This window comes from Coregonus lavaretus (assembly GCF_964263955.1).
Source record: "Coregonus lavaretus genome assembly, contig: HAP1_SCAFFOLD_689, whole genome shotgun sequence".
Taxonomy (NCBI): domain Eukaryota; kingdom Metazoa; phylum Chordata; class Actinopteri; order Salmoniformes; family Salmonidae; genus Coregonus; species Coregonus lavaretus.
In genome coordinates this window covers 100,068-232,500 of record NW_028165939.1, presented here as the reverse complement: position 1 = coordinate 232,500, position 132,433 = coordinate 100,068, and the positions used below count along the sequence as shown (strand labels likewise).

The 132,433-nt window shown below is 46.2% G+C and overlaps 1 protein-coding gene across 3 annotated transcripts; it reads right to left on the bottom strand.

Moving 5' to 3' along the window:
- Positions 1–12,600: 12,600 nt before the first annotated feature.
- On the bottom strand, positions 12,601–129,959 carry LOC311115274 (TBC1 domain family member 23). 3 transcript variants are annotated; one of them, XR_014611210.1, is made up of 20 exons: positions 129,898–129,959; positions 104,332–104,503; positions 101,460–101,565; positions 98,532–98,739; positions 93,820–93,943; positions 93,188–93,312; positions 90,624–90,670; positions 90,441–90,544; positions 88,572–88,694; positions 88,307–88,399; positions 87,932–88,102; positions 87,714–87,756; positions 87,510–87,595; positions 81,034–81,173; positions 76,668–76,712; positions 58,756–58,844; positions 54,285–54,420; positions 51,291–51,485; positions 17,326–17,503; positions 12,601–12,892 (listed from the first exon to the last, which is right to left on the bottom strand). XR_014611210.1 is itself a non-coding variant. In XM_084190470.1 (19 exons), the coding sequence occupies exons 1-19, from the start codon at positions 129,933–129,935 to the stop codon at positions 17,419–17,421; spliced, it is 2,130 nt and encodes a 709-aa protein (XP_084046596.1). In that variant the 5' UTR covers positions 129,936–129,959; the 3' UTR covers positions 14,969–17,418. The 3 variants fall into 3 exon arrangements, 2 of the variants coding, with proteins under 2 accessions (XP_084046596.1, XP_084046597.1); XM_084190470.1 differs by lacking the exon at positions 12,601–12,892 and having other exon boundaries at positions 14,969–17,503; XM_084190471.1 differs by lacking the exons at positions 12,601–12,892; positions 76,668–76,712 and having other exon boundaries at positions 14,969–17,503.
- Positions 129,960–132,433: the final 2,474 nt, after the last annotated feature.

The following is a 132,433-nucleotide window of genomic DNA, read 5'->3' as shown; positions in this document are numbered from 1 at the left end:
CTTGTTAGATATTACTGTACTGTCGGAGCTGGAAGCACAAGCATTTCGCTACACCCGCAATAACATCTTCTAAACACGTGTATGTGACCAATAAAATTTGATTTGATTTGACTCCCTGTTCACTCACGACAGCGAGGCCAAGCACGACTCCAACACCATCATTAAGTTTGCTGATGACACAACAGTGGTAGGCCTGATCACCGACAACAATGAGACAGCCTATAGGGAGGTCAGAGACCTGGCCGTGTGGTGCCAGGATAACAACCTCTCCCTAAACGTGAGCAAGACAAAGGAGATGATCGTGGACTACAGGAAAAGGAGGGCCGAACACGCCCCCATTCACATCGACAGGGCTGTAGTGGAGCGGGTTGAGAGTTTCAAGTTCCTTGGTGTCCACATCACCAACAAACTATCATGGTCCAAACACACCAAGAAAGTTGTGAAGAGGGCACGACAAAACCTATTCCCTCTTAGGAGACTGAAAAGATTTAGCATGGGTCCCCAGATCCTCAAAAAGTTCTACCGCTGCACCATCGAGAGCATCCTGACCGGTTGCATCACCGCCTGGTATGGCAACTGCTCGGCCTCCGACCGCAAGGCGCTACAGAGGGTAGTGCGTACAGCCCAGTACATCACTGGGGCCAAGCTTCCTGCCATCCAGGACCTCTATACCAGGCAGTGTCAGAGGAACCCCCCCCCCCCCCCTTTGTTTTTACACTGCTGCTACTCGCTGTTTATTATCTATGCATAGTCACTTTACCCCTACCTACATGTACAAATTACCTCGACTAACCTGTACCCACGCACATTGAGTCGGTACTCCAAAATGTTTTGGGACACTGTAAAGTCCATGGAAAATAAGAGCACCTCCTCCCAGCTGCCCACTGCACTGAGGCTAGGAAACATTGTCACCACCGATAAATCTACAATAATCGAGAATTTCAACAAGCATTTTACTACGGCTGGCCATGCTTTCCACCTGGCTACCACTACCCCGGCTACCAACTCTGCACCCTCCGCTGCAACTTGCCCATGCCCCCCCCGCTTCTCAAATTCAGACAGCTGATGTTCTGAAAGAGCTGCAAAATATGGACCCCTACAAATCAGCTGGGCTAGACAATCTGGACCCTTTCTTTCTAAAACTAGCCGCCGAAATTGTCGCAACCCCTATTACTAGCCTGTTCAACCTCTCTTTCGTAATGTCTGAGATCCCCAGAGATTGGAAAACTGCCACGGTCATCCCCCTCTTCAAAGGGGGTGACACTCTAGATCCAAACTGATACAGACCTATATCCATCCTGCCCTGCCCTTCGAAGGTATTTGAAAGCCAAGTTAACAAACAGATCACCGACCATTTCGAATACCACCGTACCTTCTCCGCTATGCAATCCGGTTTCCGAGCTGGTCATGGGTGCACTTCAGCCACGCTCAAGGTCCTAAACGATATTATAACCGCGATCGATAAAAGACAGTACTGCGCAGCAGTCTTCATCGACCTGGCCAAGGCTTTCGACTCTGTCAACCACCGCATTCTTATTGGCAGACTAAATAGCCTTGGTTTCTCAAATGACTGCCTGGCCTGGTTCACCAACTACTTCTCAGATAGAGTTCAGTGTGTCAAATCGGAGGGCCTGTTGTCTGGACCTCTGGCCGTCTCTATGGGGGTGCCACAGGGTTCAATGTGGACAACTACAAATACCTACGTGTCTGGTTAGACTGTAAACTCTCCTTCCAGACTCACATTAAGCATCTCCAATCAAAAGTTAGATCTAGAATCGGCTTCCTATTTCGCAACAAAGCCTCCTTCACTCATGCTGCCAAACATGCCCTCGTAAAACTGACTATCCTACGGATCCTTGACTTCGGCGATGTCATTTACAAAATAGCCTCCAACACTCTACTCAGCAAATTGGATGTAGTCTATCACAGTGCCATCCGTTTTGTCTCCAAAGCCCCATACACTACCCACCACTGTGACCTGTACGCTCTCGTTGGCTGGCCCTCACTACATATTCGTCGCCAAACCCACTGGCTCCAGGTCATCTATAAATCACTGCTAGGCAAATCCCTGTCTTATCTTAGCTCACTGGTCACCTTAGCAACACCCACCCGTAGTCTGCGCTCCAGCAGGTATATCTCACTGGTCATCCCCAAAGCCAACACCTCCTTTGGCCGCCATTCCTTCCAGTTCTCTGCTGCCAATGACTGGAACGAACTGCAAAAATCTCTGAAGCTGGAGACACTTATCTCCCTCACTAACTTTAAGCATCAGTTGTCAGAGCACCTTACCGATCACTGCACCTGTACACAGCCCATCTGTAATTAGCCCACCCAACTACCTCATCCCCATATTGTTATTTATTTTGCTCATTTGCACCCCAGTATCTCTATTTGCACATCATCTTTTGCACATCTATCATTCCAGTGTTAATACTAATTGTAATTATTTTGCACTATGGCCTATTTATTGCCTTACCTCCATAACTTGCTACATTTGCACACACTGTATATAGATTTTCTGTTGTATTTTTGACTTTATGTTTTGTTTACCCCATATGTAACTCTGTGTTGTTGTTTTTATCGCACTGCTTTGCTTTACCTTGGCCAGGTCGCAGTTGTAAATGAGAACTTGTTCTCAACTGGCTTCTTACCTGGTTAAATAAAGGTGAAATATTTATTTATTTTTTTAAACAAGAGAAAAACTGCTGATGCACAAACCACATTTCTTACCTTGATGTGTTCTACAGTATATTCTACTATTCTTGATGTGTTCTACAGTATATTCTACTATTCTTGATGTGTTCTACAGTATATTCTACTATTCTTGATGTGTTCTACAGTATATTCTACTATTCTTGATGTGTTCTACAGTATATTCTACTATTCTTGATGTGTTCTACAGTATATTCTACTATTCTTGATGTGTTCTACAGTATATTCTACTATTCTTGATGTGTTCTACACTATATTCTACTATTCTTGATGTGTTCTACAGTATATTCTACTATTCTTGATGTGTTCTACAGTATATTCTACTATTCTTGATGTGTTCTACACTATATTCTACTATTCTTGATGTGTTCTACACTATATTCTACTATTCTTGATGTGTTCTACAGTATATTCTACTATTCTTGATGTGTTCTACACTATATTCTACTATTCTTGATGTGTTCTACACTATATTCTACTATTCTTGATGTGTTCTACACTATATTCTACTATTCTTGATGTGTTCTACAGTATATTCTACTATTCTTGATGTGTTCTACAGTATATTCTAATATTCTTGATGTGTTCTACAGTATATTCTACTATTCTTGATGTGTTCTACAGTATATTCTACTATCCTTGATGTGTTCTACAGTATATTCTACTATTCTTGATGTGTTCTACACTATATTCTACTATTCGTGATGTGTTCTACAGTATATTCTACTATTCTTGATGTGTTCTACACTATATTCTACTATTCTTGATGTGTTCTACAGTATATTCTACTATTCTTGATGTGTTCTACAGTATATTCTACTATTCTTGATGTGTTCTACAGTATATTCTACTATTCTTGATGTGTTCTACAGTATATTCTACTATTCTTGATGTGTTCTACAGTATATTCTACTATTCTTGATGTGTTCTACACTATATTCTACTATTCTTGATGTGTTCTACAGTATATTCTACTATTCTTGATGTGTTCTACAGTATATTCTACTATTTTTGATGTGTTCTACAGTATATTCTACTATTCTTGATGTGTTCTACAGTATATTCTACTATTCTTGATGTGTTCTACAGTATATTCTACTATTCTTGATGTGTTCTACAGTATATTCTACTATTCTTGATGTGTTCTACAGTATATTCTACTATTCTTGATGTGTTCTACACTATATTCTACTATTCTTGATGTGTTCTACAGTATATTCTACTATTCTTGATGTGTTCTACAGTATATTCTACTATTCTTGATGTGTTCTACACTATATTCTACTATTCTTGATGTGTTCTACAGTATATTCTACTATTCTTGATGTGTTCTACACTATATTCTACTATTCTTGATGTGTTCTACAGTATATTCTACTATTCTTGATGTGTTCTACAGTATATTCTACTATTCTTGATGTGTTCTACAGTATATTCTACTATTCTTGATGTGTTCTACACTATATTCTACTATTCTTGATGTGTTCTACAGTATATTCTACTATTCTTGATGTGTTCTACAGTATATTCTACTATTCTTGATGTGTTCTACAGTATATTCTACTATTCTTGATGTGTTCTACACTATATTCTACTATTCTTGATGTGTTCTACAGTATATTCTACTATTCTTGATGTGTTCTACAGTATATTCTACTATTCTTGATGTGTTCTACACTATATTCTACTATTCTTGATGTGTTCTACAGTATATTCTACTATTCTTGATGTGTTCTACAGTATATTCTACTATCCTTGATGTGTTCTACACTATATTCTACTATTCTTGATGTGTTCTACAGTATATTCTACTATTCTTGATGTGTTCTACAGTATATTCTACTATCCTTGATGTGTTCTACAGTATATTCTACTATTCTTGATGTGTTCTACAGTATATTCTACTATTCTTGATGTGTTCTACACTATATTATACTATTCTTGATGTGTTCTACAGTATATTCTACTATTCTTGATGTGTTCTACAGTATATTCTACTATTCTTGATGTGTTCTACAGTATATTCTACTATTCTTGATGTGTTCTACACTATATTCTACTATTCTTGATGTGTTCTACACTATATTCTACTATTCTTGATGTGTTCTACAGTATATTCTACTATTCTTGATGTGTTCTACAGTATATTCTACTATTCTTGATGTGTTCTACACTATATTCTACTATTCTTGATGTGTTCTACAGTATATTCTACTATTCTTGATGTGTTCTACAGTATATTCTACTATCCTTGATGTGTTCTACACTATATTCTACTATTCTTGATGTGTTCTACAGTATATTCTACTATTCTTGATGTGTTCTACAGTATATTCTACTATCCTTGATGTGTTCTACAGTATATTCTACTATTCTTGATGTGTTCTACAGTATATTCTACTATTCTTGATGTGTTCTACACTATATTCTACTATTCTTGATGTGTTCTACAGTATATTCTACTATTCTTGATGTGTTCTACAGTATATTCTACTATTCTTGATGTGTTCTACAGTATATTCTACTATTCTTGATGTGTTCTACACTATATTCTACTATTCTTGATGTGTTCTACAGTATATTCTACTATTCTTGATGTGTTCTACAGTATATTCTACTATTCTTGATGTGTTCTACAGTATATTCTACTATTCTTGATGTGTTCTACAGTATATTATTACCCTCAACAGGAAGTTGAGACCCCAACTGAGTTCCAAAATAATAATATACATGCACATGGGCATTGATGTCTGTGTACACGTCTGTGGTGTGTGTCTGTGGTGTGTCTGTATGTGCGTGTGTCTGTGGTGTGTGTGTGTGTGTGTGTGTGTCTGTGGTGTGTGTGTGTGTGTGTCTGTGGTGTGTCTGTATGTGTGTGTGTCTGTGGTGTGTGTGTGTGTGTGTGTGTGTGTGTGTGTCTGTGGTGTGTGTGTGTCTGTGGTGTGTACAGTCATGGTCAAACGTTTTGAGAATGACAAGTATTGGTCTTCACAAAGTTTGCTGCTTCAGTGTTTTTAGATATTTTTGTCAGATGTTACTATGGTAGACTGAAGTATAATTACAAGCATTCCATAAGTGTCAAAGGCTTTTATTGACAATTACATTACGTTTATGCAAAGAGTCAATATTTGCAGTGTTGACCCTTCTTTTTCAAGACCTCTGCAATCCGCCCTGGCATGCTGTCAATTAACTTCTGGGCCACATCCTGACTGATGGCAGCCCATTCTGGCATAATCAATGCTTGGAGTTTGTCAGAATTTGTGGGGTTTTGTTTGTCCACCCACCTCTTGAGGATTGACCGCAAGTTCTCAATGGGATTAAGGTCTGGGGAGTTTCCTGGCCATGGACCCAAAATGTCAATGTTTTGTTCCCCGAGCCACTTAGTTATCACTTTTGCCTTATGGCAAGGTGCTCCATCATGCTGGAAAAGGCATTGTTCATCACCAAACTGTTCTTGGATGGTTGGGAGAAGTTGCTCTCGGAGGATGTGTTGGTACCATTCTTTATTCATGGCTGTGTTCTTAGGCAAAATTGTGAGTGAGCCCACACCCTTGGCTGAGAAGCAACCCCACACATGGATGGTCTCAGGATGCTTTACTGTTGGCATGACACAGGACTGATGGTAGCGCTCACCTTGTCTTCTCCGGACAAGGTGTTTTCCGGTTGCCCCAAACAATCAGAAAGGGGATTCATCAGAGAAAATGACTTTACCCCAGTCCTCAGCAGTCCAATCCCTGTACCTTTTGCAGAATATCAGTCTGTCCCTGATGTTTTTCCTGGAGAGAAGTGGCTTCCTCGCTGCCCTTCTTGACACCAGGCCATCCTCCAAAAGTCATCACCTCACTGTGAGTGCAGATGCACTCACACCTGCCTGCTGCCATTCCTGAGCAAGCTCTGCACTGGTGGTGCCCCGATCCCGCAGCTGAATCAACTTTAGGAGACGGTCCTGGCGTTTGCTGGACTTTCTTGTGGACATTGCCTGACTAAACAGATTGGATGCATGCTATGGCTATTTTTCTGTGGGTGACGCAGGCACAAATAATCCATGAATAGCAGTAGCATTAATCTCAGTGGTGATTTTAGCATGTACATCTTGGTGGGGCAAACTGCCCCCCAAAATGTGGGACACATGCCAGCAAAGCCACAACACAACACTAAACAATACATTAATTGTACTATAACGGTGACAAACGGTGCCCTGTTAGGACCTCCATTAAGCCGTCCCAACAGCAGAGCTTTCTTTTCAGCACCATGGAGTGAATCCTTACCACTGCTCAAATCAAATCAAATGATATTGGTCACATACACATATTTAGCAGATGTTATTGCGGGTGTAGCGAAATGCTGGTGTTCCTAGCTCCAGCAGTGCAGTAGTATCTAACAATTCACTACAATACACACATCTAAAAGTAAAAGAATGGAATTAAGAAATATATCAATATTAGGATGAGCAATGTCAGAGTGGCATTGACTAAAATACAGTAGAATAGAAAACAGTATATACATATGAGATGAGTAAAGCAAAAATATGTAAACATTATTAAAGTGACTGGTGTTCCATTATTAAAGTGGCCAGTGATTCCATGTCTATGTATATGGGGCAGCAGCCTCTAAGGTGCAGGGTTGAGTAACCGGGTGGTTGCCGGCTAGTGATGGCTATTTAACAGTCTGATGGCCTGTTTTTCATTCTCTCGGTCCCAGCTTTGATGCACCTGTACTGACCACGCCTTCTGGATGATAGCGGGGTGAACAAGCAGTGGCTCGGGTGGTTGATGTCCTTGATGATCTTTTTGGCCTTCCTGTGACATCGGGTGCTGTATGTGTCCTGGAGGGCAGGTAGTTTGCCTCCGGTAATGCGTTCGGCAGACCGCACCACCCTCTGGAGAGCCCTGCGGTTGTGGGCGGTGCAGTTGCCGTACCAGGCGTTTATACAGCCTGACAGGATGCTCTCAATTGTGCATCTGTAAAAGTTTCTGAGGGTCTTAGGGGCCAAGCCGAATTTCTTCAGCCTCCTGAGGTTGAAGAGGCGCTGTCTGTGTGGGTGGATCATTTCAGATTGTCAGTGATGTGTACGCTGAGGAACTTGAAGCTTGCCACCTTCTCCACTGTGGTCCCGTCGATGTGGATAGGGGGGGGTGCTCCCTCTGCTGTTTCCTGAAGTCCACGATCAGCTCCTTCGTTTTGTTGATGTTGAGTGAGAGGTTATTTTCCTGGCACCACACTCCCAGAGCCCTCACCTCCTCCCTGTAGGCTGTCTCGTCATTGTTGGTAATCAGGCCTACTACTGTTGTGTCGTCTGCAAACTTGATGATTGAGTTGGAGCCGTGCTTGGCCACGTAGTCATGGGTGAACAGGGAGTACAGGAGTGGGCTGAGCACACACCCTTGTGGGGCCCCAGTGTTGAGGATCAGCATAGTGGAGGTGTTCACCACCTGGGGGCGGCCCGTCAGGAAGTCCAGGACCCAGTTGCACAGGGCGGGGTTCAGACCCAGGGCCTCGAGCTTAATGATGAGCTTGGAGGGTGCTATGGTGTTGAATGCTGAGCTATAGTCAATGAACAGCATTCTGACATAGGTATTCCTTTTGTCCAGATGGGATAGGGCAGTGTGCAGTGTGATGGCAATTGCATCGTCTGTGGATCTATTGGGGCGGTCAGAAAATTGAAGTGGGTCTAGGGTGACAGGTAAGGTAGAGGTGATATGATCCTTGACTAGCCTCTCAAAGCACTTCATGATGACAGAGGTGAGTGCTACGGGGTGATAGTCATTTAGTTCAGTTACCTTTGCTTTCTTAGGTACAGGAACAATGGTGGACATCTTGAAGCAAGTGGGGACAGCAGACTGGGACAGGGAGAGATTGAATATGTCCATAAACACTCCAGCCAGCTGGTCTGCGCATGCTCTGAGGACGCGGCTGGGGATGCTGTCCGGGCCGGCAACCGCGTGAGGGTTAACACACTTAAATATCTTACTCTCGTCGGCCATGGAGAACGAGTCCTTGGGAGCGGGCCGCGTCGGTGGCACTGTGTTATCCTCAAAGCGGGCAAATGTGTTTAGCTTGTCTGGGAACAAGACGTGGCTGGTTTTCCCTTTGTAATCCGTGATTGTCTGTAGACCCTACCACATATGTCTCATGTCTGAGCCGTTGAATTGTGACTCCACTTTGTCCCTATACTGATGTTCTGCCTGTTTGATTGCCTTACGGAGGGAATAACTACACTGTTTGTATTCTGCCATATTCCCAGTCACCTTGCCATGGTTAAATGGGGTGGTTCGCGCTTTCAGGTTTGCGCGAACGTTGCCATCTATCCACGGTTTCTGGTTTGGGTAGACCATGTTACACCTGGCTATCAGCAGAGCCTTGTCTGGCAGCGAAACAGTTCATTCAGCCTCATTTACTGCCTTTAAAAAACACATAGCTGATATGGCTGACTTGCTTAAACAAATGTGGTTTCTACTGACAATTGAGCTGTACAAACTACGGCATAAGGGGACGACGAGCGGAGAAGAGGCAATCCATAATTTAGATTAAGACATTAATGAGCGAGCTAGGATGGACATAGTCAATATAACTATTTGTTCAGCACTTTTGAAATGTACAGCGACAGAATTCAGAACATGGGTCATTCTTACAGTATTCTCCCTGTACACCAAGTCAGAACAGTAGGATAAATAAAGGGGGCATATATAGTGCATTTGGAAAATATTCAGACCCCTTGACTTTTTCCACATTTTGTTAGGTTACAGCCTTATTCTAAAAAAAAATGTTTTATGTCCTCATAAATCTACATACGATACCCCATAATGACAAAGCGAAAACAGTTTTTTTGAAATGTATGCAAATGTATAAAAAATGTAAAACAGAAACACCTTATTTACATAAGTATTCAGACCCTTTGCTATGAGACTCGAAATTCAGCTCAGGTGCATCCTGGTTACATTGATCATCTTTGAGATGTTTCTACAACTTGATTACAATCCACATGTGGTAAATTCAATTGATTGGACATGATTTGGAAAGGCACACACCTGTCTATATAAGATCCCACAGTTGACAGTGCATGTCAGAGCAAAAACCAAGCCAAGTCGAAGGAATTGTCCGTAGAGCGCCGAGACAGGATTGTGTCGAGGCACAGATCTGGGGAAGGGTCTGCAGCATTGAAGGTCCCCAAGAACACAGTGCCCTCCATCATTGTTAAATGGATGAAGTTCGGAACCACCAAGACTCTTCCTAGTTGGCCGCCCGGCCAAACTGAGCAATCGGGGGAGAAGGGCCTTGGTCAGGGAGGTGACCAAGAACCCGATGGTCACTCTGACAGAGCTCCAGAGTTCCTCTGTGGAGATGGGAGAACCTTCCAGAAGGACAACCACCTCTGAAGCACTCCACCAATCAGGCATTTATGGTAGAGTGGCCAGACGGAAGCCACTCCTCAGTAAAAGACACATGACAGCCTGCTTGGAGTTTGCCAAAAGGCACCTAAAGACTCTCAGACCATGAGAAACAAGATTATCTGGTCTGATTAAACCAAGATTGAACTCTTTGGCCTGAATGCCAAGCATTACATCTGGAGGAAACCTGGCACCATCCCTACGATGAAGCATGGTGGTGGCAGCATCATGCTTTGGGGATGTTTTTCAGCGGCAGGGACTGGGAGACTATTCAGGATCGAGGGAAAGATGAACGGAGCAAAGTACAGAGAGATCTTTGATGAAAACCTGCTCCAGACTGCTCAGGACCTCAGACTGGAGCGAAGGTTCACCTTCCAACAGGACAACGACCCTAAGCACACAGCCAAGACAACGCAGGAGTGGCTTCGGGACAAGTCTCTGAATGTCCTTGAGTTGCCCAACCAGAGTCCGGACTTGAACCCGATCGAACATCTCTGGAGGGACCTGAAAATAGCTGTGCAGCGATGCTCCCCATCCAACCTGACAGAGCTTGAGAGGATCTGCAGAGAAGAATGGGAGATACTCCCCAAATACATGTGTGCCAAGCTTGTTGCGTCATACCCAATAACACTCGAGGCTGTAATCGCTGCCAAAATTGCATCAACAAAGTACTGATTAAAGGGTCTGAATACTTATGTAAAACATTTTTTTTATTTTGAATACATTTGCTACAATTTCAAAAAATTATGTTTTTGCTTTGTCATTATGGGGTATTGTGTGTAGATTGCTGAGGGAAAAAAACAATTTCATCCATTTTAGAATAAGGTTGTAACGTAAGAAAATGTGGAAAAAGTCAAGGGGTCTGAATACTTTTTTGATGTCTTCACTATTATTCTACAATGTAGAAAATAATAAAAAATAAATCTCTTTAAAATATATTTTCCCCTAACCCTGCCACCCCTCCCCTAATTGAAGTAAACTAATGGACAACAACACTTAGGCTTCTACTTCCAGCTTAAACATACTATTTACATTTTACGGACACAGTATATCTTACATTAGTTATCTTGTTGTTATTAGTCCCATCCTTCAGCTCCACTCAACCCTTCCCATCTATCTCTTAACACCATCCCATATTGGATTTCTATATGCCAAATCAAATGATCTAATGATTCTATCTCTTCGCAGCAAAATCTGCAGAGCTGGGATGGTTGTATCCCCCAAATATATAACATTCTATTGGTTGCAAGATAACAAAATAACTTTTTTGGGTTCGCTTACAATGATGTTTTGATTCTTGCGTGAACAGTTGCTAAGATTATATTTGGTTGTGATCTTTGCAAAATAACTATTTTGGATGCAGTAGTTGTTAGCTAGAATGCTAATGCTCATTGACATAGGCTGTAGCAAAAGCTAGCCAAAGAGCCCTTTTATTGGTTGAAGTTGAAGTAATTTTAAGTATAATGCAGTTGATTTGCGATGATGACAGAAACATTATATTAAGCAGGACATTCATATGAGCCTTAAAACCCAATTATAATCCAAAAGTAGGGTGCAATGCACTTATAAGCGACATGTAAATAGAGGCTTTTTTTTGCAGGTGTTCTACAAGAACTCCCCCTTGTTCTGCCACCAATTTGCGCGCATCGCCCTCGTGTGGCAAAGGGAAGTAATCGACGTCCTTGCAGCTTGAATGGAGGATGTCGCCGGGGAACACGAGTGTATAGCCGGCTGCATACATTCCAGTTGGACGCGATAACAAACGATGTAAAAGGAAATAACGTCATCTGTCATCTGTCGGACGGTTGTGCTAGTAGCTGCCACCCTGACATGTATAACATTTTGTTGCATTTTCATTTACAAGTAATTATATTATTTTACTAATAACTAACTGTAAAGGGTTTCTGGGAAAATCAGTCATGCTTTTAATTTGAAATCCACCATGGGGTGTGTTCTCAGGGTCACTGGGGGATCTTGGGAGTTGTAGTTCCCTTGGACCCAGGCTTAAACAGTTTTTATTTAGATTTACGTGTTTTTATTTCTCCCCTCAACATTTGTGAGAACAGTAACTGATTGTATAATGTAGATTATAATATTTGTCAATGAAAATCAAGGTTGAAGTTCACTTCATTTTACAAATGTATTAAAACAAGTGGTTACAAAAAACAACCGTATACCTGTAGTAAGGTGCAATTAATTAACAGAAGAAAATGTACAAGGACTTTTAAAAAGCAAGACTATTTTGGTCAAGGCCAATTGAAAATCTTTGCTCCATCTTCCTGTAGCATCAACCTGAACCTATCTGCGTCACCCATAATGTATGATATATGATAACGTATCAAAACAATGCCGGTGATGGGCCCTGTTCAAAAGCAGTACACTATAATGGGAATAGGGTGTCATTTGGGACGCATGTTTTATTATAAACACCACTACATTTAGCAGAAGCTAAAAAGATACATGGAGTACAGCTAAATGAAGAATGACCAGTTATCCAGTGTTCAGTTTCAAGTTTTAATGTTACTGATGTTAACGATCCTGAAGATTCAATCATGACAATATCCCATCTCAGAATACCTGCCAGAGTTACGGACCAAACCAGGGGTGTATTCATTCGTGCACACACCGTAGCAAAATAGTTTTGCAACAAAAACAACTTTCTTATTTGACAGTTCAGGTCCCTCCCAGTTCAGGTCCCTCCCAGTTTTGTGGCGTTCGCTTCTGTTTGGTTCCTGGTGAATCCACCCTCAGTACTGCATATTATACAGCTTCCCTCTTCATAAGAGATGAGTCTAGTGTTGGACAGGATGAACATAAAAGCAGAGACGGTGTCTTTCAGAAACACTTTATAAATGTTTTACAGTTTAGTAAAGAAACAGGAGACCATTAGTGGAGGCTTCTATGAAACAGATTAATTAGTCTTTCAACAGGTTAAACATCACCCTGTCCTAACCTTCTGAATATAACATGGGCAGGTTTCCCCAGACACAGATTAAGCGTAGTCCAGGACTACAAATCATTCTCAATGGAGAATCTAAATTGAAATAGGCTTTTATTCTAGGATTAGGTTTAATCTGTGACCGGGAACCCATTGATATGGAGCAGTGCGTTTATATACTGAACACAAATATAAACGCAACATGTAAAGTGTTGGTCCGATGTTTCATGAGCTGAAATAAAAGATCCCGGAAATTTTTCATACGCACAAAAAGCTCATTTCTCTCAAATTTTGTGCACAAATTTGTTTACATCCCTGTTAGTGAGCATTTCTCTTTTGCCAAGATTTCCTTATATGAACTGTAACTCAGTAAAATCGTTGAAATTGTTGTATTTTGCATTAATATTTTTGTTCAGTATACATTAAATATTGATAAACATCCTCATTACTATTTAAGGCTGTGTGCTGGAAAAATACTACTTTCTCAATGACAAAGTATCTAAAAACAGTTGTCACATGACATCAAAGAAGATCATTCAATAAAAAAAGAGCTACCAGATACAGTAGATATTCACTACATGACAACAGGATGTGGACACCTGCTCGACGAACATCTCATTCCAAAACCATGGGCATTAATATGGAGTTGGTCCCCCCTTTGCTGCTATAACAGCCTCCACTCTTCTGGGAAGGCTTTCCACTAGATGTTGGAACATTGCTGAGGGGACTTGCTTCCATTCAGCCACAAGAGCATTAGTGAGGTCGGGCACTGATGTTGGGCGATTAGGCCTGGCTCGCAGTCGGCGTTCCAATTCATCCCAAAGGTGTTCGATGGGGTTGAGGTCAGGGCTCTGTGCAGGCCAGTCAAGTTCTTCCACACCGATCTCGACAAAACATTTCTGTATGGACCTCGCTTTGTCATGCTGAAACAGGAAAGGGCTTTCCCCAAACTGTTGCCATAAAGTTGGAAGCACAGAATCATCTAGAATGTCATTGTATGCTGTAGCATTAAGATTTCCCTTCACTGGAACTAAGGGGCCTAGCCCGAACCATGAAAAACAGCCCCAGACCCATTATTCCTCCTCCACCAAACTTTACAGTTGGCACTATGTATTGGGACAGGTAGTGTTCTCCTGGCATCCACCAAACCCAGATTCGTCCGTCGGACTGCCAGATGGTGAAGCGTGATTCATCACTCCAGAGAACGCGTTTCCACTGCTCCAGAGTCCAATGGTGGTGAGCTTTACACCACTCCAGCCGACGCTTGGCATTGCACATGGTGATCTTAGGCTTGTGTGCGGCTGCTCGGCCATGGAAACCCATTTCATGAAGCTCCAGATGAACAGTTATTGCGCTGACGTTGCTTCCAGTGGCAGTTTGGAACTCCTAGTGAGTGTTGCAACCGAGGACAGACGATTCTTACGGGCTACACGCTTCAGCACTCGGCGGTCCCGTTCTGTGAGCTTGTGGGGCCTACCACTTCATGGTTGAGCCGTTGTTGCTCCTAGACGTTTCAACTTCACAATAACAGCACTTACAGTTGACCGGGGCAGCTCTAGCAGGGCAGAAATGTGACTGACTTGTTGGAAAGGTGGCATCCAATGACAGGTGCCACGTTGAAAGTCACTGAGCTCTTCAGTAAGGCCATTCTACTGCCAATGTTTGTCTATGGAGATTGCATGGCTGTGTGCTCGATTTTATACACCTGTCAGCAATGGGTGTGGCTGAAATAGCCGAATCCACTAATTTGAAGGAGTGTCCACATACTGCTGTATATCTATCTAGTGTAACTAGTGGACAGGTATGTATAGTGTAGGTGATGGTACATGTATGTTTGCCTGTATGTCTAATGTCCAATCTGTCATTGTGATTGCAGTACATGTCTTTCGGAACCTCAAAAATGACTTTGTAAACAAAAAGGTTGAATGACCATTGCTTAAATTAAGGTTTAATGAATGTCCTCATTTAACTAAATGCCACTGGTCCATAACCAAAAATACTGTATGTTCAGCTGTAAAAGATCAAAAACAAAACCTAAGAACGGGAAGCATAGAAATAGCTCACATAGAACAGATCTTCAGTTTCTTAGACTTGCTTTCAATGAGTGACAGATCTATAACTCACATTTCTATGTGAATTTGGTCGGGTCACCCAAAAAGTTAGAGGGAGAATTACTAGAGCAAATCATGTATCTTTTCAAAACAAATAAAAACGATTCCAACCAAAAGTATTCAGACCCCCTTGACTTTTTCCACATTTTGTTACGTTACATCCTTATTCTAAAATTGATTAAATAAATAAAAATCCTCATCAATCTACACACAATACCCTATAATGACAAAGCGAAAACAGGTTTGTAGAAATGTTTGCAAATATAAAATACCTTATTTACATAAGTATTCAGACCCTTTGCTATGAGACCCAAAATTGAGCTCAGGTGCATCCTGTTTCCATTGATCATCCTTGAGATGTTTCTACAACTTGATTGGAGTCCACCTGTGGTAAATTCAATTGATTGGACATGATTTGGAAAGGCACACACCTGTCTATATAAAGTCCCACAGTTGACAGTGCATGACAGAGCAAAAACCAAGCCATGAGGTCGAAGGAATTGTCTGTAGAGCTCCGAGACAGGACTGTGTCGAGGCACAGATCTGGGGAAGGGTACCAAAAAATGTCTGCAGCATTGAAGGTCCCCCCAAGAACACAGTGGCCTTCACCATTGTTAAACGGAAGAAGTTTGGAACCACCAAGACTCTTCCTAGAGCTGGCCGCCCGGCCAAACTGAGCAATCGGAGGAGAAGGGCCTTGGTCAGGGAGTTGACCTAGAACCCGATGGTCACTCTGACAGAGCTCTAGAGTTCCTCTGTGGAGATGGGAGAACCTTCCAAAAGGACAACCATCTCTGCAGCACTCCACCAATCAGGCCTTTATGGTAGAGTGGCCAGACGGAAGCCACTCCTCAGTAGAAGCACATGACAGCCCGCTTGGAGTTTGCCAAAAGTCACCTAAAGGACTCAGACCATGATAAACAAGATTCTCTGGTCTGATGAAACCAAGATTGACCTCTTTGTTCTGAATGCCAAGCGTCACATCTGGAGAAAACCTGGCACCATCCCTACGGTGAAGCATGGTGGTGGCAGCATCATGCTGTGGGGATGTTTTTCAGCGGCAGGGACTGGGAGACTTGTCAGGATCGAGGGAAAGATGTACAGAGAGATCCTTGATGAAAACCTGCTCCAGAGCGCTCAGGACCTCAGACTGGGGCGAAGGTTCACTTTCCAACAGGATAACGACCCTAAGCACACAGCCAAGACAATGCAGGAGTGGCTTCGGGACAAGTCTCTGAAAGTCCTTTAGTTGCCCATCCAGAGCCTGGACTTGAACCCGATCGAACATCTCTGGAGAAACCTGAAAATAGCTGTGCAGCGACGCTCCCCATCCAACCTGACAGAGCTTGAGAGGATCTGCAGAGAAGAATGGGAGAAACTCCCCAAATACAGGTGTCCCAATCTTGTGCATCATACCCAAGAAGACTCGAGGCTGTAATCGCTGCCAAAGGTGCTTCAACAAAGTACTGAGTAAAGGGTCAGCATACTTATGTAAATGTGACATGTCAATTGAATTATTTTTATTAATTTGCAAAAATGTCTAACTACCTGTTTTTGCTTTGTCATTATGGTGTATTGTGTATAGATTGATGACGGGAAAAAACAATTTAATCCATTTTAGAATAATTCTGTAACGTAAGAAAATGTGGAAAGAGTCAAGGGGTCTGAATACTTTCCGAAGGCACTGTATGTCAGTCAGGATGAGGAGACCAGGATGGTGAATAAGGAGCATCTCAGTCTCTCTCCACACAGTCAGGATGCATCCCAAATGGCACCCTATTCCCTATATAGTGCACTACTTTAGACCAGAGAATGGCACCCTATTCCCTATATAGTGCACTACTTTAGACCAGAGAATGGCACCCTATTCCCTATATAGTGCACTACTTTAGACCAGAGAATGGCACCCTATTCCCTATATAGTGCACTACTCTTGACCAGGCCCGAAAGGACTATATAGGGAATAGGGTGCTGTTTGGGACTCAGTCACAGTCAGTCAGTCAGTCCCTCAGGTCCTCAGCAACCAGGGAGGGAGAGAGACGACACCCTCAGCCCCACAGACAGGGAGGGGTTAACAGTCAGTCAACACTGGATCTGTCCTGGTCCTCGCCTGGCTGGAAAGAGGAGGAGGACAGAGAGAAAGGGAGAGATATATATAAATAGAAAGAGAGAGCACCCTGCCCTCAGCTGACAGACACACAGACGTCTTCCCTCCCTGCAGTTCCCCTTCCGGCCAGCTGGGGGGGCTCTCATGTATCTCTGTCTGTCTCTAGGAACTCTCCAGGGCATCCAGAACCTTCATGATCTGCTGTTTGATGGCCTTGGTTGCGTCGCCCGCGTTGGGGATTAGATACCTGCAGAAAGAGAGAGGAGGAGAGGAACAGCACAGAGACTGTTAGACTGATAGCACAGAGACTGTTAGACTGATAACACAGAGATTTAACACTGACAGCACAGAGATTGTTAAGACTGACAGCACAGAGACTGTTAACACTGACAGCACAGAGACTATTAAACTGACAGCACAGAGACTGTTAAGACTGACAGCACAGAGACTGTTAAGACTGACAGCACAGAGACTGTTAAAAATGACAGCACAGAGACTGTTAGCCTGACAGCACAGAGACTGTTAGCCTGACAGCACAGAGACTGTTAGACTGATAGCACAAAGATGGTTAGACTGACAGCACAGAGGCCCCATAGACTGTTAGACTGATAGCACAGAGACTGTTAGACTGATAACACAGAGATTTAACACTGACAGCACAGAGATTGTTAAGACAGACAGACAGCACAGAGACTGTTAAGACTGACAGCACAGAGACTGTTAACACTGACAGCACAGAGACTATTAAACTGACAGCACAGAGACTGTTAAGACTGACAGCACAGAGACTGTTAAGACTGACAGCACAGAGACTGTTAAGACTGACAGCACAGAGACTTCTAGACTGACAGCACAGAGACTTCTAGACTGACAGCACAGAGACTTCTAACTGACAGCACAGAGACTTCTAGACTGACAGCACAGAGACTTCTAGACTGACAGCACAGAGACTTCTAACTGACAGCACAGAGACTTCTAGACTGACAGCACAGAGACTTCTAACTGACAGCACAGAGACTTCTAGACTGACAGCACAGAGACTTCTAGACTGACAGCACAGAGACTTCTAGACTGACAGCACAGAGACTGATAGACTGACAGCACAGAGACTGATAGACTGACAGCACAGAGACTGATAGACTGACAGCACAGAGACTGATAGACTGACAGCACAGAGACTGATAGACTGACAGCACAGAGACTGTTAGACTGATAGCACAGAGGGACTAGAGACTGTTAGACTGATAGCACAGAGACTGTTAGACTGATAGCCCAGAGACTGTTAGACTGATAGCCCAGAGACTGTTAGACTGATAGCACAGAGACTGTTAGACTGATAGCACAGAGACTGTTAGACTGATAGCACAGAGACTGTTAGACTGATAGCACAGAGGGACCAGAGACTGATAGACTGACAGCACAGAGACTGTTAGACTGATAGCACAGAGACTGTTAGACTTATAGCCCAGAGACTGTTAGACTGATAGCCCAGAGACTGTTAGACTGATAGCACAGAGACTGTTAGACTGATAGCACAGAGACTGTTAGACTGATAGCACAGAGACTGTTAGACTGATAGCCCAGAGACTGTTAGACTGATAGCACAGAGGGACCAGAGACTGTTAGACTGATAGCACAGAGACTGTTAGACTGATAGCCCAGAGACTGTTAGACTGATAGCACAGAGGGACTAGAGACTGTTAGACTGATAGCACAGAGGGACCAGAGACTGTTAGACTGATAGCACAGAGACTGTTAGACTGATAGCCCAGAGACTGTTAGACTGATAGCACAGAGGGACTAGAGACTGTTAGACTGATAGCACAGAGACTGTTAGACTGATAGCCCAGAGACTGTTAGACTGATAGCCCAGAGACTGTTAGACTGATAGCACAGAGACTGTTAGACTGATAGCACATAGACTGTTAGACTGATAGCACAGAGACTGTTAGACTGATAGCCCAGAGACTGTTAGACTGATAGCACAGAGACTGCTAGACTGATAGCCCAGAGACTGTGAGACTGTTAGACTGATAGCACAGATGGACCAGAGACTGTTAGACTGATAACACAGAGACTGTTAGACTGACAGCACAGAGACTGTTAGACTGACAGCACAGAGACTGTTAGACTGACAGCACAGAGACGGTTAGACTGACAGCACAGAGACTGTTAGACTGATAGCCCAGAGACTGTTAGACTGATAGCACAGAGACAGTCAGACGGACAGCACAGACTGTTAGACTGACAGCACAGAGACTGCTGGACAGACAGCACAGAGACTGATAGACTGACAGCACAGAGACTGATAGACTGACAGCACAGAGACTGATAGACTGACAGCACAGAGACTGATAGACTGACAGCACAGAGATTGATAGACTGATAAAGACTGTCAGACTGACAGCACAGAGACTGTTAGAGACTGACAGCACAGAGACTGTTAGCCTGACAGCACAGAGACTGTTAAAAATGACAGCACAGAGACTGTTAGCCTGACAGCACAGAGACTGTTAGACTGATAGCACAAAGATGGTTAGACTGACAGCACAGAGGCCCCATAGACTGTTAGACTGATAGCACAGAGACTGTTAGACTGATAACACAGAGATTTAACACTGACAGCACAGAGATTGTTAAGACAGACAGACAGCACAGAGACTGTTAAGACTGACAGCACAGAGACTGTTAACACTGACAGCACAGAGACTATTAAACTGACAGCACAGAGACTGTTAAGACTGACAGCACAGAGACTGTTAAGACTGACAGCACAGAGACTGTTAAGACTGACAGCACAGAGACTTCTAGACTGACAGCACAGAGACTTCTAGACTGACAGCACAGAGACTTCTAACTGACAGCACAGAGACTTCTAGACTGACAGCACAGAGACTTCTAGACTGACAGCACAGAGACTTCTAACTGACAGCACAGAGACTTCTAGACTGACAGCACAGAGACTTCTAACTGACAGCACAGAGACTTCTAGACTGACAGCACAGAGACTTCTAGACTGACAGCACAGAGACTTCTAGACTGACAGCACAGAGACTGATAGACTGACAGCACAGAGACTGATAGACTGACAGCACAGAGACTGATAGACTGACAGCACAGAGACTGATAGACTGACAGCACAGAGACTGATAGACTGACAGCACAGAGACTGTTAGACTGATAGCACAGAGGGACTAGAGACTGTTAGACTGATAGCACAGAGACTGTTAGACTGATAGCCCAGAGACTGTTAGACTGATAGCCCAGAGACTGTTAGACTGATAGCACAGAGACTGTTAGACTGATAGCACAGAGACTGTTAGACTGATAGCACAGAGACTGTTAGACTGATAGCACAGAGGGACCAGAGACTGATAGACTGACAGCACAGAGACTGTTAGACTGATAGCACAGAGACTGTTAGACTGATAGCCCAGAGACTGTTAGACTGATAGCACAGAGACTGTTAGACTGATAGCACAGAGACTGTTAGACTGATAGCACAGAGACTGTTAGACTGATAGCCCAGAGACTGTTAGACTGATAGCACAGAGGGACCAGAGACTGTTAGACTGATAGCACAGAGACTGTTAGACTGATAGCCCAGAGACTGTTAGACTGATAGCACAGAGGGACTAGAGACTGTTAGACTGATAGCACAGAGGGACCAGAGACTGTTAGACTGATAGCCCAGAGACTGTTAGACTGATAGCACAGAGGGACTAGAGACTGTTAGACTGATAGCACAGAGACTGTTAGACTGATAGCCCAGAGACTGTTAGACTGATAGCACAGAGACTGTTAGACTGATAGCCCAGAGACTGTTAGACTGATAGCACAGAGACTGCTAGACTGATAGCCCAGAGACTGTGAGACTGTTAGACTGATAGCACAGATGGACCAGAGACTGTTAGACTGATAACACAGAGACTGTTAGACTGACAGCACAGAGACTGTTAGACTGACAGCACAGAGACTGTTAGACTGACAGCACAGAGACTGTTAGACTGATAGCCCAGAGACTGTTAGACTGATAGCACAGAGACAGTCAGACGGACAGCACAGACTGTTAGACTGACAGCACAGAGACTGCTGGACTGACAGCACAGAGACTGATAGACTGACAGCACAGAGACTGATAGACTGACAGCACAGAGACTGATAGACTGACAGCACAGAGACTGATAGACTGATAAAGACTGTCAGACTGACAGCACAGAGACTGTTAGAGACTGACAGCACAGAGACTGTTAGCCTGACAGCACAGAGACTGTTAAAAATGACAGCACAGAGACTGTTAGCCTGACAGCACAGAGACTGTTAGACTGATAGCACAAAGATGGTTAGACTGACAGCACAGAGGCCCCATAGACTGTTAGACTGATAGCACAGAGACTGTTAGACTGATAGCGCAGAGACTGTTAGACTGATAGCCCAGAGACTGTTAGACTGATAGCCCAGAGACTGTTAGACTGATAGCACAGAGGGACCAGAGACTGTTAGTCTGAGAGCACAGAGACTGTTAGTCTGACAGCACAGAGACTGTTAAAGACTGATAGCACAAAAACTGTTAGACTGATAGCCCAGAGATGGTTAGACTGATAGCCCAGAGACTGTTAGACTGATAGCCGAGAGACTGTTAGTCTGACAGCACAGAGACTGTTAGTCTGACAGCACAGAGACTGTTAGACTGATAGCCCAGAGATGGTTAGATTGACAGCACAGAGGCCCCATAGACTGTTAGCACAGAGACTGTTAGACTGATAGCCCAGAGATGGTTAGACTGATAGCCCAGAGACGGTTAGACTGACAGCACAGAGGCCCCATAGACTGTTAGACTGATAGTCCAGAGGGACCAGAGTGTTAGACTGATAGCACAGAGACTGTTAGACTGATAGCACAGAGACTGTTAGACTGATAGCACAGAGGGACCAGAGACTGTTAGACTGATAGCACAGAGACTGTTAGACTGACAGCACAGAGACTGTTAGACTGATAGCACAGAGACTGTTAGACTGATAGCCCAGAGACTGTTAGACTGATAGCCCAGAGACTGTTAGACTGATAGCAGAGACTGTTAGACTGATAGCACAGAGACTGTTAGACTGATAGCACAGAGGGACTAGAGACTGTTAGACTGATAGCACAGAGACTGTTAGACTGATAGCCCAGAGACTGTTAGACTGATAGCCCAGAGACTGTTAGACTGATAGCCCAGAGACTGTTAGACTGATAGCACAGAGGGACCAGAGACTGATAGACTGACAGCACAGAGACTGTTAGACTGATAGCACAGAGACTGTTAGACTTATAGCCCAGAGACTGTTAGACTGATAGCCCAGAGACTGTTAGACTGATAGCACAGATACTGTTAGACTGATAGCACAGAGACTGTTAGACTGATAGCACAGATACTGTTAGACTGATAGCACAGAGACTGTTAGACTGATAGCACAGAGGGACTAGAGACTGTTAGACTGATAGCACAGAGACTGTTAGACTGATAGCCCAGAGACTGTTAGACTGATAGCACAGAGGGACTAGAGACTGTTAGACTGATAGCCCAGAGACTGTTAGACTGATAGCCCAGAGACTGTTAGACTGATAGCACAGAGACTGTTAGACTGATAGCACATAGACTGTTAGACTGATAGCACAGAGACTGTTAGACTGATAGCACAGAGACTGTTAGACTGATAGCCCAGAGACTGTTAGACTGATAGCACAGAGACTGCTAGACTGATAGCCCAGAGACTGTGAGACTGTTAGACTGATAGCACAGATGGACCAGAGACTGTTAGACTGATAGCACAGAGACTGTTAGACTGACAGCACAGAGACTGTTAGACTGACAGCACAGAGACTGTTAGACTGACAGCACAGAGACTGTTAGACTGACAGCACAGAGACTGTTAGACTGATAGCCCAGAGACTGTTAGACTGATAGCCCAGAGACTGTTAGACTGATAGCCCAGAGACTGTTAGACTGATAGCACAGAGGGCCCAGAGACTGTTAGACTGATAGCACAGAGACTGTTAGACTGACAGCACAGAGACTGTTAGACTGATAGCGCAGAGGGACCAGAGACTGTTAGACTGATAGCGCAGAGTGACCAGAGATTGTTAGACTGATAGCACAGAGGGACCAGAGACTGATAGACTGATAGCACAGAGACTGGTAGACTGATAGCACAGAGACTGTTAGACTGATAGCACAGAGGGACCATATACTGTTAGACTGATAGCACAGAGACTGTTAGACTGACAGCACAGAGGGACTAGAGACTGTTAGACTGATAGCACAGAGACTGTTAGACTGATAGCACAGAGACTGTTAGACTGATAGCACAGAGACTGTTAGACTGATAGCACAGAGACTGTTAGACTGATAGCACAGAGGGACCAGAGAATGTTAGACTGATAGCACAGAGACTGTTAGACTGATAGCCCAGAGACTGTTAGACTGATAGCACAGAGACTGTTAGACTGATAGCAGAGAGACTGTTAGACTGATAGCACAGAGACTGTTAGACTGATAGCACAGAGGGACTAGAGACTGTTAGACTGATAGCACAGAGACTGTTAGACTGATAGCCCAGAGACTGTTAGACTGATAGCACAGAGACTGTTAGACTGATAGCCCAGAGACTGTTAGACTGATAGCACAGAGACTGTTAGACTGATAGCCCAGAGACTGTTAGACTGATAGCACAGAGACTGTTAGACTGATAGCCCAGAGACTGTGAGACTGTTAGACAGATAGCACAGATGGACCAGAGACTGTTAGACTGATAGCACAGAGACTGTTATACTGATAGCACAGAGACTGTTAGACTGATAGCCCAGAGACTGTTAGACTGATAGCCCAGAGACTGTTAGACTGATAGCACAGAGACTGTTAGACTGATAGCCCAGAGACTGTTAGACTGATAGCCCAGAGACTGTTAGACTGATAGCACAGAGGGACCAGAGACTGATAGACTGATAGCACAGAGACTGTTAGACTGATAGCACATAGGGACTAGAGACTGTTAGACTGATAGCACAGAGACTGTTAGACTGATAGCCCAGAGACTGTTAGACTGATAGCACAGAGGGACCAGAGACTGTTAGACTGATAGCACAGAGACTGTTAGACTGATAGCACAGAGACTGTTAGACTGATAGCACAGAGACTGTTAGACTGATAGCCCAGAGACTGTTGGACTGATAGCACAGAGGGACCAGAGACTGTTAGACTGATAGCACAGAGACTGTTAGACTGATAGCACAGAGACTGTTAGACTGATAGCACAGAGACTGTGAGACTGTTAGACTGATAGCACAGAGGGACCAGAGACTGATAGACTGATAGCACAGAGACTGTTAGACTGATAGCACAGAGACTGTTAGACTGATAGCACAGAGGGACCAGAGACTGTTAGACTGATAAAACAGAGACTGTTAGACTGACAGCACAGAGACTGTTCGACTGATAGCCATGAGACGGTTAGACTGATAGCCCAGAGACTGTTAGACTGATAGCACAGAGGGACCAGAGACTGATAGACTGATAGCACAGAGACTGTTAGACTGATAGCACAGAGACTGTTAGACTGATAGCACAGAGACTGTTAGACTGATAGCCCAGAGACTGTTAGACTGATAGCCCAGAGACTGTTAGACTGATAGCACAGAGGGACCAGAGACTGTTAGACTGATAGCACAGATACTGTTAGACTGATAGCCCAGAGACTGTTAGACTGATAGCACAGAGGGACCAGAGACTGATAGACTGATAGCACAGAGACTGTTAGACTGATAGCACAGAGACTGTTAGACTGATAGCACAGAGACTGTTAGACTGATAGCACAGAGACTGTTAGACTGACAGCACAGAAACTGTTCGACTGATAGCCCAGAGACTGTTCGACTGATAGCCCAGAGACTGTTAGACTGATAGCACAGAGGGACCAGATACTGTTAGACTGATAGCACAGAGACTGTTAGACTGACAGCACAGAGGGACTAGAGACTGTTAGACTGATAGCACAGAGACTGTTAGACTGATAGCACAGAGACTGTTAGACTGATAGCACAGAGACTGTTAGACTGATAGCACAGAGACTGTTAGACTGATAGCCCAGAGACTGTTAGACTGATAGCACAGAGACTGTTAGACTGATAGCACAGAGACTGTTAGACTGATAGCACAGAGACTGTTAGACTGATAGCAGAGAGACTGTTAGACTGATAGCACAGAGACTGTTAGACTGATAGCACAGAGACTGTTAGACTGATAGCAGAGAGACTGTTAGACTGATAGCCCAGAGACTGTTAGACTGATAGCACAGAGACTGTTAGACTGATAGCCCAGAGACTGTGAGACTGTTAGACAGATAGCACAGATGGACCAGAGACTGTTAGACTGATAGCACAGAGACTGTTAGACTGACAGCACAGAGACTGTTATACTGACAGCACAGAGACTGTTAGACTGACAGCACAGAGACTGTTATACTGATAGCACAGAGACTGTTAGACTGATAGCCCAGAGACTGTTAGACTGATAGCCCAGAGACTGTTAGACTGATAGCACAGAGGGACCAGAGACTGATAGACTGATAGCACAGAGACTGTTAGACTGATAGCACATAGGGACTAGAGACTGTTAGACTGATAGCACAGAGACTGTTAGACTGATCGCCCAGAGACTGTTAGACTGATAGCACAGAGGGACCAGAGACTGTTAGACTGATAGCACAGAGACTGTTAGACTGATAGCACAGAGACTGTTAGACTGATAGCCCAGAGACTGTTAGACTGATAGCCCAGAGACTGTTAGACTGATAGCACAGAGGGACCAGAGACTGTTAGACTGATAGCACATAGACTGTTAGACTGATAGCACAGAGACTGTTAGACTGATAGCACAGAGACTGTGAGACTGTTAGACTGATAGCACAGAGGGACCAGAGACTGATAGACTGATAGCACAGAGACTGTTAGACTGATAGCACAGAGACGGTTAGACTGATAGCACAGAGGGACCAGAGACTGTTAGACTGACAGCACAGAGACTGTTCGACTGATAGCCCAGAGACGGTTAGACTGATAGCCCAGAGACTGTTAGACTGATAGCACAGAGGGACCAGAGACTGATAGACTGATAGCACAGAGACTGTTAGACTGATAGCACAGATACTGTTAGACTGATAGCACAGAGGGACCAGAGACTGTTAGACTGATAGCACAGAGACTGTTAGACTGATAGCACAGAGACTGTTAGACTGATAGCCCAGAGACTGTTAGACTGATAGCACAGAGGGACCAGAGACTGTTAGACTGATAGCACAGATACTGTTAGACTGATAGCCCAGAGACTGTTAGACTGATAGCACAGAGGGACCAGAGACTGATAGACTGATAGCACAGAGACTGTTAGACTGATAGCACAGAGGGACCAGAGACTGATAGCAGAGACTGTTAGACTGATAGCACAGAGACTGTTAGACTGATAGCACAGAGGGACCAGAGACTGATAGCACAGAGACTGTTAGACTGACAGCACAGAGACTGTTATACCGATAGCACAGAGACTGTTAGACTGACAGCACAGAGACTGTTAGACTGATAGCACAGAGACTGTTAGACTGATAGCCCAGAGACTGTTAGACTGATAGCACAGAGGGACCAGAGACTGATAGCACAGAGACTGTTAGACTGATAGCACAGAGACTGTTAGACTGATAGCACAGAGACTGTTAGACTGATAGCACAGAGACTGTTAGACTGACAGCACAGAAACTGTTCGACTGATAGCCCAGAGACTGTTCGACTGATAGCCCAGAGACTGTTAGACTGATAGCACAGAGGGACCAGATACTGTTAGACTGATAGCACAGAGACTGTTAGACTGACAGCACAGAGGGACTAGAGACTGTTAGACTGATAGCACAGAGACTGTTAGACTGATAGCACAGAGACTGTTAGACTGATAGCACAGAGACTGTTAGACTGATAGCACAGAGACTGTTAGACTGATAGCACAGAGACTGTTAGACTGATAGCCCAGAGACTGTTAGACTGATAGCACAGAGACTGTTAGACTGATAGCACAGAGACTGTTAGACTGATAGCACAGAGACTGTTAGACTGATAGCAGAGAGACTGTTAGACTGATAGCACAGAGACTGTTAGACTGATAGCACAGAGGGACTAGAGACTGTTAGACTGATAGCACAGAGACTGTTAGACTGATAGCCCAGAGACTGTTAGACTGATAGCACAGAGGGACTAGAGACTGTTAGACTGATAGCACAGAGACTGTTAGACTGATAGCCCAGAGACTGTTAGACTGATAGCACAGAGACTGTTAGACTGATAGCACAGAGACTGTTAGACTGATAGCACAGAGACTGTTAGACTGATAGCCCAGAGACTGTTAGACTGATAGCACAGAGACTGTTAGACTGATAGCCCAGAGACTGTGAGACTGTTAGACAGATAGCACAGATGGACCAGAGACTGTTAGACTGATAGCACAGAGACTGTTAGACTGACAGCACAGAGACTGTTATACTGACAGCACAGAGACTGTTAGACTGACAGCACAGAGACTGTTATACTGATAGCACAGAGACTGTTAGACTGATAGCCCAGAGACTGTTAGACTGATAGCCCAGAGACTGTTAGACTGATAGCACAGAGGGACCAGAGACTGATAGACTGATAGCACAGAGACTGTTAGACTGATAGCACATAGGGACTAGAGACTGTTAGACTGATAGCCCAGAGACTGTTAGACTGATAGCACAGAGGGACCAGAGACTGTTAGACTGATAGCACAGAGACTGTTAGACTGATAGCACAGAGACTGTTAGACTGATAGCCCAGAGACTGTTAGACTGATAGCCCAGAGACTGTTAGACTGATAGCACAGAGGGACCAGAGACTGTTAGACTGAAAGCACATAGACTGTTAGACTGATAGCACAGAGACTGTTAGACTGATAGCACAGAGACTGTGAGACTGTTAGACTGATAGCACAGAGGGACCAGAGACTGATAGCACAGAGACTGTTAGACTGATAGCACAGAGACGGTTAGACTGATAGCACAGAGGGACCAGAGACTGTTAGACTGATAGCACAGAGACTGTTAGACTGACAGCACAGAGACTGTTCGACTGATAGCCCAGAGACGGTTAGACTGATAGCCCAGAGACTGTTAGACTGATAGCACAGAGGGACCAGAGACTGATAGACTGATAGCACAGAGACTGTTAGACTGATAGCACAGATACTGTTAGACTGATAGCACAGAGGGACCAGAGACTGTTAGACTGATAGCACAGAGACTGTTAGACTGATAGCCCAGAGACTGTTAGACTGATAGCACAGAGACTGTTAGACTGATAGCCCAGAGACTGTTAGACTGATAGCACAGAGACTGTTAGACTGATAGCCCAGAGACTGTTAGACTGATAGCACAGAGACTGTTAGACTGATAGCCCAGAGACTGTGAGACTGTTAGACAGATAGCACAGATGGACCAGAGACTGTTACACTGATAGCACAGAGACTGTTATACTGATAGCACATAGACTGTTAGACTGATAGCCCAGAGACTGTTAGACTGATAGCCCAGAGACTGTTAGACTGATAGCACAGAGACTGTTAGACTGATAGCCCAGAGACTGTTAGACTGATAGCCCAGAGACTGTTAGACTGATAGCACAGAGGGACCAGAGACTGATAGACTGATAGCACAGAGACTGTTAGACTGATAGCACATAGGGACTAGAGACTGTTAGACTGATAGCACAGAGACTGTTAGACTGATAGCCCAGAGACTGTTAGACTGATAGCACAGAGGGACCAGAGACTGTTAGACTGATAGCACAGAGACTGTTAGACTGATAGCACAGAGACTGTTAGACTGATAGCACAGAGACTGTTAGACTGATAGCCCAGAGACTGTTGGACTGATAGCACAGAGGGACCAGAGACTGTTAGACTGATAGCACAGAGACTGTTAGACTGATAGCACAGAGACTGTTAGACTGATAGCACAGAGACTGTGAGACTGTTAGACTGATAGCACAGAGGGACCAGAGACTGATAGACTGATAGCACAGAGACTGTTAGACTGATAGCACAGAGACTGTTAGACTGATAGCACAGAGGGACCAGAGACTGTTAGACTGATAAAACAGAGACTGTTAGACTGACAGCACAGAGACTGTTCGACTGATAGCCCAGAGACGGTTAGACTGATAGCCCAGAGACTGTTAGACTGATAGCACAGAGGGACCAGAGACTGATAGACTGATAGCACAGAGACTGTTAGACTGATAGCACAGATACTGTTAGACTGATAGCACAGAGGGACCAGAGACTGTTAGACTGATAGCACAGAGACTGTTAGACTGATAGCACAGAGACTGTTAGACTGATAGCCCAGAGACTGTTAGACTGATAGCCCAGAGACTGTTAGACTGATAGCACAGAGGGACCAGAGACTGTTAGACTGATAGCACAGATACTGTTAGACTGATAGCCCAGAGACTGTTAGACTGATAGCACAGAGGGACCAGAGACTGATAGACTGATAGCACAGAGACTGTTAGACTGATAGCACAGAGACTGTTAGACTGATAGCACAGAGACTGTTAGACTGATAGCACAGAGACTGTTAGACTGACAGCACAGAAACTGTTCGACTGATAGCCCAGAGACTGTTCGACTGATAGCCCAGAGACTGTTAGACTGATAGCACAGAGGGACCAGATACTGTTAGACTGATAGCACAGAGACTGTTAGACTGACAGCACAGAGGGACTAGAGACTGTTAGACTGATAGCACAGAGACTGTTAGACTGATAGCCCAGAGACGGTTAGACTGATAGCCCAGAGACTGTTAGACTGATAGCACAGAGGGACCAGAGACTGATAGACTGATAGCACAGAGACTGTTAGACTGATAGCACAGATACTGTTAGACTGATAGCACAGAGGGACCAGAGACTGTTAGACTGATAGCACAGAGACTGTTAGACTGATAGCACAGAGACTGTTAGACTGATAGCCCAGAGACTGTTAGACTGATAGCCCAGAGACTGTTAGACTGATAGCACAGAGGGACCAGAGACTGTTAGACTGATAGCACAGATACTGTTAGACTGATAGCCCAGAGACTGTTAGACTGATAGCACAGAGGGACCAGAGACTGATAGACTGATAGCACAGAGACTGTTAGACTGATAGCACAGAGGGACCAGAGACTGATAGCAGAGACTGTTAGACTGATAGCACAGAGACTGTTAGACTGATAGCACAGAGGGACCAGAGACTGATAGCACAGAGACTGTTAGACTGATAGCACAGAGACTGTTAGACTGATAGCACAGAGACTGTTAGACTGATAGCACAGAGACTGTTAGACTGACAGCACAGAAACTGTTCGACTGATAGCCCAGAGACTGTTCGACTGATAGCCCAGAGACTGTTAGACTGATAGCACAGAGGGACCAGATACTGTTAGACTGATAGCACAGAGACTGTTAGACTGACAGCACAGAGGGACTAGAGACTGTTAGACTGATAGCACAGAGACTGTTAGACTGATAGCACAGAGACTGTTAGACTGATAGCACAGAGACTGTTAGACTGATAGCACAGAGACTGTTAGACTGATAGCACAGAGACTGTTAGACTGATAGCCCAGAGACTGTTAGACTGATAGCACAGAGACTGTTAGACTGATAGCACAGAGACTGTTAGACTGATAGCAGAGAGACTGTTAGACTGATAGCACAGAGACTGTTAGACTGATAGCACAGAGGGACTAGAGACTGTTAGACTGATAGCACAGAGACTGTTAGACTGATAGCCCAGAGACTGTTAGACTGATAGCACAGAGGGACTAGAGACTGTTAGACTGATAGCACAGAGACTGTTAGACTGATAGCCCAAAGACTGTTAGACTGATAGCACAGAGACTGTTAGACTGATAGCACAGAGACTGTTAGACTGATAGCACAGAGACTGTTAGACTGATAGCCCAGAGACTGTTAGACTGATAGCACAGAGACTGTTAGACTGATAGCCCAGAGACTGTGAGACTGTTAGACAGATAGCACAGATGGACCAGAGACTGTTAGACTGATAGCACAGAGACTGTTAGACTGACAGCACAGAGACTGTTATACTGACAGCACAGAGACTGTTAGACTGACAGCACAGAGACTGTTATACTGATAGCACAGAGACTGTTAGACTGATAGCCCAGAGACTGTTAGACTGATAGCCCAGATACTGTTAGACTGATAGCACAGAGGGACCAGAGACTGATAGACTGATAGCACAGAGACTGTTAGACTGATAGCACATAGGGACTAGAGACTGTTAGACTGATAGCCCAGAGACTGTTAGACTGATAGCCCAGAGACTGTTAGACTGATAGCACAGAGGGACCAGAGACTGTTAGACTGATAGCACAGAGACTGTTAGACTGATAGCACAGAGACTGTTAGACTGATAGCCCAGAGACTGTTAGACTGATAGCCCAGAGACTGTTAGACTGATAGCACAGAGGGACCAGAGACTGTTAGACTGATAGCACATAGACTGTTAGACTGATAGCACAGAGACTGTTAGACTGATAGCACAGAGACTGTGAGACTGTTAGACTGATAGCACAGAGGGACCAGAGACTGATAGCACAGAGACTGTTAGACTGATAGCACAGAGACGGTTAGACTGATAGCACAGAGGGACCAGAGACTGTTAGACTGATAGCACAGAGACTGTTAGACTGACAGCACAGAGACTGTTCGACTGATAGCCCAGAGACGGTTAGACTGATAGCCCAGAGACTGTTAGACTGATAGCACAGAGGGACCAGAGACTGATAGACTGATAGCACAGAGACTGTTAGACTGATAGCACAGATACTGTTAGACTGATAGCACAGAGGGACCAGAGACTGTTAGACTGATAGCACAGAGACTGTTAGACTGATAGCACAGAGACGGTTAGACTGATAGCACAGAGGGACCAGAGACTGTTAGACTGATAGCACAGAGACTGTTAGACTGACAGCACAGAGACTGTTCGACTGATAGCCCAGAGACGGTTAGACTGATAGCCCAGAGACTGTTAGACTGATAGCACAGAGGGACCAGAGACTGATAGACTGATAGCACAGAGACTGTTAGACTGATAGCACAGATACTGTTAGACTGATAGCACAGAGACTGTTAGACTGATAGCCCAGAGACTGTTAGACTGATAGCACAGAGACTGTTAGACTGATAGCCCAGAGACTGTTAGACTGATAGCACAGAGACTGTTAGACTGATAGCCCAGAGACTGTGAGACTGTTAGACAGATAGCACAGATGGACCAGAGACTGTTACACTGATAGCACAGAGACTGTTATACTGATAGCACAGAGACTGTTAGACTGATAGCCCAGAGACTGTTAGACTGATAGCCCAGAGACTGTTAGACTGATAGCACAGAGACTGTTAGACTGATAGCCCAGAGACTGTTAGACTGATAGCCCAGAGACTGTTAGACTGATAGCACAGAGGGACCAGAGACTGATAGACTGATAGCACAGAGACTGTTAGACTGATAGCACATAGGGACTAGAGACTGTTAGACTGATAGCACAGAGACTGTTAGACTGATAGCCCAGAGACTGTTAGACTGATAGCACAGAGGGACCAGAGACTGTTAGACTGATAGCACAGAGACTGTTAGACTGATAGCACAGAGACTGTTAGACTGATAGCACAGAGACTGTTAGACTGATAGCCCAGAGACTGTTGGACTGATAGCACAGAGGGACCAGAGACTGTTAGACTGATAGCACAGAGACTGTTAGACTGATAGCACAGAGACTGTTAGACTGATAGCACAGAGACTGTGAGACTGTTAGACTGATAGCACAGAGGGACCAGAGACTGATAGACTGATAGCACAGAGACTGTTAGACTGATAGCACAGAGACTGTTAGACTGATAGCACAGAGGGACCAGAGACTGTTAGACTGATAAAACAGAGACTGTTAGACTGACAGCACAGAGACTGTTCGACTGATAGCCCAGAGACGGTTAGACTGATAGCCCAGAGACTGTTAGACTGATAGCACAGAGGGACCAGAGACTGATAGACTGATAGCACAGAGACTGTTAGACTGATAGCACAGATACTGTTAGACTGATAGCACAGAGGGACCAGAGACTGTTAGACTGATAGCACAGAGACTGTTAGACTGATAGCACAGAGACTGTTAGACTGATAGCCCAGAGACTGTTAGACTGATAGCCCAGAGACTGTTAGACTGATAGCACAGAGGGACCAGAGACTGTTAGACTGATAGCACAGATACTGTTAGACTGATAGCCCAGAGACTGTTAGACTGATAGCACAGAGGGACCAGAGACTGATAGACTGATAGCACAGAGACTGTTAGACTGATAGCACAGAGACTGTTAGACTGATAGCACAGAGACTGTTAGACTGATAGCACAGAGACTGTTAGACTGACAGCACAGAAACTGTTCGACTGATAGCCCAGAGACTGTTCGACTGATAGCCCAGAGACTGTTAGACTGATAGCACAGAGGGACCAGATACTGTTAGACTGATAGCACAGAGACTGTTAGACTGACAGCACAGAGGGACTAGAGACTGTTAGACTGATAGCACAGAGACTGTTAGACTGATAGCCCAGAGACGGTTAGACTGATAGCCCAGAGACTGTTAGACTGATAGCACAGAGGGACCAGAGACTGATAGACTGATAGCACAGAGACTGTTAGACTGATAGCACAGATACTGTTAGACTGATAGCACAGAGGGACCAGAGACTGTTAGACTGATAGCACAGAGACTGTTAGACTGATAGCACAGAGACTGTTAGACTGATAGCTCAGAGACTGTTAGACTGATAGCCCAGAGACTGTTAGACTGATAGCACAGAGGGACCAGAGACTGTTAGACTGATAGCCCAGATACTGTTAGACTGATAGCCCAGAGACTGTTAGACTGATAGCACAGAGGGACCAGAGACTGATAGACTGATAGCACAGAGACTGTTAGACTGATAGCACAGAGACTGTTAGACTGATAGCACAGAGACTGTTAGACTGATAGCACAGAGACTGTTAGACTGACAGCACAGAAACTGTTCGACTGATAGCCCAGAGAATGTTCGACTGATAGCCCAGAGACTGTTAGACTGATAGCACAGAGGGACCAGATACTGTTAGACTGATAGCACAGAGACTGTTAGACTGACAGCACAGAGGGACTAGAGACTGTTAGACTGATAGCACAGAGACTGTTAGACTGATAGCACAGAGACTGTTAGACTGGTAGCACAGAGACTGTTAGACTGATAGCACAGAGACTGTTAGACTGATAGCACAGAGACTGTTAGACTGATAGCCCAGAGACTGTTAGACTGATAGCACAGAGACTGTTAGACTGATAGCACAGAGACTGTTAGACTGATAGCACAGAGACTGTTAGACTGATAGCAGAGAGACTGTTAGACTGATAGCACAGAGACTGTTAGACTGATAGCCCAGAGACTGTTAGACTGATAGCACAGAGACTGTTAGACTGATAGCCCAGAGACTGTGAGACTGTTGGACAGATAGCACAGATGGACCAGAGACTGTTAGACTGATAGCACAGAGACTGTTAGACTGACAGCACAGAGACTGTTATACTGACAGCACAGAGACTGTTAGACTGACAGCACAGAGACTGTTATACTGATAGCACAGAGACTGTTAGACTGATAGCCCAGAGACTGTTAGACTGATAGCCCAGAGACTGTTAGACTGATAGCACAGAGGGACCAGAGACTGATAGACTGATAGCACAGAGACTGTTAGACTGATAGCACATAGGGACTAGAGACTGTTAGACTGATAGCACAGAGACTGTTAGACTGATCGCCCAGAGACTGTTAGACTGATAGCACAGAGGGACCAGAGACTGTTAGACTGATAGCACAGAGACTGTTAGACTGATAGCACAGAGACTGTTAGACTGATAGCCCAGAGACTGTTAGACTGATAGCCCAGAGACTGTTAGACTGATAGCACAGAGGGACCAGAGACTGTTAGACTGATAGCACATAGACTGTTAGACTGATAGCACAGAGACTGTTAGACTGATAGCACAGAGACTGTGAGACTGTTAGACTGATAGCACAGAGGGACCAGAGACTGATAGACTGATAGCACAGAGACTGTTAGACTGATAGCACAGAGACGGTTAGACTGATAGCACAGAGGGACCAGAGACTGTTAGACTGACAGCACAGAGACTGTTCGACTGATAGCCCAGAGACGGTTAGACTGATAGCCCAGAGACTGTTAGACTGATAGCACAGAGGGACCAGAGACTGATAGACTGATAGCACAGAGACTGTTAGACTGATAGCACAGATACTGTTAGACTGATAGCACAGAGGGACCAGAGACTGTTAGACTGATAGCACAGAGACTGTTAGACTGATAGCACAGAGACTGTTAGACTGATAGCCCAGAGACTGTTAGACTGATAGCACAGAGGGACCAGAGACTGTTAGACTGATAGCACAGATACTGTTAGACTGATAGCCCAGAGACTGTTAGACTGATAGCACAGAGGGACCAGAGACTGATAGACTGATAGCACAGAGACTGTTAGACTGATAGCACAGAGGGACCAGAGACTGATAGCAGAGACTGTTAGACTGATAGCACAGAGACTGTTAGACTGATAGCACAGAGGGACCAGAGACTGATAGCACAGAGACTGTTAGACTGATAGCACAGAGACTGTTAGACTGACAGCACAGAGACTGTTATACCGATAGCACAGAGACTGTTAGACTGACAGCACAGAGACTGTTAGACTGATAGCACAGAGACTGTTAGACTGATAGCCCAGAGACTGTTAGACTGATAGCACAGAGGGACCAGAGACTGATAGCACAGATACTGTTAGACTGATAGCACAGAGACTGTTAGACTGATAGCACAGAGACTGTTAGACTGATAGCACAGAGACTGTTAGACTGACAGCACAGAAACTGTTCGACTGATAGCCCAGAGACTGTTAGACTGATAGCCCAGAGACTGTTAGACTGATAGCACAGAGGGACCAGAGACTGATAGCACAGAGACTGTTAGACTGATAGCACAGAGACTGTTAGACTGATAGCACAGAGACTGTTAGACTGATAGCACAGAGACTGTTAGACTGACAGCACAGAAACTGTTCGACTGATAGCCCAGAGACTGTTCGACTGATAGCCCAGAGACTGTTAGACTGATAGCACAGAGGGACCAGATACTGTTAGACTGATAGCACAGAGACTGTTAGACTGACAGCACAGAGGGACTAGAGACTGTTAGACTGATAGCACAGAGACTGTTAGACTGATAGCACAGAGACTGTTAGACTGATAGCACAGAGACTGTTAGACTGATAGCACAGAGACTGTTAGACTGATAGCACAGAGACTGTTAGACTGATAGCCCAGAGACTGTTAGACTGATAGCACAGAGACTGTTAGACTGATAGCACAGAGACTGTTAGACTGATAGCAGAGAGACTGTTAGACTGATAGCACAGAGACTGTTAGACTGATAGCACAGAGGGACTAGAGACTGTTAGACTGATAGCACAGAGACTGTTAGACTGATAGCCCAGAGACTGTTAGACTGATAGCACAGAGGGACTAGAGACTGTTAGACTGATAGCACAGAGACTGTTAGACTGATAGCCCAGAGACTGTTAGACTGATAGCACAGAGACTGTTAGACTGATAGCACAGAGACTGTTAGACTGATAGCACAGAGACTGTTAGACTGATAGCCCAGAGACTGTTAGACTGATAGCACAGAGACTGTTAGACTGATAGCCCAGAGACTGTGAGACTGTTAGACAGATAGCACAGATGGACCAGAGACTGTTAGACTGATAGCACAGAGACTGTTAGACTGACAGCACAGAGACTGTTATACTGACAGCACAGAGACTGTTAGACTGACAGCACAGAGACTGTCATACTGATAGCACAGAGACTGTTAGACTGATAGCCCAGAGACTGTTAGACTGATAGCCCAGAGACTGTTAGACTGATAGCACAGAGGGACCAGAGACTGATAGACTGATAGCACAGAGACTGTTAGACTGATAGCACATAGGGACTAGAGACTGTTAGACTGATAGCCCAGAGACTGTTAGACTGATAGCCCAGAGACTGTTAGACTGATAGCACAGAGGGACCAGAGACTGTTAGACTGATAGCACAGAGACTGTTAGACTGATAGCACAGAGACTGTTAGACTGATAGCCCAGAGACTGTTAGACTGATAGCCCAGAGACTGTTAGACTGATAGCACAGAGGGACCAGAGACTGTTAGACTGATAGCACATAGACTGTTAGACTGATAGCACAGAGACTGTTAGACTGATAGCACAGAGACTGTGAGACTGTTAGACTGATAGCACAGAGGGACCAGAGACTGATAGCACAGAGACTGTTAGACTGATAGCACAGAGACGGTTAGACTGATAGCACAGAGGGACCAGAGACTGTTAGACTGATAGCACAGAGACTGTTAGACTGACAGCACAGAGACTGTTCGACTGATAGCCCAGAGACGGTTAGACTGATAGCCCAGAGACTGTTAGACTGATAGCACAGAGGGACCAGAGACTGATAGACTGATAGCACAGAGACTGTTAGACTGATAGCACAGATACTGTTAGACTGATAGCACAGAGGGACCAGAGACTGTTAGACTGATAGCACAGAGACTGTTAGACTGATAGCCCAGAGACTGTTAGACTGATAGCACAGAGACTGTTAGACTGATAGCCCAGAGACTGTTAGACTGATAGCACAGAGACTGTTAGACTGATAGCCCAGAGACTGTTAGACTGATAGCACAGAGACTGTTAGACTGATAGCCCAGAGACTGTGAGACTGTTAGACAGATAGCACAGATGGACCAGAGACTGTTACACTGATAGCACAGAGACTGTTATACTGATAGCACAGAGACTGTTAGACTGATAGCCCAGAGACTGTTAGACTGATAGCCCAGAGACTGTTAGACTGATAGCACAGAGACTGTTAGACTGATAGCCCAGAGACTGTTAGACTGATAGCCCAGAGACTGTTAGACTGATAGCACAGAGACTGTTAGACTGATAGACTGATAGCACAGAGACTGTTAGACTGATAGCACATAGGGACTAGAGACTGTTAGACTGATAGCACAGAGACTGTTAGACTGATAGCCCAGAGACTGTTAGACTGATAGCACAGAGGGACCAGAGACTGTTAGACTGATAGCACAGAGACTGTTAGACTGATAGCACAGAGACTGTTAGACTGATAGCACAGAGACTGTTAGACTGATAGCCCAGAGACTGTTGGACTGATAGCACAGAGGGACCAGAGACTGTTAGACTGATAGCACAGAGACTGTTAGACTGATAGCACAGAGACTGTTAGACTGATAGCACAGAGACTGTGAGACTGTTAGACTGATAGCACAGAGGGACCAGAGACTGATAGACTGATAGCACAGAGACTGTTAGACTGATAGCACAGAGACTGTTAGACTGATAGCACAGAGGGACCAGAGACTGTTAGACTGATAAAACAGAGACTGTTAGACTGACAGCACAGAGACTGTTCGACTGATAGCCCAGAGACGGTTAGACTGATAGCCCAGAGACTGTTAGACTAATAGCACAGAGGGACCAGAGACTGATAGACTGATAGCACAGAGACTGTTAGACTGATAGCACAGATACTGTTAGACTGATAGCACAGAGGGACCAGAGACTGTTAGACTGATAGCACAGAGACTGTTAGACTGATAGCACATAGACTGTTAGACTGATAGCACAGAGACTGTTAGACTGATAGCACAGAGACTGTGAGACTGTTAGACTGATAGCACAGAGGGACCAGAGACTGATAGACTGATAGCACAGAGACTGTTAGACTGATAGCACAGAGACGGTTAGACTGATAGCACAGAGGGACCAGAGACTGTTAGACTGACAGCACAGAGACTGTTCGACTGATAGCCCAGAGACGGTTAGACTGATAGCCCAGAGACTGTTAGACTGATAGCACAGAGGGACCAGAGACTGATAGACTGATAGCACAGAGACTGTTAGACTGATAGCACAGATACTGTTAGACTGATAGCACAGAGGGACCAGAGACTGTTAGACTGATAGCACAGAGACTGTTAGACTGATAGCACAGAGACTGTTAGACTGATAGCCCAGAGACTGTTAGACTGATAGCACAGAGGGACCAGAGACTGTTAGACTGATAGCACAGATACTGTTAGACTGATAGCCCAGAGACTGTTAGACTGATAGCACAGAGGGACCAGAGACTGATAGACTGATAGCACAGAGACTGTTAGACTGATAGCACAGAGGGACCAGAGACTGATAGCAGAGACTGTTAGACTGATAGCACAGAGACTGTTAGACTGATAGCACAGAGGGACCAGAGACTGATAGCACAGAGACTGTTAGACTGATAGCACAGAGACTGTTAGACTGACAGCACAGAGACTGTTATACCGATAGCACAGAGACTGTTAGACTGACAGCACAGAGACTGTTAGACTGATAGCACAGAGACTGTTAGACTGATAGCCCAGAGACTGTTAGACTGATAGCACAGAGGGACCAGAGACTGATAGCACAGATACTGTTAGACTGATAGCACAGAGACTGTTAGACTGATAGCACAGAGACTGTTAGACTGATAGCACAGAGACTGTTAGACTGACAGCACAGAAACTGTTCGACTGATAGCCCAGAGACTGTTCGACTGATAGCCCAGAGACTGTTAGACTGATAGCACAGAGGGACCAGAGACTGATAGCACAGAGACTGTTAGACTGATAGCACAGAGACTGTTAGACTGATAGCACAGAGACTGTTAGACTGATAGCACAGAGACTGTTAGACTGACAGCACAGAAACTGTTCGACTGATAGCCCAGAGACTGTTCGACTGATAGCCCAGAGACTGTTAGACTGATAGCACAGAGGGACCAGATACTGTTAGACTGATAGCACAGAGACTGTTAGACTGACAGCACAGAGGGACTAGAGACTGTTAGACTGATAGCACAGAGACTGTTAGACTGATAGCACAGAGACTGTTAGACTGATAGCACAGAGACTGTTAGACTGATAGCACAGAGACTGTTAGACTGATAGCACAGAGACTGTTAGACTGATAGCCCAGAGACTGTTAGACTGATAGCACAGAGACTGTTAGACTGATAGCACAGAGACTGTTAGACTGATAGCACAGAGACTGTTAGACTGATAGCAGAGAGACTGTTAGACTGATAGCACAGAGACTGTTAGACTGATAGCACAGAGGGACTAGAGACTGTTAGACTGATAGCACAGAGACTGTTAGACTGATAGCCCAGAGACTGTTAGACTGATAGCACAGAGGGACTAGAGACTGTTAGACTGATAGCACAGAGACTGTTAGACTGATAGCCCAGAGACTGTTAGACTGATAGCACAGAGACTGTTAGACTGATAGCACAGAGACTGTTACTGATAGCACAGAGACTGTTAGACTGATAGCCCAGAGACTGTTAGACTGATAGCACAGAGACTGTTAGACTGATAGCCCAGAGACTGTGAGACTGTTAGACAGATAGCACAGATGGACCAGAGACTGTTAGACTGATAGCACAGAGACTGTTAGACTGACAGCACAGAGACTGTTATACTGACAGCACAGAGACTGTTAGACTGACAGCACAGAGACTGTTATACTGATAGCACAGAGACTGTTAGACTGATAGCCCAGAGACTGTTAGACTGATAGCCCAGAGACTGTTAGACTGATAGCACAGAGGGACCAGAGACTGATAGACTGATAGCACAGAGACTGTTAGACTGATAGCACATAGGGACTAGAGACTGTTAGACTGATAGCCCAGAGACTGTTAGACTGATAGCCCAGAGACTGTTAGACTGATAGCACAGAGGGACCAGAGACTGTTAGACTGATAGCACAGAGACTGTTAGACTGATAGCACAGAGACTGTTAGACTGATAGCCCAGAGACTGTTAGACTGATAGCCCAGAGACTGTTAGACTGATAGCACAGAGGGACCAGAGACTGTTAGACTGATAGCACATAGACTGTTAGACTGATAGCACAGAGACTGTTAGACTGATAGCACAGAGACTGTGAGACTGTTAGACTGATAGCACAGAGGGACCAGAGACTGATAGCACAGAGACTGTTAGACTGATAGCACAGAGACGGTTAGACTGATAGCACAGAGGGACCAGAGACTGTTAGACTGATAGCACAGAGACTGTTAGACTGACAGCACAGAGACTGTTCGACTGATAGCCCAGAGACGGTTAGACTGATAGCCCAGAGACTGTTAGACTGATAGCACAGAGGGACCAGAGACTGATAGACTGATAGCACAGAGACTGTTAGACTGATAGCACAGATACTGTTAGACTGATAGCACAGAGGGACCAGAGACTGTTAGACTGATAGCACAGAGACTGTTAGACTGATAGCCCAGAGACTGTTAGACTGATAGCACAGAGACTGTTAGACTGATAGCCCAGAGACTGTTAGACTGATAGCACAGAGACTGTTAGACTGATAGCCCAGAGACTGTTAGACTGATAGCACAGAGACTGTTAGACTGATAGCCCAGAGACTGTGAGACTGTTAGACAGATAGCACAGATGGACCAGAGACTGTTACACTGATAGCACAGAGACTGTTATACTGATAGCACAGAGACTGTTAGACTGATAGCCCAGAGACTGTTAGACTGATAGCCCAGAGACTGTTAGACTGATAGCACAGAGACTGTTAGACTGATAGCCCAGAGACTGTTAGACTGATAGCCCAGAGACTGTTAGACTGATAGCACAGAGGGACCAGAGACTGATAGACTGATAGCACAGAGACTGTTAGACTGATAGCACATAGGGACTAGAGACTGTTAGACTGATAGCACAGAGACTGTTAGACTGATAGCCCAGAGACTGTTAGACTGATAGCACAGAGGGACCAGAGACTGTTAGACTGATAGCACAGAGACTGTTAGACTGATAGCACAGAGACTGTTAGACTGATAGCACAGAGACTGTTAGACTGATAGCCCAGAGACTGTTGGACTGATAGCACAGAGGGACCAGAGACTGTTAGACTGATAGCACAGAGACTGTTAGACTGATAGCACAGAGACTGTTAGACTGATAGCACAGAGACTGTGAGACTGTTAGACTGATAGCACAGAGGGACCAGAGACTGATAGACTGATAGCACAGAGACTGTTAGACTGATAGCACAGATACTGTTAGACTGATAGCACAGAGGGACCAGAGACTGTTAGACTGATAGCACAGAGACTGTTAGACTGATAGCACAGAGACTGTTAGACTGATAGCCCAGAGACTGTTAGACTGATAGCCCAGAGACTGTTAGACTGATAGCACAGAGGGACCAGAGACTGATAGACTGATAGCACAGAGACTGTTAGACTGATAGCACAGAGACTGTTAGACTGATAGCACAGAGACTGTTAGACTGATAGCACAGAGACTGTTAGACTGACAGCACAGAAACTGTTCGACTGATAGCCCAGAGACTGTTCGACTGATAGCCCAGAGACTGTTAGACTGATAGCACAGAGGGACCAGATACTGTTAGACTGATAGCACAGAGACTGTTAGACTGACAGCACAGAGGGACTAGAGACTGTTAGACTGATAGCACAGAGACTGTTAGACTGATAGCACAGAGACTGTTAGACTGATAGCACAGAGACTGTTAGACTGATAGCACAGAGACTGTTAGACTGATAGCACAGAGACTGTTAGACTGATAGCACAGAGACTGTTAGACTGATAGCCCAGAGACTGTTAGACTGATAGCACAGAGACTGTTAGACTGATAGCACAGAGACTGTTAGACTGATAGCACAGAGGGACCAGAGACTGTTAGACTGATAAAACAGAGACTGTTAGACTGACAGCACAGAGACTGTTCGACTGATAGCCCAGAGACGGTTAGACTGATAGCCCAGAGACTGTTAGACTGATAGCACAGAGGGACCAGAGACTGATAGACTGATAGCACAGAGACTGTTAGACTGATAGCACAGATACTGTTAGACTGATAGCACAGAGGGACCAGAGACTGTTAGACTGATAGCACAGAGACTGTTAGACTGATAGCACAGAGACTGTTAGACTGATAGCCCAGAGACTGTTAGACTGATAGCCCAGAGACTGTTAGACTGATAGCACAGAGGGACCAGAGACTGTTAGACTGATAGCACAGATACTGTTAGACTGATAGCCCAGAGACTGTTAGACTGATAGCACAGAGGGACCAGAGACTGATAGACTGATAGCACAGAGACTGTTAGACTGATAGCACAGAGACTGTTAGACTGATAGCACAGAGACTGTTAGACTGATAGCACAGAGACTGTTAGACTGACAGCACAGAAACTGTTCGACTGATAGCCCAGAGACTGTTCGACTGATAGCCCAGAGACTGTTAGACTGATAGCACAGAGGGACCAGATACTGTTAGACTGATAGCACAGAGACTGTTAGACTGACAGCACAGAGGGACTAGAGACTGTTAGACTGATAGCACAGAGACTGTTAGACTGATAGCACAGAGACTGTTAGACTGATAGCACAGAGACTGTTAGACTGATAGCACAGAGACTGTTAGACTGATAGCACAGAGACTGTTAGACTGATAGCACAGAGACTGATAGCCCAGAGACTGTTAGACTGATAGCACAGAGACTGTTAGACTGATAGCACAGAGACTGTTAGACTGATAGCACAGAGACTGTTAGACTGATAGCACAGAGGGACTAGAGACTGTTAGACTGATAGCACAGAGACTGTTAGACTGATAGCCCAGAGACTGTTAGACTGATAGCACAGAGGGACTAGAGACTGTTAGACTGATAGCACAGAGACTGTTAGACTGATAGCCCAGAGACTGTTAGACTGATAGCACAGAGACTGTTAGACTGATAGCACAGAGACTGTTAGACTGATAGCACAGAGACTGTTAGACTGATAGCACAGAGACTGTTAGACTGATAGCACAGAGACTGTTAGACTGATAGCACAGAGACTGTTAGACTGATAGCCCAGAGACTGTGAGACTGTTAGACAGATAGCACAGATGGACCAGAGACTGTTAGACTGATAGCACAGAGACTGTTAGACTGACAGCACAGAGACTGTTATACTGACAGCACAGAGACTGTTAGACTGACAGCACAGAGACTGTTATACTGATAGCACAGAGACTGTTATACTGATAGCACAGAGACTGTTAGACTGATAGCCCAGAGACTGTTAGACTGATAGCCCAGAGACTGATAGACTGATAGCACAGAGACTGTTAGACTGATAGCACATAGGGACTAGAGACTGTTAGACTGATAGCACAGAGACTGTTAGACTGATAGCCCAGAGACTGTTAGACTGATAGCACAGAGGGACCAGAGACTGTTAGACTGATAGCACAGAGACTGTTAGACTGATAGCACAGAGACTGTTAGACTGATAGCCCAGAGACTGTTAGACTGATAGCCCAGAGACTGTTAGACTGATAGCACAGAGGGACCAGAGACTGTTAGACTGATAGCACAGAGACTGTTAGACTGATAGCACAGAGACTGTTAGACTGACAGCACAGAAACTGTTCGACTGATAGCCCAGAGACTGTTCGACTGATAGCCCAGAGACTGTTAGACTGATAGCACAGAGGGACCAGATACTGTTAGACTGATAGCACAGAGACTGTTAGACTGACAGCACAGAGGGACTAGAGACTGTTAGACTGATAGCACAGAGACTGTTAGACTGATAGCACAGAGACTGTTAGACTGATAGCACAGAGACTGTTAGACTGATAGCACAGAGACTGTTAGACTGATAGCACAGAGACTGTTAGACTGATAGCCCAGAGACTGTTAGACTGATAGCACAGAGACTGTTAGACTGATAGCACAGAGACTGTTAGACTGATAGCACAGAGACTGTTAGACTGATAGCAGAGAGACTGTTAGACTGATAGCACAGAGACTGTTAGACTGATAGCACAGAGGGACTAGAGACTGTTAGACTGATAGCACAGAGACTGTTAGACTGATAGCCCAGAGACTGTTAGACTGATAGCACAGAGGGACTAGAGACTGTTAGACTGATAGCACAGAGACTGTTAGACTGATAGCCCAGAGACTGTTAGACTGATAGCACAGAGACTGTTAGACTGATAGCACAGAGACTGTTAGACTGATAGCCCAGAGACTGTTAGACTGATAGCACAGAGACTGTTAGACTGATAGCCCAGAGACTGTGAGACTGTTAGACAGATAGCACAGATGGACCAGAGACTGTTAGACTGATAGCACAGAGACTGTTAGACTGACAGCACAGAGACTGTTATACTGACAGCACAGAGACTGTTAGACTGACAGCACATAGACTGTTATACTGATAGCACAGAGACTGTTAGACTGATAGCCCAGAGACTGTTAGACTGATAGCCCAGAGACTGTTAGACTGATAGCACAGAGGGACCAGAGACTGATAGACTGATAGCACAGAGACTGTTAGACTGATAGCACATAGGGACTAGAGACTGTTAGACTGATAGCCCAGAGACTGTTAGACTGATAGCCCAGAGACTGTTAGACTGATAGCACAGAGGGACCAGAGACTGTTAGACTGATAGCACAGAGACTGTTAGACTGATAGCACAGAGACTGTTAGACTGATAGCCCAGAGACTGTTAGACTGATAGCCCAGAGACTGTTAGACTGATAGCACAGAGGGACCAGAGACTGTTAGACTGATAGCACATAGACTGTTAGACTGATAGCACAGAGACTGTTAGACTGATAGCACAGAGACTGTGAGACTGTTAGACTGATAGCACAGAGGGACCAGAGACTGATAGCACAGAGACTGTTAGATTGATAGCACAGAGACGGTTAGACTGATAGCACAAAGGGACCAGAGACTGTTAGACTGATAGCACAGAGACTGTTAGACTGACAGCACAGAGACTGTTCGACTGATAGCCCAGAGACGGTTAGACTGATAGCCCAGAGACTGTTAGACTGATAGCACAGAGGGACCAGAGACTGATAGACTGATAGCACAGAGACTGTTAGACTGATAGCACAGATACTGTTAGACTGATAGCACAGAGGGACCAGAGACTGTTAGACTGATAGCACAGAGACTGTTAGACTGATAGCCCAGAGACTGTTAGACTGATAGCACAGAGACTGTTAGACTGATAGCCCAGAGACTGTTAGACTGATAGCACAGAGACTGTTAGACTGATAGCCCAGAGACTGTTAGACTGATAGCACAGAGACTGTTAGACTGATAGCCCAGAGACTGTGAGACTGTTAGACAGATAGCACAGATGGACCAGAGACTGTTACACTGATAGCACAGAGACTGTTATACTGATAGCCCAGAGACTGTTAGACTGATAGCCCAGAGACTGTTAGACTGATAGCCCAGAGACTGTTAGACTGATAGCACAGAGACTGTTAGACTGATAGCCCAGAGACTGTTAGACTGATAGCCCAGAGACTGTTAGACTGATAGCACAGAGGGACCAGAGACTGATAGACTGATAGCACAGAGACTGTTAGACTGATAGCACATAGGGACTAGAGACTGTTAGACTGATAGCACAGAGACTGTTAGACTGATAGCCCAGAGACTGTTAGACTGATAGCACAGAGGGACCAGAGACTGTTAGACTGATAGCACAGAGACTGTTAGACTGATAGCACAGAGACTGTTAGACTGATAGCACAGAGACTGTTAGACTGATAGCCCAGAGACTGTTGGACTGATAGCACAGAGGGACCAGAGACTGTTAGACTGATAGCACAGAGACTGTTAGACTGATAGCACAGAGACTGTTAGACTGATAGCACAGAGACTGTGAGACTGTTAGACTGATAGCACAGAGGGACCAGAGACTGATAGACTGATAGCACAGAGACTGTTAGACTGATAGCACAGAGACTGTTAGACTGATAGCACAGAGGGACCAGAGACTGTTAGACTGATAAAACAGAGACTGTTAGACTGACAGCACAGAGACTGTTCGACTGATAGCCCAGAGACGGTTAGACTGATAGCCCAGAGACTGTTAGACTGATAGCACAGAGGGACCAGAGACTGATAGACTGATAGCACAGAGACTGTTAGACTGATAGCACAGATACTGTTAGACTGATAGCACAGAGGGACCAGAGACTGTTAGACTGATAGCACAGAGACTGTTAGACTGATAGCACAGAGACTGTTAGACTGATAGCCCAGAGACTGTTAGACTGATAGCCCAGAGACTGTTAGACTGATAGCACAGAGGGACCAGAGACTGTTAGACTGATAGCACAGATACTGTTAGACTGATAGCCCAGAGACTGTTAGACTGATAGCACAGAGGGACCAGAGACTGATAGACTGATAGCACAGATACTGTTAGACTGATAGCCCAGAGACTGTTAGACTGATAGCACAGAGGGACCAGAGACTGATAGACTGATAGCACAGAGACTGTTAGACTGATAGCACAGAGACTGTTAGACTGATAGCACAGAGACTGTTAGACTGATAGCACAGAGACTGTTAGACTGACAGCACAGAAACTGTTAGACTGATAGCACAGAGACTGTTAGACTGACAGCACAGAAACTGTTCGACTGATAGCCCAGAGACTGTTCGACTGATAGCCCAGAGACTGTTAGACTGATAGCACAGAGGGACCAGATACTGTTAGACTGATAGCACAGAGACTGTTAGACTGACAGCACAGAGGGACTAGAGACTGTTAGACTGATAGCACAGAGACTGTTAGACTGATAGCACAGAGACTGTTAGACTGATAGCACAGAGACTGTTAGACTGATAGCACAGAGACTGTTAGACTGATAGCACAGAGACTGTTAGACTGATAGCACAGAGACTGTTAGACTGATAGCCCAGAGACTGTTAGACTGATAGCACAGAGGGACCAGATACCGTTAGACTGATAGCACAGAGACTGTTAGACTGACAGCACAGAGGGACTAGATACTGTTAGACTGATAGCACAGAGACTGTTAGACTGATAGCACAGAGACTGTTAGACTGATAGCACAGAGACTGTTAGACTGATAGCACAGACTGTTAGACTGATAGCACAGAGACTGTTAGACTGATAGCACAGAGACTGTTAGACTGATAGCCCAGAGACTGTTAGACTGATAGCACAGAGACTGTTAGACTGATAGCACAGAGACTGTTAGACTGATAGCACAGAGACTGTTAGACTGATAGCACAGAGACTGTTAGACTGATAGCAGAGAGACTGTTAGACTGATAGCACAGAGGGACTAGAGACTGTTAGACTGATAGCACAGAGACTGTTAGACTGATAGCCCAGAGACTGTTAGACTGATAGCACAGAGGGACTAGAGACTGTTAGACTGATAGCACAGAGACTGTTAGACTGATAGCCCAGAGACTGTTAGACTGATAGCACAGAGACTGTTAGACTGATAGCACAGAGACTGTTAGACTGATAGCACAGAGACTGTTAGACTGATAGCACAGAGACTGTTAGACTGATAGCCCAGAGACTGTTAGACTGATAGCACAGAGACTGTTAGACTGATAGCCCAGAGACTGTGAGACTGTTAGACAGATAGCACAGATGGACCAGAGACTGTTAGACTGATAGCACAGAGACTGTTAGACTGACAGCACAGAGACTGTTATACTGACAGCACAGAGACTGTTAGACTGACAGCACAGAGACTGTTATACTGATAGCACAGAGACTGTTATACTGATAGCACAGAGACTGTTAGACTGATAGCCCAGAGACTGTTAGACTGATAGCCCAGAGACTGTTAGACTGATAGCACAGAGGGACCAGAGACTGATAGACTGATAGCACAGAGACTGTTAGACTGATAGCACATAGGGACTAGAGACTGTTAGACTGATAGCACAGAGACTGTTAGACTGATAGCCCAGAGACTGTTAGACTGATAGCACAGAGGGACCAGAGACTGTTAGACTGATAGCACAGAGACTGTTAGACTGATAGCACAGAGACTGTTAGACTGATAGCCCAGAGACTGTTAGACTGATAGCCCAGAGACTGTTAGACTGATAGCACAGAGGGACCAGAGACTGTTAGACTGATAGCACATAGACTGTTAGACTGATAGCACAGAGACTGTTAGACTGATAGCACAGAGACTGTGAGACTGTTAGACTGATAGCACAGAGGGACCAGAGACTGATAGACTGATAGCACAGAGACTGTTAGACTGATAGCACAGAGACGGTTAGACTGATAGCACAGAGGGACCAGAGACTGTTAGACTGACAGCACAGAGACTGTTCGACTGATAGCCCAGAGACGGTTAGACTGATAGCCCAGAGACTGTTAGACTGATAGCACAGAGGGACCAGAGACTGATAGACTGATAGCACAGAGACTGTTAGACTGATAGCACAGATACTGTTAGACTGATAGCACAGAGGGACCAGAGACTGTTAGACTGATAGCACAGAGACTGTTAGACTGATAGCACAGAGACTGTTAGACTGATAGCCCAGAGACTGTTAGACTGATAGCACAGAGGGACCAGAGACTGTTAGACTGATAGCACAGGTACTGTTAGACTGATAGCCCAGAGACTGTTAGACTGATAGCACAGAGGGACCAGAGACTGATAGACTGATAGCACAGAGACTGTTAGACTGATAGCACAGAGGGACCAGAGACTGATAGCAGAGACTGTTAGACTGATAGCACAGAGACTGTTAGACTGATAGCACAGAGGGACCAGAGACTGATAGCACAGAGACTGTTAGACTGATAGCACAGAGACTGTTAGACTGACAGCACAGAGACTGTTATACCGATAGCACAGAGACTGTTAGACTGACAGCACAGAGACTGTTAGACTGATAGCACAGAGACTGTTAGACTGACAGCACAGAGACTGTTAGACTGATAGCACAGAGACTGTTAGACTGATAGCACAGAGGGACCAGAGTGTTAGACTGATAGCCCAGAGACTGTTAGACTGATAGCACAGAGACTGTTAGACTGATAGCACAGAGGGACCAGAGACTGTTAGACTGATAGCACAGAGACTGTTAGACCGACAGCACAGAGACTGTTAGACTGATAGCCCAGAGACTGTTAGACTGATAGCCCAGAGACTGTTAGACTGATAGCCCAGAGACTGTTAGACTGATAGCCCAGAGACTGTTAGACTGATAGCACAGAGACTGTTAGACTGATAGCACAGAGGGACCAGAGTGTTAGACTGATAGCCCAGAGACTGTTAGACTGATAGCACAGAGACTGTTAGACTGATAGCACAGAGGGACCAGAGACTGTTAGACTGATAGCACAGAGACTGTTAGACTGATAGCACAGAGACTGTTAGACTGATAGCCCAGAGACTGTTAGACTGATAGCCCAGAGACTGTTAGACTGATAGCCCAGAGACTGTTAGACTGATAGCCCAGAGACTGTTAGACTGATAGCACAGAGGGACCAGAGACTGTTAGACTGATAGCACAGAGACTGTTAGACCGACAGCACAGAGACTGTTAGACTGATAGCCCAGAGACTGTTAGACTGATAGCCCAGAGACTGTTAGACTGATAGCCCAGAGACTGTTAGACTGATAGCCCAGAGACTGTTAGACTGATAGCCCAGAGACTGTTAGACTGATAGCACAGAGACTGTTAGACTGATAGCACAGAGACTGTTAGACTGATAGCACAGAGACTGTTAGACTGGTAGCACAGAGACTGTTAGACTGATAGCACAGAGGTACCAGAGACTGTTAGACGAGTCCGAGAGAGAGACAGTACCCATACGATCAGTTAGTCAGTACCTCTCCACAGCAGAAATCTCTATTCCAGCAGTGTTGCTGTTGCCGAACTTGAAGGTGATGAGTTCTGGGTGTTTCTTCTTGGAGGTGATCTTGACCACGCTGTTGAGGGCCTGTCTGGACTGGATATAGGCAAAACCCTTCCTGGACGCGATCTCCCTCAGACAGTACATGTGGGTCGCTGTGATCAGCAGGTGACTGGTGAAACAGGAACCATATTACATTAGAAACAGGAACAATGTTGCATGTTAGTTCATCTAATTAATGAAGGTAACCATTAGCGGATCAGGGATAATCTTTCTGGGTTCATGTACTAAAACATACAATAGACAAGACAATATAAATAAGAAACTGGTAATGGCGTCATCAAACTGCTATGGATGAGTTCTCTCTCTCTCTCTACGTAGAGGGCTGTCTCCTGACCATATCTCACTGACTATGCAGCACTGTTGATGGCCTTACAATCAAATCTAATCTAATGATTTTTTTTACTAAGCCCTTTTTACATCAGCAGTTGTCACAAAGCGCTTTACAGTTAACTGGCCTCACCTGGGGAGCATGTCTCTATTGTAACAGGTAACTCACCTGGGGGACATGTCTCTATTGTAACAGGTAACTCACCTGGGGAACATGTCTCTATTGTAACAGGTAACTCACCTGGGGAACATGTCTCTATTGTAACAGGTAACTCACCTGGGGAGCATGTCTCTATTGTAACAGGTAACTCACCTGGGGGACATGTCTCTATTGTAACAGGTAACTCACCTGGGGAACATGTCTCTATTGTAACAGGTAACTCACCTGGGGAACATGTCTCTATTGTAACAGGTAACTCACCTGGGGAGCATGTCTCTATTGTAACAGGTAACTCACCTGGGGGACATGTCTCTATTGTAACAGGTAACTCACCTGGGGAACATGTCTCTATTGTAACAGGTAACTCACCTGGGGAACATGTCTCTATTGTAACAGGTAACTCACCTGGGGAACATGTCTCTATTGTAACAGGTAACTCACCTGGGGAACATGTCTCTATTGTAACAGGTAACTCACCTGGGGAACATGTGTTTATTGTAACAGGTAACTCACCTGGGGAACATGTCTCTATTGTAACAGGTAACTCACCTGGGGAACATGTCTCTATTGTAACAGGTAACTCACCTGGGGAACATGTCTCTATTGTAACAGGTAACTCACCTGGGGAACATGTCTCTATTGTAACAGGTAACTCACCTGGGGAACATGTCTCTATTGTAACAGGTAACTCACCTGGGGAACATGTCTCTATTGTAACAGGTTACTCACCTGGGGAACATGTCTCTATTGTAACAGGTAACTCACCTGGGGAACATGTCTCTATTGTAACAGGTAACTCACCTGGGGAACATGTCTCTATTGTAACAGGTAACTCACCTGGGGAACATGTCTCTATTGTAACAGGTAACTCACCTGGGGAACATGTCTCTATTGTAACAGGTAACTCACCTGGGGAACATGTCTCTATTGTAACAGGTAACTCACCTGGGGAACATGTCTCTATTGTAACAGGTAACTCACCTGGGGAACATGTCTCTATTGTAACAGGTAACTCACCTGGGGAACATGTGTTTATTGTAACAGGTAACTCACCTGGGGAACATGTCTCTATTGTAACAGGTAACTCACCTGGGGAACATGTCTCTATTGTAACAGGTAACTCACCTGGGGAACATGTCTCTATTGTAACAGGTAACTCACCTGGGGAACATGTCTCTATTGTAACAGGTAACTCACCTGGGGAACATGTCTCTATTGTAACAGGTAACTCACCTGGGGAACATGTCTCTATTGTAACAGGTAACTCACCTGGGGAACATGTCTCTATTGTAACAGGTAACTCACCTGGGGAACATGTCTCTATTGTAACAGGTAACTCACCTGGGGAACATGTCTCTATTGTAACAGGTAACTCACCTGGGGAACATGTCTCTATTGTAACAGGTAACTCACCTGGGGAACATGTCTCTATTGTAACAGGTAACTCACCTGGGGAACATGTCTCTATTGTAACAGGTAACTCACCTGGGGAACATGTCTCTATTGTAACAGGTAACTCACCTGGGGAACATGTCTCTATTGTAACAGGTTACTCACCTGGGGAACATGTCTCTATTGTAACAGGTAACTCACCTGGGGAACATGTCTCTATTGTAACAGGTAACTCACCTGGGGAACATGTCTCTATTGTAACAGGTAACTCACCTGGGGAACATGTCTCTATTGTAACAGGTAACTCACCTGGGGAACATGTCTCTATTGTAACAGGTAACTCACCTGGGGAACATGTCTCTATTGTAACAGGTAACTCACCTGGGGAACATGTCTCTATTGTAACAGGTAACTCACCTGGGGAACATGTCTCTATTGTAACAGGTAACTCACCTGGGGAACATGTGTTTATTGTAACAGGTAACTCACCTGGGGAACATGTCTCTATTGTAACAGGTAACTCACCTGGGGAACATGTCTCTATTGTAACAGGTAACTCACCTGGGGAACATGTCTCTATTGTAACAGGTAACTCACCTGGGGAACATGTCTCTATTGTAACAGGTAACTCACCTGGGGAACATGTCTCTATTGTAACAGGTAACTCACCTGGGGAACATGTCTCTATTGTAACAGGTAACTCACCTGGGGAACATGTCTCTATTGTAACAGGTAACTCACCTGGGGAACATGTCTCTATTGTAACAGGTAACTCACCTGGGGAACATGTCTCTATTGTAACAGGTAACTCACCTGGGGAACATGTCTCTATTGTAACAGGTAACTCACCTGGGGAACATGTCTCTATTGTAACAGGTAACTCACCTGGGGAATATGTGTTTATTGTAACAGGTAACTCACCTGGGGAACATGTCTCTATTGTAACAGGTAACTCACCTGGGGAACATGTCTCTATTGTAACAGGTAACTCACCTGGGGAACATGTCTCTATTGTAACAGGTAACTCACCTGGGGAACATGTGTCCGGTCTCCTTGACCTCATTACAGGGAACATGGTGCTTCACGTCTGGCTTGTTGATCCACGTCTGGATGTTTACGATCTCCTTCCTGTCATCATCCGACATGGACGAGCTGTCAATCTCATCTGAACAGACAGACAGAGAGAGAGTTACAGCCATAGAGTTAAAACTAGATCAATAGTTAGGTCAACTAGTGCAGGGGTTCCCAATAGTTGTTGCTTTCTGATCCACCAATTGAGTTGTCTGTTGAGTCACGACCCCACATCAGGGTGAGAGGTGACCCCTGCCGTGACCCACAGGTGGGCACCGACCCACAGTTTGGGAACCACTGAACTAGTGGTGAGTAGGGCTGTGGCGGTCATGACATTTCGTCAGCCGGTGACTGTCAAGCAAATAACTGCCGGTCTCACGGTAAATGACCTTTAATTAACATAAAACACATTTAGCATCTCCTGTCTTCCACACATAGCCTACAAGCCACTGATGCAAACCTTTGGAACATCTGCATTTTAAAAAGTCTAATAAATCCATGTAATATAGCCTACACCATCACAATATATCCATTATCGTCATGATATGAAACTAATTTATATTTCAGAAGAACAGAATAGCATACTCTGAGTTGTCCTTATGTTACGTCCTGATCTGGCTATGCCAAATGGCTGTGGGCTACACTAGTTCATTTAGCAGACAAGAATTCCGTGGCATTATTTTATAGTATGAAGAATACAATCGAACAAAGCTGAATAAAATAAAAATGATATATTCTCCAAACGATTTGAGGGAGTGTGCACATGCTGCTGTGATGGAAAATGTTATGTTTGTGCTTTTCTAATAACCAATTTCTGTGTTCATGCAAGTGACTGATTGAACGAATCCTCACTATCAGTATCTGCAATTTGGCAGTACGCCAAGAACCTTGTTTTGAGACTGAAATAATATCTCTGTTTCAAGGTCTCAACTTAGAGAGAAGAAGCCTTGAAGTATTGGTCGGTCACATGCATGCACCAAACGTTATATGATTAATTAATTATGAATGCTGAATAAGCTAAATCATGCCTACAGTTGAAGTTTACATAAACCTTAGCCAAATATATTTACAACTCAGTTTTTCACAATTCCTGACATTTAACACTAGTAAAAATTCCCTGTCTTAGGTCAGTTAGGATCACCACTTTATTTTAAGAATGTGAAATGTCAGAATAATAGTAGAGAGAATGATTTCTTTCAGCTTTTAATTCTTTCATCACATTCCCAGTGTGTCAGAAGTTTACATACACTCAATTAGTATTTGGTAGCATTGCCTTTAAATTGTTTACTTGGGTCAAACGTTTCGGGTAGCCTTCCACAAGCTTCCCACAATAAGTTGGGTGAATTTTGGCCCATTCGTCCTGACTGAGCTGGTGTAACTGAGTCAGGTTTGTAGGCCTCCTTGCTTGCACACGCTTTTTCAGTTCTGCCCACAAATGTTCTATAGGATTGAGGTCAGGGCTTTGTGATGGCCACTCCAATACCTTGACTTTGTTGTCCTTAAGCCATTTTGCCATAACTTTGGAAGTATGCTTGGGGTCATTGTCCATTTGGAAGACCCATTTGCGAACAAACTTTAACTTCTTGACTGATGTCTTGAGATGTTGCTTCAATATATCCACATAATTTTCCTTCCTCATGATGCCATCTATTTTGTGAAGTGCACCAGTCCCTCCTGCAGCAAAGCACCCCCACAGCATGATGCTGCCATCCCCGTGCTTCACGGTTGGGATGGTGTTCTAGCCTATAGAAAGCTGATGGGATCCTCATCTTTTTAATAGAGGCCATCACTCTGTTTTGTCATGCGATTGCATAGCCTATAGACGTAGCAACATGAGCACGTGGGCTCTCATGAAGTGTTGGATGATATTTTCGAATACATTTGCATTGATGTCAGAGTGATTAGAGGGACAATAGAGTGCTGAGTACCAGGCAGGTAGCAAGTTTGGTAGGCTACTAACAGTGGTGTAAAGTACTTAAGTAAAAAATACTTTAAAGTACTACTTAAGTCGTTTTTTGGGGTACCTGTACTTTACTATTTATATGTTTGACTATTTTCACTTTTACTCCACTACATTCCTAAAGAAAATAATTTACTTTTTACTCCATACATTTTCCCTGAAACCCAAAAAGAACTTGTTACATTTCGAATGCTTAGCAAGACAGGAAAATGGTCCAATTCACGCACTTATCAAGAGAACATCCCTGGTCATCCCTACTGCCTCTGATCTGGCGGAATCCCTAAACACAAATGCTTAGTTTGTAAATTATGTCTGAGTGTTGGAGTGTGCCCCTGGCTATCCGTAAATTTAAAAAACAAGAAAATCGTGCCGTCTGGTTTGCTTAATATAAGGAATTTTAAATGATTTATCATTTTACTTTTGATACTTAAGTATATTTTCGCAATTACATTTACTTTTGATACTTAAGTATATCTAAAACCAAATACTTTTAAACTTTTACTCAAGTAGTATTTTGCTGGGTGACTTTCACTATTACTTGAGTCATTTTCTATTAAGGTATCTTTACTTTTACTCAAGTATGACGATTGGGTACTTTTTCCACCACTGGCTACTAATGACCATCATCAGCATCAGAGCTTGGAGAAGCCTAGTTACCGTGACTAAACGGTCACGTGGAATTTGACTGCCTTCATGACTCGTGACCGCCGGTGTGGCGGTAATACGGTCACCGCAACAGCCCTAGTTGTGAGTCAGGTCTACAGATGGAGAGGAGAACCGGTCTGAAGGAAGGACTGATTGGGGTTCCAGGGTTGTACTAGTATTGTACTAGTTTTGTACTAGTATTGTATTATTGATTGTAGTACTGTAGTATTGTAGTGGTACTTAAGTATTATAGTAGTACTTATTGTAGTAGTAGTGTAGTTTGTATTAATATTGATTGTAGCACTGTAGTACTAATGTAGTAGTATTGATTGTTGTATTACTGTAGTAGTATTGATTGTAGTAGTACTGTAGTAGTATTGATTGTAGTAGTACTGTAGTAGTACTGATTGTAGTAGTGTAGTAGTATTGATTGTAGTAGTACTGTAGTAGTATTGATTGTAGTAGTAGAAGTAGTATTGATTGTAGTAGTGTAGTAGTAGTGATTGTTGTAGTACTGTAGTAGTATTGATTGTGGTAGTGTAGTAGTATTGATTGTTGTAGTAGTGTAGTAGTCTTGATTGCTGTAGTAGTGTAGTAGTATTGATTGTAGTAGTGTAGTAGTATTGATTGTAGTAGTGTAGTAGTATTGATTGTTGTAGTACTGTAGTAGTATTGATTGTAGTAGTAGAAGTAGTATTGCTTGTAGTAGTGTAGTAGTATTGATTGTAGTAGTGTAGTAGTATTGATTGTAGTAGTGTAGTAGTATTGATTGTTGTAGTACTGTAGTAGTATTGATTGTTGTAGTACTGTAGTAGTATTGATTGTTGTAGTACTGTAATATTATTTATTGTTGTAGTACTGTAATAGTATTGATTGTTGTAGTACTGTAGTAGTATTGATTGTTGTAGTACTGTAGTAGTATTGATTGTAGTAGTACTGTAGTAGTATTGATTGTAGTAGTATTGTAGTAGTATTGATTGTAGTAGTACTGTAGTAGTATTGATTGTAGTAGTGTAGTAATATTGATTGTAGCACTGTAGTACTAATGTAGTAGTATTGATTGTTGTAGTACTGTAGTAGTATTGATTGTAGTATTACTGTAGTAGTATTGATTGTAGTAGTAGAAGTAGTATTGATTGTTGTAGTACTGTAGTAGTATTGATTGTTGTAGTACTGTAGTAGTATTGATTGTAGTAGTACTGTAGTAGTATTGATTATAGTAGTACTGTAGTAGTATTGATTGTAGTAGTGTAGTAATATTGATTGTAGCACTGTAGTACTAATGTAGTAGTAGTGATTGTAGTAGTGTAGTAGTATTGATTGTTGTAGTACTGTAGTAGTATTGATTGTAGTAGTAGAAGTAGTATTGATTGTAGTAGTACTGTAGTAGTATTGATTGTAGTAGTGTTGTAGTATTGATTGTAGTAGTGTAGTAGTATTGATTGTTGTAGTACTGTAGTAGTATTGATTGTAGTAGTAGAAGTAGTATTGATTGTAGTAGTATTGATTGTTGTAGTGTAGTAGTATTGATTGTTGTAGTACTGTAGTAGTATTGATTGTAGTAGTGTAGTAGTATTGATTGTAGTAGTGTAGTAGTATTGATTGTAGTACTGTAATAGTATTGATTGTAGTAGTACTGTAGATGTATTTAATTAATTATTAATATGCCATTTAGCAGACGCTTTTATCCAAAGCGACTTACAGTCATGCTTGCATAAATTTTTGTGTATGGGTGGTCCCGGGGATCGAACCCACTACCTTGGCGTTACAAGCGCCGTGCTCTACCAGCTGAGCTACAGAGGACCACAATTTCACAGTAGTTACCTGTATCATACTCTTCCTCATCACCGATGCTGAACACTGGCTTCACTCCTCTGTAAGGTTTTCCAACCCGGTCACTACTGCTCACATGTCTGTTATATAGAAGAGACAAACAAGTCAGACAGGGTTGTTCTTCATTCCTGCCACCCAACATGACACACGCACAGCCACACGCACAGCCACACGCACAGCCACACCCACAGCCACACCCACAGCCACACCCACAGCCACACCCACACCCACAGCCACACGCACAGCCACACCCACAGCCCATCTGGGATTAGTCAGGCAGCTATGCAATGTTACTGTTAGAGGAAGAAGAAATCAGTTAAAGCAGTGGTTCTACAATTACAGCATATTATTAGTGGTGATATCTATATAGATATATATCCAGGGAAACAGTGAACCATAGACCTGGTTATCACCTTGGAGAACAGTGAACCATAGACCTGGTTATCACCTTGGAGAACAGTGAAATAGTATAACATACTAAAAGTGAATGTCCACGCAAACAGTGGCGAGGCAAAGATCCAAGATCCACTATAGACTACTCATATAGTTAGACTAGAAAGAGCGACAGTGACCTACAGACAGTGACTACAGATAGTGACCTAAAGACAGTGACCTACAGACAGTGACCTAAAGACAGTGACCTACAGATAGTAACTACATATCAGAGCGAGTAGCTCCAGTGTTGACACATGGATAAGAGCTGTAGGTAATACGTGGAAGCATAGAGATACAGTGATCAGAGAGCAGTACTTCATCACGGAGCCAGCGTGTGGACTGGAGACATGGTGTGGGGATAGGAGCAGTGTGATAGGGGACATGGTGTGAGGATAGGAGCAGTGTGATAGGGGACATGGTGTGGGTAAGGATAGGAGCAGTGTGATAGGGGACATGGTGTGAGGATAGGAGCAGTGTGATAGGGGACATGGTGTGAGGATAGGAGCAGTGTGATAGGGGACATGGTGTGAGGATAGGAGCAGTGTGATAGGGGACATGGTGTGAGGATAGGAGCAGTGTGATAGGGGACATGGTGTGAGGATAGGAGCAGTGTGATAGGGGACATGGTGTGGGTAAGGATAGGAGCAGTGTGATAGGGGACATGGTGTGAGGATAGGAGCAGTGTGATAGGGGACATGGTGTGAGGATAGGAGCAGTGTGATAGGGGACATGGTGTGAGGATAGGAGCAGTGTGATAGGGGACATGGTGTGAGGATAGAAGCAGTGTGATAGGGGACATGGTGTGGGAAAGGATAGGAGCAGTGTGATAGGGGACATGGTGTGAGGATAGGAGCAGTGTGATAGGTGACATGGTGTGAGGATAGGAGCAGTGTGATAGGGGACATGGTGTGAGGATAGGAGCAGTGTGATAGGGGACATGGTGTGAGGATAGGAGCAGTGTGATAGGGGACATGGTGTGAGGATAGGAGCAGTGTGATAGGGGACATGGTGTGAGGATAGGAGCAGTGTGATAGGGGACATGGTGTGGGAAAGGATAGGAGCAGTGTGATAGGGGACATGGTGTGAGGATAGGAGCAGTGTGATAGGGGACATGGTGTGAGGATAGGAGCAGTGTGATAGGGGACATGGTGTGAGGATAGGAGCAGTGTGATAGGGGACATGGTGTGGGTAAGGATAGGAGCAGTGTGATAGGGGACATGGTGTGGGTAAGGGAATGGAGCAGTGTGATAGGGGACATGGTGTGAGGATAGGAGCAGTGTGATAGGGGACATGGTGTGAGGATAGGAGCAGTGTGATAGGGGACATGGTGTGAGGATAGGAGCAGTGTGATAGGGGACATGGTGTGAGGATAGGAGCAGTGTGATAGGGGACATGGTGTGGGAAAGGATAGGAGCAGTGTGATAGGGGACATGGTGTGAGGATAGGAGCAGTGTGATAGGGGACATGGTGTGAGGATAGGAGCAGTGTGATAGGGGATATGGTGTGGGTAAGGATAGGAGCAGTGTGATAGGGGACATGGTGTGAGGATAGGAGCAGTGTGATAGGGGACATGGTGTGAGGATAGGAGCAGTGTGATAGGGGACATGGTGTGAGGATAGGAGCAGTGTGATAGGGGACATGGTGTGGGAAAGGATAGGAGCAGTGTGATAGGGGACATGGTGTGAGGATAGGAGCAGTGTGATAGGGGACATGGTGTGAGGATAGGAGCAGTGTGATAGGGGACATGGTGTGAGGATAGGAGCAGTGTGATAGGGGACATGGTGTGAGGATAGGAGCAGTGTGATAGGGGACATGGTGTGAGGATAGGAGCAGTGTGATAGGGGACATGGTGTGGGTAAGGATAGGAGCCGTGTGATAGGGGACATGGTGTGGGTAAGGATAGGAGCAGTGTGATAGGGGACATGGTGTGAGGATAGGAGCAGTGTGATAGGGGACATGGTGTGGGTAAGGATAGGAGCAGTGTGATAGGGGACATGGTGTGGGTAAGGATAGGAGCAGTGTGATAGGGGACATGGTGTGAGGATAGGAGCAGTGTGATAGGGGACATGGTGTGAGGATAGGAGCAGTGTGATAGGGGACATGGTGTGGGTAAGGATAGGAGCAGTGTGATAGGGGACATGGTGTGGGTAAGGGAATGGAGCAGTGTGATAGGGGACATGGTGTGGGTAAGGGAATGGAGCAGTGTGATAGGGGACATCGTGTGAGGATAGGAGCAGTGTGATAGGGGACATGTTGTGGGTGAGGATAGGAGCAGTGTGATAGGGGACATGGTGTGGGTAAGGATAGGAGCAGTGCGATAGGGGACATGGTGTGGGTAAGGATAGGAGCAGAGTGATAGGGGACATGGTGTGAGGATAGGAGCAGTGTGATAGGGGACATGGTGTGGGTAAGGATAGGAGCAGTGTGATAGGGGACATGGTGTGAGGATAGGAGCAGTGTGATAGGGGAAATGGTGTGGGTAAGGATAAGAGCAGTGTGATAGGGGACATGGTGTGGGTAAGGATAGGAGCAGAGTGATAGGGGACATGGTGTGAGGATAGGAGCAGTGTGATAGGGGACATGGTGTGAGGATAGGAGCAGTGTGATAGGGGACATGGTGTGAGGATAGGAGCAGTGTGATAGGGGACATGGTGTGGGTAAGGGATAGGAACAGTGTGATGGGGACATGGTGTGAGGATAGGAGCAGTGTGATAGGGGACATGGTGTGGGTAAGGATAGGAGCAGTGTGATAGGGGACATGGTGTGAGGATAGGAGCAGTGTGATGGGGACATGGTGTGGGTAAGGATAGGAGCAGTGTGATAGGGGACATGGTGTGGGTAAGGATAGGAGCAGTGCGATAGGGGACATGGTGTGGGTAAGGATAGGAGCAGTGTGATAGGGGACATGGTGTGAGGATAGGAGCAGTGTGATAGGGGATATGATGTGGGTATGGATAGGAGCAGTGTGATAGGGGACAAGGTGTGAGGATAGGAGCAGTGTGATAGGGGACATGGTGTGAGGATAGGAGCAGTGTGATAGGGGACATGGTGTGAGGATAGGAGCAGTGTGATAGGGGACATGGTGTGGGTAAGGATAGGAGCAGTGTGATAGGGGACATGGTGTGGGTAAGGATAGGAGCAGTGTGATAGGGGACATGGTGTGAGGATAGGAGCAGTGTGATAGGGGAAATGGTGTGGGTAAGGATAGGAGCAGTGTGATAGGGGACATGGTGTGGGTAAGGATAGGAGCAGAGTGATAGGGGACATGGTGTGAGGATAGGAGCAGTGTGATAGGGGACATGGTGTGAGGATAGGAGCAGTGTGATAGGGGACATGGTGTGAGGATAGGAGCAGTGTGATAGGGGACATGGTGTGAGGATAGGAGCAGTGTGATAGGGGACATGGTGTGAGGATAGGAGCAGTGTGATAGGGGACATGGTGTGGGTAAGGATAGGAGCAGAGTGATAGGGGACATGGTGTGAGGATAGGGGCAGTGTGATAGGGGACATGGTGTGAGGATAGGAGCAGTGTGATAGGGGACAAGGTGTGAGGATAGGAGCAGTGTGATAGGGGACATGGTGTGGGTAAGGATAGGAGCAGAGTGATAGGGGACATGGTGTGAGGATAGGAGCAGAGTGATAGGGGACATGGTGTGAGGATAGGGGCAGTGTGATAGGGGACATGGTGTGGGTAAGGATAGGAGCAGTGTGATAGGGGACATGGTGTGGGTAAGGATAGGAGCAGTGTGATAGGGGACATGGTGTGAGGATAGGAGCAGTGTGATAGGGAAAATGGTGTGGGTAAGGATAGGAGCAGTGTGATAGGGGACATGGTGTGGGTAAGGATAGGAGCAGAGTGATAGGGGACATGGTGTGAGGATAGGAGCAGTGTGATAGGGGACATGGTGTGAGGATAGGAGCAGTGTGATAGGGGACATGGTGTGAGGATAGGAGCAGTTTGATAGGGGACATGGTGTGGGTAAGGGATAGGAACAGTGTGATAGGGGACATGGTGTGGGTAAGGGATAGGAACAGTGTGATAGGGGACATGGTGTGAGGATAGGAGCAGTGTGATAGGGGACATGGTGTGGGTAAGGATAGGAGCAGTGTGATAGGGGAAATGGTGTGAGGATAGGAGCAGTGTGATGGGGACATGGTGTGGGTAAGGATAGGAGCAGTGTGATAGGGGACATGGTGTGGGTAAGGATAGGAGCAGAGTGATAGGGGACATGGTGTGAGGATAGGAGCAGTGTGATAGGGGACATGGTGTGAGGATAGGAGCAGTGTGATAGGGGACATGGTGTGAGGATAGGAGCAGTGTGATGGGAGACATGGTGTGGGTAAGGATAGGAGCAGTGTGATAGGGGACATGGTGTGAGGATAGGAGCAGTGTGATAGGGGACATTGTGTGAGGATAGGAGCAGTGTGATAGGGGACATGGTGTGGGTAAGGATAGGAGCAGTGTGATAGGGGACATGGTGTGAGGATAGGAGCAGTGTGATAGGGGACATTGTGTGAGGATAGGAGCAGTGTGATAGGGGACATGGTGTGAGCATAGGAGCAGTGTGATAGGGGACATGGTGTGAGGATAGGAGCAGTGTGATAGGGGACATGGTGTGGGTAAGGATAGGAGCAGTGTGATAGGGGACATGGTGTGAGGATAGGAGCAGTGTGATAGGGGACATGGTGTGAGTAAGGATAGGAGCAGTGTGATAGGGGACATGGTGTGAGGATAGGAGCAGTGTGATAGGGGACATGGTGTGAGGATAGGAGCAGTGTGATAGGGGACATGGTGTGAGGATAGGAGCAGTGTGATAGGGGACATGGTGTGGGTAAGGGATAGGAACAGTGTGATAGGGGACATGGTGTGAGGATAGGAGCAGTGTGATAGGGGACATGGTGTGGGTAAGGATAGGAGCAATGTGATAGGGGACATGGTGTGAGGATAGGAGCAGTGTGATGGGGACATGGTGTGGGTAAGGATAGGAGCAGTGTGATAGGGGACATGGTGTGGGTAAGGATAGGAGCAGTGTGATAGGGGACATGGTGTGAGGATAGGAGCAGTGTGATAGGGGACATGGTGTTGGTAAGGATAGGAGCAGTGTGATAGGAGACATGGTGTGGGTAAGGATAGGAGCAGTGTGATGGGGACATGGTGTGAGGATAGGAGCAGTGTGATAGGGGACATGGTGTGGGTAAGGATAGGAGCAGTGTGATAGGGGACATGGTGTGAGGATAGGAGCAGTGTGATAGGGGACATGGTGTGGGTAAGGATAGGAGCAGTGTGATAGGGGACATGGTGTGAGGATAGGAGCAGTGTGATAGGGGACATGGTGTGGGGATAGGAGCAGTGTGATAGGGGACATGGTGTGAGGATAGGAGCAGTGTGATAGGGGACATGGTGTGAGGATAGGAGCAGTGTGATAGGGGACATGGTGTGAGGCTAGGGGCAGTGTGATAGGGGACATGGTGTGGGTAAGGATAGGAGCAGTGTGATAGGGGACATGGTGTGGGTAAGGATAGGAGCAGAGTGATAGGGGACATGGTGTGAGGATAGGAGCAGTGTGATAGGGGACATGGTGTGAGGATATGAGCAGTGTGATAGGAGACATGGTGTGGGGATAGGAGCAGTGTGATAGGGGACAAGGTGTGAGGATAGGAGCAGTGTGATAGGGGACATGGTGTGGGTAAGGATAGGAGCAGAGTGATAGGGGACATGGTGTGAGGATAGGAGCAGTGTGATAGGGGACATGGTGTGGGTAAGGATAGGAGCAGTGTGATAGGGGACATGGTGTTAGGATAGGAGCAGTGTGATAGGGGACATGGTGTGGGTAAGGATAGGAGCAGTGTTATAGGGGACATGGTGTGAGGATAGGAGCAGTGTGATAGGAGACATGGTGTGAGGATAGGAGCAGTGTGATAGGGGACATGGTGTGAGGATAGGAACAGTGTGATAGGGGACATGGTGTGAGGATAGGAGCAGTGTGATAGGGGACATGGTGTGGGTAAGGATAGGAGCAGTGTGATAGGGGACATGGTGTGAGGATAGGAGCAGTGTGATAGGGGACATGGTGTGGGTAAAGATAGGAGCAGTGTGATAGGGGACATGGTGTGAGGATAGGAGCAGTGTGATAGGAGACATGGTGTGAGGATAGGAGCAGTGTGATAGGGGACATGGTGTGAGGATAGGAGCAGTGTGATAGGGGACATGGTGTGAGGATAGGAGCAGTGTGATAGGGGACATGGTGTGGGTAAGGATAGGAGCAGTGTGATAGGGGACATGGTGTGAGGATAGGAGCAGTGTGATAGGGGACATGGTGTGGGTAAGGATAGGAGCAGTGTGATAGGGGACATGGTGTGAGGATAGGAGCAGTGTGATAGGAGACATGGTGTGAGGATAGGAGCAGTGTGATAGGGGACATGGTGTGAGGATAGGAGCAGTGTGATAGGATACATGGTGTGAGGATAGGAGCAGTGTGATGGGGACATGGTGTGAGGATAGGAGCAGTGTGATAGGGGACATGGTGTGAGGATAGGAGCAGTGTGATAGGGGACATGGTGTGGGTAAGGATAGGAGCAGTGTGATAGGGGACATGGTGTGGGTAAGGATAGGAGCAGTGTGATAGGGGACATGGTGTGAGGATAGGAGCAGTGTGGTAGGGGACATGGTGTGAGGATAGGAGCAGTGTGATAGGGGACATGGTGTGGGTAAGGATAGGAGCAGTGTGATAGGAGACATGGTGTGGGTAAGGATAGGAGCAGTGTGATAGTGGACATGGTGTGGGTAAGGATAGGAGCAGTGTGATAGGGGACATGGTGTGAGGATAGGAGCAGTGTGATAGGGGACATGGTGTGGGTAAGGATAGGAGCAGTGTGATAGGGGACATGGTGTGGGTAAGGATAGGAGCAGTGTGATAGGGGACATGGTGTGGGTAAGGATAGGAGCAGTGTGATAGGGGACATGGTGTGAGGATAGGAGCAGTGTGATAGGAGACATGGTGTGAGGATAGGAGCAGTGTGATAGGGGACATGGTGTGAGGATAGGAGCAGTGTGATAGGGGACATGGTGTGAGGATAGGAGCAGTGTGATAGGAGACATGTGTGAGGATAGGAGCAGTGTGATGGGAACACGGTGTGAGGATAGGAGCAGTGTGATAGGGGACATGGTGTGAGGATAGGAGCAGTGTGATAGGGGACATGGTGTGGGTAAGGATAGGAGCAGTGTGATAGGGGACATGGTGTGGGTAAGGATAGGAGCAGTGTGATAGGGGACATGGTGTGGGTAAGGATAGGAGCAGTGTGATAGGGGACATGGTGTGAGGATAGGAGCAGTGTGATAGGGGACATGGTGTGAGGATAGGAGCAGAGTGATAGGGGACATGGTGTGGGTAAGGATAGGAGCAGTGTGATAGGGGACATGGTGTGGGTAAGGATAGGAGCAGTGTGATAGGAGACATGGTGTGGGTAAGGATAGGAGCAGTGTGATAGGGGACATGGTGTGAGGATAGGAGCAGTGTGATAGGGGACATGGTGTGAGGATAGGAGCAGTGTGATAGGGGACATGGTGTGGGTAAGGATAGGAGCAGTGTGATAGGGGACATGGTGTGAGGATAGGAGCAGTGTGATAGGGGACATGGTGTGAGGATAGGAGCAGTGTGATAGGGGACATGGTGTGAGGATAGGAGCAGTGTGATAGGGGACATGGTGTGAGGATAGGAGCAGTGTGATAGGGGACATGGTGTGGGTAAGGATAGGAGCAGTGTGATAGGGGACATGGTGTGGGTAAGGATAGGAGCAGTGTGATAGGAGACATGGTGTGGGTAAGGATAGGAGCAGTGTGATAGGGGACATGGTGTGAGGAAAGGAGCAGTGTGATAGGGGACATGGTGTGAGGATAGGAGCAGTGTGATAGGGGACATGGTGTGGGTAAGGATAGGAGCAGTGTGATAGGGGACATGGTGTGAGGATAGGAGCAGTGTGATAGGGGACATGGTGTGAGGATAGGAGCAGTGTGATAGGAGACATGGTGTGAGGATTGGAGCAGTGTGATAGGGGACATGGTGTGGGGATAGGAGCAGTGTGATAGGAGACATGGTGTGAGGATAGGAGCAGTGTGATAGGAGACATGGTGTGAGGATAGGAGCAGTGTGATAGGAGACATGGTGTGAGGATAGGAGCAGTGTGATAGGGGACATGGTGTGAGGATAGGAGCAGTGTGATAGGGGACATGGTGTGGGTAAGGATAGGAGCAGTGTGATAGGGGACATGGTGTGGGTAAGGATAGGAGCAGTGTGATAGGGGACATGGTGTGGGTAAGGATAGGAGCAGTGTGATAGGGGACATGGTGTGAGGATAGGAGCAGTGTGATAGGAGACATGGTGTGAGGATAGGAGCAGTGTGATAGGGGACATGGTGTGAGGATAGGAGCAGTGTGATAGGGGACATGGTGTGAGGATAGGAGCAGTGTGATAGGAGACATGTGTGAGGATAGGAGCAGTGTGATGGGAACACGGTGTGAGGATAGGAGCAGTGTGATAGGGGACATGGTGTGAGGATAGGAGCAGTGTGATAGGGGACATGGTGTGGGTAAGGATAGGAGCAGTGTGATAGGGGACATGGTGTGGGTAAGGATAGGAGCAGTGTGATAGGGGACATGGTGTGGGTAAGGATAGGAGCAGTGTGATAGGGGACATGGTGTGAGGATAGGAGCAGTGTGATAGGGGACATGGTGTGAGGATAGGAGCAGAGTGATAGGGGACATGGTGTGGGTAAGGATAGGAGCAGTGTGATAGGGGACATGGTGTGGGTAAGGATAGGAGCAGTGTGATAGGAGACATGGTGTGGGTAAGGATAGGAGCAGTGTGATAGGGGACATGGTGTGAGGATAGGAGCAGTGTGATAGGGGACATGGTGTGGGTAAGGATAGGAGCAGTGTGATAGGGGACATGGTGTGGGTAAGGATAGGAGCAGTGTGATAGGGGACATGGTGTGAGGATAGGAGCAGTGTGATAGGGGACATGGTGTGAGGATAGGAGCAGTGTGATAGGGGACATGGTGTGAGGATAGGAGCAGTGTGATAGGGGACATGGTGTGAGGATAGGAGCAGTGTGATAGGGGACATGGTGTGGGTAAGGATAGGAGCAGTGTGATAGGGGACATGGTGTGGGTAAGGATAGGAGCAGTGTGGTAGGAGACATGGTGTGGGTAAGGATAGGAGCAGTGTGATAGGGGACATGGTGTGAGGAAAGGAGCAGTGTGATAGGGGACATGGTGTGAGGATAGGAGCAGTGTGATAGGGGACATGGTGTGGGTAAGGATAGGAGCAGTGTGATAGGGGACATGGTGTGAGGATAGGAGCAGTGTGATAGGGGACATGGTGTGAGGATAGGAGCAGTGTGATAGGGGACATGGTGTGAGGATAGGAGCAGTGTGATAGGGGACATGGTGTGAGGATAGGAGCAGTGTGATAGGGGACATGGTGTGAGGATAGGAGCAGTGTGATAGGGGACATGGTGTGAGGATAGGAGCAGTGTGATAGGGGACATGGTGTGAGGATAGGAGCAGTGTGATAGGAGACATGGTGTGAGGATAGGAGCAGTGTGATAGGGGACATGGTGTGAGGATAGGAGCAGTGTGATAGGGGACATGGTGTGAGGATAGGAGCAGTGTGATAGGGGACATGGTGTGAGGATAGGAGCAGTGTGATAGGGGACATGGTGTGGGTAAGGATAGGAGCAGTGTGATAGGAGACATGGTGTGGGTAAGGATAGGAGCAGTGTGATAGGGGACATGGTGTGAGGAAAGGAGCAGTGTGATAGGGGACATGGTGTGAGGATAGGAGCAGTGTGATAGGGGACATGGTGTGGGTAAGGATAGGAGCAGTGTGATAGGGGACATGGTGTGAGGATAGGAGCAGTGTGATAGGGGACATGGTGTGAGGATAGGAGCAGTGTGATAGGGGACATGGTGTGAGGATAGGAGCAGTGTGATAGGGGACATGATGTGAGGATAGGAGCAGTGTGATAGGGGACATGGTGTGAGGATAGGAGCAGTGTGATAGGGGACATGGTGTGAGGATAGGAGCAGTGTGATAGGAGACATGGTGTGAGGATTGGAGCAGTGTGATAGGGGACATGGTGTGGGGATAGGAGCAGTGTGATAGGAGACATGGTGTGAGGATAGGAGCAGTGTGATAGGAGACATGGTGTGAGGATAGGAGCAGTGTGATAGGAGACATGGTGTGAGGATAGGAGCAGTGTGATAGGGGACATGGTGTGAGGATAGGAGCAGTGTGATAGGGGACATGGTGTGGGTAAGGATAGGAGCAGTGTGATAGGGGACATGGTGTGGGTAAGGATAGGAGCAGTGTGATAGGGGACATGGTGTGAGGATAGGAGCAGTGTGATAGGGGACATGGTGTGAGGATAGGAGCAGTGTGATAGGGGACATGGTGTGAGGATAGGAGCAGTGTGATAGGGGACATGGTGTGAGGATAGGAGCAGTGTGATAGGGGACATGGTGTGAGGATAGGAGCAGTGTGATAGGGGACATGGTGTGGGTAAGGGATAGGAACAGTGTGATAGGGGACATGGTGTGAGGATAGGAGCAGTGTGATAGGGGACATGGTGTGGGTAAGGATAGGAGCAGTGTGATAGGGGAAATGGTGTGAGGATAGGAGCAGTGTGATGGGGACATGGTGTGGGTAAGGATAGGAGCAGTGTGATAGGGGACATGGTGTGGGTAAGGATAGGAGCAGAGTGATAGGGGACATGGTGTGAGGATAGGAGCAGTGTGATAGGGGACATGGTGTGAGGATAGGAGCAGTGTGATAGGGGACATGGTGTGAGGATAGGAGCAGTGTGATAGGGGACATGGTGTGAGGATAGGAGCAGTGTGATAGGGGACATGGTGTGAGGATAGGAGCAGTGTGATAGGGGACATGGTGTGAGGATAGGAACAGTGTGATAGGGGACATGGTGTGAGGATAGGAGCAGTGTGATAGGGGACATGGTGTGAGGATAGGAGCAGTGTGATAGGGGACATGGTGTGAGGATAGGAACAGTGTGATAGGGGACATGGTGTGAGGATTGGAGCAGTGTGATAGGAGACATGGTGTGGGTAAGGATAGGAGCAGTGTGATAGGGGACATGGTGTGAGGATAGGAGCAGTGTGATAGGAGACATGGTGTGAGGATAGGAGCAGTGTGATAGGGGACATGGTGTGAGGATAGGAGCAGTGTGATAGGGGACATGGTGTGGGTAAGGATAGGAGCAGTGTGATAGGGGACATGGTGTGGGTGAGGATAGGAGCAGTGTGATAGGGGACATGGTGTGAGGATAGGAGCAGTGTGATAGGGGACATGGTGTGAGGATAGGAGCAGTGTGATAGGGGACATGGTGTGAGGATAGGAGCAGTGTGATAGGGGACATGGTGTGAGGATAGGAGCAGTGTGATAGGGGACATGGTGTGAGGATAGGAGCAGTGTGATAGGGGACATGGTGTGGGTAAGGGATAGGAACAGTGTGATAGGGGACATGGTGTGAGGATAGGAGCAGTGTGATAGGGGACATGGTGTGGGTAAGGATAGGAGCAGTGTGATAGGGGAAATGGTGTGAGGATAGGAGCAGTGTGATGGGGACATGGTGTGGGTAAGGATAGGAGCAGTGTGATAGGGGACATGGTGTGGGTAAGGATAGGAGCAGAGTGATAGGGGACATGGTGTGAGGATAGGAGCAGTGTGATAGGGGACATGGTGTGAGGATAGGAGCAGTGTGATAGGGGACATGGTGTGAGGATAGGAGCAGTGTGATAGGGGACATGGTGTGAGGATAGGAGCAGTGTGATAGGGGACATGGTGTGAGGATAGGAGCAGTGTGATAGGGGACATGGTGTGAGGATAGGAACAGTGTGATAGGGGACATGGTGTGGGTAAGGATAGGAGCAGTGTGATAGTGGACATGGTGTGGGTAAGGATAGGAGCAGTGTGATAGGGGACATGGTGTGAGGATAGGAGCAGTGTGATAGGGGACATGGTGTGGGTAAGGATAGGAGCAGTGTGATAGGGGACATGGTGTGGGTAAGGATAGGAGCAGTGTGATAGGGGACATGGTGTGGGTAAGGATAGGAGCAGTGTGATAGGGGACATGGTGTGAGGATAGGAGCAGTGTGATAGGAGACATGGTGTGAGGATAGGAGCAGTGTGATAGGGGACATGGTGTGAGGATAGGAGCAGTGTGATAGGGGACATGGTGTGAGGATAGGAGCAGTGTGATAGGAGACATGTGTGAGGATAGGAGCAGTGTGATGGGAACACGGTGTGAGGATAGGAGCAGTGTGATAGGGGACATGGTGTGAGGATAGGAGCAGTGTGATAGGGGACATGGTGTGGGTAAGGATAGGAGCAGTGTGATAGGGGACATGGTGTGGGTAAGGATAGGAGCAGTGTGATAGGGGACATGGTGTGGGTAAGGATAGGAGCAGTGTGATAGGGGACATGGTGTGAGGATAGGAGCAGTGTGATAGGGGACATGGTGTGAGGATAGGAGCAGAGTGATAGGGGACATGGTGTGGGTAAGGATAGGAGCAGTGTGATAGGGGACATGGTGTGGGTAAGGATAGGAGCAGTGTGATAGGAGACATGGTGTGGGTAAGGATAGGAGCAGTGTGATAGGGGACATGGTGTGAGGATAGGAGCAGTGTGATAGGGGACATGGTGTGAGGATAGGAGCAGTGTGATAGGGGACATGGTGTGGGTAAGGATAGGAGCAGTGTGATAGGGGACATGGTGTGAGGATAGGAGCAGTGTGATAGGGGACATGGTGTGAGGATAGGAGCAGTGTGATAGGGGACATGGTGTGAGGATAGGAGCAGTGTGATAGGGGACATGGTGTGAGGATAGGAGCAGTGTGATAGGGGACATGGTGTGGGTAAGGATAGGAGCAGTGTGATAGGGGACATGGTGTGGGTAAGGATAGGAGCAGTGTGATAGGAGACATGGTGTGGGTAAGGATAGGAGCAGTGTGATAGGGGACATGGTGTGAGGAAAGGAGCAGTGTGATAGGGGACATGGTGTGAGGATAGGAGCAGTGTGATAGGGGACATGGTGTGGGTAAGGATAGGAGCAGTGTGATAGGGGACATGGTGTGAGGATAGGAGCAGTGTGATAGGGGACATGGTGTGAGGATAGGAGCAGTGTGATAGGAGACATGGTGTGAGGATTGGAGCAGTGTGATAGGGGACATGGTGTGGGGATAGGAGCAGTGTGATAGGAGACATGGTGTGAGGATAGGAGCAGTGTGATAGGAGACATGGTGTGAGGATAGGAGCAGTGTGATAGGAGACATGGTGTGAGGATAGGAGCAGTGTGATAGGGGACATGGTGTGAGGATAGGAGCAGTGTGATAGGGGACATGGTGTGGGTAAGGATAGGAGCAGTGTGATAGGGGACATGGTGTGGGTAAGGATAGGAGCAGTGTGATAGGGGACATGGTGTGGGTAAGGATAGGAGCAGTGTGATAGGGGACATGGTGTGAGGATAGGAGCAGTGTGATAGGAGACATGGTGTGAGGATAGGAGCAGTGTGATAGGGGACATGGTGTGAGGATAGGAGCAGTGTGATAGGGGACATGGTGTGAGGATAGGAGCAGTGTGATAGGAGACATGTGTGAGGATAGGAGCAGTGTGATGGGAACACGGTGTGAGGATAGGAGCAGTGTGATAGGGGACATGGTGTGAGGATAGGAGCAGTGTGATAGGGGACATGGTGTGGGTAAGGATAGGAGCAGTGTGATAGGGGACATGGTGTGGGTAAGGATAGGAGCAGTGTGATAGGGGACATGGTGTGGGTAAGGATAGGAGCAGTGTGATAGGGGACATGGTGTGAGGATAGGAGCAGTGTGATAGGGGACATGGTGTGAGGATAGGAGCAGAGTGATAGGGGACATGGTGTGGGTAAGGATAGGAGCAGTGTGATAGGGGACATGGTGTGGGTAAGGATAGGAGCAGTGTGATAGGAGACATGGTGTGGGTAAGGATAGGAGCAGTGTGATAGGGGACATGGTGTGAGGATAGGAGCAGTGTGATAGGGGACATGGTGTGGGTAAGGATAGGAGCAGTGTGATAGGGGACATGGTGTGGGTAAGGATAGGAGCAGTGTGATAGGGGACATGGTGTGAGGATAGGAGCAGTGTGATAGGGGACATGGTGTGAGGATAGGAGCAGTGTGATAGGGGACATGGTGTGAGGATAGGAGCAGTGTGATAGGGGACATGGTGTGAGGATAGGAGCAGTGTGATAGGGGACATGGTGTGGGTAAGGATAGGAGCAGTGTGATAGGGGACATGGTGTGGGTAAGGATAGGAGCAGTGTGGTAGGAGACATGGTGTGGGTAAGGATAGGAGCAGTGTGATAGGGGACATGGTGTGAGGAAAGGAGCAGTGTGATAGGGGACATGGTGTGAGGATAGGAGCAGTGTGATAGGGGACATGGTGTGGGTAAGGATAGGAGCAGTGTGATAGGGGACATGGTGTGAGGATAGGAGCAGTGTGATAGGGGACATGGTGTGAGGATAGGAGCAGTGTGATAGGGGACATGGTGTGAGGATAGGAGCAGTGTGATAGGGGACATGGTGTGAGGATAGGAGCAGTGTGATAGGGGACATGGTGTGAGGATAGGAGCAGTGTGATAGGGGACATGGTGTGAGGATAGGAGCAGTGTGATAGGGGACATGGTGTGAGGATAGGAGCAGTGTGATAGGAGACATGGTGTGAGGATAGGAGCAGTGTGATAGGGGACATGGTGTGAGGATAGGAGCAGTGTGATAGGGGACATGGTGTGAGGATAGGAGCAGTGTGATAGGGGACATGGTGTGAGGATAGGAGCAGTGTGATAGGGGACATGGTGTGGGTAAGGATAGGAGCAGTGTGATAGGAGACATGGTGTGGGTAAGGATAGGAGCAGTGTGATAGGGGACATGGTGTGAGGAAAGGAGCAGTGTGATAGGGGACATGGTGTGAGGATAGGAGCAGTGTGATAGGGGACATGGTGTGGGTAAGGATAGGAGCAGTGTGATAGGGGACATGGTGTGAGGATAGGAGCAGTGTGATAGGGGACATGGTGTGAGGATAGGAGCAGTGTGATAGGGGACATGGTGTGAGGATAGGAGCAGTGTGATAGGGGACATGATGTGAGGATAGGAGCAGTGTGATAGGGGACATGGTGTGAGGATAGGAGCAGTGTGATAGGGGACATGGTGTGAGGATAGGAGCAGTGTGATAGGAGACATGGTGTGAGGATTGGAGCAGTGTGATAGGGGACATGGTGTGGGGATAGGAGCAGTGTGATAGGAGACATGGTGTGAGGATAGGAGCAGTGTGATAGGAGACATGGTGTGAGGATAGGAGCAGTGTGATAGGAGACATGGTGTGAGGATAGGAGCAGTGTGATAGGGGACATGGTGTGAGGATAGGAGCAGTGTGATAGGGGACATGGTGTGGGTAAGGATAGGAGCAGTGTGATAGGGGACATGGTGTGGGTAAGGATAGGAGCAGTGTGATAGGGGACATGGTGTGAGGATAGGAGCAGTGTGATAGGGGACATGGTGTGAGGATAGGAGCAGTGTGATAGGGGACATGGTGTGAGGATAGGAGCAGTGTGATAGGGGACATGGTGTGAGGATAGGAGCAGTGTGATAGGGGACATGGTGTGAGGATAGGAGCAGTGTGATAGGGGACATGGTGTGGGTAAGGGATAGGAACAGTGTGATAGGGGACATGGTGTGAGGATAGGAGCAGTGTGATAGGGGACATGGTGTGGGTAAGGATAGGAGCAGTGTGATAGGGGAAATGGTGTGAGGATAGGAGCAGTGTGATGGGGACATGGTGTGGGTAAGGATAGGAGCAGTGTGATAGGGGACATGGTGTGGGTAAGGATAGGAGCAGAGTGATAGGGGACATGGTGTGAGGATAGGAGCAGTGTGATAGGGGACATGGTGTGAGGATAGGAGCAGTGTGATAGGGGACATGGTGTGAGGATAGGAGCAGTGTGATAGGGGACATGGTGTGAGGATAGGAGCAGTGTGATAGGGGACATGGTGTGAGGATAGGAGCAGTGTGATAGGGGACATGGTGTGAGGATAGGAACAGTGTGATAGGGGACATGGTGTGAGGATAGGAGCAGTGTGATAGGGGACATGGTGTGAGGATAGGAGCAGTGTGATAGGGGACATGGTGTGAGGATAGGAACAGTGTGATAGGGGACATGGTGTGAGGATTGGAGCAGTGTGATAGGAGACATGGTGTGGGTAAGGATAGGAGCAGTGTGATAGGGGACATGGTGTGAGGATAGGAGCAGTGTGATAGGAGACATGGTGTGAGGATAGGAGCAGTGTGATAGGGGACATGGTGTGAGGATAGGAGCAGTGTGATAGGGGACATGGTGTGGGTAAGGATAGGAGCAGTGTGATAGGGGACATGGTGTGGGTGAGGATAGGAGCAGTGTGATAGGGGACATGGTGTGAGGATAGGAGCAGTGTGATAGGGGACATGGTGTGAGGATAGGAGCAGTGTGATAGGGGACATGGTGTGAGGATAGGAGCAGTGTGATAGGGGACATGGTGTGAGGATAGGAGCAGTGTGATAGGGGACATGGTGTGAGGATAGGAGCAGTGTGATAGGGGACATGGTGTGGGTAAGGGATAGGAACAGTGTGATAGGGGACATGGTGTGAGGATAGGAGCAGTGTGATAGGGGACATGGTGTGGGTAAGGATAGGAGCAGTGTGATAGGGGAAATGGTGTGAGGATAGGAGCAGTGTGATGGGGACATGGTGTGGGTAAGGATAGGAGCAGTGTGATAGGGGACATGGTGTGGGTAAGGATAGGAGCAGAGTGATAGGGGACATGGTGTGAGGATAGGAGCAGTGTGATAGGGGACATGGTGTGAGGATAGGAGCAGTGTGATAGGGGACATGGTGTGAGGATAGGAGCAGTGTGATAGGGGACATGGTGTGAGGATAGGAGCAGTGTGATAGGGGACATGGTGTGAGGATAGGAGCAGTGTGATAGGGGACATGGTGTGAGGATAGGAACAGTGTGATAGGGGACATGGTGTGAGGATAGGAGCAGTGTGATAGGGGACATGGTGTGAGGATAGGAGCAGTGTGATAGGGGACATGGTGTGGGTAAGGATAGGAGCAGTGTGATAGGGGACATGGTGTGAGGATAGGAGCAGTGTGATAGGGGACATGGTGTGAGGATAGGAACAGTGTGATAGGGGACATGGTGTGAGGATAGGAACAGTGTGATAGGGGACATGGTGTGAGGATTGGAGCAGTGTGATAGGAGACATGGTGTGGGTAAAGCACAGCTCCATTACCAACTGCCCTCTGATCCCCAGGCTGTAAGAGGGACAGAGCAGGAATGAGACGGGGCAACAGGCACCAGAGATCATCATGCTGCTGGGAGAGTCTTACCGGTCAGGGACCCCCTTCTCTGGCCAGGGGAGAGTGAAAGACATTCTAGCATGGAATACACAAGGCAGAGGGATGAAGGGTTAAATTAAGGTACAGCGATGAGGGGTTAAATTAAGGCACAGCAATGAGGGGGTTAAATTAAGGCACAACGATGAGGGGGTTAAATTAAGGCACAGCAATGAGGGGGTTAAATTAAGGCACAACGATGAGGGGTTAAATTAAGGTACAGCGATGAGGGGTTAAATTAAGGCACAATGAGATGAGGGGGTTAAATTAAGGCACAGCAATGAGGGGTTCAATTAAGGCACAATGAGATGAGGGGGTTAAATTAAGGCACAATGAGATGAGGGTGTTAAATTAAGGCACAGCGATGAGGGGGTTAAATTAAGGCACAGCAATGAGGGGTTAAATTAAGGCACAACGATGAGGGGTTCAATTAAGGCACAATGAGATGAGGGTGTTAAATTAAGGCACAGCGATGAGGGGGTTAAATTAAGGCACAGCAATGAGGGGTTAAATTAAGGCACAACGATGAGGGGTTAAATTAAGGTACAGCGATGAGGGGTTCAATTAAGGCACAATGAGATGAGGGGGTTAAATTAAGGCACAGCGATGAGGGGTTAAATTAAGGCACAATGAGATGAGGGGGTTAAATTAAGGCACAGCAATGAGGGGTTCAATTAAGGCACAGCGATGAGGGGTTCAATTAAGGCACAATGAGATGAGGGGGTTAAATTAAGGCACAGCAATGAGGGGTTCAATTAAGGCACAATGAGATGAGGGGGTTAAATTAAGGCACAGCGATGAGGGGTAAAATTAAGGCACAACGATGAGGGGTTAAATTAAGGCACAACGATGAGGGGGTTAAATTAAGGCACAGCAATGAGGGGTTAAATTAAGGCACAACGATGAGGGGTTAAATTAAGGCACAACGATGAGGGGTTCAATTAAGGCACAATGAGATGAGGGGGTTAAATTAAGGCACAGCGATGAGGGGTTAAATTAAGGCACAATGAGATGAGGGGTTCAATTAAGGCACAGCAATGAGGGGTTCAATTAAGGCACAATGAGATGAGGGGGTTAAATTAAGGCACAGCGATGAGGGGTTCAATTAAGGCACAATGAGATGAGGGGGTTAAATTAAGGCACAGCAATGAGGGGTTAAATTAAGGCACAGCGATGAGGGGTTCAATTAAGGCACAATGAGATGAGGGGGTTAAATTAAGGCACAGCAATGAGGGGTTCAATTAAGGCACAATGAGATGAGGGGGTTAAATTAAGGCATAAAGATTAGGGGTTAAATTAAGGCACAATGATGAGGGGTTAAATTAAGACACAATGAGATGAGGGGGTTAAATTAAGGCACAATGAGATGAGGGGGTTAAATTAAGGCACAACGATGAGGGGGTTAAATTAAGGCACAACGATGAGGAGTTAAATTAAGGCACAATGAGATGAGGGGGTTAAATTAAGGCACAGCAATGAAGGGTTAAATTAAGGCGCAATGAGATTAGGGGGTTAAATTAAGGCACAGCGATGAGGGGTTAAATTAAGGCACAATGAGATGAGGGGGTTAAATTAAGGCACAGCAATGAGGGGTTAAATTAAGGCACAGCGATGAGGGGTTCAATTAAGGCACAATGAGATGAGGGGGTTAAATTAAGGCACAGCAATGAGGGGTTCAATTAAGGCACAATGAGATGAGGGGGTTAAATTAAGGCACAATGATGAGGGGTTAAATTAAGGCACAATGAGATGAGGGGGTTAAATTAAGGCACAATGAGATGAGGGGTTCAATTAAGGCACAATGAGATGAGGGGGTTAAATTAAGGTACAACGATAAGGGGTTAAATTAAGGCACAATGAGATGAGGGGGTTAAATTAAGGCACAGCAATGAAGGGTTAAATTAAGGCGCAATGAGATGAGGGGGTTAAATTAAGGCACAGCGATGAGGGGTTAAATTAAGGCACAATGAGATGAGGGGGTTAAATTAAGGCACAGCAATGAGGGGTTAAATTAAGGCACAGCGATGAGGGGTTCAATTAAGGCACAACGATGAGGGGTTTAAATTAAGGCACAGCAATGAGGGGTTCAATTAAGGCACAATGAGATGAGGGGGTTAAATTAAGGCACAGCAATGAGGGGTTCAATTAAGGCACAATGAGATGAGGGGGTTAAATTAAGGCATAAAGATTAGGGGTTAAATTAAGGCACAATGATGAGGGGTTAAATTAAGGCACAATGAGATGAGGGGGTTAAATTAAGGCACAATGAGATGAGGGGGTTAAATTAAGGCACAACGATGAGGGGGTTAAATTAAGGCACAACGATGAGGGGTTAAATTAAGGCACAATGAGATGAGGGGTTAAATTAAGGCACAATGAGATGAGGGGGTTAAATTAAGGCACAGCAATGAGGGGTTAAATTAAGGCACAGCGATGAGGGGGTTAAATTAAGGTACAGCGATGAGGGGTTAAATTAAGGCACAGCGATGAGGGGGTTAAATTAAGGCACAACGATGAGGGGTTAAATTAAGGCACAATGAGATGAGGGGTTAAATTAAGGCACAGCAATGAGGGGTTAAATTAAGGCACAATGAGATGAGGGGGTTAAATTAAGGCACAGCGATGAGGGGTTAAATTAAGGCACAGCAATGAGGGGTTAAATTAAGGCACGATGAGGGGGTTAAATTAAGGCACAACGATGAGGGGTTAAATTAAGGCGCAATGAGATGAGGGGGTTAAATTAAGGCACAGCGATGAAGGGTTAAATTAAGGCACAATGAAATGAGGGGGTTAAATTAAGGCACAGCGATGAGGGGTTAAATTAAGGCACAACGATGAGGGGTTAAATTAAGGCACAACGATGAGGGGTTAAATTAAGGCACAGCAATGAGGGGTTAAATTAAGGCACAATGAGATGAGGGGGTTAAATTAAGGCACAACGATGAGGGGTTAAATTAAGGCACAATGAGATGAGGGGGTTAAATTAAGGCACAGCGATGAGGGGTTAAATTAAGGCACAACGATGAGGGGTTAAATTAAGGCACAACGATGAGGGGTTAAATTAAGGCACAGCAATGAGGGGTTAAATTAAGGCACAATGAGATGAGGGGGTTAAATTAAGGCACAACGATGAGGGGTTAAATTAAGGCACAATGAGATGAGGGGGTTAAATTAAGGCACAACGATGAGGGGTTAAATTAAGGCACAACGATGAGGGGTTAAATTAAGGCGCAATGAGATGAGGGGGTTAAATTAAGGCACAGCGATGAGGGGTTAAATTAAGGCACAACGATGAGGGGTTAAATTAAGGCACAACGATGAGGGGTTAAATTAAGGCGCAATGAGATGAGGGGGTTAAATTAAGGCACAGCGATGAGGGGTTAAATTAAGGCACAACGATGAGGGGTTAAATTAAGGCACAACGATGAGGGGTTAAATTAAGGCACAGCAATGAGGGGTTAAATTAAGGCACAACGAGATGAGGGGGTTAAATTAAGGCACAACGATGAGGGGTTAAATTAAGGCACAATGAGATGAGGGGGTTAAATTAAGGCACAACGATGAGGGGTTAAATTAAGGCACAACGATGAGGGGTTAAATTAAGGCGCAATGAGATGAGGGGGTTAAATTAAGGCACAGCGATGAGGGGTTAAATTAAGGCACAACGATGAGGGGTTCAATTAAGGCACAGCAATGAGGGGTTAAATTAAGGCACAACGATGAGGGGTTAAATTAAGGCACAACGATGAGGGGTTTAATTAATTAAGTCATTATGAAAATTGAATTACAGGAGTGAAGTCCATCATTATCCCCTGATTAGATATAAATAACACAAATTACTCAAGGGAGGGATGAGTCCTGAGCAAGGAAGGCTTTAATGAAGGCATGTTTTTAATATGACCATGTTAGGACAGGATCTTACCTGTCCATATTAACAGACAGTAGGAGGAGGATCTTACCTGTCCATATTAACAGACAGTAGGAGGAGGATCTTACCTGTCCATATTAACAGACAGTAGGAGGAGGATCTTACCTGTCCATATTAACAGACAGTAGGAGGAGGATCTTACCTGTCCATATTAACAGACAGTAGGAGGAGGATCTTACCTGTCCATATTAACAGACAGTAGGATCTTACCTGTCCATATTAACAGACAGTAGGAGGAGGATCTTACCTGTCCATATTAACAGACAGTAGGAGGAGGATCTTACCTGTCCATATTAACAGACAGTAGGAGGAGGATCTTACCTGTCCATATTAACAGACAGTAGGAGGAGGATCTTGCCTGTCCATATTAACAGACAGTAGGAGGAGGATCTTACCTGTCCATATTAACAGACAGTAGGAGGAGGATCTTACCTGTCCACAGGTGTAGCGGTGTTCTCCATGAAGCTTATCATCTTCTCCTTCGCTATGACAGACTTGGACTTGAGGGCAAAGGTCATCTTGTTGACCAGAGACTTGACTCCTTTATCCCCTGTGGTGCTCAATGACTCTCCCTGTGTGTGGGGGAAAGAAAGAAAGAAAGAAAGAAAGAAAGAAAGAAAGAAAGAAAGAAAGAAAGAAAGAAAGAAAGAAAGAAAGAAAGAAAGAAAGAAAGAAAGAAAGAAAGAAAGAAAGAAAGAAAGAAAGAAAGAAAGAAAGAAAGAAAGAAAGAAAGAAAGAAAGAAAGAAAGAAAGAAAGAAAGAAAGAAAGAAAGAAAGAAAGAAAGAAAGAAAGAAAGAAAGAAAGAAAGAAAGAAAGAAAGAAAGAAAGAAAGAAAGAAAGAAAGAGAGAAGAGAAGAGAAGAGAAGAGAAGAGAAGAGAAGAGAAGAGAAGAGATCATTAGCAGATGAGCTCTTGAATTTTTACATTTACATTTTCGTCATTTAGCAGACGCTCTTATCCAGAGCGACTTACAAAAAGATAGATTTAGAGTAAGATAAACTTTGATTTTTCCACAAGGACATTTACAGGATACTACTCTCCACAACATAACCTTCACTCCAAATCAAAACTCCAAACCTACAACCTGATCTTGGACAAAATTACCTGGAAGGATTTCTACTACCAAAGATTCTTATTCCCAAGGACTATACAGCAAATGCTCTGGCAAACCAACGACCATCAACAGAAGCACAACAGACACCTGAAAACACCTGAGTGAGTCATGTTTAGTCTGAAAACACCTTCCAACCTGGAACTGGGTGAGTCATGTTTAGTCTGAAAACACCATCCAACCTGGAACTGGGTGAGTAATGTTTAGTCTGAAAACACCATCCAACCTGGAACAGGGTGAGTAATGTTTAGTCTGAAAACACCATCCAACCTGGAACAGGGTGAGTAATGTTTAGTCTGAAAACACCATCCAACCTGGAACTGAGTGAGTAATGTTTAGTCTGAAGCTACTTTTAAAGCCAAGAAGAAAAATACATTACAATAATCTATTTTACTTTATAAGGACTGAATGCTAAGTTAAGGCTACCAAGCTTGCTAGGACAGAACAGATCCGGCTGCAACTTCAATTAGCACTGAGCCCTTGAGCCCAACAATGGCAGGAGAGTGTGGTATTGGTACAGGGCATCCCCAAACAGTTTCAGCTGGACTTTCATAGAATCAAAGACGGAGAGCAGCAGGAGAAGCTCTTTCTTGAGGAAGACTCCCCCACCCCACAACATCAACAGGAGAAAGAGGAAGACTCCCCCACCCCACAACACCAACAGGAGAAAGAGGAAGACTCCCCCACCCCACAACACCAACAGGAGAAAGAGGAAGACTCCCCCACCCCACAACACCAACAGGAGAAAGAGGAAGACTCCCCCACCCCACAACACCAACAGGAGAAAGAGGAAGACTCCCCCACCCCACAACATCAACAGGAGAAAGAGGAAGACTCCCCCACCCCACAACATCAACAGGAGAAAGAGGAAGACTCCCCCACCCCACAACACCAACAGGAGAAAGAGGAAGACTCCCCCACCCCACAACACCAACAGGAGAAAGAGGAAGACTCCCCCACCCCACAACACCAACAGGAGAAAGAGGAAGACTCCCCCACCCCACAACACCAACAGGAGAAAGAGGAAGACTCCCCCACCCCACAACATCAACAGGAGAAAGAGGAAGACTCCCCCACCCCACAACATCAACAGGAGAAAGAGCAGGGGAAGAACAGAGCACTAGAGGAGAGGATCAGAGTACTGGAGGAGAGGATCAGAGTGCTGGAGGAGAGGATCAGAGTGCTGGAGGAGAGGATCAGAGTGCTGGAGGAGAGGATCAGAGTGCTGGAGGAGAGGATCAGAGTGCTGGAGGAGAGGATCAGAGTGCTGGAGGAGAGGATCAGAGTGCTGGAGGAGAGGATCAGAGTGCTGGAGGAGAGGATCAGAGTGCTGGAGGAGAGGATCAGAGTGCTGGAGGAGAGGATCAGAGTGCTGGAGGAGAGGATCAGAGTGCTTTCCACCCTGGAACCATACAGCGGGTAGACGCTGTATTTCCCGTGACTGTGCCTCAAAACCAAATGTCTACCTGGCCCACCACTCCACCCTGGACGTGAACAGCCTTTAGGACCAGGTCCACCTATACAAGGCAGCAGTGCCCACCTTCACCCGGACCCTAAAGGATATCGCCCTCAACCACAGACCCAACACCTCACACAGAAGCAACAGATCAACAGACACCCCACCCAGACCAGCGAGACATTCTCCCAGACCTGCGGGACCCCACCCGGACCTACACATAGAGGACCCCCGCCGAGAGGACCTACATTCAGACCACAGCACCACCAGCCACATCCACACCCCCACCCCAACCAATCAATACCCCCACAAACCAATCATGCCCACACTCCATATAGGCCCCCCCAGATCAGACCTATGCCCCTCCTACCCACCCCATGCCCCCCACCCCCGCAAAGAGGGCCTCAACATGAAAGTCACACATATGCCCAGGCCGTGAGCAGGCAAACAGGCCCAACCCCCACTCTTACACTAGCCCAAGCCAATGGCATGTACCAGATGCTCAGCAGGCTCTGCTCACACTTACTGGCCTGAGGCCAAACCACACGACCAACAACATTAGACACTTTATGGAACACAAAGCCTTCACTATTTCATCCTGGAATATCAGGGGGTATGCTCATTTGGTATAAAGCAGACCTAACTCACTCTATTAAATTAATCAAAACAGGAACATTTTACATTTGGCTAGAAATAAATAAGGAAATGATCTCAACAGAGAAAAATGTCCTCCTGTGTGCTACCTATATCTACCCACTAGAATCCCCATACTTTAATGAAGACAGCTTCTCCATCCTGGAGGGGAAAATCAATAATTTCCAGACCCAGGGACATGTACTAGTCTGTGGCGACCTAAATGCCAGAACTGGACAAGAACCTGACACCCTCAGCACACAGGGGGACAAACACCTACCTGGAGGTGACAGCATTCCCTCCCCCATATGCCCCCCTAGGCACAACTATGACAAAACAACCAACAAAAACAGGTCCTGCAGCTCTGACGCATGCTGGGTCTGTACATAGTCAATGGTAGGCTTCGAGGGGACTCCTATGGTAGGTACACCTATAGCTCATCTCTTGGCAGTAGTACTGTAGACTACTTTATCACTGACCTCAACCCAGAGTCTCTCAGAGCGTTCACAGTCAGCCCACTGACACCCCTATCAGATGACAGCAAAATCACAGCCTACTTGAACAGAGCAATACTCAATCATGAGGCATCAAAGCCGAACAAACTGCATACTACACTGAACAAAAATATAAACGCAACATGTAAAGTGTTGGTCCCATGTTTCATGAGCTGAAATAAACGATCCCAAATGTGCGCACAAATTTGTTTACATCCCTGTTAGTGAGCATTTCTCCTTTGCCAAGATAATCCATCCACCTGACAGGTGTGGCATATCAAGAAGCTGATTAAACAGCATGATCATTACACAGATGCACCTTGTGCTGGGGACAATAAAAGGCCACTCTAAAATGTGCAGTTTTGTAGCACAACACAATGCCACAGATGTCTAAAGTTTTGAGGGAGCGTGCAATTGGCATGCTGACTGCAGGAATGTCCACCAGAGCTGTTGCCAGAGAATTGAATGTTAATTTCTCTACCATAAGCCGTCTCCAACGTCGTTTTAGAGAATTTGGCAGTACGTCCAACCGGCCTCACAACCACAGACCATGTGAATGGCGTCATGTGGGCGAGCGGTTTGCTGATGTCAATGTTGTGAACAGAGTGCCCCCATGGTGGCGGTGGGGTTATGATATGGGCAGGTATAAGCTATGGACAACAAACACAATTGCATTTTATCGATGGCAATTTGAATGCACAGAGATACCGTGACGAGATCCTGAGGCCCATTGTGAGGCCCATTTAAAAAAAATGTTATCTGTGAATAATAGACGCATATCTGTATTTCCAGTCGTGAAATCCATGGATGAGGGCCTAATGAATTTATTTCAAATGACTGATTTCCTCACATGAACTGTAACTCAGTAAAATCTTTGAAATTGTTGCATTTATATGTTTGTTCAGTTTAACTGAATTGAGAGAGAGAGATAATGAATAACAAGATAGAGGACAGGAGAAAAGACAGAGTTGAAGCTGTGAATGTAGGAACGTATCAACAAGATTCATCTGGGAATGGAAATGTCATTATAAATGGCCCTAAATCCCTTCACACATGTACTAATCATGTTTGTAGGTTCCTACATTGTCCATTGGGCTTTAACTCAGTCTTTCTCATAGAGAGAATGATATGAAGTCTGACTAACAGAATCTCCTCAGAAAGGGAATGAGGTGAGTACAGGGGACAGAACTGCTCCAGTGCACTTCTCCCTGGACAGTGGCTACCATGACCTGCTCCAGTGCACTTCTCCCTGGACAGTGGCTACCATGACCTGCTCCAGTGCACTTCTCCCTGGACAGTGGCTACCATGACCTGCTCCAGTGCACTTCTCCCTGGACAGTGCCTACAATGACCTGCTCCAGTGCACTTCTCCCTGGACAGTGGCTACCATGACCTGCTCCAGTGCACTTCTCCCTGGACAGTGGCTACCATGACCTGCTCCAGTGCACTTCTCCCTGGACAGTGGCTACCATGACCTGCTCCAGTGCACTTCTCCCTGGACAGTGCCTACCATGACCTGCTCCAGTGCACTTCTCCCTGGACAGTGGCTACCATGACCTGCTCCAGTGCACTTCTCCCTGGACAGTGGCTACCATGACCTGCTCCAGTGCACTTCTCCCTGGACAGTGCCTACCATGACCTGCTCCAGTGCACTTCTCCCTAGACAGTGGCTACCATGACCTGCTCCAGTGCACTTCTCCCTGGACAGTGGCTACCATGACCTGCTCCAGTGCACTTCTCCCTGGACAGTGGCTACCATGACCTGCTCCAGTGCACTTCTCCCTGGACAGTGGCTACCATGACCTGCTCCAGTGCACTTACCCTGGACAGTGGCTACCATGACCTGCTCCAGTGCACTTCTCCCTGGACAGTGCCTACCATGACCTGCTCCAGTGCACTTCTCCCTGGACAGTGGCTACCATGACCTGCTCCAGTGCACTTCTCCCTGGACAGTGGCTACCATGACCTGCTCCAGTGCACTTCTCCCTGGACAGTGGCTACCATGACCTGCTCCAGTGCACTTCTCCCTGGACAGTGGCTACCATGACCTGCTCCAGTGCACTTCTCCCTGGACAGTGGCTATCATGACCTGCTCCAGTGCACTTCTCCCTGGACAGTGGCTACCATGACCTGCTCCAGTGCACTTCTCCCTGGACAGTGGCTACCATGACCTGCTCCAGTGCACTTCTCCCTGGACAGTGGCTACCATGACCTGCTCCAGTGCACTTCTCCCTGGACAGTGGCTACCATGACCTGCTCCAGTGCACTTCTCCCTGGATAGTGGCTACCATGACCTGCTCCAGTGCACTTCTCCCTGGATAGTGGCTACCATGACCTGCTCCAGTGCACTTCTCCCTGGACAGTGCCTACAATGACCTGCTCCAGTGCACTTCTCCCTGGACAGTGGCTACCATGACCTGCTCCAGTGCACTTCTCCCTGGACAGTGCCTAACATTACCTGCTCCAGTGCACTTCTCCCTGGACAGTGGCTACCATGACCTGCTCCAGTGCACTTCTCCCTGGACAGTGGCTACCATGACCTGCTCCAGTGCACTTCTCCCTGGACAGTGGCTACCATGACCTGCTCCAGTGCACTTCTCCCTGGACAGTGCCTACCATGACCTGCTCCAGTGCACTTCTCCCTGGACAGTGGCTACCATGACCTGCTCCAGTGCACTTCTCCCTGGACAGTGGCTACCATGACCTGCTCCAGTGCACTTCTCCCTGGACAGTGGCTACCATGACCTGCTCCAGTGCACTTCTCCCTGGACAGTGCCTACCATACCTGCTCCAGTGCACTTCTCCCTGGACAGTGGCTACCATGACCTGCTCCAGTGCACTTCTCCCTGGATAGTGGCTACCATGACCTGCTCCAGTGCACTTCTCCCTGGACAGTGCCTACCATGACCTGCTCCAGTGCACTTCTCCCTGGACAGTGGCTACCATGACCTGCTCCAGTGCACTTCTCCCTGGACAGTGCCTACCATGACCTGCTCCAGTGCACTTCTCCCTGGATAGTGGCTACCATGACCTGCTCCAGTGCACTTCTCCCTGGACAGTGGCTACCATGACCTGCTCCAGTGCACTTCTCCCTGGACAGTGGCTACCATGACCTGCTCCAGTGCACTTCTCCCTGGACAGTGGCTACCATGACCTGCTCCAGTGCACTTCTCCCTGGACAGTGGCTACCATGACCTGCTCCAGTGAACTCACTTCAGCTGATCCAGAGGTGCTGACTATCCAGTGGACATAGTTGTCTGGTCCCTCCACATTGATGTCTGTTAGGTGCTGCTGCAGAGCTGGACAACACAACAGGATAGACATGGTTTCATTTAGGTTTGCACCCATCAAAACAAAGTAAGTATTTATATAAATGTACTTCTATTAATTGTTAAAAATGTTAATAATAACACTCACCCATAAAACCACCTTTTGCGATACTGATGTATTCTTTGTTTTTCTGTGAGAGAAAACCCCTCATTAGCACCGACAGATTGGTTGAATTGTTATAAAAGAAGGTTGAATTGTTAATAAAAATGGTTGAATTGTAATAAGAAAAGTTGAATTGTAATAACAGGCATGTAACTAATGCCCAACAGTATGTAGGATGAATCACCGTCTAATCCTTCTCCTACCTGTAGGAAGTGTGCCAGCACCATGTTCATGTACATGTCCTCCTCCTCCCTCCCCGAGCCCATGAAGCAGAGATGTTCTCCACTAGCGATGGAGCCAGACTCCAGACTCTGTTTCTGGGCCTCCAGGAGGGACTTCACTGATAGGCTGAACTCTGATGGGTTCTGCAGCATCTAGACACACACAGCAACATCTAAAAGGTTACGGCTGGGTCCCAAATGGCAGCCTGCTCCCTACATAGAGAGCAGAACCCATATAGTGCACTATATAGGGAATCCTCTCCAGTCTCCTCTCCATATTCTCCCCTCCATATTCTCCTCTACAGTCTCCTCTCCACCCCCCCCAGCCCCTCAACCACACCCCCTCCCAGGTCTCACCAGGTCTGAGTCCAGGTGAAAGGCAGTAGAGAGATGTCCAGCGTTGTACTGCTCAGCAGGTCGACAGTCCACCACAAAGAACCGAACCCCTTCCTGGGTCAGGCCGATAGAGACGTAGTAGGAATATCAAAGTCATTTGCAGTTTGGTTATTGCTACTAAAATGCTACATTAATCCTTACAGTAATTAGCCATTTGATGTTTCACTAACATTTTCAGACCAACTGAAATGCTTTTTGACAGCACCTCAGGGGTGCTGCTACTCACAGGCTGCAGCTGGTTGGCCTGCAGTATCTCAGGGACAGACACAGGGAGACAGAGAGCCTGACTCAGGTCCATGTCTTCCTCCTTCAGAGCCACCAGGCTGGACCCAAACAAGTTCTGGTTCTCCTACAGAAAGAGAGTAACAGAGTCTGGTTCGCCTACAGTCACAGAGTCTGGTTCTCCTACGGTCACAGAGTCTGGTTCTCCTACGGTCACAGAGTCTGGTTCTCCTACACTCACAGAGTCTGGTTCTCCTACACTCACAGAGTCTGGTTCTCCTACACTCACAGAGTCTGGTTCTCCTACACTCACAGAGTCTGGTTCTCCTACACTCACAGAGTCTGGTTCTCCTACACTCACAGAGTCTGGTTCTCCTACACTCACAGAGTCTGGTTCTCCTACACTCACAGAGTCTGGTTCTCCTACATTCACAGAGTCTGGTTCTCCTACATTCACAGAGTCTGGTTCTCCTACACTCACAGAGTCTGGTTCTCCTACACTCACAGAGTCTGGTTCTCCTACACTCACAGAGTCTGGTTCTCCTACACTCACAGAGTCTGGTTCTCCTACACTCACATAGTCTGGTTCTCCTACACTCACAGAGTCTGGTTCTCCTACACTCACAGAGTCTGGTTCTCCTACACTCACAGATTCTGCTTAATACAGTCACATTTCAGCTTAATTTAAAGGTGTTCTCCAAGAATGACATTTTCATAGCTTATTCGTCCCTCACAACACTGTCAATCACTGCATGGGCATGTAGCAACTTTAGTTATATTGAACAGGGCTCCATGTTAGTTATATTGAACAGGGCTCCATGTTAGTTATATTGAACAGGGCTCCATGTTAGTTATATTGAACAGGGCTCCATGTTAGTTATATTGAACAGGGCTCCATGTTAGTTATATTGAACAGGGCTCCATGTTAGTTATATTGAACAGGGCTCCATGTTAGTTATATTGAACAGGGCTCCATGTTAGTTATATTGAACAGGGCTCCATGTTAGTTATATTGAACAGGGCTCCATGTTAGTTATATTGAACAGGGCTCCATGTTAGTTATATTGAACAGGGCTCCATGTTAGTTATATTGAACAGGGCTCCATGTTAGTTGTATTGAACAGGGCTCCATGTTAGTTGTATTGAACAGGGCTCCATGTTAGTTATATTGAACAGGGCTCCATGTTAGTTATATTGAACAGGGCTCCATGTTAGTTATATTGAACAGGGCTCCATGTTAGTTATATTGAACAGGGCTCCATGTTAGTTATATTGAACAGGGCTCCATGTTAGTTATATTGAACAGGGCTCCATGTTAGTTATATTGAACAGGGCTCCATGTTAGTTATATTGAACAGGGCTCCATGTTAGTTATATTGAACAGGGCTCCATGTTAGTTATATTGAACAGGGCTCCATGTTAGTTATATTGAACAGGGCTCCATGTTAGTTATATTGAACAGGGCTCCATGTTAGTTATATTGAACAGGGCTCCATGTTAGTTATATTGAACAGGGCTCCATGTTAGTTATATTGAACAGGGCTCCATGTTAGTTATATTGAACAGGGCTCCATGTTAGTTGTATTGAACAGGGCTCCATGTTAGTTATATTGAACAGGGCTCCATGTTAGTTGTATTGAACAGGGCTCCATGTTAGTTATATTGAACAGGGCTCCATGTTAGTTATATTGAACAGGGCTCCATGTTAGTTATATTGAACAGGGCTCCATGTTAGTTGTATTGAACAGGGCTCCATGTTAGTTATATTGAACAGGGCTCCATGTTAGTTGTATTGAACAGGGCTCCATGTTAGTTATATTGAACAGGGCTCCATGTTAGTTATATTGAACAGGGCTCCATAACAGTACTTTACCTTTCTGAGAGACAGAGGGGTCTTGCTCCAGTAATACTGGGCCAGAGAGAACAGGTCCTCTACATCATCAGCCTCTAACAGGGTAGGAGAGTCCTCCAACATCTCTGCAACACACACACAGGTTACAGTCCTGCATTCAATACACAGCAGTCTAGAAGCTGAATCCAGAAACAGATCACTTACTGATGATATCTTCTTTACGGTCTCCTTCCCGTTGCAGAATGTTATCTCTAGAGGGGGAACAAACAGGATGTTATCTCTACAGGGGGAACAAACAGGATGTTATCTCTACAGGGGGAACAAACAGGATGTTATCTCTACAGGGGGAACAAACAGGATGTTATCTCTAGAGGGGGAACAAACAGGATGTTATCTCTACAGGGGGAACAAACAGGATGTTATCTCTAGAGGGGGAACAAACAGGATGTTATCTCTACAGGGGGAACAAACAGGATGTTATCTCTACAGGGGGAACAAACAGGATGTTATCTCTACAGGGGGAACAAACAGGATGTTATCTCTACAGGGGGAACAAACAGGATGTTATCTCTACGGGGGAACAAACAGGATGTTATCTCTACGGGGGGAACAAACAGGATGTTATCTCTACGGGGGAACAAACAGGATGTTATCTCTACGGGGGAACAAACAGGATGTTATCTCTAGAGGGGGAACAAACAGGATGTTATCTCTAGAGGGGGAACAAACAGGATGTTATCTCTAGAGGGGGAACAAACAGGATGTTATCTCTACGGGGGAACAAACAGGATGTTATCTCTAGAGGGGGAACAAACAGGATGTTATCTCTAGAGGGGGAACAAACAGGATGTTATCTCTACAGAGGGAACAAACAGGATGTTATCTCTAGAGGGGGAACAAACAGGATGTTATCTCTAGAGGGGGAACAAACAGGATGTTATCTCTAGAGGGGGAACAAACAGGATGTTATCTCTAGAGGGGGAACAAACAGGATGTTATCTCTACGGGGGGAACAAACAGGATGTTATCTCTACGGGGGAACAAACAGGATGTTATCTCTAGAGGGGGAACAAACAGGATGTTATCTCTAGAGGGGGAACAAACATGATGTTATCTCTAGAGGAGGAACAAACAGGATGTTATCTCTACGGGGGGAACAAACAGGATGTTATCTCTAGAGGGGGAACAAACAGGATGTTATCTCTAGAGGGGGAACAAACAGGATGTTATCTCTAGAGGGGGAACAAACAGGATGTTATCTCTAGAGGGGGAACAAACAGGATGTTATCTCTAGAGGGGGAACAAACAGGATGTTATCTCTAGAGGGGGAACAAACAGGATGTTATCTCTAGAGGGGGAACAAACAGGATGTTATCTCTAGAGGGGGAACAAACAGGATGTTATCTCTAGAGGGGGAACAAACAGGATGTTATCTCTACGGGGGGAACAAACAGGATGTTATCTCTACGGGGGGAACAAACAGGATGTTATCTCTACGGGGGGAACAAACAGGATGTTATGTCTAGAGGGGGAACAAACAGGATGTTATCTCTAGAGGGGGAACAAACAGGATGTTATCTCTAGAGGGGGAACAAACAGGATGTATTCTCTACGGGGGAACAAACAGGATGTTATCTCTACGGGGGGAACAAACAGGATGTTATCTCTAGAGGGGGAACAAACAGGATGTTATCTCTACGGGGGGAACAAACAGGATGTTATCTCTAGAGGAGGAACAAACAGGATGTTATCTCTACGGGGGGAACAAACAGGATGTTATCGCTAGAGGGGGAACAAACAGTATGTATTCTCTACGGGGGAACAAACAGGATGTTATCTCTACGGGGGAACAAACAGGATGTTATCTCTAGAGGGGGAACAAACAGGATGTTATCTCTAGAGGGGGAACAAACAGGATGTTATCTCTAGAGGGGGAACAAACAGGATGTTATCTATAGAGGGGGAACAAACAGGATGTTATCTCTACGGGGGAACAAACAGGATGTTATCTCTAGAGGGGGAACAAACAGGATGTTATCTCTAGAGGGGGAACAAACAGGATGTTATCTCTACGGGGGGAACAAACAGGATGTTATCTCTACGGGGGGAACAAACAGGATGTTATCTCTACGGGGGGAACAAACAGGATGTTATCTCTAGAGGGGGAACAAACAGGATGTTATCTCTAGAGGGGGAACAAACAGGATGTTATCTCTAGAGGGGGAACAAACAGGATGTTATCTCTACGGGGGGAACAAACAGGATGTTATCTCTACGGGGGGAACAAACAGGATGTTATCTCTAGAGGGGGAACAAACAGGATGTTATCTCTAGAGGGGGAACAAACATGATGTTATCTCTAGAGGAGGAACAAACAGGATGTTATCTCTACGGGGGGAACAAACAGGATGTTATCTCTAGAGGGGGAACAAACAGGATGTTATCTCTACAGGGGGAACAAACAGGATGTTATCTCTAGAGGGGGAACAAACAGGATGTTATCTCTACGGGGGGAACAAACAGGATGTTATCTCTACGGGGGAACAAACAGGATGTTATCTCTAGAGGGGGAACAAACAGGATGTTATCTCTAGAGGGGGAACAAACAGCGGTAAAAACAGCCAGATTTTCAAAGCAGCACATTTCACACCCCATAATGTAATATAAGAGCACTGAAGACCTTGTATTGATAAGTTTGTGATATTAGTTTGCGGTAGCTATGTGTTGTAATCTGGGTTGTATTAGTAATATGTTGTAATAGTGGGTACTTGGCGTTGACGAGGATGATGAGGAGGAGGAAGAAGATGAGGAAGGGGTCAGCCTGTTGGAGGTAGAAGTCCCACATGGCCTGAGTCACCTCTGGAAGGCAGTGACTGGAGAACAGACTGCCCAGCTGTAGGACACACAACATACCAGTCACAATCCACCATCCCACTGCAATGGAACATTTAAAACCTTATAGGCTGTACTGACATACCCAGTGTATAGTGGAGGAGTCTGGGGTTAGGGGTTAGATAGACATACCCAGGGTATAGTGGAGGAGTCTGGGGTTAGGGGTTAGATAGACATACCCAGTGTATAGTGGAGGAGTCTGGGGTTAGGGGTTAGATAGACATACCCAGGGTATAGTGGAGGAGTCTGGGGTTAGGGGTTAGATAGACATACCCAGGGTATAGTGGAGGAGTCTGGGGTTAGGGGTTAGATAGACATACCCAGGGTATAGTGGAGGAGTCTGGGGTTAGGGGTTAGATAGACATACCCAGTGTATAGTGGAGGAGTCTGGGGTTAGGGGTTAGATAGACATACCCAGGGTATAGTGGAGGAGTCTGGGGTTAGGGGTTAGATAGACATACCCAGTGTATAGTGGAGGAGTCTGGGGTTAGGGGTTAGATAGACATACCCAGTGTATAGTGTAGGAGTCTGGGGTGATCTTCTTGGTGTCGAGGAAGGAGCAGAGTTCTGGTTCATGATACTGAAGAAGCAGCCTGTACAGGTGGAACGGACGGCCCTTCGCTACACAGTCCCTGGACAGGAAGATATACCCTTCGTTACGCACAGGGTGTGTGTGTGCTGGTGTGTGTGTGTGTTACTGTGTTGTGTGTGTTACTGTGTTGTGTGTGTGTGTGTCTCACTGTGGTATATATTTATTAATGACAGCGTAGAAGCAGTTGTAGAGTTGTGTGAGTGTGTGTCCGTGTGTGAGTGTTTATATAACATTAGTCATCTCTAAATTACACTAAGTTATTATATACTCAAGTTTATCATTTAAAAGTGTCTGTAATAGAATAAACATGGTATAAACATTAAGAAATGCATATCTAGAGCTTCCTACATATTTTTTTACAATTGTCATCTAGATCAGGGTTTCCCAACCCTCTCCTCGGCCCACCAAGACAGAGCTGTTGGCTTCAACAGTCATCTAGATCAGGGTTTCCCAACCCTCTCCTCGGCCCACCAAGACAGAGCTGTTGGCTTCAACAGTCATCTAGGTCAGGGTTTCCCAACCCTCTCCTCGGCCCACCAAGACAGAGCTGTTGGCTTCAACAGTCATCTAGGTCAGGGTTTCCCAACCCTCTCCTCGGCCCACCAAGACAGAGCTGTTGGCTTCAACAGTCATCTAGGTCAGGGTTTCCCAACCCTCTCCTCGGCCCACCAAGACAGAGCTGTTGGCTTCAACAGTCATCTAGATCAGGGTTTCCCAACCCTCTCCTCGGCCCACCAAGACAGAGCTGTTGGCTTCAACAGTCATCTAGATCAGGGTTTCCCAACCCTCTCCTCGGCCCACCAAGACAGAGCTGTTGGCTTCAACAGTCATCTAGATCAGGGTTTCCCAACCCTCTCCTCGGCCCACCAAGACAGAGCTGTTGGCTTCAACAGTCATCTAGATCAGGGTTTCCCAACCCTCTCCTCGGCCCACCAAGACAGAGCTGTTGGCTTCAACAGTCATCTAGATCAGGGTTTCCCAACCCTCTCCTCGGCCCACCAAGACAGAGCTGTTGGCTTCAACAGTCATCTAGATCAGGGTTTCCCAACCCTCTCCTCGGCACACCAAGACAGAGCTGTTGGCTTCAACAGTCATCTAGATCAGGGTTTCCCAACCCTCTCCTCGGCACACCAAGACAGAGCTGTTGGCTTCAACAGTCATCTAGATCAGGGTTTCCCAACCCTCTCCTCGGCCCACCAAGACAGAGCTGTTGGCTTCAACAGTCATCTAGGTCAGGGTTTCCCAACCCTCTCCTCGGCCCACCAAGACAGAGCTGTTGGCTTCAACAGTCATCTAGGTCAGGGTTTCCCAACCCTCTCCTCGGCACACCAAGACAGAGCTGTTGGCTTCAACAGTCATCTAGATCAGGGTTTCCCAACCCTCTCCTCGGCACACCAAGACAGAGCTGTTGGCTTCAACAGTCATCTAGATCAGGGTTTCCCAACCCTCTCCTCGGCACACCAAGACAGAGCTGTTGGCTTCAACAGTCATCTAGATCAGGGTTTCCCAACCCTCTCCTCGGCCCACCAAGACAGAGCTGTTGGCTTCAACAGTCATCTAGATCAGGGTTTCCCAACCCTCTCCTCGGCACACCAAGACAGAGCTGTTGGCTTCAACAGTCATCTAGATCAGGGTTTCCCAACCCTCTCCTCGGCACACCAAGACAGAGCTGTTGGCTTCAACAGTCATCTAGATCAGGGTTTCCCAACCCTCTCCTCGGCCCACCAAGACAGAGCTGTTGGCTTCAACAGTCATCTAGATCAGGGTTTCCCAACCCTCTCCTCGGCCCACCAAGACAGAGCTGTTGGCTTCAACAGTCATCTAGGTCAGGGTTTCCCAACCCTCTCCTCGGCCCACCAAGACAGAGCTGTTGGCTTCAACAGTCATCTAGATCAGGGTTTCCCAACCCTCTCCTCGGCCCACCAAGACAGAGCTGTTGGCTTCAACAGTCATCTAGGTCAGGGTTTCCCAACCCTCTCCTCGGCCCACCAAGACAGAGCTGTTGGCTTCAACAGTCATCTAGATCAGGGTTTCCCAACCCTCTCCTCGGCCCACCAAGACAGAGCTGTTGGCTTCAACAGTCATCTAGATCAGGGTTTCCCAACCCTCTCCTCGGCCCACCAAGACAGAGCTGTTGGCTTCAACAGTCATCTAGGTCAGGGTTTCCCAACCCTCTCCTCGGCCCACCAAGACAGAGCTGTTGGCTTCAACAGTCATCTAGATCAGGGTTTCCCAACCCTCTCCTCGGCCCACCAAGACAGAGCTGTTGGCTTCAACAGTCATCTAGATCAGGGTTTCCCAACCCTCTCCTCGGCCCACCAAGACAGAGCTGTTGGCTTCAACAGTCATCTAGGTCAGGGTTTCCCAACCCTCTCCTCGGCCCACCAAGACAGAGCTGTTGGCTTCAACAGTCATCTAGGTCAGGGTTTCCCAACCCTCTCCTCGGCCCACCAAGACAGAGCTGTTGGCTTCAACAGTCATCTAGGTCAGGGTTTCCCAACCCTCTCCTCGGCCCACCAAGACAGAGCTGTTGGCTTCAACAGTCATCTAGGTCAGGGTTTCCCAACCCTCTCCTCGGCCCACCAAGACAGAGCTGTTGGCTTCAACAGTCATCTAGGTCAGGGTTTCCCAACCCTCTCCTCGGCCCACCAAGACAGAGCTGTTGGCTTCAACAGTCATCTAGGTCAGGGTTTCCCAACCCTCTCCTCGGCCCACCAAGACAGAGCTGTTGGCTTCAACAGTCATCTAGGTCAGGGTTTCCCAACCCTCTCCTCGGCCCACCAAGACAGAGCTGTTGGCTTCAACAGTCATCTAGATCAGGGTTTCCCAACCCTCTCCTCGGCCCACCAAGACAGAGCTGTTGGCTTCAACAGTCATCTAGGTCAGGGTTTCCCAACCCTCTCCTCGGCCCACCAAGACAGAGCTGTTGGCTTCAACAGTCATCTAGGTCAGGGTTTCCCAACCCTCTCCTCGGCCCACCAAGACAGAGCTGTTGGCTTCAACAGTCATCTAGATCAGGGTTTCCCAACCCTCTCCTCGGCCCACCAAGACAGAGCTGTTGGCTTCAACAGTCATCTAGATCAGGGTTTCCCAACCCTCTCCTCGGCCCACCAAGACAGAGCTGTTGGCTTCAACAGTCATCTAGATCAGGGTTTCCCAACCCTCTCCTCGGCCCACCAAGACAGAGCTGTTGGCTTCAACAGTCATCTAGGTCAGGGTTTCCCAACCCTCTCCTCGGCCCACCAAGACAGAGCTGTTGGCTTCAACAGTCATCTAGGTCAGGGTTTCCCAACCCTCTCCTCGGCCCACCAAGACGTTTCACATGTTTGTTTTAACCCTAAACTGGCACACCTGTTTCAATTAGTCAAAGGCTTGATGATTAGTTGAGTAATTGAATAAGGCGTGCTAGTTTAGGGTTAAAACAGAAATGTGAAACGTCTGGGGGAAACCCTGATGAGGGGATGACGGCTCATAATAATTGCTAGATTGGAAACCATGTGTTTGATATATTTGATACCATTCCACTACAGGCCCGTCCTCCACCAACCTCCTGTGGTCTCACCGTGGTATATATTTAGTGTAGAGGTGTGTGTGTGTCTCACCGTGGTATATATTTAGTGTAGAGGTGTGTGTGTGTCTCACCGTGGTATATATTTAGTGTAGAGGTGTGTGTGTGTCTCACCGTGGTATATATTTAGTGTAGAGGTGTGTGTGTGTCTCACCGTGGTATATATTTAGTGTAGAGGTGTGTGTCTCACCGTGGTATATATTTAGTGTAGAGGTGTGTGTGTGTCTCACCGTGGTATATATTTAGTGTAGAGGTGTGTGTGTGTCTCACCGTGGTATATATTTAGTGTAGAGGTGTGTGTGTGTCTCACCGTGGTATATATTTAGTGTAGAGGTGTGTGTGTGTCTCACCGTGGTATATATTTAGTGTAGAGGTGTGTGTGTGTCTCACCGTGGTATATATTTAGTGTAGAGGTGTGTGTGTGTCTCACCGTGGTATATATTTAGTGTAGAGGTGTGTGTGTGTCTCACCGTGGTATATATTTAGTGTAGAGGTGTGTGTGTGTCTCACCGTGGTATATATTTAGTGTAGAGGTGTGTGTCTCACCGTGGTATATATTTAGTGTAGAGGTGTGTGTGTCTCACCGTGGTATATATTTAGTGTAGAGGTGTGTGTGTGTCTCACCGTGGTATATATTTAGTGTAGAGGTGTGTGTGTGTCTCACCGTGGTATATATTTAGTGTAGAGGTGTGTGTGTGTCTCACCGTGGTATATATTTAGTGTAGAGGTGTGTGTGTGTCTCACCGTGGTATATATTTAGTGTAGAGGTGTGTGTGTGTCTCACCGTGGTATATATTTAGTGTAGAGGTGTGTGTGTGTCTCACCGTGGTATATATTTAGTGTAGAGGTGTGTGTCTCACCGTGGTATATATTTAGTGTAGAGGTGTGTGTGTGTCTCACCGTGGTATATATTTAGTGTAGAGGTGTGTGTGTGTCTCACCGTGGTATATATTTAGTGTAGAGGTGTGTGTGTGTCTCACCGTGGTATATATTTAGTGTAGAGGTGTGTGTGTGTCTCACCGTGGTATATATTTAGTGTAGAGGTGTGTGTGTGTCTCACCGTGGTATATATTTATTCATGATGGCGTAGAAGCAGTTGTAGAGGTCGGAGCGGGGCAGCTGCAGGCCCAGCAGAGGTTTGAGGAGGTGTGGCCAGGAGAGGTCAGGGGTGAAGTTGATGTTTCGGGACTTACAGTAGAACGTGATGACAGACTCTACGTCAGACACCATGTCACGCCCCTCCTCCTCCGCCACGCCCCCCAGCTGGTCTGGAGACAGGAAGCAGAGACACAGGGTCAGAGGTCAGAGGTCATTACTATGTCCATCACTCTCAGGAAACAGAGTTGAGAGAAATCCTCCCGGGGCCATATGTATCCAGCCTCTCAGAGTAGGAGGGCTGAAATCCTCCCGGGGCCATATGTATCCAGCCTCTCAGAGTAGGAGGGCTGAAATCCCCCTGGGGCCATATGTATCCAGCCTCTCAGAGTAGGAGGGCTGAAATCCTCCTGGGGCCATATGTATCCAGCCTCTCAGAGTAGGAGGGCTGAAATCCTCCTGGGGCCATATGTATCCAGCCTCTCAGAGTAGGAGGGCTGAAATCCTCCTGGGGCCATATGTATCCAGCCTCTCAGAGTAGGAGGGCTGAAATCCTCCTGGGGCCATATGTATCCAGCCTCTCAGAGTAGGAGGGCTGAAATCCTCCTGGGGCCATATGTATCCAGCCTCTCAGAGTAGGAGGGCTGAAATCCTCCTGGGGCCATATGTATCCAGCCTCTCAGAGTAGGAGGGCTGAAATCCTCCTGGGGCCATATGTATCCAGCCTCTCAGAGTAGGAGGGCTGATCTAGGATTTTCCATCATAACGAATCAGATGGACCTGATTCTAGATCAGCGCTCCTACTCCGAGACTCTATTCATATGGCCCCAGGGCTAAATGAGACTCTATTCATATGGCCCCAGGGCTAAATGAGACTCTATTCATATGGCCCCAGGGCTAAATGAGACTCTATTCATATGGCCCCAGGGCTAAATGAGACTCTATTCATATGGCCCCAGGGCTAAATGAGACTCTATTCATATGGCCCCAGGGCTAAATGAGACTCTATTCATATGGCCCCAGGGCTAAATGAGACTCTATTCATATGGCCCCAGGGCTAAATGAGACTCTATTCATATGGCCCCAGGGCTAAATGAGACTCTATTCATATGGCCCCAGGGCTAAATATGACTAGCCGCTCCTACTCTGAGACTCTATTCATATGGCCCCAGGGCTAAATATGACTAGCCGCTCCTACTCTGAGACTCTATTCATATGGCCCCAGGGCTAAATATGACTAGCCGCTCCTACTCTGAGACTCTATTCATATGGCCCCAGGGCTAAATATGACTAGCCGCTCCTACTCCGAGACTCTATTCATATGGCCCCAGGGCTAAATATGACTAGCCGCTCCTACTCCGAGACTCTATTCATATGGCCCCAGGGCTAAATATGACTAGCCGCTCCTACTCCGAGACTCTATTCATATGGCCCCAGGGCTAAATGAGACTCTATTCATATGGCCCCAGGGCTAAATATGACTAGCCAGCAAATAACCTTTCAAGCAAATGTGTCTTGTAGAAGAAAGGTCTCAGGATTGATTCTTCAACCAACTATAACATACTCTCCCTCAGTTTGTCTCTCTTCACTGTGTCACCATATGCTGGCCTACTCCTGGAGGTAAGGCCTGGGGCTTTCCTGGCTCTGTGCCCCATGAAGGGCTGCCTATTCTGGGCTGAGTCCTGGAGCAGTATCCATGTCAGTTCTGCTGGCTAACCCATCCTACTATCAGGCAGAGAAAGGACTGTGCAAAGCTGATGATAGCTGACAGTTTCTGCATAAGATCCAAACTGTATGAGAACGCAGCGTGTGCAGGTGTTTGTACTTGTGTTTCTATTGTCTGTTCTCAATATTGTGCTGCTGACAGAATTTTGACTGAGCTACGGAAGACAGAATTATGACTGAGCTACGGAAGACAGAATTACGACTGAGCTACGGAAGACAGAATTATGACTGAGAATAATCCATCCTATGAAGTGTCTTGAGCAGGGCAGGTGTAATATAATGTATACTGAACAACAATATAAACAACATGTAAAGTGTTGGTCCCAGGATTCATGAGCTGAAATAAAAGATCACAGACATTTTCCATACGCACAAAAAGCTTATTTATTTCTAATTTTGTGCACAAATGTGTTTATATCCCTGTTGGTGAGCATTTCTCCTTCTACCATAAGCTACGGACAACAAACACAACTGCATTTTATCGGTGGCAATTTGAATGCACAGAGATCCCGTGACGAGATCCTGAGGCCCATTGTTGTGCCATTCATCCACCACCATCACCTCATGTTCCAGCATGATAATGCACGGCCCCATGTCACAAGGATCTGTACACAATTCCTGGAAGCTGAAAATGTCCCAGTTCTTCCATGGCCTGCTTGCTCACCAGACATGTCACCAATTGAGCATGTTTGGGATGCTCTGGATCAACGTGTACGACAGCGTGTTCCAGTTCCCGCCAATATCCAGCAACTTCGCACAGTCATTGAAGAGGAGTGGGACAACATTCCACAGGCCACAATCAACAGCCTGATCAACTCTATGTGAAGGAGATGTGTCGCGCTGCATGAGGCAAATGGTCACACCAGATACTGACTGGTTTTCTGATCCACGCCCCTACCTTTTTTGGGGGGGGGTTTAAGGTATCTGTGACCAACAGATTCCCAGTCAGGTGAAATCCATAGATTAAAAGGTCTAATGAATTTATTTCAATTGACTTAGTTCCTTAAAAGAACTGTAACTCAGTACAATCTTTGAAATTGTTGCATTCCTATTATTGTTCAGTATATCTCTATCTATCTATCTATATATATATGAATGAGTAGGTGTTCTAAAACTTTTGACCGGTAGTGTATATATAATGTAGATACTGTATGTAACAGTCACTCACCAATGAGCTGCTGGCAGCGGGTGTGTATGACGGTCTGTTCTGGAAGATCCAGGACTCCATCCCACGAGGACAGACTGTCTCCTTTACCGGCCACGTTCAGAGCAATCTGACAAAACACATCAACTAGTTAGTAGCTGACAGACGGGACCAGATCATCAGTTAGTAGCTGACAGACGGGACCAGATCATCAGTTAGTAGCTGACAGACGGGACCAGATCATCAGTTAGTAGCTGACAGACGGGACCAGATCATCAGTTAGTAGCTGACAGACGGGACCAGATCATCAGTTAGTAGCTGACAGACGGGACCAGATCATCAGTTAGTAGCTGACAGACGGGACCAGATCATCAGTTAGTAGCTGACAGACGGGACCAGATCATCAGTTAGTAGCTGACAGACGGGACCAGATCATCAGTTAGTAGCTGACAGATGGGACCAGATCATCAGTTAGTAGCTGACAGACGGGATCAGATCATCAGTTAGTAGCTGACAGACGGGACCAGATCATCAGTTAGTAGCTGACAGACGGGACCAGATCATCAGTTAGTAGCTGACAGACGGGACCAGATCATCAGTTAGTAGCTGACAGACGGGACCAGATCATCAGTTAGTAGCTGACAGACGGGACCAGATCATCAGTTAGTAGCTGACAGACACGACCAGATCATCAGTTAGTAGCTGACAGACGGGACCAGATCATCAGTTAGTAGCTGACAGACGGGACCAGATCATCAGTTAGTAGCTGACAGACGGGACCAGATCATCAGTTAGTAGCTGACAGACACGACCAGATCATCAGTTAGTAGCTGACAGACGGGACCAGATCATCAGTTAGTAGCTGACAGACGGGACCAGATCATCAGTTAGTAGCTGACAGACGGGACCAGATCATCAGTTAGTAGCTGACAGACGGGATCAGATCATCAGTTAGTAGCTGACAGACGGGACCAGATCATCAGTTAGTAGCTGACAGACGGGATCAGATCATCAGTTAGTAGCTGACAGACGGGACCAGATCATCAGTTAGTAGCTGACAGACGGGACCAGATCATCAGTTAGTAGCTGACAGACGGGACCAGATCATCAGTTAGTAGCTGACAGACGGGACCAGATCATCAGTTAGTAGCTGACAGACGGGACCAGATCATCAGTTAGTAGCTGACAGACGGGACCAGATCATCAGTTAGTAGCTGACAGACGGGATCAGATCATCAGTTAGTAGCTGACAGACGGGACCAGATCATCAGTTAGTAGCTGACAGACGGGACCAGATCATCAGTTAGTAGCTGACAGACAGGACCAGATCATCAGTTAGTAGCTGACAGACAGGACCAGATCATCAGTTAGTAGCTGACAGACGGGACCAGATCATCAGTTAGTAGCTGACAGACGGGACCAGATCATCAGTTAGTAGCTGACAGACGGGACCAGATCATCAGTTAGTAGCTGACAGACGGGACCAGATCATCAGTTAGTAGCTGACAGACGGGACCAGATCATCAGTTAGTAGCTGACAGATGGGACCAGATCATCAGTTAGTAGCTGACAGACGGGACCAGATCATCAGTTAGTAGCTGACAGATGGGACCAGATCATCAGTTAGTAGCTGACAGACGGGATCAGATCATCAGTTAGTAGCTGACAGACGGGACCAGATCATCAGTTAGTAGCTGACAGACGGGATCAGATCATCAGTTAGTAGCTGACAGACGGGACCAGATCATCAGTTAGTAGCTGACAGATGGGACCAGATCATCAGTTAGTAGCTGACAGACGGGACCAGATCATCAGTTAGTAGCTGACAGACGGGACCAGATCATCAGTTAGTAGCTGACAGACGGGACCAGATCAGAGTTTTTCCTGGTTCCTCACCTCTAACCCCCCTAACCCCCCTCTCCATCCTCACCCTCTGACCCCCCCACCCCCTCCTCATCCTCACCCTCTGACCCCTCCACCCCCTCTCCATCCTCACCCTCTGATCCCCCCACCCCCTCCTCATCCTCACCCTCTGACCCCCCCACCCCCTCCTCATCCTCACCCTCTGACCCCCCCACCCCCTCTCCATCCTCACCCTCTGACCACCCCCACCCCAGTCCCTCAACCCCCCACCCCCTCTCCTACTTCACACTCTGACCCCCCCCACCCCCTCCCTAGTCCCCCACCCCCTCCGTAGTCCCTCACCCTCTGACCCCCCCACCCCCTCCCTAGTCCCTCACCCTCTGATCCCCCCACCCCCTCTCCAACCTCACCCTCTGACCCCCCACCCCCTCTCCATCCTCACTCTCTGACCCCCCCCACCCCCTCCCTAGTCCCTCACCCTCTGACCCCCCCACCCCGTCTCCATCCTCACCCTCTGACCACCCCCAACCCCTCGCCATCCTCACCCTCTGCACCCCCCACCCCCTCTCCATCCTCACCCTCTGACCCCCCACCCCCTCTCCATCCTCACCCTCTGACCACCCCCACCCCAGTCCCTCAACCCCCCACCCCCTCTCCTACTTCACACTCTGACCCCCCCCCCACCCCCTCTCCATCCTCACCCTCTGACCACCCCCACCCCCTCTCCATCCTCACCCTCTGACCCCCCCCCACCCCCTCCTCACCCTCTGACCCCCCCCACCCCCTCTCCATCCTCACCCTCTGACCACCCCCACCCCCTCTCCATCCTCACCCTCTGACCCCCCCCCACCCCCTCCTCACCCTCTGACCCCCCCACCCCTTCCTCACCCTCTGACCCCCCCCCCACCCCCTCCTCACCCTCTGACCCCCTCCACCCCTTCCTCACCCTCTGACCCCCTCCCACTCCTTCGCTAGTCTAATCCCTCCCCCTCTGTTAAGGCAGGCCGAACCCACGACCCCTGACCTCTCTCACCTTCCACAGCTTGGCTCTCTGCTGGGCTGGTAGCTCCTGGACTCGAATAACCCCCCCGTCCTCTTCCCCATCCAGCCCCAGCCCTCCTCCCAACCCCAGCTCCCTCTGTACATCCATCTCTAGCTCCAGGTCAGAGCCTCCAGAGTCCAGGGCCTCAGCCAGATCCTGATCCCTGCAGGACAGAGAAACAGCAACACTATCAGAGAAACATCTAACACCTATAGGGCAATGTTGCAAGACAGGACAGGTCAGAGAGCAAGACAGGACAGGTCAGCGAGCAAGACAGGACAGGTCAGAGAGCAAGACAGGACAGGTCAGAGTGCAAGACAGGACAGGTCAGAGAGCAAGACAGGACAGGTCAGAGAGCATGACAGGACAGGTCAGAGAGCAAGACAGGACAGGTCAGAGAGCAAGACAGGACAGGTCAGAGTGCAAGACAGGACAGGTCAGAGAGCAAGACAGGACAGGTCAGAGAGCAAGACAGGACAGGTCAGAGAGCAAGACAGGACAGGTCAGAGTGCAAGACAGGACAGGTCAGAGAGCAAGACAGGACAGGTCAGAGAGCAAGACAGGACAGGTCAGAGAGACAAACACTGTTGAACCGTTTTAACGCTAAATCTTTCAGCAATGTCAATAACTCTTAAGTATCTCCAATACTGATATGCTATTTGTTTGACTACTGTTTCATCTGTACACAGGGCTTTTCCAATGTCACGGGGATGTGAGGTAGAGTCTATTTCTGACACCACTGAGCATCAAACACAGCCACACCTCAACACTCACAACCTGAACATTCCATTTCCAGCTTGTGTCCGTCTCACTGCTCTGCTAGCCAGCAGATACACACTTTCCTACTGACACAGAGAGACAACAGGGGATTGGTGGGATCTCTTTTATATAGTAACTGATAGGTGTTGGAATCTGATCATATGTAAAGTACGCAGCACAAAATAATCAGATTTCTCAACAGAGCAAGAGGAGTGTGGTCAAAGTCCCCTGCTGTTACCATGGTATCCAGGCTGCCTGACACTAGCAGTAGCAGAGCTAGAAACAGAAGGCTACACTGACTTCCTGTATCTAAAATGGTCTGCAGTAACTGATAGGTGTTGGAATGTGATAATCTGGTAGGTAAGCAGCTCTAAAGAAGCAGATTGTTCTACAGAGCAAGAGGAGCGCAGATCATTTTAGAAACAGGAAGTCAATATAGCCTACTGTTTCTATACTGCTGTATCAGGATAGTACTGTGTACTGAGGAGGGGACAGAGTTCTATACTGCTGTATCAGGATAGTACTGTGTACTGAGGAGGGGACAGAGTTCTATACTGCTGTATCAGGATAGTACTGTGTACTGAGGAGGGGACAGAGTTCTATACTGCTGTATCAGGATAGTACTGTGTACTGAGGAGGGGACAGAGTTCTATACTGCTGTATCAGGATAGTACTGCGTACTGAGGAGGGGACAGAGTTCTATACTGCTGTATCAGGATAGTACTGTGTACTGAGGAGAGGACAGAGTTATATACTGCTGTATCAGGATAGTACTGTGTATTGAGGAGGGGACAGAGTTCTATACTGCTGTATCAGGATAGTACTGTGTACTGAGGAGAGGACAGAGTTCTATACTGCTGTATCAGGATAGTACTGTGTACTGAGGAGAGGACAGAGTTCTATACTGCTGTATCAGGATAGTACTGTGTACTGAGGAGAGGACAGAGTTCTATACTGCTGTATCAGGATAGTACTGTGTACTGAGGAGAGGACAGAGTTCTATACTGCTGTATCAGGATAGTACTGTGTACTGAGGAGGGGACAGAGTTAACTGCTGTATCAGGATAGTACTGTGTACTGAGGAGAGGACAGAGTTCTATACTGCTGTATCAGGATAGTACTGTGTACTGAGGAGGGGACAGAGTTCTATACTGCTGTATCAGGATAGTACTGTGTACTGAGGAGAGGACAGAGTTCTATACTGCTGTATCAGGATAGTACTGTGTACTGAGGAGAGGACAGAGTTCTATACTGCTGTATCAGGATAGTACTGTGTACTGAGGAGGGGACAGAGTTAACTGCTGTATCAGGATAGTACTGTGTACTGAGGAGGGGACAGAGTTCTATACTGCTGTATCAGGATAGTACTGTGTACTGAGGAGAGGACAGAGTTCTATACTGCTGTATCAGGATAGTACTGTGTACTGAGGAGGGGACAGAGTTCTATACTGCTGTATCAGGATAGTACTGTGTACTGAGGAGAGGACAGAGTTCTATACTGCTGTATCAGGATAGTACTGTGTACTGAGGAGGGGACAGAGTTCTATACTGCTGTATCAGGATAGTACTGTGTACTGAGGAGGGGACAGAGTTCTATACTGCTGTATCAGGATAGTACTGTGTATTGAGGAGGGGACAGAGTTCTATACTGCTGTATCAGGATAGTACTGTGTATTGAGGAGGGGACAGAGTTCTATACTGCTGTATCAGGATAGTACTGTGTACTGAGGAGGGGACAGAGTTCTATACTGCTGTATCAGGATAGTACTGTGTACTGAGGAGGGGACAGAGTTCTATACTGCTGTATCAGGATAGTACTGTGTACTGAGGAGAGGACAGAGTTCTATACTGCTGTATCAGGATAGTACTGTGTACTGAGGAGGGGACAGAGTTCTATACTGCTGTATCAGGATAGTACTGTATACTGAGGAGGGGACAGAGTTCTATACTGCTGTATCAGGATAGTACTGTGTACTGAGGAGGGGACAGAGTTCTATACTGCTGTATCAGGATAGTACTGTGTATTGAGGAGGGGACAGAGTTATATACTGCTGTATCAGGATAGTACTGTGTACTGAGGAGAGGACAGAGTTCTATACTGCTGTATCAGGATAGTACTGTGTATTGAGGAGGGGACAGAGTTCTATACTGCTGTATCAGGATAGTACTGTGTACTGAGGAGAGGACAGAGTTATATACTGCTGTATCAGGATAGTACTGTGTACTGAGGAGGTGACAGAGTTCTATACTGCTGTATCAGGATAGTACTGTGTACTGAGGAGGGGACAGAGTTCTATACTGCTGTATCAGGATAGTACTGTGTACTGAGGAGAGGACAGAGTTCTATACTGCTGTATCAGGATAGTACTGTGTACTGAGGAGGTGACAGAGTTCTATACTGCTGTATCAGGATAGTACTGTGTACTGAGGAGGGGACAGAGTTCTATACTGCTGTATCAGGATAGTACTGTGTACTGAGGAGAGGACAGAGTTCTATACTGCTGTATCAGGATAGTACTGTGTACTGAGGAGGGGACAGAGTTCTATACTGCTGTATCAGGATAGTACTGTGTACTGAGGAGAGGACAGAGTTATATACTGCTGAATCAGGATAGTACTGTGTACTGAGGAGGGGACAGAGTTCTATACTGCTGTATCAGGATAGTACTGTGTACTGAGGAGAGGACAGAGTTCTATACTGCTGTATCAGGATAGTACTGTGTACTGAGGAGAGGACAGAGTTCTATACTACTGTATCAGGATAGTACTGTGTACTGAGGAGGGGACAGAGTTCTATACTGCTGTATCAGGATAGTACTGTGTACTGAGGAGAGGACAGAGTTCTATACTGCTGTATCAGGATAGTACTGTGTACTGAGGAGGGGACAGAGTTCTATACTGCTGTATCAGGATAGTACTGTGTACTGAGGAGAGGACAGAGTTATATACTGCTGAATCAGGATAGTACTGTGTACTGAGGAGGGGACAGAGTTCTATACTGCTGTATCAGGATAGTACTGTGTACTGAGGAGAGGACAGAGTTCTATACTGCTGTATCAGGATAGTACTGTGTACTGAGGAGAGGACAGAGTTCTATACTGCTGTATCAGGATAGTACTGTGTACTGAGGAGGGGACAGAGTTCTATACTGCTGTATCAGGATAGTACTGTGTACTGAGGAGGGGACAGAGTTAACTGCTGTATCAGGATAGTACTGTGTACTGAGGAGAGGACAGAGTTCTATACTGCTGTATCAGGATAGTACTGTGTACTGAGGAGAGGACAGAGTTCTATACTGCTGTATCAGGATAGTACTGTGTACTGAGGAGAGGACAGAGTTATATACTGCTGAATCAGGATAGTACTGTGTACTGAGGAGGGGACAGAGTTCTATACTGCTGTATCAGGATAGTACTGTGTACTGAGGAGGGGACAGAGTTCTATACTGCTGTATCAGGATAGTACTGTGTACTGAGGAGGGGACAGAGTTAACTGCTGTATCAGGATAGTACTGTGTACTGAGGAGGGGACAGAGTTCTATACTGCTGTATCAGGATAGTACTGTGTATTGAGGAGGGGACAGAGTTCTATACTGCTGTATCAGGATAGTACTGTGTACTGAGGAGGGGAATGAGACTAAAGCCACTGCTTCTGTCACAGCATACTTCTCAGTCATTTTTCTTTTCAATACATCTATAGCAGTAAGTAAACCTATTACATAGAAAATATCAAATCAAATCAAATCAAATCAAATTTTATTGGTCACATGCGCCGAATACAACAGGTGCAGACATTACAGTGAAATGCTTACTTACAGCCCTTAACCAACAGTGCATTTATTTTAAACAAAAAAAGTAAGAATAAAACAACAACAAAAAAGTGTTGAGAAAAAAAAGAGCAGAAGTAAAAAATAAAGTGACAGTAGGGAGGCTATATATACAATAGAATAAAGTGACAGTAGGGAGGCTATATATACAGGGGGGTACCGTTGCATAGTCAATGTGCGGGGGCACCGGCTAGTTGAGGTAATATGTACATGTGGGTAGAGTTAAAGTGACTATGCATAAATACTTAACAGAGTAGCAGCAGCGTAAAAAGGATGGGGTGGGGGGGCAGTGCAAATAGTCCGGGTAGCCATGATTAGCTGTTCAGGAGTCTTATGGCTTGGGGGTAGAAGCTGTTGAGAAGTCTTTTGGACCTAGACTTGGCACTCCGGTACCGCTTGCCGTGCGGTAGCAGAGAGAACAGTCTATGACTAGGGTGACTGGAGTCTTTGACAATTTTGAGGGCCTTCCTCTGACACCGCCTGGTATAGAGGTCCTGGATGGCAGGGAGCTTTGCCCCAGTGATGTACTGGGCCGTACGCACTACCCTCTGTAGTGCCTTGCGGTCAGAGGCCAAGCAGTTGCCATACCAGGCGGTGATGCAACCAGTCAGGATGCTCTCGATGGTGCAGCTGTAGAATTTTTTGAGGATCTGAGGACCCATGCCAAATCTTTTTAGTCTCCTGAGGGGGAATAGGCTTTGTCGTGCCCTCTTCACGACTGTCTTGGTGTGTTTGGACCATGATAGTTCGTTGGTGATGTGGACACCAAGGAACTTGAAGCTCTCAACTTGTTCCACTACAGCCCCGTCGATGAGAATGGGGGCGTGCTCAGTCCTCTTTTTTTTCCTGTAGTCCACAATCATCTCCTTTGTCTTGGTCACGTTGAGGGAGAGGTTGTTGTCCTGGCACCACACGGCCAGATCTCTGACCTCCTCCCTATAGGCTGTCTCATCGTTGTCGGTGATCAGGCCTACCACTGTTGTGTCGTCGGCAAACTTAATGATGGTGTTGGAGTCGTGCCTGGCCATGCAGTCATGGGTGAACAGAGAGTACAGGAGGGGACTGAGCACGCACCCCTGAGGGGCCCCCGTGTTGAGGATCAGTGTGGCAGATGTGTTGTTACCTACCCTTACCACCTGGGGGCGGCCCGTCAGGAAGTCCAGGATCCAGTTGCAGAGGGAGGTGTTTAGTCCCAGGATCCTTAGCTTAGTGATGAGCTTTGAGGGCACTATGGTGTTGAATGCTGAGCTGTAGTCAATGAATAGCATTCTCACGTAGGTGTTCCTCTTGTCCAGGTGGGAAAGGGCAGTGTGGAGTGCGATAGAGATTGCATCATCTGTGGATCTGTTGGGGCGGTATGCAAATTGGAGTGGGTCTAGGGTTTCTGGGATTATGCTGTTGATGTGAGCCATGACCAGTCTTTCAAAGCACTTCATGGCTACAGACGTCAGTGCCACGGGTCGGTAGTCATTTAGGCAGGTTATCTTAGAGTTCTTGGGCACGGGGACTATGGTGGTCTGCTTGAAACATGTTGGTATTACAGACTCAGTCAGGGACATGTTGAAAATGTCAGTGAAGACACTTGCCAGTTGGTCAGCACATGCTCGGAGTACACGTCCTGGTAATCCGTCTGGCCCTGCGGCCTTGTGAATGTTGACCTGCTTAAAAGTCTTACTCACATCGGCTACGGAGAGCGTGATCACATAGTCGTCCGGAACAGCTGGTGCTCTCATGCATGCTTCAGTGTTGCTTGCCTCGAAGCGAGCATAGAAGTGGTTTAGCTCGTCTGGTAGGCTTGTGTCACTGGGCAGCTCGCGGCTGTGCTTCCCTTTGTAGTCTGTAATAGTTTTCAAGCCCTGCCACATCCGACGAGCGTCAGAGCCAGTGTAGTATGATTCAATCTTAGACCTGTATTGACTCTTTGCCTGTTTGATGGTTCGTCGGAGGTCATAGCGGGATTTCTTATAAGCGTCCGGGTTAGAGTCCCGTTCCTTGAAAGCGGCAGCTCTACCCTTTAGCTCAGTGCGGATGTTTCCTGTAATCCATGGCTTCTGGTTGGGGTATGTACGTACGGTCACTGTGGGGACGACATCATCGATGCACTTATTGATGAAGCCAGTGACTGATGTGGTGTACTCCTCAATGCTGTCTGAAGAATCCCTGAACATGTTCCAGTCTGTGCTAGCAAAACAGTCCTGTAGCTTAGCATCTGCGACATCTGACCACTTTTTTATTAGCCGAGTCACTGGTGCTTCCTGCTTCAGTTTTTGCTTATAAGCAGGAATCAGGAGGATAGAGTTATGGTCAGATTTGCCAAATGGAGGGCGAGGGAGAGCTTTGTATGCGTCTCTGTGTGTGGAGTAAAGGTGGTCTAGAGTTTTTTCCCCTCTGGTTGCACATTTAACATGCTGGTAGAAATGAGGTAGAACGGATTTAAGTTTCCCTGCATTAAAGTCCCCTGCTACTAGGAGCGCTGCATCTGGATGAGCGTTTTCCTGTTGATTAATGGCCTTGTACAACTCATTCAGTGCAATCTTAATGCCAGCATTGGTTTGTGGTGGTAAATAGACAGCTATGAAAAGTATAGATGAAAACTCTCTTGGTAAATAGTGTGGTCTACAGCTTATCATAAGATACTCTACCTCAGGCGAGCAAAACCTTGAGACTTCCTTAGTATTTGATTTTGTGCACCAGCTGTTGTTTACAAAAATACAGAGACCGCCACCCCTCGTCTTACCCGAGTCTGCCGTTCTGTCCTGCCGATGTAGCGTATAGCCTGCTAGCTGAATGTTGTCATTGTTGTCATTCAGCCACGACTCCGTGAAACATAAGATATTACAGTTTTTAATGTCCCGTTGGTAGGATAACCGTAATCTTAAATCGTCCATTTTATTATCCAAAGCTTGAACGTTGGCTAATAGGATTGATGGGAGAGGCAGTTTACTCGTTCGCCGTCGGATCTTTACAAGGCACCCCGACCTACGTCCACGGTATCTCCGTCTCTTCCTCACGCGAATGACGGGGATCTGGGCCTTGTCTGGATATATTCTCAAACATTGTAGTAATTAAATAATATTTTGTTTATCAGATATATTCCTGTTTTCCTAGCTTGACACCTTACTTTGTAGACTGAATAATAATAATAATAATGCTACATCCTTCCAGAGGAGAAATAGCGATATATTTTCCCCCTCTCTAATCCACAGAGCAGGGTGAGCAGTGGCATGGAGGTCATTGTTAACCTGCATGCTGCCCAGGGCCTCTTCTCTTCTGTTACATAAAGCAGACAGACAGCTGAATGCTGGAACACCTGGGTACAGACAGACAGCTGCATGCTGGAACACCTGGGTACAGACAGACAGCTGCATGCTGGAACACCTGGGTACAGACAGACAGCTGCATGCTGGAACACCTGGGTACAGACAGACAGCTGCATGCTGGAACACCTGGGTACAGACAGACAGCTGCATGCTGGAACACCTGGGTACAGACAGACAGCTGCATGCTGGAACACCTGGGTACAGACAGACAGCTGCATGCTGGAACACCTGGGTACAGACAGACACTGCATAATATGTTCCAGTAAACATTAGCACAGAGCTCAGATACCGTACAGTAGATCTCACGCTAACCCTAGTTACTGTACAGTATATCTCACGCTAACCCTAGATACTGTACAGTAGATCTCACGCTAACCCTAGATACTGTACAGTAGATCTCACGCTAACCGTAGATACTGTACAGTAGATCTAACCCTAACCGTAGATACTGTACAGTAGATCTAACCCTAACCGTAGATACTGTACAGTAGATCTAACCCTAACCCTAGATACTGTACAGTAGATCTAACCCTAGATACTGTACAGTAGATCTAACCCTAACCCTAGATACTGTACAGTAGATCTAACCCTAGATACCGTACAGTAGATCTAACCCTAGATACTGTACAGTAGATCTAACCCTAACCGTAGATACTGTACAGTAGATCTAACCCTAGATACCGTACAGTAGATCTAACCCTAGATACTGTACAGTAGATCTCACCCTAACCCTAGATACTGTACAGTAGATCTCACCCTAGATACTGTACAGTAGAACTAACCCTAACCGTAGATACTGTACAGTAGATCTAACCCTAGATACTGTACAGTAGATCTAACCCTAACCGTAGATACTGTACAGTAGATCTAACCCTAGATACCGTACAGTAGATCTAACCCTAGATACTGTACAGTAGATCTCACCCTAACCCTAGATACTGTACAGTAGATCTAACCCTAGATACTGTACAGTAGATCTCACCCTAGATACTGTACAGTAGATCTAACCCTAGATACCGTACAGTAGATCTAACCCTAGATACTGTACAGTAGATCTCACCCTAACCCTAGATACTGTACAGTAGATCTAACCCTAGATACTGTACAGTAGATCTCACCCTAGATACTGTACAGTAGATCTAACCCTAGATACTGTACAGTAGATCTAACCCAAACCCTAGATACTGTACAGTAGATCTAACCCTAGATACTGTACAGTAGATCTAACCCTAACCCTATATACTGTACAGTAGATCTCACCCTAGATACTGTACAGTAGATCTAACCCTAGATACTGTACAGTAGATCTAACCCTAGATACTGTACAGTAGATCTAACCCTAACCCTATATACTGTACAGTAGATCTCACCCTAGATACTGTACAGTAGATCTAACCCTAGATACTGTACAGTAGATCTAACCCTAGATACTGTACAGTAGATCTAACCCAAACCCTAGATACTGTACAGTAGATATCACCCTAGATACTGTACAGTAGATCTCACCCTAGATACTGTACAGTAGATCTAACCCTAGATACTGTACAGTAGATCTAACCCAAACCCTAGATACTGTACAGTAGATCTCACCCTAACCCTAGATACTGTACAGTAGATCTAACCCTAACCCTAGATACTGTACAGTAGATCTCACCCTAACCCTAGATACTGTACAGTAGATCTCACCCTAACCCTAGATACTGTACAGTAGATCTAACCCTAGATACTGTACAGTAGATCTGACCCTAACCCTAGATACTGTACAGTAGATCTAACCCTAGATACTGTACAGTAGATCTAACCCTAACCCTAGATACCGTACAGTAGATCTCACCCTAACCCTAGATACTGTACAGTAGATCTAACCCTAGATACTGTACAGTAGATCTAACCCTAACCCTAGATACTGTACAGTAGATCTAACCCTAGATACTGTACAGTAGATCTCACCCTAGATACTGTACAGTAGATCTAACCCTAGATACTGTACAGTAGATCTAACCCTAACCCTAGATACTGTACAGTAGATCTAACCCTAGATACTGTACAGTAGATCTAACCCTAGATACTGTACAGTAGATCTCACCCTAACCCTAGATACTGTACAGTAGATCTAACCCTAGATACTGTACAGTAGATCTAACCCTAGATACTGTACAGTAGATCTAACCCTAGATACTGTACAGTAGATCTAACCCTAGATACTGTACAGTAGATCTAACCCTAGATACTGTACAGTAGATCTAACCCTAGATACTGTACAGTAGATCTAACCCTAGATACCGTACAGTAGATCTCACCCTAGATACCGTACAGTAGATCTCACCCTAACCCTAGATACTGTACAGTAGATCTAACCCTAGATACTGTACAGTAGATCTAACCCTAACCCTAGATACTGTACAGTAGATCTAACCCTAGATACTGTACAGTAGATCTAACCCTAGATACTGTACAGTAGATCTAACCCTAACCCTAGATACTGTACAGTAGATCTAACCCTAGATACTGTACAGTAGATCTCACCCTAACCCTAGATACTGTACAGTAGATCTCACCCTAACCCTAGATACTTTACAGTAGATCTAACCCTAGATACTGTACAGTAGATCTAACCCTAGATACTGTACAGTAGATCTAACCCTAACCCTAGATACCATACAGTAGATCTAACCCTAACCCTAGATACTGTACAGTAGATCTAACCCTAGATACTGTACAGTAGATCTAACCCTAGATACTGTACAGTAGATCTAACCCTATATACTGTACAGTAGATCTAACCCTAGATACTGTACAGTAGATCTAACCCTAACCCTAGATACTGTACAGTAGATCTAACCCTAGATACTGTACAGTAGATCTAACCCTAGATACTGTACAGTAGATCTAACCCTAGATACTGTACAGTAGATCTAACCCTAACCCTAGATACTGTACAGTAGATCTAACCCTAGATACTGTACAGTAGATCTAACCCTAGATACTGTACAGTAGATCTAACCCTAACCCTAGATACTGTACAGTAGATCTAACCCTAGATACTGTACAGTAGATCTCACCCTAACCCTAGATACTGTACAGTAGATCTCACCCTAACCCTAGATACTTTACAGTAGATCTAACCCTAGATACTGTACAGTAGATCTAACCCTAGATACTGTACAGTAGATCTAACCCTAACCCTAGATACCATACAGTAGATCTAACCCTAACCCTAGATACTGTACAGTAGATCTAACCCTAGATACTGTACAGTAGATCTAACCCTAGATACTGTACAGTAGATCTAACCCTAACCCTAGATACTGTACAGTAGATCTAACCCTAGATACTGTACAGTAGATCTAACCCTAGATACTGTACAGTAGATCTAACCCTAGATACTGTACAGTAGATCTAACCCTAACCCTAGATACTGTACAGTAGATCTAACCCTAGATACTGTACAGTAGATCTAACCCTAGATACTGTACAGTAGATCTAACCCTAGATACTGTACAGTAGATCTAACACTAACCCTAGATACTGTACAGTAGATCTAACCCTAGATACTGTACAGTAGATCTAACCCTAACCCTAGATACTGTACAGTAGATCTAACCCTAGATACTGTACAGTAGATCTCACCCTAACCCTAGATACTGTACAGTAGATCTCACCCTAACCCTAGATACTTTACAGTAGATCTAACCCTAACCCTAGATACTGTACAGTAGATCTCACCCTAACCCTAGATACTGTACCGTAGATCTAACCCAAGATACTGTACAGTAGATCTAACCCTAGATACCGTACAGTAGATCTAACCCTAGATACTGTACAGTAGATCTAACCCTAACCCTAGATACTGTACAGTAGATCTAACCCTAGATACTGTACAGTAGATCTAACCCTAGATACTGTACAGTAGATCTAACCCTAACCCTATATACTGTACAGTAGATCTCACCCTAACCCTAGATACTGTACAGTAGATCTAACCCTAGATACTGTACAGTAGATCTAACCCTAGATACCGTACAGTAGATCTCACCCTAGATACTGTACAGTAGATCTAACCCTAACCCTAGATACCATACAGTAGATCTAACCCTAACCCTAGATACTGTACAGTAGATCTCACCCTAGATACTGTACAGTAGATCTAACCCTAGATACTGTACAGTAGCTCTAACCCTAGATACTGTACAGTAGATCTAACCCTAACCCTAGATACTGTACAGTAGATCTCACCCTAACCGTAGATACTGTACAGTAGATCTCACCCTAACCCTAGATACTGTACAGTAGATCTAACCCTAGATACTGTACAGTAGATCTAACCCTAGATACTGTACAGTAGATCTAACCCTAACCCTATATACTGTACAGTAGATCTAACCCTAACCCTAGATACTGTACAGTAGATCTAACCCTAACCCTAGATACTGTACAGTAGATCTAACCCTAACCCTAGATACTGTACAGTAGATCTAACCCTAGATACTGTACAGTAGATCTCACTCTAACCCTAGATACTGTACAATAGATCTAACCCTAGATACCGTACAGTAGATCTAACCCTAGATACCGTACAGTAGATCTAACCCTAGATACTGTACAGTAGATCTAACCCTAACCCTAGATACTGTACAGTAGATCTAACCCTAGATACTGTACAGTAGATCTAACCCTAACCCTAGATACTGTACAGTAGATCTAACCCTAACCCTAGATACCGTAAAGTAGATCTAACCCTAGATACTGTACAGTAGATCTAACCCTAACCCTAGATACCATACAGTAGATCTAACCCTAGATACTGTACAGTAGATCTAACCCTAACCCTAGATACTGTACAGTAGATCTCACCCTAACCCTAGATACTTTACAGTAGATCTAACCCTAACCCTAGATACTGTACAGTTGGATGGACAGCAGCAGTCGGGAGAGGTCGTGTTTTTCTCTAGCTCTCTAGCTGGAGGTAAGCAAACTTCTCATTTGGTGTTGAGTATAGCTTAACCATGTATTAGATCGTAGGTTGGTAGTTAGTTGTAGTTAGGTATTGTATTTATTATAGGTTAGTATTGTTGTTATTGTAGGTTTCCGTAGGTTATTGTAGGCTAGTATTGAAGCACGAGGCTAGCTAGCTAGCGGGTAGCTACTGGTAACGATTAGCAACGATTAGCAACGGTGGAGAGCTTCCCATATGGTGTTGAGTAAAGCTTAACCATGTATTAGATCGTAGGTTGGTAGTTAGTTGTAGTTAGGCATTGTATTTATCATAGGCTAGTTTTGTTGTTATTGTAGGTTTCCGTAGGTAATTGTAGGTTAGTATCGAAGCACGAGGCTAGCTAGCTAGCGGGTAGCTACTGGTAACGATTAGCTGTTCCCACTGTTAAATGTGCTGCTAGCCAACGTTTAATTTTTGCTGCGTTCTGCGTTATGTAAGGAACTAGACACGGACATGAATTATCTGTTTAGTGTGCTAACACACTCTTGGCAGTTTGTTGTAACCAAGTATTGGTGCTAAATTGTGTGTTAATGGATGCTAGCTTGCTAGTTAGCTACGGCGTCATAGCTAGGTATCGTGGGTAGCTACTGTGTCTTGGCAGTGTCTTCCGCCGTGCCGGCTGTAGCACGAAGCGAGCTAATTAGCCGTTTTTTCGAACAGAGTCAGAGTCAACACAGTAGCCACTGTGTGCCGGGTGTAGCACGAAGCTAGCTAGCTAGCCGTTCTTCAAACAAAGCCAACACAGTGGCCATTGCTAGCTACCCAACAAGACCAGCGAACGGTACGGTAGTAGCTAATTACAATATACTTGTCCTAGCTAGCCAACGTTGAATCATTGCTGCGTCATGAAAGGAACTTGACACAGACACGAATGATCTGTTTAGTGTGTTATCACACTATTGGTGGTTTGCTGTGACCAAGTGTTTGTGCTAAACTGTGTGTTACTGGATGCTAGCATGCTAGTTAGCTAGTTAACACACTATTGGTGGTTTGTTGTGAGTATTGGTGCTTAACTGTGTGTTAAACTGTGTGTTATTGGATGCTAGCATGCTAGTCAGCTATGGTGTCATAGTTGGCTAGCTGAATAAAGTGGGTTGAGTCTATTCCTTTAAACATTGAACAACTGTGGTTCACAACAATTCTGATTTCTAAAGGTGGAAGTTGGGAGAGTTTTTGTTCGGGTGGTTCAGTGAAACAATTTTAGTTTCTGAGGTAGAAGTTTTTGGTGAGGGAGGCCCCCCTCTCTCCTCTCCCAGATGCTTAGCTCATTTCATTCCGATCTCCTCTGCATTTTTGTAGCCATTTGCTACAGCCTGTCAACTATGCCTCTGCCTATCCCTGTTCTCTCCTCTCTGCACAGGCTACACAAACAACGCACCACACCGCGCGGCTGCTGCCTCTCTAACCTGGTGGTCCCTGCACGCACCCCTCACCTGGAGTTCCAGGTCGCAGGCAGCCTCTGGAACTGCCGTTCTGCTGCCAACAAAGCTGACTTCATCCCAGCCTATGCCAACCTCCAGTCCCTCGACTTCCTGGCGCTGACGGAAACATGGATCACCACTGAAAACACGGCTACTCCTACTGCTCTCTCCTCGTCTGACCATGTGTTCTCGCATACCCCGAGAGCATCTGGTCAGAGGGGTGGTGGTACAGGTATCCTCATCTCTCCCAAGTGGACATTCTCAATTTTTCCCCTAACCCATCTGTCTATCTCCTCATTTGAATTCCATGCTGTCACAGTCACTAGCCCATTTAAGCTTAATATCCTTGTCATCTATCGCCCTCCAGGTTCCCTTGGAGAGTTCATCAACGAGCTTGACGCCTTGATAAGTTCCTTTCCTGAGGATGGCTCACCCCTCACAGTTTTGGGGGATTTCAACCTCCCTATGTCCACGTTTGACTCATTTCTCTCTGCCTCCTTCTTTCCACTCCTCTCCTCTTTTGACCTCACCCTCTCACCGTCCCCCCCTACTCACAAGGCAGGCAATACGCTTGACCTCATCTTCACTAGATGCTGCTCCTCTACTAATCTCACTGCAACTCCCCTCCAAGTCTCCGACCACTACTTTGTTTCCTTTTCTCTCTCGCTCTCCTCCCACACTACTCACTCTGCCCCTACACAGATGGTAATGCGCCGCCGCAACCTTCGCTCTCTCTCTCCCACTACTCTCTCCTCTTCCATCCTATCATCTCTTCCCTCTGCTCAATCCTTCTCCCTCCAATCTCCTGATTCTGCCTCCTCAACCCTCCTCTCCTCCCTTTCTGCATCCTTTGACTCTCTGTGTCCCCTATCCTCCCGGCCGGCTCGGTCCTCCCCTCCAGCTCCGTGGCTTGATGACTCACTGCGAGCTCACAGAACAGAGCTCCGGGCAGCGGAGCGGAAATGGAAGAAAACTAAACTCCCTACCGACCTGGCATCTTTTCACTCCCTCCTCTCTACATTTTCTTCATCTGTTTCTGCTGCTAAGGCCACTTTCTACCACTCTAAATTCCAAGCATCTGCCTCTAACCCTAGGAAGCTCTTTGCCACATTTTCCTCCCTCCTGAATCCTCCTCCCCCCCCCCTCCCCTCCTCTCTCTCTGTGGATGACTTCGTCAACCACTTTGAAAAGAAGGTTGACGACATCCGATCCTCGTTTGTTAAGTCTAATAACACTGCTGGTCCTGCTCACACTGCCCTACCCTATGCTTTGACTTCTTTCTCCCCTCTCTCTCCAGATAAAATCCTGCGACTTGTGACTGCAGGCCGCCCAACAACCTGCCCGCTTGACCCCATCCCCTCCTCCCTTCTCCAGACCATCTCCGGTGACCTTCTCCCCTACCTCACCTCGCTGATCAACTCATCCTTGACCGCTGGCCATGTCCCTTCCGTCTTCAAGAGAGCGAGAGTTGCTCCCCTTCTCAAAAAACCAACACTCGACCCCACTGATGTCAACAACTACAGACCAGTATCCCTTCTTTCTTTTCTTTCCAAAACTATTGAGCGTGCCGTCTTTAGCCAACTCTCTTGCTATCTCTCTCAGAATGACCTTCTTGATCCAAACCAATCAGGTTTCAGGACTGGTCATTCAACTGAGACTGCTCTTCTCTGTGTCACGGAGACTCTCCGCACTGCTAAAGCTAACTCTCTCTCCTCTGCTCTTGTCCTTCTAGACCTGTCTGCTGCCTTTGATACTGTGAACCATCAGATCCTCCTCTCCACCCTCTCCGAGATGGGCATCTCCGGCGCGGCTCACTCCTGGATTGCGTCCTACCTGACCGGTCGCTCCTACCAAGTGGCGTGGCGGGAAGCTGTCTCCGCACCACGTGCTCTCACCACTGGTGTCCCCCAGGGATCGGTTCTGGGCCCTCTCCTTTTCTCCCTATACACCAAGTCACTTGGCTCTGTCATATCCTCACATGGTCTCTCCTATCATTGCTACGCTGACGATACACAACTAATCTTCTCCTTTCCCCCTTCTGATAACCAGGTGGCGAATCGCATCTCTGCATGTCTGGCAGACATATCAGTATGGATGACGGATCACCACCTCAAGCTGAACCCTGGCAAGACGGAGCTGCTCTTCCTCCCGGGGAAGGACTGCCCGTTCCATGATCTCGCCATCACGGTTGACAACTCCGCTGTGTCCTCCTCCCAGAGTGCGAAGAGCCTAGGCGTGACCCTGGACAACACCCTGTCGTTCTCCGCCAACATCAAGGCGGTGACCCGCTCCTGCAGGTTCATGCTCTACAACATTCGGAGAGTGCGACCCTGCCTTACACAGGAAGCGGCGCAGGTCCTGGTCCAGGCACTTGTCATCTCCCGTCTGGACTACTGCAACTCGCTGTTGGCTGGGCTCCCTGCCTGTGCCATTAAACCCCTACAACTCATCCAGAATGCCGCAGCCCGTCTGGTGTTCAACCTTCCCAAGTTCTCTCACGTCACCCCCCTCCTCCGCACACTCCACTGGCTTCCAGTTGAAGCTCGCATCCGCTACAAGACCATGGTGCTTGCCTATGGAGCAGTGAGGGGAACGGCACCTCTGTACCTTCAGGCTCTGATCAGTCCCTACACCCAAACGAGGACATTGCGTTCATCCACCTCTGGCCTGCTGGCTCCCCTTCCTCTGCGGAAGCATAGCTCCCGCTCAGCCCAGTCAAAACTGTTCGCTGCTCTGGCACCCCAATGGTGGAACAAGCTCCCTCACGACGCCAGGACAGCGGAGTCACTCACCACCTTCCGGAGACATTTGAAACCCCACCTCTTTAAGGAATACCTGGGATAGGATAAAGTATTCCTTCTAACCCCCCCCCCCCCCCCAAATTGTAAAGTGGTTATCCCACTGGCTATAGGGTGAACGCACCAATTTGTGAGTCGCTCTGGCTAAGAGCGTCTGCTAAATGACGTTAATGTGCCCTTGAGCAAGGCACTTAACCCTAATTGCTCCTGTAAGTCGCTCTGGTTAAGAGCGTCTGCTAAATGACTAAAATGTAAATGTAAATGTAAAATGTAGATCTAACCCTAGATACTGTACAGTAGATCTAACCCTAGATACTGTCCAGTAGATCTAACCCTAACCCTAGATACTGTCCAGTAGATCTAACCCTAACCCTAGATACTGTCCAGTAGATCTAACCCTAACCCTAGATACTGTCCAGTAGATCTCACCCTAGATACTGTACAGTAGATCTAACCCTAGATACTGTACAGTAGATCTAACCCTAGATACTGTACAGTAGATCTAACCCTAACCCTAGATACCGTACAGTAGATCTAACCCTAACAATAGATACTGTACAGTAGATCTAACCCTAACCCTAGATACTGTACAGTAGATCTAACCCTAGATACTGTACAGTAGATCTAACCCTAGATACTGTACAGTAGATCTAACCCTAGATACTGTACAGTAGATCTAACCCTAGATACTGTACAGTAGATCTAACCCTAATCCTAGATACTGTACAGTAGATCTCACCCTAACCCTAGATACTGTACAGTAGATCTAACCCTAACCCTAGATACTGTACAGTAGATCTAACCCTAGATACTGTACAGTAGATCTAACCCTAGATACTGTACAGTAGATCTCACCCTAACCCTAGATACTGTACAGTAGATCTAACCCTAACCCTAGATACTGTACAGTAGATCTAACCCTAGATACCGTACAGTAGATCTAACCCTAACCCTAGATACCATACAGTAGATCTCACCCTAACCCTAGATACTGTACAGTAGATCTCACCCTAACCCTAGATAATGTACAGTAGATCTAACCCTAACCCTAGATACTGTACAGTAGATCTAACCCTAGATACTGTACAGTAGATCTAACCCTAGATAATGTACAGTAGATCTCACCCTAACCCTAGATACTGTACAGTAGATCTCACCCTAACCCTAGATACTGTACAATAGATCTAACCCTAGATACTGTACAGTAGATCTAACCCTAACCCTAGATACTGTACAGTAGATCTAACCCTAACCCTAGATACTGTACAGTAGATCTAACCCTAGATACTGTACAGTAGATCTAACCCTAGACACTCCCTGTTAAAGAATAGACATAACCAGTCCTAGTGATTCCCTGCCTGTTATAACCAGTCCTAGTGATTCCCTCCTGTTATAACCAGTCCTAGTGATTCCCTCCTGTTATAACCAGTCCTAGTGATTCCCTCCTGTTATAACCAGTCCTAGTGATTCCCTGCCTGTTATAACCAGTCCTAGTGATTCCCTCCTCTTATAACCAGTCCTAGTGATTCCCTCCAGTTATAACCAGTCCTAGTGATTCCCTCCTGTTATAACCAGTCCTAGTGATTCCCTGCCTGTTATAACCAGTCCTAGGTATTCCCTGCCTGTTATAACCAGTCCTAGTGATTCCCTCCTGTTATAACCAGTCCTAGTGATTCCTTCCTGTTATAACCAGTCCTAGTGATTCCCTCCAGTTATAACCAGTCCTAGTGATTCCCTCCTGTTATAACCAGTCCTAGTGATTCCTTCCTGTTATAACCAGTCCTAGTGATTCCCTCCTGTTATAACCAGTCCTAGTGATTCCCTGCCTGTTATAACCAGTCCTAGTGATTCCCTACCTGTTATAACCAGTCCTAGTGATTCCCTGCCTGTTATAACCAGTCCTAGTGATTCCCTGCCTGTTATAACCAGTCCTAGTGATTCCCTGCCTGTTATAACCAGTCCTAGTGATTCCCTGCCTGTTATAACCAGTCCTAGTGATTCCCTGCCTGTTATAACCAGTCCTAGTGATTCCCTGCCTGTTATAACCAGTCCTAGTGATTCCCTGCCTGTTATAACCAGTCCTAGTGATTCCCTGCCTGTTATAACCAGTCGTAGTGATTCCCTGTCTGTTATAACCAGTCCTAGTGATTCCCTGCCTGTTATAACCAGTCCTAGTGATTCCCTGCCTGTTATAACCAGTCCTAGTGATTCCCTGCCTGTTATAACCAGTCCTAGTGATTCCCTGCCTGTTATAACCAGTCCTAGTGATTCCCTGCCTGTTATAACCAGTCCTAGTGATTCCCTGCCTGTTATAACCAGTCCTAGTGATTCCCTGCCTGTTAGACTGTGTCTCTGTTCTCCCTGCCCATGAACAGTGTCTTTGTAACCACATAACAAATGACCGGAAGGAAGGATACTGAAATGAATGGATTAACCAGTGCTCATTCTATGTGAAAGGTAGCCCAAGATGTACTCTTAAGGAGCCTCCCGTTGCTTCCTCAGGTCCAAGGACCTTATATGTTATATTCAGAGGTAGACTGGCTCTGGCAGCCAAAACAGACAGATACTCTATCTAAACGTGAATCGATTCTTAATTGTGATACGGTTCAAGAAACATAAAGCCCTTTAAATTTCATCAAAATCATTTCACAAATGCTAAATACACACTGACTGTACACCAGTGAAGGTCAGGGGGCGTTTAGGATCATGGAGGAAGAGTTCTATTTTTATGGGCCTTATCTATATTATTACAGAACATTGGATGGTAAACAACAGGTGTAGACCAACAGTGAAATGCTTACTTAAGGGCCCTTCCCAACAATGCAGATACAAAATAGAAAAATTATAGAAAAAGTAAAACATCTGCAGCAGAGGTAACTCTGGGTTTTCCATTCCTGTGGCGGTCCTCATGAGAGCCAGTTTCATAATAGCGCTTGATGGTTTTTGCGACTGCACTTGAAGAAACTTTCAAAGTTCTTGAAATGTTCCGTATTGACTGACCTTCATGTCTTAAAGTAATGATGGACTGTCGTTTCTCTTTGCTTATTTGAGCTGTTCTTGCCATAATATGGACTTGGTATTTTACCAATTAGGGCTATCTTCTGTGTACCGCCTCTACCTTGTCACAACACAACTGATTGGCTCAAATGCATTAAGAAGGAAAGAAATTCCACAAATTAACTTTTAACAAGGCACACCTATTAATTGAAATTCATTCCAGGTGACTATCTCATGAAGCTGGTTGAGAGAATTGCCAAAGTGTGGAAAGCTGTCATCAAGGCAAAGAGTGGCTATTTGAAGAATCTCAAATATAAAATATATTTTGATTTGTTTAATACTTTTTTGGTTACTACATGATGCCATATGTTGAGAGCTTCAAGTTATTTGGTTCACATCACCAACAAACTATCATGGTCCAAACACAAAGACAGTCGTGAAGAGGGCACGACAAAACCTATTCCCCCTCAGGAGACTGAAAAGATTTGGCATGGGTCCTCAGATCCTCAAAAAGTTCTACAGCTGCACCATCGAGAGCATCCTGACCGGTTGCATCACCGCCTGGTATGGCAACTGCTCGGCCTCCGCCCGCAAGGCGCTACAGAGGGTAGTGCGTACAGCCCAGTACATCACTGCACATCCAGGATCTCTATACCAGGCGGTGTCAGGGGAAGGCCCTAAAAACTGTCAACGACTCCAGCCATCCTAGTAATAGACTGTTCTCTCTGCTACTGCATGGCAAGCGGTACCGGAGCGCCAAGTCTAGGTCCAAAAGGCTTCTTAACAGCTTCTACCCCCAAGCCATAAGACTCCTGAACAGCTAATCGTGGCTACCCGGACTATCACTGCCTGGTATGGCAACCAGCATGGCTGCCACAGCATTCTGCAGCGATACGCCATCCCATCTGGTTTGGGCTTAGAGGGACTATCATTTGTTTTCAACAGGACAATGACCCAACACACCTCCAGGCTGTGTAAGGGCTATTTGACCAAGGTGAGTGATGGAGTGCTGCATCAGATGACCTGGCCTCCACAATCCCCCGACCTCAACCCAACTGAGATGGTTTGGGATGAGTCGGAAAAGCAGCCAACAAGTGCTCAGCATATGTGGGAACTCCTTCAAGACTGTTGGAAAAGCATTCCAGGTTAAGCTGGTTGAGAGAATGCCAAGAGTGTGCCAAGCTGTCATCAAGGCAAAGGGTGGCTATTTGAAGAATATAAAATATATTTTGATTTGTTTAACACTTTTTTGTTTACTACATGATTCCATATGTGTTATTTCATAGTTTCGATGTCTTCACAATTATTCAACAATGTAAAAAATAGTAAAAATAAAGATAAACCTTTGAATGAGTAGGTGTGTCCAAACTTTTGACTGGTACTGTATACAGAGCCTGTTGGAATGTCCTTCACTTTACTATAATGACAAATTTAGCAGAATGTCTTCTGAACAGTTTTACACTCTCCTGATTCCTGACCAAGCTGAGGAAGGCTATTGTTCAGATTAGGGCTGAGCAGTATACTGTATTTTACTATATACACCGGTATTGATTGAAGGACTGGTTTGAGTTTTTACTTTATCTTCTATAACAGTATTTTAATGTTTGGTTTGTTAAATGTAATGTTCAACTCCGCCGCGTATCATGTCAGTTTTTATAGTTTACTCTGTTTGCTCCTTGAGTCATCTCTCTCCCTCTCCTGCTTCATGCCGCTAACGCCACCAAGCCCTGCCCCCCGTCACTCAAGGAGAGAGCAGTTACTCCACCACGGAGTCACCAGCACTTTCTTGCCGTTCACTCCGCATGGTCAGATGGATGCAACAATGTTGGTGACCTGCTGCTTTCCACAAGCGCTCTATAATTACACTTAGTTTGTGTATCTTACGGTCTCCAAACTACAGTCTGCTAGTTTATTTTCTTAGCAAGGTGTTGCAAAAAAAAATTGTGTTAATGCTAATCGCTAGTTAGCTGGCAACCTAGCTTGCTAAATGTACTAAGAGTCAGAGCAAATGTAGCTAGCTAGCTAATACAGCCTGGTACCAGTGCTGGTGTAGGCCTAGATAAGCATTTTTGTGCAATGGTATCTTATCAGAGAGGAATCTGTAAGCATGAATATGTTGGTTAGCTAGCTAGTTACATGAAGTAAGAAACCATGTAATGTAACATCTAATTAGGGTCACCTGGAAACAGTGACCAACACTTTGGTTCCTACCCTATCAAGAATTTCTCACTGGCTTATTCATTCGTTGTCATGTCAAACAACAATGTACTCAAGGTGCTTCCCACCAGGGGCGGTGTGTTCATTAGGGCGATATGGGCGACGCACTGCCAAACGGGAAAAGGAAGGGATTTTTTTTCTAATCAATTATATCACGGCAACAGTAGTTATCAGTGTTCTAATCTAGACGTCTGATCTGCCACTAAATGTCCAATCAGGCTAAAGTCGTGCTTCAAATGGCCCCGCCCCTTTTGGGGCGATTTCAGTCAGGTTGAAAATCGCCCCAGAAGTCTCTCATAGACTCTCATGTAAAATCTTTTTTTTCAAATATCAGAGCTTTCAATACAATCTCTATGGGTTCCGGGAGGGCTTGCACTTACGCGCTTTCGTCATACGTAACATAACCATGAACGTAACTAAGAAAATAGCGGGTAGCAGCGTCAATCAATTCACGTACTACTGTCAAGATGGCTAGCGTTCAGTGCAACTCGATTGTCTCTTTGAAAGAAGTTCCTTTTTGTCGGCGAACAAATCAAGATAAATTGGCAACGAAACAATTAGGACCTCCCAGACCAAATTTAATAATTCAACAGGTTTCTACTAAAGGGGGAAAGTCCTACACCCGAGGATTTTCCAAAAATTGGTACGAACGAAAAACCTGGCTAGCAGGCTGCGATGTAGCTAATGCAGTCTTCTGCTACCCCTGCTTACTCTATCACCCTGAAGGCGGCACGGCAGACAGCACCGCTTGGACAGCGACTGGTGTAACGGACATGCACCATCTTTCAGAAAAGATTAAGAAACATGAGCTGTCAAAGACCCACATGGATAGCTGTTTGAGATTGTCTGCTTTGGGGAGAGTGAACATTGCCACTCAACTGGATGAGGGATATAGGCTAGCTGTCCGCCGCCACAACGATGAGGTTAGCAAGAACCGCCACATCCTCAGCCGGCTAATCCAGTGTGTGAAGTTTTGCGGAGTGTTTGAGTTAGCTTTGCGAGGCAAAGATGAAACTGAGGGCTCCACCAACCCTGCTATTTTTCTTGGACTTGTCAACTTTGTGGCACAATTAGATGAGGTGTTTTATGGAAATGCATATTGTTTATGCAGTGTTGAGGAATGTGAAAGAACACCCTTGATTATTTTTACTGTGATAACTTATTTTGCTTTTGTAAGCCAACACTTTTGAGATCAGTCAATAAATGCTTCTGGTATTGACTTATATGCTGCCCCTGTCTTCATGTTGTTGCTGGACATATCTTTTTTAAAATGTGTGTAGGTCACCTAAATCATCAGAAAAATTGCCCCCCCTGAGAATTTTTTCAGGAGCCGCCACTGCTTCCCACTATATTCCAACTATAGAATTAGAATAATCATTATATTTCAATGATTCCAACAGTTCACCAATTAACTAGGCCTTGATTTTTTTGCCCATGCTGCATGGCACAGTGTGAAAATGATAATACAAGTGCAGGAAATGCAGAAATTGATGAAAATGTTTAAAATTATTTTGGTTTTGAGTTAGATTGAACAGTATAAATGGAGAAAGACTAATTGAAATCACTATAATTTATGTGTGATCCACCCTAGGGTCATGGAATACTCAGAAAGCATATTTAGAACATTATTCAAAAACATAAATCACCGTCAAAAATATGGTGATATGATATTTTATCCATATTGTCCAGCCCTAGTTCAGATACACCTTGCATCAAAAGGTGATTTGAGTGATGTTTAGCTGTATCAGGAACAGCTCCACAGACATAAAACACTAGCTAGCCAGAACCTTCTCCAGTTTCTGTGCGCTAGAGATGTCGAGGATGAAGTGTCTGGTCTATAATGCCGCATTCAAAACAATTGGGAACTCGGAAAAATATGAGGTCAAATCATGACATCAGTGATTATTCAGGTCGGGAATTCCCAGTCCTAGAAAGAGGCCCGAGTTCCCAAGTTGGAATTCTGAGTTGGATGACTGTTCAAATAGATTTTTTCCCAGTCGGGCTCGTTTTGTTCCGAGTTCCCAGTTGTTTTGAACGCTGCACAACGCTCAAGAAGCTCCGATTCAAACTCAATTAGACAGCTCTGCATGCATTATAATGTCAAAATACGTTCATTACTCACCAAATATGGAGTTTCGCTGAGCAACCATCTTCATTTAGTCCCGTTACGGTTGGTATGTACGTCCCAAAAAATGTATAATATAACCGGAAACAAAATCATATTTGGCACCTCAAAGGCATTGTTTCGGTTGCTTGTACATTTTTATTTATCCCTTTTTGGAAGTACGGCTGGTATAGCCGTAATGGGAGTAAATTAAGATAGTTGCTCGGCAAAACTCCATATTTGGTGTGTATAAAACGTATTTTGACATTATAACGCTTGAAGAGCTGTCTAATGGGAGTTTGAATTGGAACTTCGTGGACGTTCAGAGACCAGACAGGTCATACTCATTCATCGCCGACATCTCTAGGTGCTTTCAAGACAACTAGGACCTCGAAAATAACCGAGGTCAAATCATAACGTCGGTGATCTTCAGGTTGGATAGTCATAGTTATATAAAGATGCCCGAGTTTCCGACTTCACGTTCAAAACATATTTTCCCAGTCGGAGCTCGTTTTTTCCCCGAGTTCCCAGTTGTCTTAAACGCACTAAAGTCGGAGATTTCCGAGTTCCCAGTTGTTTTGAACGCGGCATAACGCACAGATGCTGGGGCAGCCAGATCCTCACTTCACAGCCGTCAGGTATCTTCAGGACAACTTCGATGATAGGGGATGAGTGGCTAATGTTGACAATAGAAAAAAAAGCGAAGCCACAACATCTCGAGTCTGCAGCTAGCTAGCTAGCTAACGTTAGCAATATTTACACAACAAAATCCTATACAATACCAGCAGTGTCGCTCAGGAATGACAACACTAGTTGTTGTTGTTGTTGTTGTAGCTAGCTAGCATTGCAAACAATGGTTAGCGAACTGACTAGCCTAGCTACTTTTTTGTGAAAGTCTACCTAGGCTAACCAACATTAGCTGGGCTATCAGAGAAGAACATCACTCGATCTCCGGCTAGTAGTTAATCGATACAGTCCAAAACCATCATCGCCACCAAAACGGCAATGTACTTTTCCAAATGTAACGTAGCTAACAACTAGTTTTTATATTATGAAAACACTGACTCGACTGATGTCGTCAGTATCTCAGACAATAGTGATTATTATATTTAATCTTACCAGCTGCCTTCAAGAACTTCCTCCACTACATCCGCCATTGCTGTGTTGACGTCAACGTCAGAACTGCCGTCCACAACAGCATAGAGGGGATTCGATTAATGCCCCGGCCCTTCCCCGGGTGAACCGGTCTGCCTCCAGGCCATGGAGCCAGCCAGCCAGGGTCTCCGTTTTGGCCGACGGCAAAGTCGGCACAAAACAAAAGTGATGTAGGTTAATCACGTGGAGTAATGAGTAGGATTCTGTGTTTTCACATGCACAAGTGATTGGACATGCTTTATCTGCCTTTATCTGACTATGAAAATAAAACTATATTTTAATGAAAAGATATGTATATTTCTGAACGATGCATCATGCTGCGTTTTTTGACAACATGACCCAGCGGCGCACTGTTCGATTTGAGATGGGCGCTCCTCCCTCACCACCTTTGCCCGTTCACGCCATAGCCCGGTGCACCGCAGTTCAGCTTAATTGAATTCCCTCATTGTGTCTCGCGGCGTGATAAGGCAACTTGTTGCCTCGGTTGTCATTATTATTATTTTTATTTTTTTATTTCACCTTTATTTAACCAGGTAAGCCAGTTGAGAACAAGTTCTAATTTACAACTGCGACCTGGCCAAGATAAAGCAAAGCAGTGCGATAAAAACAACAACACCTCAGTGGTTGCCTCCCTTTCTCCCTAAAATTACTATTAATGAAATGATGACCCTGCTATACCAATACAGCTAGTATAGCCTCTCTTGGACATTCTCTCGGACAAAAGATAAAACATAACTGATCATTTGGTCACAAACACACTTAGACTGACACTCGCAATTCTGCACAGTCTAAACACTTTTCCGCAATCCCCACTTCCCCAAAACATGTGTAGATATTTAACTATAAATTGTGCCTTCCTGTATTATACGTACGCTAAAATGTCTATGATATTCTACTAAGCCATTTACTTTATGTTCATATTAAATCTTTTATTATTTCTTATCGTTGTTGCAATGTCAAGAAGGAACCTGCAAGTAAGCATTTCGTTGGATGGTGTATACCATGTGTATTTAGGATTTTATTTGGATCCCCATTAACTGTTGCAAAAGCAGCAGCTACTCTTCCTGGGGTCCACACAAAACATGAAACATTAAAAGACAAGAACAGCTCAAGGACAGAACTACATACATTAATAAATATAGAAATACAAAGGGTCCTGTGCAGACGAAACACTCAGAAAAAACACTCAGACAAAACAGTACTTTAAATAGACATACACTGTTATCTAGTTCAGATCCCTAGGGGTCTTGTGAGGTGTTTTATTGTTTGTTTTTTTTAAAGCTGATTTTGCTGTTTGCTTGGGTAATTTGAGATGGAAGGGTTTTCCATGTAACCATGGCTCTATACAATACTGTGCTTTGCCTTAAATTGGTTTTGGACTTGGGGACTGTGAAGAGACCCCTGGTGGCATGTCTGATGAGGTATGTATGTCTGTCAGAACTATGTTATTTTATTATACAGACAATTTGGAATTTTCATTACAGTAATATTTCTCATAAAAACAAGAAGTGATGCAGTCAATCTTGCTTCTACTTTAAGCCAAGTGAGACTGGAATGTATCTTGTTGATATTATACTAGCCCTCTTAACAGTGAAGGGCCAGACCATGCTGCTTTGTTCTGGGCCAGCTGCAGCTAAACTAGGTCCTTCTTGCAGCTCCTGACCACAGAACCAGAGGCTGCAGGACTTGTTTGTTAAAAAGTAGTGCATCTCTTTATCACAGACAGACCTCTCCCCCATCTTTACAACAATCTAATCAATATCTCCCACTTCCTGGAAAATGGAGCAGGACTGTCGCTTCTGATGGATTTAGCGGCTGATACTGTCAACATTCCTGCTGCCCAACCATGGAAGCACGTCACCCGCCGTAGGCCAAATTTGGGGAAAGTGGCCTGTGGCGAGTGGGGCTTCTTTGTCGTTGCAAAGCCCAACCCAAATCCAGTTGTCGAACAGCTTCGCCCTCCTGGCTTCGGAGGTTCCAGCGCCATCGCTGAGGGTGTCTGACGCAACGGCTACTCAGTCAGCCACAATGGGTTTTGCGGCCGGACCTCCTCTGCCATCTCCATCTCACCAGCCTTATATTTGGCAGCTCTATTTTACATTTTTAGTCATGTTGCAGACGTTCTTATCCAGAGCGACTTACAGTTAGTGAGTGCATACATTATTCACACTCTATGGTGAGAAACATCTCGGTTCCCGGGGAAAAAACCTTGTGCTATCCTGGGTCTCAGGTACAGGACATTACTAGGCTGCTTCCTGCTGTTTTACACCAGAACACGGGGGCTGTCGTGTCTGTTATGTATGGTACGACGTGCTGTACGTCGTACTGTACGTTGTTATGGTTTACGACAGTGTGCTGCTTTACGGATGAATGGGTTGTCAGAATGTGTGGCACATGTCATTAAACGACAGAGTGATGTACAATGTGAAACTGTGCAGATGTCCGTTCTTCTACAGCTAGGCTAGATATAACAGTGTCCATGTGGGATCGAATGACATTA

Excerpts from the sequence above, each read along its gene's own strand:
- LOC311115274 (XM_084190470.1), bottom strand. The coding sequence starts at position 129,935 with ATGGCGGATGTAGTGGAGGAAGTTCTTGAAGGCAGCTG. Across the intron at positions 93,313-93,819 it reads ACTCCTACACTATACACTGG|CTGGGCAGTCTGTTCTCCAG; the intron begins GTATGTCTATCT and ends TGTGTCCTACAG. Across the intron at positions 76,713-81,033 it reads ACCGCTACACCTGTGGACAG|AATGTCTTTCACTCTCCCCT; the intron begins GTAAGATCCTCC and ends ATTCCATGCTAG.